Source organism: Crinia signifera, chromosome 11 (genome assembly GCF_055691185.1).
Source record: "Crinia signifera chromosome 11, ASM5569118v1, whole genome shotgun sequence".
NCBI classification, from domain to species: Eukaryota; Metazoa; Chordata; class Amphibia; order Anura; family Myobatrachidae; genus Crinia; species Crinia signifera.
Genome location: NC_139227.1, coordinates 115,763,755 through 115,907,933, shown reverse-complemented (window position 1 = coordinate 115,907,933; position 144,179 = coordinate 115,763,755). Strand labels below are relative to the sequence as shown.

The window sequence follows — 144,179 nt, the reverse complement described above, 5'->3', positions numbered from 1 at the left end:
TTTGGGCATCCGAAAAAGGTCCTCAGCAGGGAGCGGGACACAGTACCTTTCAAGCCCCACCCACCTCGAGTCACAGTCAGCATCAGAGAGGAGTTTTAATTGGGCCAGTTTACAAGCATTGTGGTAGAGACTCAAGTCCGGAAGAGTCAGGCCACCTTTAGCTTTAGGGAGGATCATTCTGGAGCGGGCCAGTTTAGGGGGGCCAGAGGACCAAATGTATTTGAGCATAATTGAAGTGCATGTAGCAAGTTCTTTTTTAGGGAAGGTATATGGGATAGTACGAAATAAATACATTAATTTAGGCAGGAGAGTCATTTTGAAGGCTGCCATGCGGCCCAGCCAGGAGATGTCGAATGCAAGCCAGGACTTGGTGAGGGCTTTTAGGGAGCTTAGAAGGGACGGAAGGTTTACCTCAAAAACTTTCTTGGTGTCAGCAGGGATATTTATGCCCAGATATCGGATGGACTCAGTTTGCCAGTTATAGGGAAATCTAGAGTGTAATATAGGTGACGAGCTAGCGAGATTAATGGGAAGGGCATCAGTTTTTGTGGTGTTAAGTTTATAGTAGGACGCTTTACTAAATGAGTCGAGTGTGTCATGTAGATGAGGTAGGGTTGAGGAGGGGTCAGAGACAAAGAGGAGAACATCATCCGCGAAGAGACTCAGCTTATGCGTGGAGGGGCCAATCTGTATTCCAGGAAAGAGGGGGTCTTGGCGAATTTTACACGCAAGAGGTTCGATAGACAACACAAAAATTAAAGGGGAGAGGGGGCAACCTTGTCTAGTGCCGTTTGAGATAGAAAAGGAGTCGGAGAGGAAACCGTTGCTGAACACTCGGGCCGAAGGTGCGCTATAAAGAGCAAGGATAGACGATAGGATACGGTCTCTAAAACCGAATTTAGAAAGGACTTCGCGCATGTATAGCCAATTTAAGCGATCAAAGGCCTTCTCTGCGTCCAATGACAGCAGAAGAAGACCCTGGTTAACCTGCAAGGAGTCAATTAAGTTAAACACTCTGCGTGTGTTGTCAGAAGACTGCCTCCCAGGTACAAACCCAGTCTGGTCCGAGTGTATCAGCGAGGGTAGGTGGGCATTAATCCGTACGGCAATAAGCTTAGCAAATAGTTTGATGTCCCCATTGAGTAAAGCTATTGGGCGGTAGTTGTGGCAGTGGGCTGGGTCCTTTCCGAGTTTAGGGAGGGTAATAATCTGCGCCTCTAGCATTTCCTTGGGAGGAGAGCCTGAGGAGGAGATGAAGTTAAAGAGATCTGTAAGGTAAGGGGTGAGGGTGTCACGAAAAGTCACATAGAAATCATTAATGTAACCATCGGGGCCAGGGGCCTTACCACGCGGTAGGGACTTAATTGCGTTTGTAACTTCGAGGTGGGTCCAGGGAGCATTCAAGGCCTCTAGGTGATTTGTAGTGAGAGAGGGCAAGTTTAGTCCGTCCAAGAAAGAGGCGATAGAAATATTTGTGGGTTGGGGGGTTTCTGGGTCTTGGGACAAGTTGTAGAGTTGAGAGTAATAGTTAGCAAATTGATTAGATATGTCCCGCGGGTTCATGAGCTTCTCATTGGAGGAGGTATGGATGAGCTTGATTCTGTTTTTAGCATGTTGCATCCGCAATTTACGGGCCAACATCTTGCCAGATTTGTTACCTAATAGGTAGAATCTCTGGCGTAGCTTATTAAGAGCTAAATGCGTTCGTGCCATCAGCAGTTTCTGCAGATTACTGCGTGTTTCAGAGAGCTCTTTACGGAGTGCGGGGGAGGGGGAAGATTTGTTTTTGTTTTCTAACTCTTTGAGTTTTTTTTCTAAATCTGACTGCTTCTGGGCATTTTGTTTTTTAAGGGTTGCGCCAGCCTGGATAGCCGCACCTCGGGTGACTGCCTTAAAGGCACACCAATGGTTCGGGATGGATGTATCATGGGGGGAGTTGGAGGAAAAATAGGAGGTGATATTATCAGAGATAATTTTCTTGGATATTGGTTCTGATAGAAGGTGGGGCGAGAGACGCCACGGCCGGGGGGGCACACTGTGGCTATGCAGTCTCCATTTCCAAGATAAAGGGGCATGATCTGACCAGGTGATGGGGAGGATAGTTATGTTTTTAGATTGTTGTAAAGTCCACTTATCACATAAAAGCAGGTCAATTCTGGAGTAGGTGTTATGGACGGGGGAATAAAAGGTATATTCGCGGTCAGAGGGGTTATGGATTCTCCATATGTCATATAAGTCAAACTCGGCTAAGAGGTTGCGGAATGCCAGGGAGGGGCCTGAGGAGGGGGAAGGACGGGAGGATGTGGTTTTGGAGGATTTATCGAGTAGCGGGTTTAACACTAAGTTAAAATCTCCCATTACTAGTAGTGAACCTTTTGTTGATTTACGTATTAAGAGGCACAGTTTGCGTAAGAAGGGAATCTGGTTAGAATTAGGGGCGTATACGGACACAAGAGTAACAGGTTTCTCCTCTAGAGTCCCAGTTAAGATTAAATAACGTCCATTCTTATCAGCGATTTGGGATTGCTGCACGAAGGTCACATTTTTACTAAACACTATAGCAACTCCGTTGCGTTTAAATGGACCATTGGCATAAAAGCCAAGGGGGTATCTGTTGTCTTTAAATAGGGGAGGGTTTAGTGAGGAAAAGTGAGTTTCCTGGAGGGCAACAACGTCTGCCTTCTGCTTGTGGAAAAATGTGAGAGCTAGCCTACGTTTATTGGGGGAGTTTAATCCCTTGACATTTAAGGAGAGGACATTAATCATTGGAATACCACTGGGGGCTGCAGATGGGTAAGAGATCTAACACACAATGTGGTATTGACTTGGTGGGAGGGACGCCCATGGCTTGAAACATGATGCAGAATCTGGAAGGGGGGGGAAAGGCACGACAACATGGGAGGTAATGGGGAAACTGGGATAGGGATAAGGGAAGACAAAACCAAAACGGTCCAGTATATCGGACCGGCATGACTACTGCAGGGAGAAAAATTAAAGGTAAATGCAGTAGTATGGGAGAAGTAGGGGGCATAATGTGTGGCCTAGCGCCACCACCCATAGAAACCCACTGTAAATACTTTATATCAAATAACACAACCATGAATAAGTAACCATTAAATAGCGGCAACTGAAGAAAGAGAGAATGGAAACATGGCTATCTATGCATCTGCTAACAATATATTATAACACATCTGAACGGCGGCGGAAAAGCCGACGTATAGTAACCTGATGAGGAAAGCAATGATAGACAGTAATAAACTATATGAACTTATAAAATGTATAGGTAATCAGGCAATGAAAAGTCTGGACAGGCAATAAGTTGTTATACTTATCCGGGGGACCTCTCCCCCTGTAGCCGAAGGTAGGTAACTGTCCAGCTATGAACTGTTGCAACCAAGAAATTGTATGAGAATGTGCTGCTCGATCTTTCAAGTGGTCGACCACTCCGTGCGGGGTGCTGAACTTGGTTTGGAAGTGGAGGGGCGAATCACAGTAATGTCCCACTCCGAGAGGAGTTTGACCCCCGCATCCAGGGAGGAGACAGTGTACGAGGATTCTTCATGAGTGATCATGAGCTTCACCGGAAACCCCCAGCGGTATGGAATATCATGTGCTCTAAGGGCTGTCGTGATTGGAGCCAACGATCTTCTCCTGGCTAGGGTCAGTGCGGAGAAGTCTGGGAAGAGTTGTAGGCCACCCAGGATGTCAGAGTCGCCAGCCATCCTTACTGCCCTCATGATACGTTCCTTGGTGGTAAAAAAGTGAACCCGCAGGAGAGTGTCTCTGGGGAGTGCTGAAGAGACTGAGCGAGGTCTTGGCAGCCGGTGGACACGGTCAATTAGGAGTTCGTTCCCGTCAGCGGTTGGCAGTAGTTTACGGAACAGAATGTCAACGTAGTTTTCCAATTCTGAATTAGACACCGAGTCAGGGATCCCTCTGATTTTGATGTTATTTCTCCTGGACCTGTCTTCCATATCTGCCATCTTGTTTTGAAATGTCTCAATCTCGGTTTGTTGTCGGTCATACGAGGATACAAGGTCGTTGTGTGAGGTAACTAGTTCCTCCATCTTCCTCTCAAGATGATCTGTACGATCCCCAATAGCGACCAATTCCGTCTTGACCTCACGAATTGCAGAGGCCAGATCTTTAGTCAGTTCAGATTTGAAGGTGGACATCACCCGACACAGAGCTCCAATTGTGAGCGGTGCATCGGGGTCGCAGTCAGCGCCCATTGTGGAGAGAAGCAGATTGGGACTACGTAGCAGGGCATCCCCCGCAGCGACAGGTGCCGGTTGGCTGGGAGAAGGCGTGTGGCCTGCAGCATTTTTCCTGGTGGAAAATGAGACACGGGGGGGTTGCGTCTCCTTGGGCTTCTTGGTAGGCATAATGGGGAACCGAGTCAGGTCAGCAGGACACAGAGAAGGAGTTGCACAGCTTTATCCGTGTTGGTTGGTCAGGCGTTAAACTTCGCTATCATGGAGTGGCAGTGAAGGCGCGGGCAGCATGGGTGGTGGCGGATCGGAGTACAGGGTTACATCATGAAGGGCTGTGGTGCCGGTACCCCGGCGGGAGCGAGGGTGTCACCCAGGACCGCTAGAAGCTGATGGGATAGTAAGTTAAGTCACTGAGTTTTGGGAGTTTGGCACACTGTATAAGTTGATGCAGGTCAGCAGATGCAGCAGTATAGTAAACTTGAGAGATCAGCAGCAATTCCAATAGTAGAGCATCAAGGAATGTACAGAGAAGTCTGCCAGGGAGTCCCCTGTCGGGAAACTGTGGATGCAGTGGGGGGTACTGGCAGGGCAATCACTGCTGAAGGGGGGACTGCAGTTGTTAAGGGGCTAGGTAGGATGCCAATAACAGGCTGGTCTCCTATCTGGCAGAGATCAGAGGTGATGGGCAGCACAGTGTCAGTGGTTTGGTGCAGCTGGGGAAGGTTGTGGCACTTCACACACTTTATAGCTGTGCCTGCAATGCAGTCTGAGCACTGCAGGCTGAATCCAAGATGGCCGCCGCCGGGAGGATGATGTCCCCTGCAGCTCCCCACTGATCTCCCTGGGGCTTGCACTGGTAGGTGTGGGGTGGGACAGGCTTGGGTGGTGGAAGGGGAGTGCAGCTCACCTTCCAGCTGCGAAATTCGCGGGTCTGGCGGCCGCGGCAGTCCGCGAACGGCCGCGATGCGGGTCTGGAGCCTGAATCCCGGGCAGGCCTGTAAATTGAGGCCGCGGCTTCAGGTGCTGGGTAGGCCCCGACCTGCAGGATGGGTTTCTGACCTTCCCCGGCTCCGCAGTACACAGCAGCGTGGTCCGGGGGGTCCCTGGAGGGTGAGGGGACGGATGTGTAGCGCTGGCTGGGTGAGAAACACCTGCAATTAGAGGGGTCAGCAGGAGCACTGTAAAGGTGCGTCTGGCTCCGTTCCCCGCTAGGCCACGCCCCCTTGAATAAGAGTTTTGAAATCTCGGGCTGCCCACCACTATCGCAGCGCAGCCTGTTCCCTGGATGCAGAGCGGGGAGAGCGCCTCTCCTGCCCGGCGCTTCCCGACTCCGCAGACTACAGACCTGATCCGATGCGATACATCTCGGGTGCTAAAAAAAACACCCGCGATGTATCGATGATGTGTCCAATTCCAACCCATCTTATTATCTGCCCGTCTGACTCTGATCCGATGCGCATGGGACCGCGCATCAGATTGGATGTCAACCACATCCGATTTGGGATGATTTTACACGATTTGTCGGTCTGATCTGTAGGAATAAAAACGGCCCAAATTGGACAAGTGTATGAGGGTCAATTGTGACCGATATCTTTAGGAGGTCACACAGCTGCTGCTGCTTCTTCCTACTTACTTCTGCCACAGAGCTAGTGAATATTGCCAGTGCCATAAAGAGCTGAATGGTGCCTGTGTAACAAGGGGCGGTGGCTAAATGTAGAAGGTGTTGCCATCATGCCATGGGCCCTTCCAACAAGCCTGAGTTCAGGGATCCATTAACACCCCTACTGCTGTGCCTTTGGATACTTCTACTGGGCATGCACATCCCAAATTAATGTCAACACTACTGTTGGTAGCTGATTGGATGGTTTGGGCAATCATACCACTTTATCCATTCCTCACAACATTCCAATTTCCCCAGTCAGGACTCCCGCCTGTCCAACTGTGTGCCGGGGAAAAAGGGGTGTGGTTCTGTAAAAGGGGGGAGTGGTCTCATGGGAATGTCTGTGGTCGCAAAGCCACGCCCCCATTTTTGCTGCTGTGGGGGGCATGGTCAGCACTCTATGAGCTGATGGCCATGCCCCAGCCCCTCTGCCTCCTGTGAATAGACACTGTGTATGCACACATCATCTATTTCCTGCTGCTCTGGGACCACTGCACCACTGATGGGGGGGACACCTCAGTAGCGCACGCAGGGGGGGTTTTGAGTGCCCAGAAACCCCCCCAGGAGTCTAAGGGCTCTTGACTGAAAGCTGAGGGTCCCCTCTTTCCATGGGTACAAGAATTAAAAAACCCTTGAGAATCGGAGATATCTGACTTCAAAGCAGTGGTCCCCATCCAAGTCTGTGGGTATATTCCAAAAGCTGGGCTTCTCCTCCTTTGACGGACACTAGAAGCTTGTCTCTACTGTTCCCACAACCAGAGATATCAGCCTTCCAGCAGCTGGTTGCTGCTCCAGCTCCACACACCTGGTATGTAGTTATATATTCTCGTTGGCAGATTGCTCTGCCTCCTGAACTCTCATCCCCTAGTCCCCAGTACCGTTTGGTAGGTGGGATTCTTTAGTTTTTAATTCCATTAAATCTAAGAAATCTATTTATGGGAACTGGAGATATCTGCAGTCAAGCAAGCTGTCCTCCCACCAGAAAATTATGAATAATAAGCCCACTCCACTATACACCCCTCCTCTGTATATTAAACATCCTCTACCACCCTGGAAGTTATGTATCAGGGCCCCTTCATTCAGCCCAATGCCCCCTTCTCCCACCCCATCCCCCACCATCTGTGCAGTAAAGGGGTAATTAGTGGAAATTACTGATCCAGGCCCTACATGCTGAGCGGGTGATATTATACCCTCTACCACCCGCGGGACATCAATGCTTACCCCACCCCTACTGCTGGAAGATCGGTAGGGGCCCCAATACATTGCAATGCCCAGGGGTCTACACTGCTGTTGATGCCCCTGTATGTATGTATATATATAGTGGGATATATATAATATATATATAACTGACCCGGCATATACTGGGTTACCTAAGTTTCCATCTCCGTGCTTTGCTCCGCCCCTCTGGAAACCCCCTTCTGAAAATCCTGCGTTTGCCCCCTGAAACCTCCCCACCACCACCACCACCAAAGCAGCACAGTATAAACTTGGTGACTTTCTACCACTGTGTCGGCAGCTAGGGAAGGACAACGCGTGATCCAAAGACTTACTTGATCTAACGGAAAAACAGTCGTACACATGGAGCATTCTCCATGGTTATATCCGTATCGGCACTGCACAGAGTCCCCATCAGGGTCGTAGGCCAATAAGCTAATGGTGGTGGGACAATTCCGAGGAATCCTTAAAAGGGAAACACAGATGTATACAAATGATTACTTTACAAGCTGGTTATCGGAGTGCAGTAATGACCCAGCTGCACTTCTAATAAACGTTATACCTACTTTCTTACCACACTGCACTGCAGGTGGTGCAGATGTTACGTGTGCACAGAGATTTAGATTAGGTTGGGGTGTGTTCAAACTGAATTCTATATTGCTGTGCAAAAATAAACTTCACGTTCTCCTAGCTCCGATTCTGATGTCGGACAAACATCTCCATTACCTTGGATCTTAAGGTGCGTACACACGGGTCAATATGATCGCTGGCAATATATTGCTAGCAATATATTGCTCAGCAATCATATTGCCCCGTGTCCTGTTTTCATCTGCGACCAGAGATGGTCGCAGATGAAAATTTAAACACTGCTGGGTGAAGAGGCAGGGGATGTCGCTGGTCGGAGGAGCATGTTCCTCCGACCAGCGACCATTCAGGGGCTGAAAACGGGAGCGCGCACCCGGCGATTTATCGCTGGTGCACACTCTAATCACTGGCAATATGGTCGCTGAGCGACCATATTCCCAGCGATTTCAGCCCCTATCGTGTACACAGCACAGCGTGTGTACACAGCATTATATTATATATATATATATATATATATATATAGATAGATAGATAGATAGAAGAAGAAATGCAGCGGCACTCATGGACTTGTGAAAAAGATGATTCCTGTATGTCCAATATTGAATATGTTCGCAATGATCATGCAGTTTTCACCGTTTGTTGTTTTGAAAGAAAAAGATTTTTCAAAAATGAAAATTGCATGATCATTGCGAACATATTCAATATTGGACATACAGGAATCATCTTCAGAAAGGACTTCTGAGTTTATAGACTGATTGGATGAACTGGGTGGTACACGATATATATGTCACCATTGAGACAATAGGTTGCGCACTCCAATCCCCCCCTTTTTTTGTATTTCTTGCTATTCCTCACTAACAGGAGGAATTTTGGAGGTGCTGCATTAATTATTTAGCGCAATACATAGTCCAATCCCCCAATTGTTTAATGTGTATGCACTATATCTTTTGCTCAGGGAGAACCACCGGTTCAATGGATTGTTGATGACATTGCATTATCTGCTGGTGTTGCCAGTCATATTCACTTCCAGTGGCAAACGCAGGATTTTCAGAAGGGGGTTTCCAGAGGGGCGGAGCAAAGCACGGAGATGGACAATTAGGTGACCCAGTATATGCCGGGTGTTAAAGTATTATAGATAGACCAAATGTATATAAATAATAATAATAATAAAATATATATATATATATATATATATATATATACACACACACACATACATACATATATATATATATATATACACATACATACATATATATATACATACAGGGGCGTCAACAGCCGTGTAGACCCCTGGGCAGAGCAATGTATTGGGGCACTAACCGATCCTCCAGCGATAGGGGTGGGGGAAGCTTTGATGTGCCCCGGGTGGTAGGGGGTATTATATCCACCGCTCAGCATGTAGGGCCTGGATCAGTCATTTCCACTAATTACCCCTTTACTGCACAGATGGTGGGAGATAGGGTGGAAGAAGGGCACATTGGGCTTAATGAAGGGGCCCTGATACATAACTTCCAGGGTGGTAGAGGATGTTTAATATGCAGAGGAGGGGTGTATAGTGGAGTGGGCTTATTATTCATACTTTTCTGGTGGGAGGACAGCTTGCTTGACTGCAGATATCTCCAGTTCCCAGAAATAGATTTCTTAGATTTTAATGGAACTAAAAACTAGAGAATCCCACCTACCAAATGGTATTGGGGACTAGGGGATCAGACTTCAGGAGGCAGAGCAAATCTGCCAACGAGTATATAAAACTACATACCAGGTGTGTGGAGCTGGAGCAGTTACCAGCTGCTGGAAGGCTGATATCTCTGGTTCTGGGCACAGTAGAGACAAGCTACTCATGTCCCTCAAAGTGGGAGAGTCCCAGCTTTTGGAATATATCCTCAGAAAAACTCTAAGTCAGACAGAACCTGAAATATCTGACTGGGAAGAGCAATTAACAGGCTTGGATGGGGACCACTGCTTTGAAGTCAGATATCTCCAGTTCCCAAGGGCCGATTTTTAAAATTCTTGTACCCATGGAAAGAGGGGACCCTCAGCTTTCAGTCTAGGGCCATTAGACTCCTGGGGGGGTTTCTGGGTACTCAGAAACCCCCCCTGCGTGCGCTACTGACTTAATATAAAGTTAGCAATCAAATTAGCTACCCTGCATCTGTCTTTGCAGAGAAATGTGAGAAGGTTATAATAATTTGTAACAGGATAGATAATGCTGATTAATGTTTAAATGGTATTTAAAGAAAGGAGATAAAGTGGAAAATGTGTCACTTGGGGCCTTATTCTAGTTCACTCTTTCTGACAAATTCCGTCTTTGATGGACAAAACCATGTCCACTGCAGGTGGGGCAGATGTAACATGTGCAGAGAGAACTAGATTTGGGCGGGGTTTTACTTCAAAGTGAGATCTATATTGCAGTGGAAATATAAAGCAGCCAGTATTTACCCTGCACAGAAACAAAATAACTCACCCAAATCTAATTCTCTCAGCACATTTTACATCTGCCCCCTGCAGTGCACATGGTTTTGTCCATTTAAGAAGGATTTTGTCAGAAAGAGTGAACTAGAATAAGGCCCTATGACATCGAGCCTAACAAGATAATGTTCCTGTTTGAACCCATACATATTAGCCTTACCTCCAAAATTTTCGGAAGTAAGGGACAACGCCCTAAAAAACAAGGGGTGTGCGGCTATGCTGCAAGGGGCACACACCTCCATATTTGTCACGCTGGGGCATGTCAAGCACTCTGGTAACTGGTACAATGCCCCAGTCCCTCTCTGTAGTAACTAGAGGCCAAACACTGGTGTGGTATAGAAGATCTACATTAAACAGAAAGACAGTAGGGTGGCCAATCCCAGGGCATTTTTTCAATCCCAATTTTTGGGATTGAGCCACCCTAATATTTGTAGTACCTTAGTTTATATTGCACTACCCCCCCCCCCCCCCCGAGAGGACCGTGGCCAGGAGAGGTGGGGCCAGGAGCGTTGCCACTGGTGGAGATGTAAGGGGCCAGGAGCAGGGCCCTGGGCGGTGAGGTGCGGCCAGGAGCGGTGTGACCAGTGTGTTGTGCAGCATGACCTCTCACCACGTTACACTGAGCCAGGGACGGGGAGCAGCTGGGTAGGGTTTGAGCGCTGTCCAGCATGTGTAGGTAGGGTGACCAACTCATCCCTTTAATCCGGGACACATATTAATTACACAGGTTCTGTGGCTGGGTTTTACCTGGTTTTAAACTGCCACACCTCAAGACTCCATTACACCTGGTTTTAAACTGCCACAGAACCTGTGTAATTAATATGTGTCCCGGATTTAAGGGATGAGTTGGTAACCCTATGCACAGGCTAATCCCGGAATCCCCACCAATTCTGATCATGATATTGGCCACCATCATGAGGTTGATACTAAATGATCGACATGCCATAGGTTTACAGGGTCAACACAGTCAAATCGACAGCATGGGAAAGGTACTGTAAAACAGAGCATGTTCTCCCTCATGGAGAGGGTCAGTTAGGCAAGTGTGCCTTAACTGGAAGATTTTGTTAGAAGTAGCATTAAGCACCCACCAGGTTTATAATTGTCCATATATGTAACATGCGACACATTGGTTGTATTATGGTACTGTACCTTAATATTGGGATTATGGTGGTCACAGGGGAGCTGTTGGGCTTCTTAGTATCAGATCTGATTCCTAAATCCACTGAAGTCATTAGATCCCACCCATCAACAGATAACTGATTATTGACCCAGCAGCAGCTGGTCTCCCTGTGTACAGACAGATAAGGACATAGAAACATAGATCAGTACAGTAACAAAAACTGAATACATACAGATGAACACCCAGAGTGATAGAAGACTATAGGGAGATGCATTAGACCTTCTAACAATACCCCCATGGATAAAAAATACACAGACAATGCTTCCCCCCCCCCCCCCAAAAAAAAAATTAATAATAATAATTTAATAATAATAAACCATTGGCCTCCACATGAATAAAAAAAATCACTTAAGCCCCCACATAAAAAAAACTATCATTCCCCCATAGAACACAAAAACAAAAAATGACCCCCTAAGAACACAGTAAAGTACAGTACAGAGTCTGTGCCAGACTTATCTGCTTGCAGAACAAGTGTCCCAACTGTCTTCGTTGTGGAGTGTCTTTACAAATGCATCTCTGGCGGCGCACCGAGTAGAGTTGTGCCCATAGCAACCTATTGGATTCTAGTTATAATGTTCTAGATTGTACTAGATAAGGATCGCTAGAATCTTGTCCTCTTTGGAAGGTTTAATAAATCTCATCCTACAGTATTCTTGTGTAGCCGGAAGAAGCCGTCCTTTTACCCATGCCCGGGTCTGCTGGGGGGGGGGGCAGGGCCCGCTCCTCCCTACCTCATTGCTGGTAGCCCGGCAGTGCAGGGGCGGAACTTGTGAGTGGTGGGCCCAGGTGCAAAAATGTAATTTGGGCCCCCCTCCTCCCCAACCCAAGTTAACGATATGCCGCATGGTGCGGGCCCCTTTAGTCCTTAAGGGCCCCGGTGCAATGCACCTGCTGCACCAATGGTAGTTCCGCCCCTGCGGCAGTGGCATACCCTCCACCTGTACCGATATAGCTGGTACAATACCACTTTTTTATGGTCTGTAGTACCAGCTAAATAAAAGTGTACCGAATGTACAGTTTTTTGGTGATCGGGCACCTGTCTCGGAGGTACACAGCGGCAGCCAATCATAAGTGGTGGTGTTTATTGGAGGTGGCGCCGGGAATGAGGGGCTGGCTGCAGAGCGAGGCTTGCATTGCGTCCAATCACAGCGCAGCGGGCTGGGAGGCAGCACTTCAGTCCACTGCTCTCTAGGGCGACTAGCCAGTGGCGTAACTATAGTCCCGCAGCACCCGCGGTGGCTTTGAGAGAGTGTGGGTGCAGAAGGGGGGGGGGGCTGCGGGACTATAGTTACTCACTGCCTTCTGCCCCTGCCGCCGGCGCTTCTGTCTGCGCCGGGTCCCGGCGCTCCCGGCTACTGCTTGAGCGCTGCTAATACAAAAAAGTGACACTCGGAAAATGGCTGCCCCCATACTGCAGACAGTTTTTGAGGATGCTAGAGGAGGCAGCAGCCAAGAGAGCCGGGACCCAGCGCAGACGGATGCAGCAGGAGGTAACGGGCCAGGCCGCATGGGGGGGGGGCTTGTTTACCCTAGGATGGTTACCCTAGGGACGGGACACCCCCCTGCATTTTTGGCAGGGGGGCTCAGAATTAATAGTTACGCCACTGCGACTAGCAGTAACTGCAGCCCAACCTCCGCTCCTGAGTGACAGCTCTGATGGCCAATTGTCACTCCACCCACCCTGCCTCTCAGCTGCTGACCAAATTGTTCTCGAGTCTCCGTTTCAAGACCGCAGGCACCTGCGACCCGACGGCGGCGGCAGCCGGAGCGAGCGGGTACAAGCCCACTTTGAGGACATTTAACGAAAGCAGCTCTCTGGTCAGTGTTAAAACTGTGTAACACACCTAGTCGCTCACCAACCATTATATACAGAGAACACTACATACTGTACATGAATCCTACGCTCCTGTACAACTGACATTTATACCCAGTTCTGTTATACTCTCCCCAGTCAGGTGTCATCCCCACAAGTCTGACTTATTCAACATTTTTTTAGGTGTATTATTATTATTCCTGTCACTGGTGATGACACGCCCATTTTACCCATTGCCACTCCCTTTTACCAGTGGACACGCCCCTTCCGAATGTACAGATTATTGCCCATCAGATGTTGGAGGGTATGCAGTGGGGAGAGAGATGACAGGCTGCCACCACAGCACAGCCTCTTGCCCCAGGGTATGCTGAGCTGGGGAGAGAGACAGCTGCAGCGGCAGCCTGTCCTCGCTCTCCCTCTGTGTGTGGATGAGGATACCGCACCCCGAAGTTTTTTTTCATGGGGTGTGACCACGTCCCATCCCATATGCCACGCCCACTCAATTCTACGAGGGCCCGGTCGACCTGTCAGCGACCCTGACTACAGCAACTTTGACTTAAGAGTGAGGACTTGTTGAGGAGCCCTAAACTTGAAAAGTGATAAAATGAAGAGAGATAAACCACCAGACAAACAGCTCCTAACTGCTATATCACAGGCTGTGTTTGAAAAATGAAACGTAGGAGCTGATTGGTTGGTGGTTTATCAATCCCCATTTTATCACTTTTCAAAGCTATGGGGAGATTAATAAAATATTGGAGAGAGATAGAGTAGGGAGATGTAACTGTCAGTTTTCAAACACAGCCTACAAAATGACAGTTAGAAACGGGCTGGTTGATAGTTTATCTCTCTTCGCATCTGTCTCCAATATTTCATAAATCTCTCTCACAAAGGATAGATGCATCTCCTTGTTAATGAAGGACAAAATGTAGACACAGGGCCAAATGTAGTAGGGCACAGGTTCTCAAATTCGGTCCTCAGGACCCCACACAGTGCATGTTTTGCAGGTCTCCTCACAGAATCACAAATGAAATAATTACCTGTGGATCTTTTAAAATGTGTCAACGAGTAATGAATGCACCTGTGCACCTGCCAGGTGACCTGGAAAACGTGAATTGTGTGGGGTCCTGAGGACCGAGTTTGAGAACCCCTGTAATAGGGTGTGAGAATCAGAAAGTGAGAGATTTTGGGAGAGTTTTCCCCTTTTTTTCAATTCAGCAATCAATCGCACGGCGAAATCAACCTGGTTTTTCAGTGTAAATGATTGCTGCTTTAACACAATAGCTGTGTACACACGGCAGGGATAGGGGCTGATATCGCTGGGCATATGGTCGCTGGCGACCATATTGCCAGTCATGGGAGTGTGCCCCGGCGATAAATCGTCGGGTGCGTGCTCCCGTTTTCAGCCCCGTTCTAATTGCTGGTCGCAGAAACTTGCTCCTGCAACCTGCTGGTTACCTCTGCGGCACCACCGGCAGAGGTTCCTTTTCATCAGCGACCATCCCTGGTCGCAGATGAAAAGGGGGCATTGAGCGATATATCGCCCGGCAATATATCGCCTAATGGGAAAACTCTCCAAAAATGTCTCACTTTCTGATTCTCACACCCTATTACATTTGGCACACCATCCTAGTGAAAAAAAACATTAATATCTCACACTGTTTAATTATTTAATAGAATAATAAAAAAATTATGAAAATAGGGTAAAAAAGTATATTCTGCTACACCATTGTATAATGCCCACTTTCAGTGCTTTGGGGCCTTGTGCCTTAGGGGTACCTAGATGGGGCATGGAACGGGGTTTGTGTTAGGGTTAGGCTGCAGGTAGGGAAGGTTAGTTTACACTCCAAAAAGTGTTGGAATCTTACGGACGGATGTTGCTGCCGGTATTCTGAGCGTCAGCATCCTTTCAGGATCTCATACCCAAACCCTAAGCATGAATTGTGAGATTGTGTGTAGTGAATGTTATAATGGTAAGGGGACAATGTAATGTGACACAATATGAACTGGGGCCCTGTAATATGTTATCATAATCCAGGCATGTCCAAACTATGGCCCTCCAGCTGTTGTGAAACTACAAGTCCCTTGCCACAGTTTTGTTTCTAGGGAATGCTAAAACTATGGCAAGGCATGCTGGGATGTGTAGTTTCACAACAGCTGGAGTTTTACTATGCTTCTGGTTACGCCCCTTTACCCACATGAACTATCAGGTGTGTGTATGTGTATAATTCTGCTTCCCTAACCATTAATCTCACAGCATGGCACTGCCCCATACCACCCCCCTCCCCTTATACAGAAACCTAAATCCCTAGACCTTACCAAAGTTCAAAGGGATTGTCATTCTGCACTTGTCTCTTGAAGTGACCTTCAGTCTGGTACCATTTGCCGGGGGTTGCGGTTCTGTTATCCACAGGTTTGTTAATATGCAGAATCTCAGAACCACAATACCCATTTAGGCATTTAGAAAAATGTCTTCCTGAACTTGAACTACTAAAAGACATCTTGTATTTGAAGTCGACCTGAAATACATTAATTTCACAATAAAATAAAAATTAGAATATGTTTCTCGATAAATGTTCATGATTGTTCGATTCATTTCTTCAATATAATAGAAAGACACCCAAACATGTGTCCCCGTCCCCCCCCCCCCCCCAGCACAAAATGGGGCGTTAGCAAAGGGATTTGAAAAACAACGCGGTAGTAGTTAATTTAGAGATCTTAATTACATAGATGTTTTGAAAATATGGTCTAATAAATCTAAATTTCTATTTTTATAATTTATTTATTTAAGATTTAATTTTTTTTTATAACAGATCAACTTCAACATTTCCAGTACAGTGTTTGTAAACACACATTCAGAGAGAATATATTACAAATACATAGTTACTGTATTACTAAGAACCCCAACGGGGATTCCGCTGGGTATACGGTCACAAGGTCGACAAGCATTAGAATGACCACTAAAGGTGGACATGCGGTTAGGTCGACAGGGTCATTAGGTCGACACAAGCATTAAGTCGACATGGGGAAGGTCAACAATCAAAAGGTTGACATGGGGTTTCCCCTTTTTTTTTTAGCCGACATGTGCCGACAGGCGGTATTTCATGCAGTAAATATGAAGGATATTGATGGAGCGCTGTCATGTGAAGTCGGGCGAACAAAAAAAACAAAAATGCGTGGGTTTGTTTCAAGATGTAAATATTATAATATATAGATAGATTCTGAGATCCCCGTGAACCATACCACACTCACAAAGATTAGTTTAGTGATAAAACCATAAAGGTTTCTTTAGCCTTCACCCAGTGGTGAGGAAAGGATGACAAACGTACTTTTTCAACTGTACAAACAAGTTTAAACGCATATAAAGGTTTCTTTTTGAATCGTACCAAAACTCACAATTCAAAGCGAGATCTGAGACACATCAAGGTATCTTTTTCTTCAATTTCCCAATTAGGCCAGGGGTCAAATTTGAAGAGGAGCTTTTTTTTATTGAATATAATTTAAAATATTAGCACCTTATAGGATTCCATAAAAATACAAAGGGTAAATGCAATTAGTAAACAGACCAGAAATCAATTCAAAATGGACCTTTCCAGATATGTCCACTCCCAAAATGTTTGTCTTTTTCTAAGGGATCCAAAAAACTGGGTTTATCACCACACTAATCTTTGTGAGTGTGGTACGTTTCACGGGGACCTCTGAATCTATCTATATATTATTATATTAACATCATGACACAAATCCCACACATTTTTGTTCTTTGTTCTTCACGTGAGCTTGAGAAGAAGAAAGGGAAGACCAAATTCTTCGATCTACGGACATCGATCCATCGATATCCTTAAGATTTATTGCTGCAATTTCTATTTAATTTGTCTGGGTTGATCAAGTTCTTTTGTGATATTGGAGTCGCTCCTTCGTCTATTATTGTACCCTGATCACTCCTATTGTATATAATAGGTGGTATTTCATGCCATCCACTAGGGCTTGGAGGGAGAATAAAATAGTGTTCCCGAAGCATGGTAAGCGCAGCGACTGTGTCGACATTCGGGTAACCAAAGTGAAAACCCCATGGCGACCTTTTGACTGTCAACCTTCCCCATGTTGACCTAATGCTTGTGTAGACTAAAGACCCCATACCCTAGTGCGACTTCCTGGGTGGCAGGATCTCATAAGATACCCCGTATGCTGTACTTTTACATACAATGTATCATGTGCAATCCCATTTATGACTGACAAATCTTTAGCGCGGCACTAATGATCTCCAGCTCCAACCTGATTTGCATGGGACTGCACATCAGATAGGAATTGGAGATAAAATACATAGGCTTTGACACTTTTCACCCAAATTCTCGATCATATTCGAAAAAAACAGCTACATAATGTGAAATGAGGGAGATTGCTAGACTACTCAGGGAGAGAGGGAGATTGCTGCTATGTCAGGGAGTCTCCTGCAGAATGCAGGAGGGGAGTTAACTATGGTGTAACAGTGTAATGTGGGCTAGGTGACATGAGGGAGATTGCTAGACTAATGAGAGAGAGGGAGATTGCTGCTATGTCAGGGAGTCTCCTGCAGAATGCAGGAGGGGAGGTAACTATGATGTAATAGTGCAATGTTGGCTAGGTGACATGAGGGAGATTGCTAGACTAATGTGGGAGAGAGGGAGATTGCTGCTATGTCAGGGAGTCTCCTACAGGAGGGGAGGTAACTGATGTAACAGTATAATGTGGGCTAGGTGACATGAGGGAGATTGCTAGACTAATGAGGGAGAGAGGGAGATTGCTTCTATTTCAGGGAGTCTCCTGCAGTATGCATGAGGGGAGGTAACTATGATGTAACAGTGTAATGTGAGCTAGGTGACATGAGGGAGATTGCTAGACTAATGAGGGAGAGTGGGAGATTGCTGCTATCTCAGGGAGTCTCCTGCAGTATGCAAGAGGGTAGGTAAATATGCTTTACATCTCTGAATCCTCTACTGCCATTTAGTATAGCAAACCTTATTGCAATAACAAGCCATTTTGATGATATAAATCTAATAACAAACTTGTCCATTTAACCTGAATTGTGTGCACATGAAATCATATGTATGTTTACGATCAGGCATCATTAACGCACATGGAGATGTTCACACAGAATAAAGGATTGGTGTATTTGTTGCTGTCTTCTTGTAACCAGCCATCCAGAATGATTACGGTGCATGCACCAAGGAAAATAAAGTGGGGTGCAGCTCAGGCTGTTCAGACCTCAGTGCAAGTATGCGCTTGTGCGTATGAAGCCTAAGCGGTATATTTCATTGTGTGCACATATTTGAAGAACCCCATCACACAAGATTCTTTCCGCACCTGTTGGGTTTATTCTATTTAATTGAAGGTGAGAAAATGAGCCCCATTTCTGATTTTTCCCAAAATGTTTAGGTACAATCATCGGGATTTGCTCTGGAACCTGAGCGGTACCTCCTCCTCTAATGACTAACTAAGCAATTGGCAGCTGCCATTTAGCTAAATTCGATCTTGATCACTTTTTCCTGCAGCCTGTTGGGATTGGTCTTCTGCAGCAGCGGTATAAGTATGTGTGTGTGTTTGTGTGTGTGACACCCCAGTCAGGTGTGTTGCACACACTGTGTGTGCATGTGTGTGACACCATTAGTCGACACTAATGCCGGATACACACCAGAATGATTGAGATCGGGAGCAGATTGTAAGACCATAGTACGATCGTCTCGTGATCTGTTAAAGCGCAGGATCTGTATACCATCTGCGCACGATCCGATCCCGATCGGTACCCAGTCGAATGGGTCGTTTTCAAATCCTACCTGCTGCAGGTAGGATCTGAAAAACGACCAATTGACCCACGGGGCCGCGCATCGGATCGTAACCAGCTCGGAAATGGCCCAAAACATTCCTAATTTACATACAATCGGTCGAGATTCGGGTGTTTTGATGCCAAAATCATTCTGGTGCGTAGCCTACATTAGCCACGCATGGCCAAACTGTGGCCCTCCAACAATCCCTGCCATAGTTTTTATATTCCCTAATAGCAAAACTGTGGCAAGGCATGATGGGATGTGTAGTTTCGCAACAGTTGGAGGGCCATAGCAGGATGCGACTGAATCAGACCTTGGTACCAGCATTAGGATTCCATCATGAATAAACAAACCTAAATGAATGGCATAACTACTTACCGTCCATCCATTCAGGTATTTTTCTTTTGCTGTAAAAGATATGGTTCCGCCCTGCATGTGGGACCCCCATACAGGTGCCAAGGCAATTACACACAGAATCAACACCTGTACTCCCTCCATGTCTGCGTCTCTACCAACCTGATGCTGGAATGCCGTCCTTATATATATGTATATATATATATTGGAAGCATCATTGAAGGTGTACAGGTTGTAAACTTTGTCCCCATAATAAGATAAAATCATTAAACGATCATTTGTTCAAGGCAATCACCTTGAGTTCAATATCATCTGTATATCATGTATCGCACACGAAGGATTTACACGGAATGAGGAAACGGTTATATGTAATCCATTTTGAATTTTCACGGAACCAGGAAACAGTTATATGTAATCCATTTTGAATTTTCACGGAACCAGGAAACAGTTATATGTAATCCATTTTTACAGTATGAGAGAATCTTTGACAGATAAGCATCCATCCTTATCACAGTGTTCGAGACTGTACATGTGTCTGGTGGAACCGTTGTACATAGTTCAATAACTATACTGCATATTTATGTAGTAAAAACAATCAAACACATAATATATTAAGATAAAATAAAAACATGAAGTTAACCAAGAAGTACTTACGTAGGGCCCGATTCAGGCCTATGCGCACGGCTGCAAATTCGCACAGAGCCGATTATTCACGAACCGCTCCACACTGTGCATGCGCGGCGCTCGGCTCTGTTCAAGTCCCGCAACTTTTTCTGTTCGCTGGCAGTATGCAAGGTGATTGACATGCAGTTGGAGTGACAGGGAAAGCGCAGGGGTGCCTAAGTCTGTTAGGGGGGGTTTGTGACATCAGCAGCAGCCCGGATATGCCTATTGTTCACTGCAGTGCCGAGTAAGTCCTGGCCAGTGTAAAAAAACGTTCGATGGTGAGCCAGTTACGATGGATTACGAACATATTCGCGTTGGTTTGTGAACGAATGTGCAGGGATTTCAATGGAGTGGAGCGGAGGTTTAACTGAACATTGAACGCTAGCTCTGAAACAGACCCAAACGGATAAAAACTATCAAATAAAATGTGGCCGCAATCAGTGTCACCCTATTCAATGGTTTGCAGGGTATAAAGTGGTCATGCAGAGGTGGGGGAACTCATTTCTCGATGCCACTTAATTACAACCCCTCCCCCCATTAGGCAGATACAGGGCCAGTGGAAGAGTTTTTGGCATCCCCCTGCAAACTAGAATCCTTTTCTGTGAGAATTACTGCGCAGGGCCAATGTGGAGGTTAAAATGTTCCACCTCCCCATTAGAGGTGGTGGAAGTCAGTTCCACCTCGTTCCCCCTCACTTTAACCCCTGGTGGTTTGTAACAAATAGAAACCGAAATTTTGTAAGTATTTATTTTTCAAGGGTGAAAAAAATCTGTGGAAAAAAAAATTGTTAAAATTCATGAAAAGGTTTTGCCTTTCCCATTGCAATCTGTCCACAGAGCATAGGTCCACGGGCAGTACGGATGGTGTAATGGTTAGCATTACCGCCTCACAGCACTGAGGTCATGAGTTCTATTCCCACCATGTGTTATATATACAGGGCAGTACGGATGGTGTAATGGTTAGCATTACTGCCTCACAGCGCTGAGGTCATGGGTTCTAACCCCACCATGTGTTATATATACGGAGCAGTACGGACGGTGTAATGGTTAGCATTACTGCCTCACAGCACTGAGGTCATGGGTTCTATCCCCACCATGTGTTATATATACGGGGCAGTACGGATGGTGTAATGGTTATATTACTGCCTCACAGCGCTGAGGTCATGGGTTCTATCCCCACAATGTGTTATATATACGGGGAGTACGGATGGTGTAATGGTTACATTACTGCCTCACAGTGCTGAGGTCATGGGTTCTATCCCCACCATGTGTTATATATACGGGGCAGTACGGAAGGTGTAATGGTTATATTACTGCCTCACAGCGCTGAGGTCATGGGTTCTATCTACACCATGTGTTATATATACGGGGCAGTACGGATGGTGTAATGTTTAGCATTACTGCCTCACAGCACTGAGGTCATGGGTTCTATCCCCACCATGTGTTATATATACAGGGCAGTACGGACGGTGTAAAGAGGTCATGGGTTCTATCCCCACCATGTGTTATATATATGGGGCAGTACGGACGGTGTAATGGTTACATTACTGCCTCACAGCATTGAGGTCATGGGTTCTATCCCCACCATGTGTTATATATATATGGGGCAGTACGGATGGTGTAATGGTTAGCATTACAGCCTCACAGCACTGAGGTCATGGGTTCTATCCCCACCATGTGTTATATATATGGGGCAGTACGGATGGTGTAATGGTTAGTATTACTGCCTCACAGCGCTGAGGTCATGGGTTCTATCCCCACCATGTGTTATATATACGGGGCAGTACGGATGGTGTAATGGTTAGCATTACTGCCTCACAGCGCTGAGGTCATGGGTTCTATCCCCACCATGTGTTATATATACGGGGCAGTACGGATAGTGTAATGGTTAGCATTGCTGAGGTGAGGTCATGGGTTCTATCCCTACCATGTGTTATACATACAGGGAAGTACGGATGTGTAATGGTTACATTACTGCCTCACAGCGCTGAGGTCATGGGTTCTATCCCCACCATGTGTTATATATACGGGGCAGTACGGATGGTGTAATGGTTAGATTACTGCCTCACAGCACTGAGGGCATGGGTTCTATCCCCACCATGTGTTATATATACGGGGCAGTACGGACGGTGTAATGGTTATAGCATTACTGCCTCACAGCACTGAGGTCATGGGTTCTATCCCCACCATGTGTTATATATATACGGGCCAGTACCGATGGTGTAATGGTTATAGCATTACTGCCTCACAGCGCTGAGGTCATGGGTTTTATTCCCACCATGTGTTATGTATACGAGGCAGTACAGATGGTGTAATGGTTACATTACTGCCTCACAGCACTGAGGTCATGGGTTCTATTCCCACCATGTGTTATATATACGGGGCAGTACAGATGGTGTAATGGTTAGCATTACTGCCTCACAGCACTGAGGTCATGGGTTCTATCCCCACCATGTGTTATATATACGGGGCAGGACGGATGGTGTAATGGTTAGCATTACTGCCTCACAGCGCTGAGGTCATGGGTTCTATCCCCACCATGTGTTATATATACGGGGCAGTACGGATGGTGTAATGGTTACATTACTGCCTCACAGCACTGAGGTCATGGGTTCTATTCCCACCATGTGTTATATATACGGGGCAGTACGGATGGTGTAATGGTTACATTACTGCCTCACAGCGCTGAGGTCATGGGTTCTATCCCCACCATGTGTTATATATAAAGGGCAGTACGGATGGTGTAATGGTTAGCATGACTGCCTCACAGCACTGAGGTCATGGGTTCCATGCTATGTCGACATAGGTTGGCATGGACACGGTATAAGTGCAGTGTCCCTTCGCATGCCTTGCTGCAGTTGCCATGCTTCGGGCACGGTGCCTCGCTATGCTTGGCACACTAGTACTTGGCCTTTGCTCTGGGCACAGAGAAACCAATAACAACCCTAAATAGCCATCTAGCTGAGCTCCAGGAATGGATGAGTGTCAGTTGGCTGAGACTGAATCCTGATAAAACAGAGGTCCTGATGACAGTTTTGTCCATTGATGTTGAGGCCCTATCATAAGGACCTCTGGACTATCTGGACTATGCCCGAGCGAGTCAACCAGATTAAGCACCCCCACCCCCCTGCCAGGTGACAAAGGTGCAGGGGGCGGACAGGTGCAGGGGTGACAGAGGGGTGCCGGGTTGATGAGAAGAGCAGCTGTGACAAGAAGATGGAGAGGTGCAAGGATCACAGAGGGACAGAGGGGTGCAGGTGTGACAAGGAGATGGTGGGGTGCAGTGGTGAAAAGGGGGCCACTAGGTTTTTCATATTAGTAAATTTCCCCCCATGTGTCCAAAAACCACCAAGAACTGCCGGGGAGTTGGAGTGAAAGTTGGACGCAATCAGAGGTGGCATTGAGCCGGTTTGCACTGGTTCTGCAGAACCGAAGCCTAATATACTATCGGTTCTGCAGCACCATTTACTAAGGAGCGCCGCACTGTCCGCCCGTTGTAATTTAGACATATGCGGCCACTCACAAGTTAAAGCTTTGACAGCCGGGTAGAGAGCTGACATTATGGCATGTGGCTTTATGTGCAATGGGTATTAGGACATAGAACCTTTTGTTCATTTATTTGAATCCCATCACTGGACACAATCATGATGTAAGCAGGTCTTTCTGATGTATGGCTTCCTTAACCCTAACCCTCCCCTTCATTCAGCCTAATCCTAAACCTCCCCCTCAAGCAGCTTAACCCTAACCCTCCCACTAACCTTCTCCCTCATGCACCCTAACCCTCCCCTTAACCCTCCTCCTCAGCCAGCCTAAGCTTCCCCCTCATGAAGCCTAACCCTCCCCCTCATGCAGCCTAACCCTAACCCTCCCCCTAACCCTCCTCATGCAGCCTAACCCTAACCCTCCCCTAACTCTCCTCATCAGCCAGCCTAACCCTCCCCCTAACCCTCCTCATCAGCCAGCCTAACCCTCCTCCTCAGCCAGCCTAACCCTCCCCCTCATGCAGCCTAACCCTCCCCCTAACCCTCCTCATCAGCCAACCTAACCCTCCCCCCTAACCCTCCTCCTCAGCCAGCCTAACCCTCCCCCTAACCCTCCTCATCAGCCAGCCTAACCCTCCCCCTAACCCTCCTCAACAGCCAGCCTAACCCTCCCCCTAACCCTCCTCCTCAGCCAGCCTAACCCTTCCCCTCATGCAGCCTAACCCTCCCCCTCATGCAGCCTAACCCTCCCCCTAACCCTCCTCATCAGCCAGCCTAACCCTAACCCTCCCCATAACCCTCCCCCTCATGCAGCCTAACCCTCCCCCTCATGCAGCCTAACCCTCCCCCTCATGCAGCCTAACCCTAACCCTCCCCCTAACCCTCCTCATGCAGCCTAACCCTCCCCTAACTCTCCTCATCAGCCAGCCTAACCCTCCCCCTAACCCTCCTCATCAGCCAGCCTAACCCTCCTCCTCAGCCAGCCTAACCCTCCCCCTCATGCAGCCTAACACTCCCCCTAACCCTCCTCATCAGCCAACCTAACCCTCCCCCTAACCCTCCTCCTCAGCCAGCCTAACCCTCCCCCTAACCCTCCTCATCAGCCAGCCTAACCCTCCCCCTAACCCTCCTCAACAGCCAGCCTAACCCTCCCCCTAACCCTCCTCCTCAGCCAGCCTAACCCTTCCCCTCATGCAGCCTAACCCTCCCCCTCATGCAGCCTAACCCTCCCCCTAACCCTCCTCATCAGCCAGCCTAACCCTAACCCTCACCCTAACCCTCCCCCTCATGCAGCCTAACCCTCCCCCTCATGCAGCCTAACCCTCCCCCTCATTCAGCCTAACCCTTCCCCATACCTCCTCAGCCTTACCCTAATACTTATTGGCTTTACTGTTGGGATGATGACTACCCCCTTCCCCCTCGCAGGTTCCATGTGTAGGCTGTATACATGCACCCCTTTGTCCAGTGCACTTCCGCATCCGGCAGCAACACTTTCTGCCAATCTTTTGCTCTTATTAAAGCGTAAGGCCACAATAATAGTAACATTATCATTTTTGACCAATGAAAATGATTATTTTATCTAGTGCACCGAACGTGGAGAAATACAAATGTCGTTATAGATCAAATGCTATATTATATTAACAGCTGTATTTTTTTTCCTGTCAAACAGTCAGCGTCTGTCATTTAAAAAGACTGTGCTAGAAGCTGATTGGTCACTCTTATGTAGGGTACACACCAGGGCGACCCGCTCACGATGCACATCATGAGTGGGTCGTCAGTGTCTCGTCCGACCCGCTCACGGTGACGCGGGGGGGCACGACCCGCTCACGGTGTGCACCGTGAGCGGGTCCGATCCGATGGCGACCCGCACCCGGCTGTATGGTCGTCATTGAGATCCTACCTGCAGCAGGTAGGATCTCAATAACGACCGACCGACCCGCGGGACCGCGCATCGGATCGGTATGGGTCCACACCAGGACAGAAAAGGGCCCAATCACCACACAATCTACATCCAATTGGTCGGAATTGGATCTAGATTGAGGGGATCGGGCCCTAGTCGTCCTGGTGTGTACCCAGCATCACATCTCCTCATGACTCTGGCTCTATATGTTTCGATGCAGTGACAAGGACATTGATCTGATAGAAATGAGGAAGAACATTATTATTCACAGGAAGATTTTTACTTATCAGCTACGTATTCCAATGACTGATAGACTGCCATAAAATTATATTATCTGCTGCGGTTCAATAGACAGATCATGGTAAAGGAATCCATAGAACACAACAGTTAAAAGCAATTTAAGTAAACATAATATTTATACAAGGAAGAATATATTGTAGCTATAATAAATGGTATTATACCTATATAAAGGACACTGCAATCAGTGCACACAACAAGGCTCATTTATTATTGATACCCCTTTTACACCACCTCAAAACTCCGGGTCTTCGGCCAGTCAGATCCGGGTCAGAAGCGGTGTAAATGTGTCACGCCGTGTCCCTTTACACGGGACTTCTACCCAGGTCCTGACCTGGGTAGAACAGGGCCAGGACCTGGGTAGAGGGCGGTGTAAATGGGTACGCCGGGTCGGCTCCCATTTACATCAATGGGGGACGTCCAACCTGCGGAACGCAGCATCCACAGATTGGACGGGGGGGTCACAGACAGCCTGCGCTACTGTCTGCTGTACCCAGCAGACAGCAGCGGCGGCAGCGGAGGAGGTGAATGGATGCCTGTGTGCGGCATCCATTTACCTCCCAGACGGCGGCTGGGGGGGTGCTCGGGGGCTGGGGGTAGCCCAGCAGCTTACCTTGGCGATCGGTGTATCCGGCGGGGATCACCGCGGTCCCGGCGCTTGGAGATGAAAATCCTGGATCAGACCCAGCTTGGATCCTTCTTCCAAATGCTGGTTCGGATCCGGGATTTTTGGTGTAAAAGGGGTATTATTAACAATTTCTTATATAGCGCTCACAGATTACGCAGCGCTTTACAGAGTATCGTTGAACAGTCACATCAGTCCCTGCCCCAGTGGAGCTTACAATCTATATTCTCTACCACATGTACACGCACACAGACAGTCTAGGGTTAATTTATTTATGCAAATCAGTGCACACAACAAGGCTCATTTATGCAAATACTAAAAAAGGTAAATGACATTTGTGTCAGTGCTATGAGTTTTTTATGCATGATCAGACTGCACATAAAGATGGCGTTACTTTTAAGGGGTCCAAAGATTGTGCCTCCAGGCGGAGTTGGGTGTTCCCATTATAGTCACAGAATTACTTATACACTTATGGGGAGATTTATCACAGCTTGGAGAGAGATAAAGTGGATAAGTTGCCCGTAGCAACCAGTCCGTTCCCATCTTTTATCCAGCACAGCCTGTAAAATGACTGTATAGCTGGTTACACACTGAGCGATATGCTGTCTGGTCCTGCGGATGGGACGGCATATCGCCTACATCGTTCAGTGTTTAGCTGCGACATGTGCGGCACATCAAACCTAGCGATATCGCTAACAAGTTAATGCATGCTAATGAAGGGTGGAACCAGGGCCGTCTTTTCGTATGGGCTTAATGGGCACTTGTCCAGGGGCCCCAGGTGTATAAGGGCCCTATGCTAATCCTACTTCAAAGCAGCAGTCCACATCCGACCTGTTAATTGCACTTCCCAGTCATATTTCTCAGGTTCTCTCTGACTTAGAGTTTCCATTATATTCCAAAAGCTGGGACTCTCCCCTTTCTGCTGACACTAGCCGCTTGTCTCTATCATGCCTAGAACCAGAGATATCAGCCTTCCAGCAGCCGGTCCCTGCTCCAGCTCCAAACGTCTGGTGTACAGTTTTATATTTTTGTTAATGGATTGCTCTGGCTCCTGATCTCTGATCCCCAAGTTCCCAGCACCTCCTGAAAGTTGGGACTCTAGGTTTTTATACTATTGAAGGCTAAGAAATCTATTTCCAGATAATGGCGATATCTGCAGTCAAACAAGCTGCCCTTCCACCGGAAAATGACGAATATTAAGCCCACTCTATTATCCAACCCTCCCCTGCGTATAAAACATTCCCTACCTCCCTGGAAGTCATTTACAAGGGACCCTTCATTCAGCTCAGTGCCCCCTTCCACACGTTAGTGTTCTCCCTCCCACCACCTGTGCAGTAAAGGATTAATTTTCAGAAGTTACTGCTCCAGGTCCTACATGTTGAATGGAAGAGAGAGCACCCCCTGCCACCCGTGGGACATCAAAGCTGCTGCTGATAGCACCCCCCACCCCTAGGAGGAGAGAATGGGTAAGGGCCCCAGTGCATTGCTTTGCAGCTGCCCCACGCTCCGGCGGCTGCCACTGAATAGAACTGACAGTCTCCGGCTGCTGTTGATTAAGAGGAATCTCGCGAGAACAACCGACCTCTCGCGAGAATTCCCCTGAACTTGACTCCCGGCAAAGCCACTGGGCAGGTGGGAGGGCCACTCAGACTGGCTACAGGGGCCACATACGGCCACCGGGCCTGAGGTTCCCCACCCCTGCTTTAGGGGGAAATCTACTGAGAACCGACTTTGATATTCTGTAATTTTTATAGGCAAAGCCGACTGAAAATCCACGCAAAATTGAGTGAAACACACAATCATACAGACCATTGGTACACTTCCATAGACTTTCCATAGCAAATCTCTCATTTACTAAGTCTGTTTAAAAACAGACCCAAAAATCATTCCAATTAATAGACATTTTTGAAATATATCTATTTACCTTAATAAAACATGTGCAATTGGCTTAAACTTGATTAGGATATCTCGAAAAGTAGAGATGATGGACAATATGCCGATGTTTTTGTAACTGAGCGATAATTGGTAAATTGCGCATACATAAGTGTGTGCAAAGTGGCATTCCCGATAGGCCACGCCTATTCAACCGAGGCCACGCCTCCGTTTTGGGTGACCTCGCTGCGGGAATGTCCCAATTATTATTATTATAATTTTATTTATTTATTTACAAGTGTTTCGCAGCGCCGTACAAAGGAACAATACAGGGAGACAAAGCTTGGCATAACATTGAATAAATAACAAAAATACAGTACAAATAAAGAGCGCCACAGATCAATACACATTACAGCTTAAATGTAAGTAGTGAGGACTCAATCAACATACAACTAGAGGCTTGAGGCCAATGATGGAGATGAGTATGCAGACGAAGATGGTCACTGAGTGTTGGAGTATAGGAGAGCTGTGAGTGACATGTGAAGAGAAGTGGGCTTTGACAACAGGAGGGAAGAGGGCCCTGCTCGGAGGAGCTTACAATCTAGTAGGAAGGGGAGACAGAGAGATTACAAGAGGTGCAAGCGAGGGGGTGGTGGTTAGATAGCAGGATGTAAACAGGCAAGGGGTCGGAGAACCAGCTGGTTTATGCAGTGGAAGGGTACGCTTTGATGAATAGGTGAGTTTTCAGTGCCCGTTTGAAGCTTTGCAAGGTCGGGGAGAGTCTAATGGAGCGAGGGAGTGCGTTCCACTGAAGGGGTGCAGCACAGGCAAAGCCTGTACTCTAGCATGGGAAGCAGTGATCAGGGTGGAGGAGAGATGACAGTCGTCAGCCGACCGTAGAGGGCAGGAGGGTGTATGAATGGAGATGAGGTTAGAGATATATGGAGCAATGGAATTAGAGATGGCCCTGTATGTGAGTGTGAGGTGTTTGAAGAGGATTCTGTAGGGGAATGGACCCAATCTACAAAATGACAATGTTGGGGGGTATGTGCACTATGTGCACAGGGCTGCCACCAGAAATTCTGGGGCCCAGGACCAACAAATAGGGCTCCCCCCCCCCCCCTCAAAACCCCGGCATGCTTGGTAAGATCTCCACTGTCTGCACAACTCTATCTCTACATTACTTCAAGGAAACATGACCTTGGCGGCTTACAGTATGACAAATTGTACTTGATAGACCCCTGGGCTCCCTCTCTGTTTGGGGTCGGGACTGAATCCTCAGCAGCAGTGGTGGCTCTTACCGTGGCGGAGGAGAGGGGCTGCCGCGATGACGAGCCCTCCCTCCACTGCCACCGCTGCGTCACCTGCTTGTCCCCATCACCATCGCAGGACCGGTGCATGCGCAGTAGCCTCTTCAGAAATGCGCATGGGCTGGCCCCAGCCTCTATGGGGCTCATCCGGGAGCAGACCCGTAGAATCGGACTGACCGGCACATGCACAGTACTTCCTGCGGTACTGCGCATGCACAGAACCCATTTTTAGGGGCTGCCCTGCACCAGCCCATAGAGAGGCATCCCGGGGAGAGGGAACAAATCCCAATGGGAGTGCCTTGGGTGACTGGCAGGTTGGACTTCCAATAGGAAGTCACTGCCAGTCACAGAGAAGCCAGTGCTGTATCACAAACAGCCCATAGGTAAAAATCCTCCACTGCTCAGCAGACACCCCCCCCCCCCCCCCCCCCCCCGCCCACACACAGATTATTCTGACTTCAACCAAGCAGAGGGCCCTGCAGGAGAAGGAGACACCGCCGGACCTCATCGGACTCCGGACAGGTAAGTGACTGTGATACTAAATGTAGTCCGCTGCCGACAATTAGTATCACTATAAATTTGGAGACCCTTGTATCACATACATGTGCTGTAAGCCGTGTACATACAAGTAAGATGCACGAAACGCGTCCAGTAGCGATATGAGGCATGTACACTTCCCGCTGAGGTTTGCACATTAACTTGTGGTTCTTATCTGAGCAATCATTATGGCCTCCAGTAGTAGCCATAAAATAACCATGATGACATTTCCCTTGCAGTAAATCTCTGAGGTTTTGCAGACAGCTCTGCAAGAGATAAGGGAGGAGCTGTACAAATACAGGCAGAATACAGGCAGCTTACAGTGTCTGCTGTGTCTGTCTGAGGAACAGGGATGAATTCCTTCCTGCTCACTGCGCTGGTCGCCAGCTTGGTCACAGGTAGGAGCCTGGTGTTCTAGGGTGAAACAGGTCATATCAGCCAGTCAGATTCTGTCTATCATTACTCTATTGCAGGGGTGGCCAAACCGGTCCTCGAGATCTACCAACGGTCCATGTTTTCCAGATCACCTCGCTGGTACACAGCTGTAGTCATTACTAACTGTCACATTTTCAAACCTGCTGCATTCATTCCTACTATAGATCCACAGGTTGCCTGGAAAACATGCACCGTTGGTAGATCTTGAGGACAGGTTTGGCCACCCCTGCTCTATTGCATCCTAAAAACATATAGAATTTGAGTTTGCTAGGGGGAAAATCCCCACTTTTAATTTTTAGAAGCTTTAGTACATTTACCCCTTATTAATGTCAATGGGGCAGATGTATTAAGCCTGGTGAAGAGATAAACTGGAGATAAAGTGGAAGGAGATAACGCAACAGCCAATCAGATCCCAACTGTCATATTTCAAACACAGCTGATTGGCTGGTGCGTTAACTCTTCCAAGTTATCTCCACTTTATCTCCAGTTTATCTCTTCTCCAGGCTTAATACATCTGCCCCAATGTCACTGAATTGTAGATGAAAGGTTCTCTGTGAGATGATGATCTAGTCCTGGGATCCAATCTGCTGCAATAGTTACAGATTGTACTCATGTACTAGCACGGATGGTGTAGTGGTTAGCATTACGGTTCAATTCCCACCAAGGCCCTAACTGTGCGGAGTTTGTATATTCTCCCCGTGCTTGCGTGGGTTTCCTCCGGGTGTTCCGGTTTCCTCCCACAATCCAAACATATACTGGTAGGCTAATTGGCTCTCACCAAAATTAACCCTAGAATGTGTGTGTGTGCATATGTGGTAGGGAATATAGATTGTAAGCTCCACTGGGGCAGGGACTGATGTGAATGTTCAACTATACTCTGTACAGCGCTGCGGAACATGTGTGCGCTATATAAATAACTGGTAATAAATAAATACAAAGCTGGATTGAGAAGTAATGCCTCCATGGCTAGAAGTTTTTTATTTAAACACTTTTTTTGTACATGTTGAAGTGTTGACCCTTAAGGTTCTTTTTCATCTTTGGGAAGAAGGTTGGGTACTCTTTACCTAGAACGGCGCCCACGATGTCCATCGCGGTCATCGGGGGTAAAATTTCCCATAGGGATCAATGTTAAAAGTGTCAATGGACGCGATTTTTGTGTTCAATGCCTCAATGCCCGCGATTTTTCCATAGGAAACAATGTTAAATGGCCCACAGAGCCCTAATAGTCCCCCTGAAGCCAGAAATGGCCCCCACAATTGTTAACGCCACCCCACGATCAACGTGAACCCGAAGCGTGGCGAGCGCAGCGAGCCCGCAAGGGGCGGCGGTACGCGTCCTCCGACCTTTTCATACCCCCACTATCCACGTCGGCGTGGAGTTGAGAATAGAATAGTGTGGCGAGCGCAGCGAGCCACCGAGCCCGAAGCGTGGCGAGCGGACGCGGATACCTGTGAAGCCCGCGAAGGGACGCGTTTACCTGTGAAGGTATCCGCGTCCCCTCGCGGGGCTCGCTGCGCTCGCCACGCTTCGGGCTCGGTGGCTCGCTGCGCTCGCCACACTATTCTATTCTCAACTCCACCCCGACGTGGATAGTGGGGGTATGAAAAGTTTGGAGGATGCGTACCGCCGCCCCTCGCGGGCTCGCTGCGCTCGCCACGCTTCGGGTCCACGTTGATCGTGGGGTGGCGTTAACAATTGTGGGGGCCATTTCAGACTTCAGGGGGACTATTTGGGCTCTGTGGCCCATTTAACATTGTTTCCTATGGAAAAATCGCGGGCATTGAGGCATTGAACACTAAAATCGTGTCCATTGACACTTTTAACATTGTTCCCTATGGGAAATCGCGGGCATCGCGTCGCATCCGTTTTTTAGTGCATGCGATGGGCGCCGTGCTAGGTAAAGAGTACCGAAGGTTGCACCTCCTGCAGTTCAAGGAGGTTCTGCCACATCCGTCGTACAGCCCCGACCTTGCGCCCTGCGACTATCACCTGTTCCCAAAGTTGAAAAAGCACCTCAAGGGAATACACTTCAACTCTGACGATGAGGTGAAAGCTGCCGTTCGGTCCCGGTGTCGACAACAACCACCAGCTATCTTCTCCGATGGGTTTGCCTGACTCGCCAAGCATTGGCGCACATGCATTGGAAAGGGGTGGGGTGGGGACTACGTTGAAAAGTGAATAGTGCACTTTTAAAACTTACAGCCGTCGAGGCATTGCTCTTCAATCCAGCCTCGTAATAATAGAAGACCTCTTCAATGACAGAAAGGACGGGCTCATTAATCAGGACGCCCATCTCCGTTCTTTTACATTTGTGTTCTGTGCACGGCAAAGTACAAAAATGACCGATTTAAGCATAATAAGATCCAATACCCCCCTATTGTGTTATAAGCTTCCTCCTGGATACACCAGACATTAAACTGACTATTTGTGCTTCTTACAGGCATGGTCCTAACAGCACCAAATATTAAGAATTCTCAGCAGGTAAGTTTGAATGGCCCCCACAGGAAGAAGAAAAAAAACAAAAAAACCTATTGGCCCCCATATAAAAAAAAAACAAAAAAAAACATACTGGTCCCCACAAGTAACAAAAATAAAATACATTGGCCCTTTACATGAAAAGAAGAGACCAGTAAATAACAGATGAACAGGTGGTGGCTGTAAACTGGTTTGGGCATCTCTAGATCTTGAGAACAGCTCAGGGTACAGTAGTGTGCCACGGCACAGTGGTTGGAAAACACCGGTCTAGAAGGTGCTCAATAATAAGAAGTAGATTCTGATTGGCTGCCCATCTTAGTAAATGTCCCCCTTTGAGTGCCACATTGTCATTATGGGGAATTGTGTGTAGACTTTTGAGGGGGGGGGGGGGGTAAATTTATTCCATTTTAGAGTAAGGCTGTAACATAACAAAATGTAGAAAAAGATGAATACTTTCCGGATGCACTGTAGATGTTTAGTTCCCAGGAGGGTGTGTAACACCTGTGCAGCTCTTGTGTTCTAGCTACGGAGAGTCTCCATGCCTGTATGATAATCTGCCCGTCTGCGGAACAGATGGAAATACCTATGGAAATGTATGTGAGCTCTGCATGGAGAACAGGTCAGTTATAATATTAATAATTTGCCTTTCACTGATACAATCCCATTGATAAGCAGTATGTACAGTATCAGTAAGAATACAGGGTATGTATTGTTGAGTATAGCATGTTTGTCAAACAAACAAAGGAGACCCCCACACACACCCCCAACCAACCCCACCCTACAGTATGTACAGAAGTATTGGTATTTAAGGGTACAGATCAGTTTGGAGCAATGTGATACCATTGCAGTGTTTGGCATGGCCAGTACTATGTATGCTGCTGGCCATACCCCTAGTCCTAACCACAACAAGTTCTGTATATCTTACTAACTGCTTTAGGGCTTATCTACAGTTGTACGTACCGTAAGTTATCTTTTTTTTTTAAACACACAAAAATGACGACATAACTTTTTTTTTGTTTTTTTCACACAATGTTAAATTGCATTTGTAATTGATTGCACGGGCATCCCATCTATTGTCATGTATCTTGTGCAGAGTGAGAAGAAAATAAAAAAATCAAAGCAAATAGTTGCAAAGAAATAAATCCAATATCCCAGACAGCAATGTTATTTTCATTACTTCATTTCCCAAAATATATAGTTAGCAATGTTCCATCCATGCAGAAATATTGTGCAACAAGCATTTAAGTACATACACCCTAATATGGTGCCAGACACACCCTTTTGGGTGGATCATGGTGTGTGGAACACTGTCTATTTATTCACTGCTTTAGAGAGCCAGGCAGGGGGGACTCCCAACCCCCCCCCCCTTCCCCCTTTTCAGGTGTCATGCAAAAACGTGGGACAGTTGGGAGGTATTCATATTCTGTATGGTACCCCTGACATCAGAAGTTTTCCTGCCATTCCCCAAGGGCACATCACAGCCGATACACTGATTTGAAATGTCCCCTTACAGCTTCATGCCTCCAAGTACACGATGCTAGACTTTGAAGTAAATCTGGAGTGTAACCTTTCTCCGCCATGAAGTCTTCAATGGATAGGTTTTACCCTGCCACCTCCTGGCCAGAAAGGATGCCTGAGACGGGATGCAGTCACTTCACCGACAGTCACAAAATACTGGCAACCATTGGTAGACAGTCAAAATGCCGACACGTTCAAAATGCCGACATTAATTATCCCAATGTGGTCGAAATGCCGTCATTTTGAATCTCAACATGTCAAAAAGTTTAAGATGAGTTTTTCAGGATTTATTCTTTGAAATCGATTTGTTCTTACAGTACCTCACAAAGCAAGTTAGATTCTAATAGTGTGCTCATTAATTAGACATGAATGAAATTGTTTTAGACAAAAATGAGGTCGATGTCGTCTTGTTAGATGCCTATGTTTGGTCGTCTGCATTTAGATAGACAGTGACGGGAGATCGACGGAAGGTAAGCATCAACGGGAACCTGATTGGCAGTAACAAGGTCGACACAGGCCTGAAGCATGGCGAGCGCAGCGAGGGGACACTGTGCACATACATAGTGTCCAAGGGCACCCCTTGGACATTCAGCACCAAAAAAAGGTGAAAAACCCGTGTTGACCTTGCTACTGTCCACCAAGTTCCTTTCGATGTTTACCTTCCCTGGATCTCCCGTCTAAACGCCGACAACGAAGTATAGGCATCTAACTAGACGCCATTGACCTCTAGCGATCGATCATGGTAATGTCGAATTAAACATGGTCAATGCCGTATACTATAATAACCAATCCCACGGCACCTGTAATTCCTCTATTTGTCTTTCAGAGAACGGTCTAAACAGGTTGAAATTCAACATGAGGGTCACTGTCCTCCTCCTCCCCAGCGCCAAAGGATAAAAATGAGACATTAACTCTTTAATGACAGGAATATACTATTTTATCATGTTTGAGTTCATCAGCTACAGTTTTCAGAGACGCACAATGGTGAAATATAAGGGGGATAAACAGCAGAGACGCCCAATGGTGAAATATTATACCTTACAAGCACCAAGGACGCAGATGGGGAGACTCTTAATCTAAGAGGAAGTTATTAATGATAAATGGATTAATTATCTTTATAATTGCTTTATAACTATACTACTAAGAATACAAGTCATTTTTATACATGTATACTTACCTCAGCATTTAGCTACATTGCCAATAATATATTTCTGTACTCGCTACATATATTCCCGGGAAAAGAATTAAGAACTGGTTTGCAAAATAAAAGTTACCATGAATTTATAAAGGATGCACCATTTATTTGTATCTTCCATCATCCGGATTTTTGTTTGTGGTGATTGTTTTATTATGTTTCTTTTATTAAATATATTACTTTAACTTTATGTATCTTTCGTTTTCATCAGCGTCTTCATATCATGAGGGGGCTGAGATTTCTTTTGTTTTTTATAGTTCAGGGACATATAAAAAAATCGGTTCTGTATTTAAAGCATTTAAGAGGTGTTTCTCTACCGCTACCTTAGTTACAGAGTTGCGGAATACACATGGGGCCATTGTAGCCCTACTTCTTTTAACATATAAACATAGAATGTGACGGCAGATAAGAACCACTTGGCCCATCTAGTCTGCCCCTTTTAAAACATATTACCTCAGACCATATTTAATCCTTATTTCTTTGTAATGATATCAATATGCCTATACCAAGCATGTTTACATTGTACTACTGTATTTGCGTCTACCACCTCTGATGGGAGGCTATTCCACTTATCTACTACTCTTTCTGTGAAGTAATTCTTCCTCACATTTCCCCTGAATCTTCCTCCCTCTAGTTTCAGTGCATGTCCTCGTGTTCTGCTGCTCCTCTTCCTGTGAAGAATGTCTCACACCTGTACCTTCCCCCCCTCTAGTTTCAGTGCATGTCCTCGTGTTCTGCTTCTCCTCTTCCTGTGAAGAATGTCTCCCACCTGTACCTTAGTAAAACCCTTGATATATTTGAAAGTTTCTATCATGTCCCCCCTTTCCCTTCTCTGCTCCAAACTATACATATTAAGATATTTTAGTCTTTCCTGGTACGTTTTGTGATGTAGGCCATGCACCATTTTAGTTGCTCTTCTTTGTACAGTCTCTAATGTATTTATATCCTTCTGGAGATATGGCCTCCAGAACTGAACACAATACTCGAGGTGAGGTCGTACCAATGACCTATACAGTGGCATTATTACTTCTTTCTTTCTACTGCTGATACCTCTCCCTATGCAACCAAGCATCTGACTTGCCTTCTTCATTGCTTTGTTACATTGCCTACCTGCTTTTAAGACCCCTGAAATAGTGACACCTAGATCCCTCTCTTCCTCAGTAGTTTCCATTATAGTGCCATTTATACTATATTGAGTCTTTGGATTTTTGAGACCCAAGTGCATGATTTTTGCATTTTTGTCATTAAACTGTAGTTGCCATTCTCTTGACCATTCCTCTAGATCGCTTAGAAATTAAGCGCGGATTGTTCTGTGTGTAGGCCCGCCAGCGAGTAGCGATGCACGCTCCTGCGCCTCGCCATCGCCGGGCTAGATTTATACTGCATACACGTCAGTGTTCTCTGGCTGTTTATCTGTGGTAAGTAATATGGCTTAGCAAGAGGCACCTGTAGCCCCGTCTGTACGGCGCTTGCTGTAACTCCCAGTTAACCAGAATTTCATAGAACTCCTGCTACGCGTTTCAAAGTAAAATAATTTTTCACATATGAAGAAAATCTCGGTGAAACGCGTTGGTTGATGCAGAGTTGTTACTAACAACTCCACTAATGCTGCTTTCAGACCGCAAAACTGGCTTTGACCAGGTATTTTGAAATGTTTCTAAAAACGGGCCTGCCAGGTAAAACCCCTTTCACACCGCATCTCTTAAACGGGATATTACCGTTTAAGTGCCGTTTTTTGACACTGGCAGACCCGTTTTTGGAAACTTTCCAAATACAGGATCAATGCCAGTGCGGTCTTCAGCAAACCCCCCCCCCCTGTAACACACTGTGTGGCAGCGTGTTACAGTTACCACCCCCCCCCCCCATCAATAGGGCTAACACCCACCCCCAATGTGTTTAAGAAAGCCCCCCGTGCAGCCGGTACCTCATGCCTTGCGGATCTCGGCTGTGCAGACTCCTGCTGCTTATAAAAAAAGTGACTTTTGGAAAATGGCTGCCCCCATACCAAAGACAGTTTTTTCAAACAGTCTTTCCTATGGGGCAGCCATTTTCCTAAAGTCACTTTTTTTTAGAAGCAGCAGGAGCCGATAGCCGGGATTGTAAGGCATGAGGTACCGGCGCATGGGGGTTTTCTTAAACACAGTGGGGGGGTCCCCTCTGAGCCAGGTCCCCTCTGTGCTGGTCCCTCTAAACCAGCGCAGTGCATATTTAACGAGCCGGACGTGCATTATATATGCGCATATGTAATGAGCGGCTAATTACATATGTAATTATCGGCTAATTACATATGCACATATGTAATTAGCGGTCGGCTCATTAAATATGCAGGCACTGGGGACCAATAGTGCTCACTGCTGCCTGGGTACCGTTTCAGACTGCAAAAAAAAATGGGTCTGAAACGTGTAGGACCCTGCTTTTTTACCATTTTAAAATACCGGTTATTTTAAAACGCTAAATTCAATCTGGACCTTTCAGACTGCACATATTACCGTTTTGAAACGATAAAAAAAACGGCAATATACCGTTTAATTTATGCGGTCTGAAAGGGGCATTAATTGGTCTATTTATGACGACCCCTCTAAAATGAAGATAGTATATTGCTGCTCAGTGGGATATATGTGTTTGTGTGTGTGTGTGTGTGTGTTTGTTTGTTTGTGTGTGTGTGTGTATGTGTGTTTGTTTTCTTAAAAGTTTTTCAACCTGTTTCAGCAGTATCAAACTTTTTGATGCTGCTCTTCCCAATTTGCCCCCTGTTAGTGGGACAAGAAATGGGGAATGGTTTAAAGGTTGTAATTGTGAAGGCGCCACAAAAGGCTAGACCTTGGTGAAGTAATATTCAATAATATACTCAATAGGACTCTTAGGGGGGTATCCAATCCCGGCTGCTATTTCCGCCGGGGAAATAGGTGCCGTCGCCTATTCAATACTGCCATTACCGACAGCATTGAAGGCAGATTCTGATAAAACAGATCCGACTTTAAATCAGATCAGATCTGTTTTGTCGGAAACACCTGCGGATTGTCAAATTCACGTCTGTTTTCCTACAATCCGCTGCCGTTTTTATCAATTGTAGACTTTCCGACACTTGGTAGACGGAATATTTATTAGAGACTGTCGAGTTCCTGTCGGAAGGAACGAACACCAGCACCAATTTGTTGGGACATTCTGACAGTTGGAATCCTTAATAAGTACTTTACATTAGTAATTTTTGTTAAGCACCATTAAAACATAATTTCATAACCCATAAAATAGCCGTCATATTGAATATATTATTGAATATTACTTCACCAAGGTCTAAACATACCCTTTTGTGGCACCTTCTCAATAACATACTTTACATTATATATATATATATATACAAATACAGGGTGCTCAACACTCACCATAATAAACTAACACCTTAATATACAAATAATCAAATAAATAAATAATGGGGTTTTAGTTCATGAATTGATCAATGCATTTAAGCTTGCAGCCCCTCGCCAAGGGACCCGATTTCGACAGGACCGCTGATCACCGTGCTGGGGGCGAGACCAGCACCAAGGTAAGCTGCTGGGCTGCCCCCAGCCTCCATGCACCTTGCCCATCCACGAGGTGAATGGATGCCACACACTGGCATCCATTCACCACCTCCTTTCCTCCACTGATGTCTGCCCCCTTCGCCCAACCTCCATACTGACCGCTGGATGCTGCGGTCCGGAGGTTGAGCATCCCCATTGTTGTAAACGGACGCCAGGTCGGACAACCTGACATACCTGTTCACACTGCCCACTCCCCAGGTCCTGTGAAGTCCTGTGTAAATGGACATGGGTTGAACCCGGGTTTTTGTGGCAGTGTAAAAGGGGTATGACACTATCTAGAATCTGCAGTCTTCATATGCAGAAGCAAATACAGTAGCTCTATCATTAAGGTGCCTGTGTTTAAAGCTATATAGGTCATGTGTTCTAATTCTGGGTAAAATGAATTATATTAGAATGTGATGTAATCAGGGCCGGCGCCACCACTAGGCAGCATTAGGCATTTGCCTAGGGCGCTGGCCACTGGAGGGCGGTACTGAGCCGCCAAGGAGAACATGTGCCATAGAAAGCTGCCAAGAACGGCAGCAGTACATCCCAGCAGGGTGCAGGAGCGGGGAGCAGGTGAGTGATACACCCCCCCCCCCCACGTGGTCACAAGCGGCAACTCCCCGTGCGGCACACCCCCCCCCCCCCCCGGAGCACGATGGTAATCCCCCACCACCCGCCTCTGCCTCCCCCTCTGCCAGCTTCTGTTCCCCTGCTGCCTCCGCTCCCCCACTGCCTCTCCACCTCTACCTCCGTGGCTGTGCTGCTGCCCCTTCTCTCTCCCCCCAGAGATGGTATCACAGCCACACACTGATGCTAGCCCCCCCCCCCGCCCCCCCCCCCCCCATTTTCTAAGTGATCTAGTCAAATTAAGTCAGATTGCCTATAAAGTGGCCAGAAATCGGCCCGTGAATGGGCCCCATAACAGTTTGGATTGTTTGTAAAATTACATATTTGTTGCACATTGTGGAGAGGGGGCTTTTAGTGTATACAAAGTAAACATTCTATTCACATTTTTTATATCTGAAGATGGTAATAAACCAAAATGTTATATTATTCCGGTCTCTGTGAGTCAGTTTCCTTGGAATAAGAGAGAGATGGGTGGAGCACCAATTTTTATCTTGCCTCAATGAACTTACTCCACTGCATGTACCCTTAAATCCTATTGGAGAAAGAGTGCTATATAAATAAAATTATTATTATGATTATTATTACCACCCATAACACAGGCCCTTAATGTGGATTTACCGAAGCTGTTAATAACTTGTGTGCATTCCCTTCACCCTCCAGCAGGTGGAGCCGTTGAGCTACTGAGTTTATTACTGGAGATGAACTAACATACTGAAATGTTGGTAAACTTCTGCTAGACAAACACTCCTAAAAACATGCTGCCTGCGGAAATACAAGCTACAAGTTATTTACTGCTCTGGATTAAACGTGTTTCTAAAATAACAGCCTCATTCTCTCTGGCTCTGTTGGTTTTAATTCTGTTTGTTTTACTACAAGTCTTCCCTCCAGCATTGTGGGAAATTGTTTCTGTGCAAGTTCTAAAACACAGTACCCTTCCACTGCATAAACCAGCTGGTTCTCCGACCCCTTGCCTGTTTACATCCTGCTATCTAACCACCACCCACTTGCTTGCACCTCTTGTCTGTCTCCTCTTCCTACTAGATTGTAAGCTCCTTTGAGCAGGGCCCTCTTCCCTCCTGTTGTCAAAGCCCTCTTCTCTTCACATGTCACTCACAGCTCTCCTATACTCCAACACTCAGTGACCATCTTCATCTGCATACTCCTCTCCATCATTGGCCTCAAGCCTCTAGTTGTATGTTGATTGAGTCCTCACTACTTATATCCAAGCTGTAATGTGTATTGATCTGTGGCGCTCTTTATTTGTACTGTATTTTTGTTATTTATTTAATGTTATGCCAAGTTTTGTCTCCCTGTATTGTTCCTTTGTACGGCGCTGCGAAACACTTGTGGCGCCTTATAAATAAAATAATAATAATAATAATAGTACTGTGCTTATGTGGGTGTAACAGTGCTGTGATTGGCTGCAATAAAACATTTCCAAGGGCTCTAGCAGCTGTTATGGGTCCCAAAGTACATGCAGCTTGCTGTCGCCTTAAGCTGGGTATAAAGGCCCATACACACCGGGCAACTTTCAGCCGAAAGCAGCACAGTTTTGTCGTTGTCGTTTGAGCGGCTTTCATCCTGAAAGCCACCCAGTGTGTACGGGGCAGCAATGAGCGGTGATGCGCACTCCCGCATCATCGCTGGCTTGGTATTACCAGCAGATGAGCAGAGGAGTGGACGTCTTTCCATAGTGTCCTGCTATGGAATGTTGTCCACCCTGGGGAAAATCACTAAAATGGCAGAAAAACGATCAGTGTGTATCCATTGAGTGATCGTTATCCATACACGCTGGGCAAAACCACCCAGTGTGTACGGACCTTTAGCCAGTGGTTCCTGAACTGTGTTCTTAGGAACCCTGGCGTACCTCAGGACATTTGCAGTGGTGCCCTTGTTTGGTGGTCAGATTGGGCCGCCGGGAAACCGGGCCATTTCCTGGTTGGCCGGTTCAGATTTGTCCACTTTCCCCCTTGACCGGACCGCCACTGTCTCCCCTGGCCGGGCCGCGGCCTCTAACCACAGGAGGGTGACTGGGATGGCTGCCAGTGATAAATTGCCGCGATTTGTGGCTGTTCGGGGGAGGACAGGGTCTAAATATGCAAATGTTGCAATTTAAGCCCCAACACCTCCCACACATTGCAGTACCGGGGCGGGACTTGATGATGTCTTCATTATGACCCGCCCCTAGAAGTGCTGCTGACAGTCTCCTCTCTGAGCTTCTCCCGGAGAGGAGACTTTAAAAGTAGACAAGTATGCAACTAACCCTAAGGATGAAATATACTGTACACACAATTGACTTAATTTACTATTGGTTTCTGAATTTCTCAATAAGAGATGAAGCCTAGGGGTGCATTGAAAAAAATGTGATGGGCGTCGCGATTCCAAAAAGTCTGGGAACCACTTCACTAAGCTTCATTACAAAATATATCACCAATTTTAGCCCTTTGGAGCAAAAATGTTTGTAATACTGGGGGAGATGTATTAAAAATCCAGATACATTTTACAAATAACGGGCCCCGCCTCTCCTGCATAATGAGGAAAAGCGGAAACCCGTATCATGCAGGGGGCTGGCGATAAGGAGAGCCGTTATTTCCTGTCACCACGGTTCTCCTTATCGGCGCCCCCGGCAGCATTGCGCATGTGCATTTAAACCAGGGTTGTCGACTTCTAAAAGCTTCTCTCCAGGAGAAGCCCGGAGAGGAGACTTTCAGCAGGAGCTCGGGGGCGGGGCTTAAACGTGACATCATTAAGCCCCACCCCCCATGAAGGAAAGTTACTTAGTTTGCCTATCTCTGTGGAGGGGGTGGGGCTAAATGACGCGATTATGACGCTTTAGCCCCTCCCCCTCCCCGGAGATCTGCATACATAAGGTAATTTAAACACCGCAGTCAGGGGGGGGGGCGCAATCAGAAGGGGGGAGCAGGGGTCCCCCAGAATCCGGGAGGGTTGGCCACCTTTCCGGGGGGCCGGGAGGGTAGGCAACCCTGATTTAACCCCCCCCCCGGCCGGCTCTCTGGGCATGCGCTAGATCTCACTACTATCACAAGATCTCAAACACATCCCGGAGCCAGCAGTAGCGCTAGCGTTGTCCCTGCAGTGGGGATAGGTCAACGCTAGCCCTGGGCCTTGAAGGCTATTAATACATAGCCCCAGCCGCTAATTGTTGGGGGGATTGCAGGGGACAGCCCCGTGGAGCGTTACTAGTGCATGTTAGGTGGGCTGTTAGTACATTTGTAAAAACTTATTTCCCCAGTTAACTAGCGTTAAGTGTAGATGCATTAGCCCCACTGTCCAGTTTGTACGCTCAATATCGTGAACAATGTGCGTTCCAGCAGGTCGTTGTCCACAGTCACTTGTGAATACATTGATATATCGTCAACAACTGCATGTACAGAGCGGTGACAGGATGACATCACTGAATGTTATCGTTAGTGATATAGGCTTGTAATGCCGCCTGCGAGGCGAGTGAATGCCCGGCGCCCAGCGGATATGTGCGCCGCACTGCGAATGGATGATTTGCATATACAGCCAATCGTAGGCTAGCATGCGGGCCCGACATCCTTCGATGGTCACCCACCATCTAATGTTTTCTACAGTATTCGCAAATCTAAGTCATTCTCTGCTGACCCAGACTTGCGGCGTCCTGCTCCGAGAACAGGTCGGGTGGCTGACGTCCGGTGACATCCGCCGCCCACCCCCAGAAGACAGATGCCCACCTGCATTCACATGGAGACGCCCAGTGTTTCAGCTGGTCGCCATCCCCCACTACACAGCGGTGGGCCACGGGTCCTCCGCAGCCCGCCGCACATACACTGCCCCAAGGCCGACCGGATCCACCTGCTGCCCGCTGCCCAGGGACATACACAGGTAGTACAGTGGGCAGTAGGAATGCTGGGCGCCCGCACTGTAAGCCCCCACATCGTGATGACGTCACACCACGCGCACCAGATAGAAGAATAGGGCGAGCCTGAGGAGCCGAAGCCGCTGCCACCACCGCCGTCATGTCTGGGCCTCCATCTAAAGGTATCATTTTAATACACCGGAGGGGGGGGTAGGGGAGGGAGGGGGGTGGCACCATTAGCATATGTGAAATGCAGCCAGTGCGAAGGAACGCGCCTTGTGAATAGTGGGCCGGCGTACCACCATTCACAAGGCGGGGTTAGGTTGTCTCGCAAAGATGCTAATACGCATCTGAGCGAATCAACTAGAATAACCCCCATCATCCCAAATTCCCCCTTCCTTTAGTTACCTGCAAATGTATTCTTGGTACTTGTGTATTTTGGCGGCGCCCATCGCATCGCATACTATAACGCATACGATGGTATGCGATGCGACGCGATATCGTACGATAGTGCACGATGGCATACAATTTTGAAATTGTATGCCATTGTACATGGCATACGATGTGATGCGATGCGATTAAACATTGTATAAGCACCCTAATGGGTGCTTATACAATGTTAAGCACCCAAATGTTGCTTACAATGTTAAATGCACCCCCACGCCACCCCCCACTATAAACGTGAACCCGAAGCGTGGCGAGCGGACGCGGATACCTGTGAAGCCCGCGAAGGGACGCGTTTACCTGTGAAGGTATCCGCGTCCCCTCGCCACGCTTCGGGCTCGGTGGCTCGCTGCGCTCACCACACTATTCTATTCTCAACTCCACGCCGACATGGATAGTGGGGGTATGAAAAGGTCGTAGGACGCGTACCGCAGCCGCTCGCCACGCTTCGGGTTCACGTTTATAGTGGGGGGGTGGCGTGGGGGTGCATTTAACATTGTAAGCACCCATTAGGGTGCTTATACGATTTTTGATCGCATAGGGGGTCAAAATCGCGTCGCATCGCATCGTATGCCATCGGGTGCATGGCATACGATGCGATGCGATCCGTTCATCGTACGACGGACATCAGGGGCGCCGCCAAAATACACAAGTACCGTATTCTTACCATGCGCATTTTCTTCTCCTAAAGGTGCACATAAAAGACCACGCACATTCGCAGTCCCCCGACCACGGTAACGGGGCCGAATTCTCCCCATTCCGAGGGGATTAGAATCACCCCCTATATGTACTCTCCGTCAACTATAGCGATATACAGTATATATACCGGTTTAGGTCCTGCAAGGCCTATTTACAAACTGCCCAATGTAACCTATAGTGTTAATCCACTTGAATCAATTGCCCTGCCAAAGTAATTGTTCCCACGGGAGCACTTGTACAGATCACGGCACTAAATATCCTGGATGTACAAAGTCGGGCCCTCAGTAGGGAAGCCGTTTGTCAGGACAGATTAACATGTAAGTACTGTAAATAGTGATGAATACAGGGAAATGGAAATCTCCAGAGAGCCTGGAACAGAAGTGTATACAGAGCATTAAACGCAGAGGATTCTGCCAAGCGCCTGCTGACAGGGCGGTCAGGGCCTCTCTGTTGGGTTTATTTACTAAGATGGGAGTTCTATTCCACATGAGATGTTGCTAGGGGCAACCAATCAGAATTGACTTATTTATTTTGCACCTTATAGAAGATAAGACTCTGACTGCCCTCCCTCCTCTATCCCCCTTCGATGCTCCAATCCCCAACCGTGGCACTCGCCTATCACCCGATTCCTTAAAAGGAATCTAATGATGTGGGTGTTCCCCTGCACCGTGCAGCCAGTGTGAAGGAACGCGCCTTGTGAATGGTGGGCCGGCGTACCACCATTCGCAAGGCGGGGTTAGGTTGACTCACAAGGATGCAAATTCGCATCCGAACGAATCAACCAGAAAAAAAACCTTTATCTGTGCTGTTTTAATGTCTACCAATCAGGCTGTTGCAATCACCAAGTGGCGCTGCTGAATGGCTGATTGGGCGCTGTGCAGCTCAGTAAATATAAGCTCCCCATATCCGTGTCCCTCTTCAGAATACATCTAGTGCATATCTGTATGTGTGATATATATCTGTACTGTCACTGTTTACTTGTTCCCACCCTGGCTGTTGCACAGCAATCCTACTCGTATTCCTAGTATATGCAAGTATACCTGGCCAATAAAGCTGATTCTGCCACACGCCATGTCCCGTCGGGCTGGAGACTCATTGTCTAGTGTGTACCCAGCCTATCAGCTGGAGAGGTCAATCCACAGACAACCAATGAGAATCAACTAGTGTAGTGGCCCCTGATAGGTGCACCTGTCTACATAAGCTGCAATTACATAACACACCCGTAGGCGTAGTTGTTCACCATTTTCTTCAACAGTTCCTACATGAAAAAGCTGTAGAGCGAAATGCGTTGGTTATCCAGACACAGACACCCACCATTTGGATTACAATTGTGTTGCCTTTGCTATAAGACTGGACCAGATCTCCATTTTTCCCGCCAGCCACATTGACACAAGGATACAAACAAGACAACTCCTAACAAACATGACTTCTCCATCCAGGCGTTCCTGTGGTTGGAGAGCGCAGACTCTCCTTTAAATATCCTCCAAGTGGCATCTAAATATTGGGAACTACAAAGGAGAGCATCCTAGGAACGGAAATTAGGCACCATTCCATCTGGACCTCTGTGTACTTATATATGGTACCACAATACCTTACAGTATCCACATATATAATAAGTTTTAATACAAAAAAATATTTTTTAATTATGTCTTAATACATTCCTATAATTTTATTGTTACACCTGATGCATGTGTTTAGATACAGCGTGGTTTTATATCTCTTTCTTGTCACCGGCTCTACATGAACCCTACTATATATATATATAAATGCATCTTTAAAAAGCCAGCAACATCTTAATCAGAAAAATGCAAAACATTTATTGAGACAAGGCATATAGAAAAAGTTCAAGCACAATAGATAGTAAAAAGAGGAGGATAGATACTCATTATACAGATGCTAGGATGATTGGCAGGGCAGATCCTCTCCATCCTCATAATGATCGGCTCTCTAATGTCCAGACCCTACTACACACTGCTCTGCTCTCAGGAGAGAGAGGAGGGTCCGGCCAGATGAAGCTGCAGGTCAGTGCAGCTCTTTGTCATTTCATTGTTGCCACCATCATCCTGACCCCACAAACATCCAATATCATGGAAAGACAGATCAGCACATGTGCTGAAACTGGGTTCTTGTGTCTACGCAGAGATCAATCCATTTAGAAAAAAAATTGTGTTTTTGGGCCTAATTCAGCATTGATTGGGCATTCGTATGGGTAGGGGGGTGGGCAGGGGAACACCCAGTACTTTATGACATCAGCACCCCCTCTTTGGCAGAATATGAAGGAAATATTTGATTTCCGAAGGGGCAATAAATCATTCGATGGTCAGGGAGGGGATGTGTTGTTGGACACATTTTCTCCCATGTTACCGAGGGGATGCGGGCGGTGTGCGGCGGTGCGACGTTAAGCCGCTCATTAAGCAGAGAATGACTGCTGCTTAACGAACTGAGCTGAATCGCCCCTTAATGTGAAGTCTGAACGCTCCACGGAGGGGTGTAAACCATGCCCTACTGAAATACATTCTTTTTATAGCTTCCTTATAAAACATTTCATTGAAATTCAGGTCAAAGTTACCACGTTGGGATTCCTTGTAACGTACAATAATAACTGTATTCCAGTAAATCATTTATGCCAGGTGGTTTGTGACAATCTCAGTACATTACAAGTGTCCTTTTCTTTTACAATGTATATATATATATATATATATATATATATATATATATATACCCATACACATATGTACATGCTTACAATCATCACTCATATTGGGTGAGATTATTACACCACAGTTACTATACTTCCGCCTTCTCTGCCCAGTAAGGACTTTGTACCACTTCTGTTATATACAGTATGTAATAGTTCACTTGGGACCACTGGTGTAAGTACATACTTGCCAGAAAGGCAACACATCGGGGGGCGGGGACAAGGCTGACATCGCTAGGCCCTAGAGGGGCTATCACTAGAGATGGGGCTTAAATTATGCGAAATGCCGCTACTCACGCCTTTTTAGGCCTGCCTCCTCTCCACGGACCTGCAAATTCCGGTAATTGAATCAGCGGGGAAGGGGGATACAGGGGATCCTGGCCGGAAGTGGGAGACTTGCCCACCTTTCTGGGTGGCCGGGAGGAAAACCTGATTTTCTGGAGCCTCCTGGCCATTCTTGGAGGGTAGGCAAGCCTGCAGGGAATGTGCTCACTATGGGTCCCAACCACTTAGGGGGCCTCCCGGCCCAGTAAGCATGCAACCCGCTGCTGCATTGTGATGCTTTTTGTTCGATTTTACTCACTTTCTTAGCAGTACTTCTAAGTACTTCACATTTCCATTTTCTAAGGTCTGTTTGCTGGACACACTGAAAAATGACCTATTCCTAGTATAACATGTCCCTCCAGCCATCTAATACCCCATTCACACCAGAAATGCAGGGACAAACCCGGGAATTCAGTTCCCGGGACAAGCAGGGACATTCCCGGGTTTAGACCCATTCACACCAGAAATGTCCCTGCATTTTCTGGTGTGAGAAGGGGGCGGAAAAGAGGCCGGCAGGAGGTGGGGAGGAGGTGGGATGGCGGCGGAGGTGGGGAGAATACTCACCCCGGTTGCTGGTCCTCCGTGCAGGCCAGGGATCCACACAGGTGGCGGCGCAAATGACGGGACAGGCTGCGGATGAAGATGACGCAGCTCTCCGGCGTCCTCACTGCCGCCGGAGAGCTGCGTCATCATCATCCACCGGCTGTCCCGTCATTTGCGCCCGCCGCCTGCATTAATTCCCGTCGGACCATACACGGAGGACACAGCAACCCGGGTAAGTATACCCTGTACCTTTCACACCAGCCAGGTCCCCGGGTTGAACCCGGGAACAACCCTGGTACCCAGCCGGGTTGAAATTTGCCCGGGATTTTGTCCCGGGAACCTTTCTTTGTCCCGGGAACCTTTCACACCAGCGCTACTACCGGGTTGTTCCCGGACTCAACCCGGGAATTTAGGCTGGTGTGACTGGGGTATAAGTGAAATAATCCTTTCCTCCGGTCTGCTGCACCCTGTCCATTGAGACACAGCCCAACCCTACTGTGGAGTCTGTAGCTGATTGACAAGTCTGCCGAGTTGTCTGCCACTCAATTAACCTTCCTAGGCTGCGGTTCAGCATTTGGCACAGGTAACATTTCAGGTAATAATACCTCGCAGGTCCAGGTTTTAAGGTTTAAGCTTCAATCTCCTGGTTTTGAGGACTATGCAGAGTTGTTGTTAATTTATCACTCACAAACCCAATTCCTACTGTCTTCCGTTTCAGATTGGGGCATGAAGGGCCCACCGATCAGGGGTGTGGCCAGTCTCCAGCAGAGCTGTGTCCAGCCACCTGATTGGTTTGCCTAACCATTGCAGAGTGCATGAAGCAGGACGCTTCATAAACATATATATTAAATACTGCTAATACAGGCAAAATAATGTGGCACATTCATAGCAGCAATGTCCTTTAGGTTCTCAAAGTCGGTCCTCAGGACCCCACACAGTACATGCTTTGCAGGTCTCCTCACAGAATCAAGTTAAAATAATTAGCTCCCACTGTGGATCTGTTGGGCGACTTAGAAAATGTGAACTGTGTGGGGTCCTAAGGACCAAGGTTGAGAAACCTGCTTTAGACAACACACCATAGTCTTGGGCAGCACAAGGAAACATGTATAATTCAAATGCACCGACTGGAACCTGATTCCCCAAGCAGTGTGGCCCAGCAGGGATTTCCCCATTGGCCAGCCTAACCCGGGCTGTCTTAATAATAGATTTTGAAATTGAACACTGTTATAATCTTCCATAAGCTGGCAACACACAGACTAGACGATGTCTGATGCAGCGGAACGTACCGACATACCGGGCACATCGTCTGGAATGTACCCATCGTCCAAAGCTGTACCCAATTTAAGTGTTTACATTACAGGTTCCAACTGGTACAAAAATTAGGCATGTTGTCATGTGCCCACAGCTTCTCCAGGAAGCAAGCAACGCAGAAGCTGTAGGCAAGATGTAAATCACATTCAAACCAGCCATTCCAAATCCTCTCTGCTCACCAGTGCATCATGTGCTTGCAGATTGTATGGTAAACCCCAGACACTGTGCTGAATATAAACCATTAGCAGCAGACTGAAGAAACAAACCAAGGAATAGGAATGATCACCAGTTTCACACAGCATGCCAGGGATTTTTGATACACAAAAGTTACATAAGACTCTTTCACCTTCGGCTATTTTCTGCTGCCAATCTGAATTTGCATTAGGTGCATGAAACTTCTTGAAGGAAGGAAGTGAGACAAATCTATTATGCAATATAGCCCGATATAGTCACCTCTTTGTAACAAAAATGAAAAGAAGAGATCGGTGGAGGAAGTGATAGCTCAGTAGACAAAACATTTATTAACACATTAATAGTATATATTGTAAGTACCATATAATGGCGGCACCTATACCCCATTTTCAGGGAGGGAACCCAGGACAGGGACTAGAGCAGGCATTCACAACCATGGTCCTCAAGGCACACCAACAGTGCAGGTTTTGTAGATATACAGGCTTGAGCACAGGTGATTTAATAAGTATCTGAGGGATTCTGATTAAGACATCTGTGCTGAAGCCTGGATATCACTAAAACCTGCACTAGGCCTGTGGAGCTTGATCAGGCCCTCTCGGCCTGTGGAGACAATAGACGGCCCTCTCAGCCCGGGGCCACTTACAGTCAGGTCATCCTGGCCTGTGGGCAATAGACCAGGGCACCTTGGTCCAAACACTAGATCACCAGGGATCGGGCATTAGGCCCGTGGAGCGTGGTCAGGCCCTCTCGGCATGTGGGGACAGCAGTCGGGCCTTTAAGGCTTGGGGCCATTATCAGTTGGGTCCCCCTGACCCGTGGACCTTAGGTCCAGGGCCTCAAGGCTTGAGGCCTAGACAATCAGGCAGCAGGCCCGTGCCAGCAGGTCCTTTGGCACACGCACAGCCATGGTAAGCCCTCCCTGGTGTTTTTGTGCAGGTATTCCCTTATTTGCCTTGTACTGTATTTTCACTGTGGATCTCATTCTGGTCATTTCACTGTGTGTTGTTTACAGGTTAGGTGTTTATGGTGCCAGGTTGCTCAGGCGCTAGGTCGCAGGTGATTTTGCGTATTGCCCCGCCATAGGTGGCGGGAGGGTACTTGGGCTTATTTTCAGGTGCCGGTACCAGGACCCCCGACAAGTTAGGGGACTGGTAGACATCTGGTAAGGATAATCTGTGTTGTGCGTGCTCCTTCCCCTCTCCCCTGGAGGTAGGGAGCCCAGGAGTAGAGGGTGTCATGGCAGCACCCAAACCCTCATCTGCAGAGAGGGAGCCCAGGACAGGGACTAGAGGGTGTCATTGCAGCACCCATACCCCCATCTGCAGGGAGGGAGCCCAGCACAGGGACTAGAGGGTGTCATGGCAGCACCCATACCCCCATCTGCAGGGAGGGAGCCCAGGACAGGGACTAGAGGGTGTCATGGCGGCAACCACACCCCATCTGCAGGGAGGGAGCCCAGGACAGGGACTAGAGGGTGTCATGGCAGCACCCACACCCCATCGGCAGGGAGGGAGCCCAGGACAGGGACTAGAGGGTGTCATGGCAGCACCCATACCCCCATCTGCAGGGAGGGAGCCCAGGACAGGGACTAGAGTGCGTCATGGCAGCACCCACACCCCATCAGCAGGGAGGGAGCCCAGGACAGGGACTAGAGGTGCCATGGCAGCACCCATACCCCATCTACAGGGAGGGAGCCCAGGACAGGGACTAGAGGGCATCATGGCAGCACCCACACCCCATCTGCAGGGAGGCATCCCAGGACAGGGACTAGAGGGTGTCATGGCGGCACCCCACACCCCATCGGCAGGGAGGGAGCCCAGGACAGGGACTAGAGGGCGTCATGGCAGCACCCACACCTCATCTGCAGGGAGGGAGCCCAGGACAGGGACTAGAGGGTGTCATGGCAGCACCCACACCCCATCTGCAGGGAGGGAGCCCAGGACAGGGACTAGAGGGTGTCATGGCAGCACCCACACTCCATCTGCAGGGTGGGAGCCCAAGACAGGGACTAGAGGGCGTCATGGCAGCACCCACACCCCATCTGCAGGGAGGGAGCCCAGGACAGGGACTACAGGGCGTCATGGCAGCACCCACACCCCATCTGCAGGGAGGGAGCCCAGGACAGGGACTAGAGGGTGCCATGGCAGCACCCACACCTCATCTGCAGGGAGGGAGCCCAGGACAGGGACTAGAGGTGCCATGGCTGCACCTATACCACCATCTGCAGGGAGGGAGCCCAGGACAGGGACTAGAGGGTGCCATGGCAGCACCCACACCACATCTGCAGGGAGGGAGCCCAGGACAGGGACTAGAGGGTGTCATGGCAGCACCCATACCCACATCTGCAGAGAGGGATCCCAGGACAGGAACTAGAGGGCGTCATGGCAGCACCCGCACCCCATCTGCAGGGAGGGAGCCCAGGACAGGGACTAGAGGGTGTCATGGCAGCACTCATACCCCATCTACAGGGAGGGAGCCCAGGACAGGGACTACAGGGTGCCATGGCAGCACCCACACTCCATCTGCAGGGAGGGAGCCCAGGACAGGGACTAGAGGGCGTCATGGCAGCACCCACACCCCATCTGCAGGGAGGGAGCCCAGGACAGGGACTAGAGGTGCCATGGCAGCACCCACACCTCATCTGCAGGGAGGGAGCCCAGCACAGGGACTAGAGGGCGTCATGGCAGCACCCACACCCCATCTGCAGAGAGGGAGCCCAGGACAGGGACTAGAGCAGGCATGTCCAACGTTGGCCCTCCAGATGTTTTGAAACTACACATCCCAGCATGCTTTGCAATAGTTTTAGCATTCTCTAATAGCAAAACTGTGGCAAAGCATGCTGGGATGTGTAGTTTCACAACATCTGGAGGGCCAACGTTGGACATGCCTGGACTAGAGGGTGTCATGGCAGCACCCATACCCACATCTGCAGAGAGGGATCCCAGGACAGGGACTAGAGGGCGTCATGGCAGCACCCACACCCCCATCTGCAGGGAGGGAGCCCAGGACAGGGTGACATTTGAGAATCTGATACAAAATTCATGTTTCATTCTCAGAATCCCACGCTCTACCGCCGGCCACGACCTATGCCCGGGCCCGACCTCCTCACATACCGGGCACAGCGCCTGCAGCAGGACCTGATGCCCGTTACCGTCTCTATGGTAACGTGGCTCCCAGAATCCTTTACTACTCCATAATGTCCCCCATAGTGACCCGCTCACACGCGGACGAGACCCCCTCTCCGGTCATCCGGCCGCCCCCTACCCATCATACCCCGCCACTAGGCCGGCTCCCGCCCGGTCCCCGGTGACGGACCCCTTCCTTCCCTGCCAGAGCCGCCCTCGGCCAATCACAGGGCGGGGTTATTGCCTGTTCCGTGACGCGGGCGGGCGGCGGCCAATGAGCGTGCGAGGTGCGGGTCTGCTGCTGGCTGAGGGAGGGGAGCGCGGCCTGAGTGTCTGCTGTCAGCGTAGGGAGGACGGAGAGCGGGAGCTGCTGCAGCCGGGGCTGAGGTACGTGAGAGCGGGTGTGTGTGTGTGACTGGGCCGGGCCAGGCAGCCGCCTTCCCCCGGCGTTCTCGTGTGCTCCTGCCCATCATTCGCACCGATCACCGGGCCAGCGCTGCCTGCTGTACCCATCTCTCATTCACTGCCTCACCTACACCCACGCCATCATTCCGCCACCCCCCTACTTTGCCAGCATTTATCCTGCCTCCCCCCCCCCCAACTCTCACCCTCTCATCCTGCACCCCCCCCCAACTCTCACCCTGCAACCCTCCCCCCAACTCTCACCCTCTCATCCTGCACCCCCCCCAACTCTCACCCTCCCATCCTGCACCCCCCCAACTCTCGCCCCCTTATCCTGCACCCCCCCAACTCTCACCCTCCCATCCTGCACCCCCCAGCTCTCACCCCCTCATCCTGCACCCCCCCAACTCTCACCCTCTCATCCTGCCCCCAACTCTCACCCTCTCATCCTGCACCCCCCCACTCTTACCCTCTCATTCTGCCCCACCACCCCCTACTGTTTCCTCATTCATCCTGCCCCACCACCCCATACTCTTTCCTCATTCATCCTGTTGCCCCCTGCCTCCCCCCCCAACTTGCCCCCTGCTTCCCCTCCCAACTTGCCCCCTGCCTCCCCCCCCCCCCAACTTGCCCCCTGCCTCCCCCCCAACTTGCCCCCTGCCTCCCCCCAAACTTGCCCCCTGCCTCCCCCCCCAACTTGCCCCCTGCCTCCCCCCCCCAACTTGCCCCCTGCCTCCCCCCCCCAACTCGCCCCCTGCCTCCCCCCCCCAACTCGCCCCCTGCCTCCCCCCCCCAACTCGCCCCCTGCCTCCCCCCCCAACTCGCCCCCTGCCTCCCCCCCCCAACTCGCCCCCTGCCTCCCCCCCCCAACTCGCCCCCTGCCTCCTCCCCCCCAACTCGCCCCCTGCCTCCCCCCCAACTCGCTCCCTGCCCCCCCCCCCTGCCTCCCCCCCCCAACTCGCCCCCTGCCTCCTCCCCCCCAACTCTCCCCCTAGCCCCCCCCCCTAACTCTCCCCCTGCCTCCCCCCCTAATTCTCCCCCTTGCCTCTCCCCCCCCCCAACTCTCCCCCCCCCAACTCTCCCCCCCCCCCCCAACTCTCCCCCCCCAACTCTCCCCCTGCCTCCCCCTCAACTCTCATCTTGCCTCTCCCCCTCTCATCCTGCCCCCCTACTCTTTTTCTCATTCATCCTGCCCCGCCATCCCCTGCTCTTTCCTCATTTATCCTGCCCCACCATCCCCTGCTCTTTCCTCATTCATCCTGCTCTTTCCTCATTCATCCTGCTCCTGCTCTCTTTCCTCATTCATCCTGCCCCTGCTCTCTTTCCTCATTCATCCTGCCCCTGCTCTCTTTCCTCATTCATCCTGCCCCTGCTCTCTTTCCTCATTCATCCTGCCCCTGCTCTCTTTCCTCATTCATCCTGCCCCTGCTCTCTTTCCTCATTCATTCTGCCCCTGCTCTCTTTCCTCATTCATCCTGCCCCCGCCAGCCCCTGATAATTATCATTGCTGGGGGGAAAGACGCTCAGTGCATACACACTGAACGTCTTTCCCCCTGCCCGGCGTGGGGGGGGCGGCTTTGCATAGTGCAGTGCTATGCAAAGCCGTACTCAAAGCCGCTCATCTGCTGGTAATACCAGCAGATGAACGGCTTTACCGGCGATGATGCAGGAGCGCGCATCCCTGCTTATCACCGTCCCATAGTACACACGGGGCTGGTTTGAGCTGAAAGCCGCTCAAACTTGCTGTTTTGAGCGGCTTTCAGCTCATTTGCCCAGTGTGTATGGGCCTTTACTCTTTCCTCATTCATTCTACCCTACCACCCCCTTCACTTTCCTCATTCATCCTACCCCACCACCCCCTGCTCTCCCCCTCTCATTATGCCCCACCAGCCCCTATTCTCCCTCTTTTTATTCTGCCCCATCACCCCCTACTCTCCCTCCTTTCATCCTGCCCCAACAACCCCTACTCTCCCTCCCCTCATTCTGGTTCCCCCACTCGCTACATTCTCATCATTTATTCCCCCACATTTAGTCTGTATTCCCCATCACTCCCCTCTCTAGTTTTGCTGCCCCCCACATTTATTTTACATATCCCCACCTCCCTCATTCATTCTGCTCTTATTCAATTTGCTCTTTCACTCTGCATGAATGAACACAATTGAGAAGAGATGTGGGTATAGATGGTAGTAAGAGAGCTGTCATTGAAATGTAAGAAGAGGGCTGTGAGAACAGGAGGGAAGAGGACCATGCTCCAAGGAGCTTACAGTCTAGGCCAGGGCTGGGCAACATGGCCCTCCAGATGTTAATGAACTACACATCCCAGGATGCTTTGCATTAGTTTTGCTATGTGGCCATGATGAAACTGATGCAAGGCATTCTGGGATGTGTAGTTCATCAACATCTGGAGGGCCGGTGTTGCCCAGCCCTGTTCTAGGCTCTAGAGCAGGCATGTCCAACGTTGGCCCTCCAGATGTTTTGAAACTATACATCCCAGCATGCTTTGCAATAGTTTTAGCATTCTCTAATAGCAAAACTGTGGCAAAGCATGCTGGGATGTGTAGTTTCACAACATCTGGAGGGCCAACGTTGGACATGCTTGCTCTAGAGGGAGGAGGGAGACAGACAGGCGACCTGAGGTGCAGGCAAGGAGGCCTGAAGGCAGGAATTGAGCATGGCGGGAATGGCCAGGACATAAAGCGGTAGTTAGGGGGAGCGGCTGCAGTACTAGGTAATGCCACTCATGAAAGGTACCAGGTGAGGCAGCCGTATTGGGCGCACTACGTAGGATTTCCCTGCGTAGAGTAGGTCATTCCTAGAATGGTTTACAGAAATTGAGGTGGTTGTAGCGTCCTAATTGTCAGGCCCATGTATTTCCATCCCTTCAAAACTATCCCCTTCTTTAGGCCATCTTGGGACCCTAGATACACATTATTAATTCTAACCACCTTGACTCACATTTCCAGTACTCCTTCCATCTGTCTATCACTCATCCTGCCACCAATACCCTTATGCCCCTACTTTCCCCATCACTCTTTGTCCCACATTACTCTCCCATTGCTCCTTTTTGTACCGCTCTACTTACTCATTCTTAATTCTTTCTCCCCTGGTTGTACCTTACTTTTTATATGCCTCATCGCCTCCCCCCTCCTCGATTCTCACTCTTTCCTCTTGCCCTTTCCACCACTTTCCTGTTACCAGTAATTCACTTTAATAGACTGTTATCTCCCTCTTCTATAGCCGCTCCCATTCGGTAATCTCGCTCAGATTGTGTTCTTACCACCATATATTCTTTTACCTTCCTTTACCATATACTATATGTGGCTTCATTACGTCTTCCTCTTCTGACAACTAAAGCGATCTGGTCAGATTGCTTAGAAATGGGGCTGAAATCCCCCCTTGTGTATGCCCCATAACTCATTTATGATCACTTCTTCCAGTCCTCCACGTGTTAATTTTTGTTGTAGGCTAGAATTATACTTTGTCAGAAATGATGCTGCAGCATGTCCCTCCCACCCGGGTCACAGTGACCTCCCACCCCCTGTTCCTGCTTGTCCAGATTCCATTGGCATTCTAATCTGCCTTTCTTATCATTCAACGTGTCTTTTGTCTCTAGTCTAGCTGGATACATACTATAAGATTAACTGTTCAATTTGGTTGATGGTAATGTGTGAGACCAAATACCAATCAAAAAATTTAATTAGTAAAATAAACTGATTTAATTAATTTGTCTGACCATTTTCGGAATTTTTTCCAGTGTTTGGGAACGAATGGTCATTTGTAATTTGCTCTCATACATTACCAGATCTTTGTTACAACTAGACAGATTGTACAGATCATCTTAAACCCCATACGCATTAGGCGGACAGTATAAGTAAGGATATCGGCTGCAGGTGGCTAAGTTGAGTCTACAAGCTGAACGATATTGGTAAATGATATCGTACAGTGACGTCACCCGGGGTGACGGATGACAGTCTGGATTTCGGCGGTCGTTTAATCGGAATCCCGACTGTCAGGGACCTGACAGTAGGAGTCGTTGGACCCCCATGAGAGAAAATACGACCCCCGTAGATGGAGAATAGAATAGGTGGCAAGCTCGCCCTCTGTCAGTCGTTATTCCAATGTCGGAGAAACGGGCGTTGGAATACCGACTGTTGGAGGGTTATATTAAACCCGTCAACTGGACATGCTGTTGGCTATATAGGCAAAACCGGCCGCATGGTTATTAGACAGGAGGGGTCGTTAATGATATTGAGTGTGCACTGTAGACAATATTTTAAAAGCTATTTCGTAGAAGGCCCTTTCTGAGTGATATCTTATAAAATATTCTCTAGTGCAGGCATGTCCAAATTGTGACCCTCCAGCTGTGAAACTACACATCCCAGCATGCTTTGCCATAGATTTAGCATTCTCTAATAGCAAAACTGTGGCAAGGCATGATGGGACATGCAGTTTCACAACAGCTGGAGGGCCATAGTTTGGACATACCTGCTCTAGTGTGTATGGGACTTTATAGTGTGTTTACTGTCTTCCACAATAAACATGTCTTAATATGTCCTTGATCTTTGGTCATTTACACATTACTCACTGTGTTTTTTGTGCACTTCCTTTTGTGTCCTACATCCTCTCTGTGTTGTGCTGATGTCTGTGTTACTGCAGCACGTCTCCACCACATCACATGTCCTTACCAGAAGTCAGGAAATGATTGTGTGATGGGCTGGAAAGTGTCTGGCTTGTCCTGGATTGGAACCAAGGTGGCTGGAAATAATGCGTTCAGCGCAGTTTTAGCGGAATCATATCGTTTAACCTTTTAGTGTTTGTTTGAAAAGCGTTTCTGCTGTTTGTTATACAAAATTAAAAGGTTGTTTTTATGATAATTTGGGGGAAATGTTTAGGGAAATGTTTGTCCTGTTGTGAGTTTTTATTTTTCTCTCTGTAATGTAAATATTACCAATTGAACACACACAATGAATACATTGGATTTATGTCACTGAAGTTGATAATAATAATAATAAAAAAGTTTAATTCTTGTTCCAAAAAGTCTTAAACTTCATACACACTAAATGAGTTTTTAAAGGCTATGGTTTATAAGTGTTCTTCAAAGCGATATCTTTAAAAACAGTTTAGCGCGTATCGTCAATGTCCTTAACGACGCGCTCTCTCGCACATCATTAACAACCACACGCCGCTGCTTCTGTGCGCGCAGCTCAATTTGAGTATATCGTCTGCGACGGCATGCACAGATGGGGAACTGGTGACATCACTGAACCATATAGTTACCTGCTATCATTCAGTTTGTATACCCTGTGGCACTGCCGATCTGGATCACTATCTGCGGTGCTGGTAATCGGGTAGTGTATACAGGGCTTGAGGTTGTCCTCTTAATAAATCCTTGATGGTAGGCCATAACTTTTTGTTTCTTTTCGTAATGTTGCCGTTTGTCTGGCTGCGGACAAATTTGCTCCTATCCCTATGGAACTGTACGTCTGATGCTCTCGCCGTACGAGGCGCCATGTTGCTTCTGAAGGACTATTCCTGAATTTACAGCCTACTCGTTCTCTCTGAACGAACTGCTTAACACTAGTTCCTAGCTGAATGATTGCCTAGATAAATATTGGTTGAGCTCACAGAACCGCAGCCTATGTGTAAAGTGGCTACACGTTGCTTCATCGCCTGGGACCTCCTGATTGCATGTTGGTAAAGGGGCTGGGCTGCACTGCAAGGCAACCATCCAATGAGGTCTCTTACCCATTCATACACTGACTAGTGATGGCTGGGTATTAGTGTATCTCTTGTGAGCCAGAAGGCTGCATTAGTACACTGTATAGTAGGTACCAGTGAGGACCACACACCTTCTGTTACCAGGTTTACAAGCTATTTAAATGACCTTTTTGTAATGGCGGCAGGACTGCAGAATCCTTAAGCTGCATCCAGGATTGCATGTCCCTCTATTGTGTTTACTCCATGCATCTGCAGTAGGCTGCCACTTCTGTGCAATAATTAGCGGTGGCAGGACTGGCCTTGGTTTTGCTGCAAAAGCTCTGGGGACTGTGGGAAAAGCCAAAGTGATAATGACAGGAACTTTTATTTTCCAATACAGTACAGACTCTGCTTAAGGCTACATAAATATTTATTACACCCTGTTTAATGATGATTATACCACATTCCTCTTCCTGGCGTTGTTGCCTGACAATCACACTATGCAGGATTGCTTGCATTCCTTCATCCTACACTTAATTCTTCGTTCCACAGCCACAGGCACCCAAAAAAATGGCTGCGTTGGGCAGCTTTACAGTGAAAAAGAGGTAACTGTTCTATTTGGTAGGGGTCAGATACAAATGCCGGGGGCAATACAAACATTACTAAGGTGCAGCAAACTTCCCTCTCTGGTTTCATTTATAGAGGTGGATGAGCTGCAAGCAGTCATTTCCCCAATTTCTGCATTGAATTAAGGAAGCATAGTACAGCAATATAGTGCAGATATAATGCTAGAACAAACATGGGATACACCCTGCTAACACACTTGGGAGCTGGATCTTACTGGCTATTTGCAATGAAGGTGTTGGCATGGACTAAGGAAAATCAGAGAAATGTTTTATTAGTAGAAATCCAAGGCGTATGAAATCTGACTTGTACACATTGAACTGCCGTGCAGGAATCATTGTGTAATGTAAAATACGTTGGTGCAGGAAATGTGCCCCCTTACGCTAGGTACACACCTGACCGATAAGAGCGAGTCATTTTAAAACAAACCTACAGTATGAACATACAATGGGGTGTATTCAATGATTTCTGCGAGTGGTGCTGACTGCTGGCAGGGTCAGTATTTAAGTGACCCCTACACGCCATTTCCCCCTCGCTGGGTTTTTGTAGTGAGGGGGAAACGGGGTGTACGGCCGCTAAAGCAGTAAGGCTCCCTGCATTAGCCACGAGTCTCGCTATTTGCGGGAATCCTTGTCGTCCTGTGACACCAAGGATTCCCCCAGAACGTAGAATACCACCGTATTGCTGGCGTGGGGGTTAAACAGCGCGTATCACTTGCTTTTGGCGATCCCCAGCGTTTAACGCCATCGTCGGGTGCATTGAATATGACCCTATGTCCTGTGTACATCTACTACACAGTTATGCCCCTTTCAGACCGCACTTTTAAAACGGTAAATTGCCGTTTTTTTACCGTTTTAAAACGGTAATGTGTGCGGTCTGAAAGGTCCAGTCCCACTTAACCGGTTAGAAAATGCCGTTTTTTCTAACCGGTTAAAATGCAGGGTCCTACCCGTTTCTGAACCGGTATTTTAGCGCAAAAATCGGCTCAGAAACGGTATTTAGGACCCAGCCAATGAGCTGGGTTCTAAATTCAGCACAGTGAATACTTAATGAGCGCTCATTAAGTATTCACAGCACTGGAGCCCCCCCCCGCGCGTGTCGACGCCCCCCGCGCGTGTCGACGGCCCCCCCGCGTGTCGACCCCCCCCCCGCGCGTGTCGGCGCCCCCCCCGTGTCGACTTACCCCGTGCCGGTATCTCCGTTGTGGTTCCCGGCACTGCAGCTCAGTATGCTCGGAAAGCACTTATGAAAAAAGTGTCTTTCAGAAAATGGCTGCCCCCTATACGGAAGACAGTTTTTTTAAACAGGGTTTCCTATGGGGCAGCCATTTTCTGGAAGACACTTTTTTCATAAGTGCTTTCCGAGCATACTGAGCTGCAGTCCACAACGGAGGTACCGGCACGGGGTAAGTCGACACGGGGGGGGGCGCCGACACGCGGGGTGGGGGGGGCGTCGACACGCGCGGGGGGCGTCGACATGCGCGGGGGGCGTCGACATGCGCGGGGGGGCGTCGACATGCTCTCGGTCGACACGCGAGGGGGGGGGGGAGCTGCACGGAGGGGAGGGCTGAAGGCTGCACTGGCTTTGACCCTGTATTTGGAAAGTTTCCAAAAACGGGTCTGCCAGTGTCAAAAAATCGGCACTTAAACGGTAATATACCGTTTAAGTGCTGCGGTGTGAAAGGGGTTTTATCTGGCAGACCCGTTTTTGGAAACGTTTCCAAATACAGGGTCAAAGCCAGTTATGCCCCTTTCAGACCGCACTTTTAAAACGGTAAATTGCCGTTTTTTTACCGTTTTAAAACGGTAATGTGTGCGGTCTGAAAGGTCCAGTCCCACTTAACCGGTTAGAAAATGCAGTTTTTTCTAACCGGTTAAAATGCAGGGTCCTACCCGTTTCTGAACCGGTATTTTAGCCAAAAAATCGGCTCAGAAACGGTATTTAGGACCCAGCCAATGAGCTGGGTCCTAAATTCAGCACAGTGAATACTTAATGAGCGCTCATTAAGTATTCACAGCACTGGAGCCCCCCCCCGCGCGTGTCGACACCCCCTGCGCGCGTGTCGACGCCCCCCGCGCGTGTCGACGCCCCCCCGCGTGTCGACCCCCCCCCGCGCGTGTCGACGGCCCCCCCGTGTCGACTTACCCCGTGCCGGTATCTCCGTTGTGGTTCCCGGCACTGCAGCTCAGTATGCTCGGAAAGCACTTATGAAAAAAGTGTCTTTCAGAAAATGGCTGCCCCCATACGGAAGACAGTTTTTTTAAACTGGGTTTCCTATGGGGCAGCCATTTTCTGGAAGACACTTTTTTCATAAGTGCTTTCCGAGCATACTGAGCTGCAGTCCACAACGGAGGTACCGGCACGGGGTAAGTCGACACGGGGGGGGGGGGCGCCGACATGCGGGGGGGGGGGGGGTGGGGGGGGCGTCGACACGTGCGGGGGGCGTCGACATGCGCGGGGGGCGTCGACATGCACGGGGGGGCGTCGACATGCGCTCGGTCGACACGCGAGGGGGGGGGGGAGCTGCACGGAGGGGAGTGCTGAAGGCTGCACTGGCTTTAACCCTGTATTTGGAAAGTTTCCAAAAACGGGTCTGCCAGTGTCAAAAAATCGGCACTTAAACGGTAATATACCGTTTAAGTGCTGCGGTCTGAAAGGGGTTTTATCTGGCAGACCCGTTTTTGGAAACGTTTCCAAATACAGGGTCAAAGCCAGTTATGCGGTCTGAAAGCAGCATTATGCGGTCTGAAAGCAGCATTATTGTTCCTGAACATCGCTGAGGTGATGTAAAAAGAAACCTTCACATGTTGGACGTTGTGTGCACACGGTTTGTGGCATGAAATTGTGTCAGGACCAGATCCGACTGGTACAAGCTGAGTCCAGATGGTTAAATTATATTGGCTGAGGTAGTAAATAAGCTGCTAGTGCTCAAACCTAGTATCCTTAAAACCTGGATTGTAAAGGTGGAGTTGGGTAAACAGCACTAAGCAGGAATCGGACTGGTCACATGAGAATCGATTAAAAAATGTTTTTTTTTTCTTTTGCACAGTTTTAATTTCACTTTGCTGTGATCTTTGCTTTGGCTGCACCTGGTATACTCAACATTTACATGAGATCAGATCAAAAATGAATCTCTAGTATAAAAACCAATTCTTGGCCACACTTATGGAATCCTCACGCAGCTCACAACTGAGGATGATCATACATCAGCGCTCAAACTTTTTAAAAATAAATACCAGTATGACCAGACTAGAAGTAACAAAACTACAACAGTCGCCAGGGGTGCGGTCGTACAGGGCTGCAGCTTACAGCAGAGCCAATGGGGCACACTGCTTTCCTGTTATGATGCTGGTTACAACAGTCCCCTTCTATGTTAAAAATAATTACCATTTGTCGGAAGTCTAATCCCAATCTTAGATTGTGAAAGGTTGTATCCATATTAGAAAAACTTGACACTCTTAAGACAGTGCCGCACTGGGACATGAAGTGCCAACCGGGAATGCAGTGCTAGGTGTCCTTGTTTATGGGTGTGGCTATTCTCCAGAGGGGTTGTGGCCAGCTGCATCAGAGGTTTGGTTATGCGTAAGAGAGTGCATGGCCTGGTTCCCATGATATAGATATATTAGAGGAAACACTGGTGGTGCAGGAATGCTAGTGTAATGGCAATGCACTGCAGAATAAACGCCATTGTCCCAAGAGGGGGTGGGGCCTACTGGTGGTTTCCCCTGTACGCCTGCGGGCTAGTCCAACCCTGCGCTAAAAGCAACATTCAGACATTGCCGTTTTCCTTTGTAATCCAGTCTCAGCCTAAAGCTCATCAATAAAATCACTAACAGGTAAAACCTGAAGTGTAAATATACTTATGTTTACACAGAATATAAAATAATACTTCTGTGCTCAGGACAGCTATTTGCACTTGGGACATTTGGGATCTGGGACCTCCACACATCCCAAGTGCCTGCCTAGGGTCCAAGTAAAAGTAAATGAACCCTTTGAGTGCCAAGTGAATTTGTCAAAATAGGTGTAAAAATTGCCAAGCAAACATTTTTATTTATCATAAAGACCTGTAATGTTTATATTTTATATAAGAAATCTGTGGCCAGATGCACTAAGCTTCAAAAGTGATAAAATAGAGATTGATAAACAGCCAGCCAATCAGCTCCTACCTGCCATATCACAGACGGTGTTTGTGAAATATCAGACAGGAGAGGATTGGTTGTTTATCACTCTCCATTTTATCCCTTTTGAAGCTTAGAGCATCTGGCCCCTAATCTTTTTCACACTTTTTTTTTTTGAATTTATATAACAAATGTGAGCGACGCTGGTATTTTGAACATCTCAGACGTTGGCACTCAGTTAAGCCCCCAAAAAATGATTTAATACCTTGTAATAATCTGTTCTTGTTTTTTGTCGTTTACTTAGCGCACAACTGCTCTATTTGAGGTTGGTATAACACTGTCCGATTAAAGTCTGTAATGTGTAGGGCTGATGTAACGCTGTGTGTAATGTATGAGGCCTACACATGTGAAATGCCTCCTTGTATTTGGTGGTTTAGGATGTTGCATAATGGGACACATCGCTTTATTTCCTGAAGGCAAAACTTGTGTAGATCTCGTAAGTAACTCCCTGCCAGCAAATGACCTTCACATTGAAACATGTAATCTGGGAAACGTTATAAAATATAATAGTCACGTTAGAGTTACAGGACCTTTGTACAAACACTTGAATCTGCCGCACTGTGGGCCTTGTGCGCCGAGCATCAAATGTGTGATAAAGTGGAGAGTGATAAACTACCAGCCAATGCGCTCCTGTCATTTTTTATATCCAGCCTGTAACATTGCAGTTAGGAGCTGATTGGCTGGTGGTTTATCTCTCTCTACTTGATCACTTTTTGAAAGCTTGATTCATCCGGCTCTGGTTAATATGCTCTAGGTCAGTGATGGAGAATCTTGGCACTCCAGCTGTGGTTGAAATACGTTTCCCATCATGCCCTGCAACATTATTGCTCTTCTGGCCCTGCTAAAACTGTTGCAGGGCATGCTGGGATGTGTAATTCAACAGCTGGACCGACAAGGCTCTCCATCACTGCTCTAGGTTGACATTGACAAAAGTCAACACAAGCAGTAGGTCAACATGGCGGTAGTCGACATACAAAAAGGTTGATAGGAATTTTTCAAACTTTTTTTTTTTTTTTTTTCTTTGGGCTTTCACATTCTTTATCCACGTGGACTGCTATGGGTAACGGTAAATTTTTGCAGAGTGCAATGTCAACATGGACCCCCCAATTCTTCTGAGATTCATGTTGACCTTCCTGTCATCCATCCTTTAGAATGTAAGCTCTCACGAGCGGGGACCGCTTACCTCATGTGCTCATCCTTTCTTACTTCAGCAGTATTCGACTGCACCAAAGCACGCGGTTTGCTGGATAATAATAATTCATGGTTCGACCTAGTCACTGTCTACCTAGAAAGTATTGACCCTATGATCCATACCAGTCTTGTATAGGTGCCCATACAGGGTGCGACAGGGCAGTGCGATGAGATGCGCGCTCCCTGTACCTACCATTGCACAGCACATAAAGTCTGTGCAGCCCGTGCGTTTACTAGGTTGCATGGTATGTAGTACAGGAAGCACGGTGCTGTAGCGCATTGTATGCTCTGTGTACTAGATGGCACGGTATCTAGTACAGGAAGCGTGGTGCTGTAGCGCATTGTATGCTCCGTGTACTAGATGGCATGGTATCAAGTACAGAAAGCGCGGTGCTGTAGCGCATTGTATGCTCTGTGTACTAGATGGCATGGTATCTAGTACAGGAAGCACGGTGCTGTAGCACATTGTATGCTCTGTGTACTAGATGGCACGGTATCTAGTACAGGAAGCACGGTGCTGTAGCACATTGTATGCTCTGTGTACTAGATGGCATGGTATCTAGTACAGGAAGCCCGGTGCTGTAGCGCATTGTATGTTATGTGTACTAGATGGCATGGTATCCATTACAGGAAGCACGGTGCTGTAGCACATTGTATGCTCTGTGTACTAGATGGCATGGTATCCATTACAGGAAGCACGGTGCTGTAGCACATTGTATGCTCTGTGTACTAGATGGCATGGTATCTGGTACAGGAAGCACGGTGCTGTAGCACATTGTATGCTCTGTGTACTAGATGGCATGGTATCCATTACAGGAAGCACGGTGCTGTAGCACATTGTATGCTCTGTGTACTAGATGGCATGGTATCTAGTACAGGAAGCAGCTGCTGTAGCGCATTGTATGTTCTGTGTACTAGATGGCATGGTATCCATTACAGGAAGCACGGTGCTGTAGCGCATTGTATGTTCTGTGTACTAGATGGCATGGTATCAAGTACAGGAAGCGCTGTGCTGTAGCACATTGTATGCTCTGTGTACTAGATGGCATGGTATCCATTACGGGAAGCGCGGTGCTGTAGCACATTGTATGCTCTGTGTACTAGATGGCATCGTATCTAGTACAGGAAGCGCGGCGCTGTAGCACATTGTATTCTCTGTATTCTCTGTGTACTAGATGGCATGGTATCTAGTACAGGAAGCAGCTGCTGTAGCGCATTGTATGTTCTGTGTACTAGATGGCATGGTATCAAGTACAGGAAGCGCGGTGCTGTAGCGCATTGTATGCTCTGTGTACTAGATGGCATGGTATCTAGTACGGGAAGCACGGTGCTGTAGCACATTGTATGCTCCGTGTACTAGATGGCATGGTATCTAGTCCAGGAAGCACGGTGCTGTAGTGCATTGTATGCTCTGTGTACTAGATGGCACGGTATCTAGTACAGGAAGCAGCTGCTGTAGCACATTGTATGCTCCGTGTACTAGATGGCATGGTATATAGTACAGGAAGCGCGGTGCTGTAGCGCATTGTATGCTCTGTGTACTAGATGGCATGGTATCTAGTTCAGGAAGCGCGGTGCTTTAGCGCATTGTATGCTCTGTGTACTAGATGGCATGGTATCTAGTACAGGAAGCACGGTGCTGTAGCGCATTGTATGCTCTGTGTACTAGATGGCATGGTATCTAGTACAGGAAGCAGCTGCTGTAGCACATTGTATGCTCTGTGTACTAGATGGCACAGTATCTAGTCCAGGAAGCACGGTGCTGTAGCGCATTGTATGCACTGTGTACTAGATGGCACGGTATCTAGTACAGGAAGCAGCTGCTGTAGCGCATTGTATGCTCTGTGTACTAGATGGCACGGTATCTAGTACAGGAAGCAGCTGCTGTAGCGCATTGTATGCTCTGTGTACTAGATGGCACGGTATCCATTACAGGAAGCACGGTGCTGTAGCGCATTGTATGCTCTGTGTACTAGATGGCATGGTATCTAGTACAGGAAGCACGTTGCTGTAGCGCATTGTATGCTCTGTGTACTAGATGGCATGGTATCTAGTACAGGAAGCACGGTGCTGTAGCACATTATATGCTCTGTGTACTAGATGGCATGGTAATCTAGTACAGGAAGCGCGGTGCTGTAGCGCATTGTATGCACTGTGTACTAGATGGCACGGTATCTAGTACAGGAAGCAGCTGCTGTAGCGCATTGTATGCTCTGTGTACTAGATGGCACGGTATCCATTACAGGAAGCACGGTGCTGTAGCGCATTGTATGCTCTGTGTACTAGATGGCATGGTATCTAGTACAGGAAGCACGGTGCTGTAGCGCATTGTATGTTCTGTGTACTAGATGGCATGGTATCAAGTACAGGAAGCGCGGTGCTGTAGCGCATTGTATGCTCGGTGTACTAGATGGCACGGTATCTAGTACAGGAAGCGCGGTGCTGTAGCGCATTGTATGCTCTGTGTACTAGATGGCATGGTATCTAGTACAGGAAGCACGTTGCTGTAGCGCATTGTATGCTCTGTGTACTAGATGGCTTGGTATCCATTACAGGAAGCGCGGTGCTGTAGCACATTGTATGCTCTGTGTACTAGATGGCATGGTATCTAGTTCAGGAAGCACGGTGCTGTAGCACATTATATGCTCTGTGTACTAGATGGCATGGTATCTAGTACAGGAAGCACGGTGCTGTAGCGCATTGTATGTTCTGTGTACTAGATGGCATGGTATCAAGTACAGGAAGCGCGGTGCTGTAGCGCATTGTATGCTCTGTGTACTAGATGGCATGGTATCTAGTACAGGAAGCACGGTGCTGTAGCGCATTGTATGCTCTGTGTACTAGATGGCATAGTATCCATTACAGGAGGCACGGTGCTGTAGCGCATTGTATGCTCTGTGTACTAGATGGCATGGTATCTAGTTCAGGAAGCGCGGTTCTGTAGCACATTGTATGCTCTGTGTACTAGATGGCATGGTATCTAGTACAGGAAGCAGCTGCTGTAGCACATTGTATGCTCTGTGTACTAGATGGCATGGTATCTATCACGGGAAGCACGGTGCTGTAGCACATTGTATGCTCTGTGTACTAGATGGCACGGTATCTAGTACAGGAAGCGCGGTTCTGTAGCACATTGTATGCTCTGTGTACTAGATGGCATGGTATCTAGTACAGGAAGCAGCTGCTGTAGCACATTGTATGCTCTGTGTACTAGATGGCACGGTATCTAGTACTAGAGGTGCGGTGCTGTAGCACATTATATGCTCTGTGTACTAGATGGCATGGTATCTAGTACAGGAAGCGCGGTGCTGTAGCGCATTGTATGCTCTGTGTACTAGATGGCATGGTATCCATTACGGGAAGCGCGGTGCTGTAGCACATTGTATGCTCTGTGTACTAGATGGCATCAAATCTAGTACAGGAAGCACGGTGCTGTAGCGCATTGTATGTTCTGTGTACTAGATGGCATGGTATCAAGTACAGGAAGCGCGGTGCTGTAGCGCATTGTATGTTCTGTGTACTAGATGGCATGGTATCAAGTACAGGAAGCGCGGTGCTGTAGCGCATTGTATGCTCTGTGTACTAGATGGCATGGTATCTAGTACAGGAAGCACGGTGCTGTAGTGCATTGTATGCTCTGTGTACTAGATGGCATGGTATCTAGTATGGGAAGCAGCTGCTGTAGCACATTGTATGCTCTGTGTACTAGATGGCTTGGTATCTAGTACAGGAAGCGCGGTGCTGTAGCACATTGTATGCTCTGTGTACTAGATGGCATGGTATCTAGTCCAGGAAGCACGGTGCTGTAGCGCATTGTATGCTCTGTGTACTAGATGGCACGGTATCTAGTACTAGAAGCACGGTGCTGTAGCACATTGTATGCTCCGTGTACTAGATGGCATGGTATCTAGTCCAGGAAGCACGGTGCTGTAGCGCATTGTATGCTCTGTGTACTAGATGGCATGGTATCTAGTCCAGGAAGCACGGTGCTGTAGCACATTGTATGCTCCGTGTACTAGATGGCACGGTATCTAGTACTAGAGGCGCGGTGCTGTAGTGCATTGTATGCTCTGTGTACTAGATGGCATGGTATCTAGTACAGGAAGCAGCTGCTGTTGCACATTGTATGCTCTGTGTACTAGATGGCATGGTATCTAGTACAGGAAGCAGCTGCTGTAGCACATTGTATGCTCTGTGTACTAGATGGCATGGTACAGTATCTAGTACAGGAAGCAGCTGCTGTAGCACATTGTATGCTCTGTGTACTAGATGGCACGGTACAGTATCTAGTCCAGGAAGCACGGTGCTGTAGCACATTGTATGCTCCGTGTACTAGATGGCACGGTATCTAGTACAGGAAGCAGCTGCTGTAGCACATTGTATGCTCTGTGTACTAGATGGCACGGTATCTAGTACAGGAAGCGCGGTGCTGTAGCACATTGTATGCTCTGTGTACTAGATGGCACGGTATCTAGTTCAGGAAGCGCGGTGCTGTAGCGCATTGTATGCTCTGTGTACTAGATGGCATGGTATCCATAACAGAAAGCGCGGTGCTGTAGTGCATTGTATGCTATGTGTACTAGATGGCACGGTATCTAGTACTAGAAGCACGGTGCTGTAGCACATTGTATGCTCTGTGTACTAGATGGCATGGTATCTAGTACAGGAAGCACGGTGCTGTAGCACATTGTATGCTCTGTGTACTAGATGGCTTGGTATCTAGTACAGGAAGCACGTTGCTGTAGCGCATTGTATGCTCCGTGTACTAGATGGCACGGTATCTAGTACAGGAAGCGCGGTGCTGTAGCGCATTGTATGCTCCGTGTACTAGATGGCATGGTATCTAGTACAGGAAGCAGCTGCTGTAGCACATTGTATGCTCTGTGTACTAGATGGCATGGTATCTATCACGGGAAGCACGGTGCTGTAGCACATTGTATGCTCTGTGTACTAGATGGCACGGTATCTAGTACAGGAAGCGCGGTTCTGTAGCACATTGTATGCTCTGTGTACTAGATGGCATGGTATCTAGTACAGGAAGCAGCTGCTGTAGCACATTGTATGCTCTGTGTACTAGATGTCTTGGTATCTAGTACAGGAAGCACGGTGCTGTAGCGCATTGTATGCTCCGTGTACTAGATGGCATGGTATCTAGTACAGGAAGCAGCTGCTGTAGCACATTGTATGCTCTGTGTACTAGATGGCATGGTATCTAGTACAGGAAGCACGGTGCTGTAGCACATTGTATGCTCTGTGTACTAGATGGCATGGTATCTAGTACAGGAAGCAGCTGCTGTAGCGCATTGTATGCTATGTGTACTAGATGGCACGGTATCCATTACAGGAAGCACGGTGCTGTAGCGCATTGTATGCTCTGTGTACTAGATGGCATGGTATCTAGTACAGGAAGCGCGGTGCTGTAGTGCATTGTATGCTCTGTGTACTAGATGGCATGGTATCTAGTACAGGAAGCAGCTGCTGTAGCGCATTGTATGCTATGTGTACTAGATGGCACGGTATCCATTACAGGAAGCACTGTGCTGTAGCGCATTGTATGCTCTGTGTACTAGATGGCATGGTATCTAGTACAGGAAGCACTGTGCTGTAGCGCATTGTATGCTCTGTGTACTAGATGGCACGGTATCCATTACAGGAAGCACGGTGCTGTAGCGCATTGTATGCTATGTGTACTAGATGGCACGGTATCCATTACAGGAAGCACGGTGCTGTAGCGCATTGTATGCTCTGTGTACTAGATGGCATGGTATCTAGTACAGGAAGCGCGGTGCTGTAGTGCATTGTATGCTCTGTGTACTAGATGGCATGGTATCTAGTACAGGAAGCAGCTGCTGTAGCGCATTGTATGCTATGTGTACTAGATGGCACGGTATCCATTACAGGAAGCACTGTGCTGTAGCGCATTGTATGCTCTGTGTACTAGATGGCATGGTATCTAGTACAGGAAGCACTGTGCTGTAGCGCATTGTATGCTCTGTGTACTAGATGGCACGGTATCCATTACAGGAAGCACGGTGCTGTAGCGCATTGTATGCTCTGTGTACTAGATGGCATGGTATCTAGTACAGGAAGCACTGTGCTGTAGCGCATTGTATGCTCTGTGTACTAGATGGCATGGTATCTAGTACAGGAAGCACGGTGCTGTAGCACATTGTATGCTCTGTGTACTAGATGGCATGGTATCCATTACAGGAGGCACGGTGCTGTAGCGCATTGTATGCTCTGTACTAGATGGCATGGTATCTAGTACAGGAAGCGCGGTTCTGTAGCACATTGTATGCTCTGTGTACTAGATGGCATGGTACAGTATCTAGTACAGGAAGCAGCTGCTGTAGCACATTGTATGCTCTGTGTACTAGATGGCATGGTATCCATTACAGGAGGCACGGTGCTGTAGCACATTGTATGCTCTGTACTAGATGGCATGGTATCTAGTACAGGAAGCGCGGTTCTGTAGCACATTGTATGCTCTGTGTACTAGATGGCATGGTACAGTATCTAGTACAGGAAGCAGCTGCTGTAGCACATTGTATGCTCTGTGTACTAGATGGCACGGTATCTAGTACAGGAAGTGCGGTTCTGTAGCACATTGTATGCTCTGTGTACTAGATAGCATGGTATCTGCATTGTCGAAAGCAACCATTGGATTGTGGAATCTGCGGCTGGTTTTGACTATACACGGACTGACATTAAGCATGTTGAATGTCAATTTGACCTAACCTTGGTTCATATTTCTACCTGTCGGAAATATCTCCTGGGATTGAATTTATGTATTTATATTTATCATTTTCACTTTACATGAAAATAGATTTTTATAAATGTGTTCCTTAATTTACAGAGCAGCGGAATATGCTGGCGCTTTAAAATATGTAGTTTGTTTTTACGTTTAAGGATTTGGCTCCTCAGTAGCACATCGGCTCTGCCAGCCTGCAGTGCTGCCTGGACACACAGTATTGCAGCTACGGTATGGGCTGTACTGTAATGATGTAGTGTCCTGTAGATATAACATTAATTTACTTCTCGCTGACTCTGCCATGTTTTTGTTTCTCATGCTGTCAGCGCCTGAAATTCAGGGAATAATCCTTGGCGAGGCGCGTCTCTGCAGCAGCACATCCGAATAGGAAGCTTATTAGCTGAGACTCGCGCTATCGTCTGGTCTTGTACATGCGTATTCGTCTTACCAATTCAGCAGAAAACCTATTGTAAATGAGAAAGCTGGCAGGATGCATGTGACTTCCTTATTAACCGTATACAGATTACTCCGTACTGTACCTTGGAGGGGATCTTCACACAGACAAATTACATAGAATACCAGATCAGTCAGGGACTCCACTGCCCAAATGTTTTCACCCAGTGATGTCAAACTCATGGCCAGCTGTTGTGGAACTACATGTGCCAGCATGCCCTGCCACTTTTTTAGCAATCCATTACATAAAACCTGTGGCAGTGCATGCCTGGATGTGTAGTTCCACAACAGCTGGAGGCCCATGACTTTGACACCACTGTAACCGAAGAGCGAATACTTGATACATGTAAAGTAGTGACATAACTGTTGTAGTTGCTGGTAAGGAAATTGCGCTGTGCTACTGGCGGTGTGGTACGGTCGCCGCGGTGACATGCAGATTACATTTGCTCAGTTCACTTTTGAACGCGTGCGTTTTCTGTTGCCTACGCACAATGGTGGTAACGGTTGTGCAGGCTGAGATGATGATGGTGATAATAAAGCTGGCCACACATCAGAAGATTATCGTCCCAATCAGCTAACTAGTCTGGATGATGGTCAGCTGGTGTGTGGGAGCAAATGATAAATTGTTTGTTCCCAAATGCAGAGAAATGCTGAAACCGGCCCATTGCCTTATACCGTCTCGCAGCGGACTCTTGCAGTCTTTTGACTGATGCATTAATTAAGGTTGATGCATAGTTGAAGGCAATCATCTGTAATTGTATTGAGTGCATGTAACTGGCTGTATATCTCCCAGTGCACTCATCCTCCCAGGCATACGCTTGGTTTTATGCTCTCCATCATTTGGGCGCACAGCCTTGGCGGTAAAGATCCGACACAACGTCCTTTAGTTCTGTCTGTACAGCCCCATATGTGAGATCGGTCTGTTATTACAGTGACCGATGCCATTGTAATGTGGTTCTGAATCGTAAGATAATTCTCTGCAAACAGCCATAGGTCCAGCGCTACAGCAAAGGCAAGAATGCTGGGACTTGTGGTACCACAAAAGCTGTAGACATTCAGGATGACTAAAGTACATACCCTAATTGGGTCATAATGCTTGCATACAACAAAATCATTTAATTGGGGAGAAATTAATCTGAAGAAAATTTTTTGATTTGTGGACTAATAAATTGGTCAAAAGATGGGTAAAAGTTGGTTACGTGTTGCCAGCAAGTACCCATGAGATAATCCAATTACCCGCAATTTACTGGCAGTTGTGAATAGGTGTGGCTGTGTTCCACATAGGGCTGCCTAAGGAAATCCACAAATCTGGGGTAAGATTGGGTCACATTGGAGTCTAGTTCTGTTGTTGTTGCCTACACACTGTGGCAATGTCACCTTGTCCCCCTTGCATGTGAGGTTGAGTAGATTGGATTGATCGCTAATACCCTTATCACACAGAAAAGCAGACTACCCGGCCAGGCATTCCTTCCCCAGTAATTTCCTGTTCAACACTGGTCCTGTTCCTTGTGTTAAAGGGTCAACCCAGGATAACCTTCCCAGATCTTAGACCCTGGTTTTTACCAGATTCGCAGGCCTGGGAATATTCACCTGCGTTGACCTTTTTTCACACAGAAGAAATATCCGCGTTAATCAGCAAATTACCGGGTAGAAATAAGAAGTTATTTTAAAGCTTCTAATTTGCATTCTTATAATGTATTTAATGGGTTTCAGCTCGTGTAGTACCGCCAACTTTTGCGCATGCACACAAATGGTGGCAGGATTGCCTGTGTGCAAAAAAAACCTGGCTTCTATGGGCTGCTTCGCCTAATTGCCAGGTGACAAGACAAGGAATGACTTCCTAAAGGAAGCCAGCTCTCCGCTAATCGCAGCCTGTTCTATTGGTCCCAGAGGGAGAAGAACATCATTGATTGGCTGGTAGCACTTGGCACAGTAGGAACTCTCAGTGCAGCCATGGACCGTATCTGGCTCACTGACTCTGAGCTGAGGTGCCGGATTTTGCTGGGGATGTTGCAGAGATAAAATGCTCCACTGCGTGTGATCTCTAATAACCAATCAAACGCTTTCCCTGAGGGTTGACGGACTGTTTTGCATTGTTATATCATGCACATGGGACATATGTAATCGCTTCAGAGCGTGCCAAACTCCATGCTATCCCCAAAGCACCCAATGTGGTTGTGTAACCTGGTGATAGCTGCAGCCATTTTCTGGGGGTTTGTGTTTGGTTTCTTTCCCTCCCTGCTATCACATCCAGCACCAGGCAAGTGATACCCTAGCACCCCCCTCCCCCAGTTGCAGAGCAGTCTGTCATAGTATAAAGCTTTTTCCTGTAACCGTGCACAGTCTTTCCCCTCTGTAACCAAAGCAAACAGTTGGTGACAGCTTCCGAATAGTAAATGGTTATTTTATTCCGGGTTTAGCGTTGGGTTGTGTTTGCTTTCCAGGAATGACACAAGCTGCTGTAACCTGTAACACCGGTCTGAAATCCCTTGGTCAGCCTTCCTGCTATCACTTGCTGTACGAGTCGCAGCTGATGGCGCTTCGTTACCATGCAGTTAGGCTAAATGAAGCCTGTCTGTGCTCCTGAGTGCTTGGTTTTTTTTATCCCGCGCCACAAAAAGCTTTGCTAATTGCAGTTGGGCAGGTAACGAGGTGTGTGCACTTCATTGTTCATTGGTCAATGATGAATAATCTGAGACGTTTTATCTGTGCTTACAACCTTATGTTAAATGCCCATCTACAGATGTGTTCTACATCGCTGCTGCAGCTTTAACAGTTACTTATATAGCGCACACATATTCCACAGCGCTTTACAGAGAATAGTTGAACACTCACATCAGTCCCTGCCCCAGTGGAGCTTATATTATATATTCGCTACCACATGTACACGCACACACAGACATTCTAGGGTTCATTTTGTTGGAAGCCAATTGACCTACCAGTATATTTTTGGATTGTGGGAGGAAACAGGAGTAAACCCACGCAAGCACGGGGAGAATATACAAACTCCACACAGTCAGGGCCATGGTGGGGATAGAACCCATGACCTCAGCGCTGTGAGGCGGTAATGCTAACCATTACACCATCCGTACTGCCCCGTATATATAACACATGGTGGGGATAGAACCCATGACCTCAGTGCTGTAGGCAGTAATGCTATAACCATTACATCATCTGTACTGCCCCGTATATATAACACATGGTAGGGATAGAACCCATGACCTCAGTGCTGTGAGGCAGTAATATAACCATTACACCGTCCGTACTGCCCCGTATATATAACACATGGTGGGGATAGAACCCATGACCTCAGTGCTGTGAGGCAGTAATGTAACCATTACACCATCCGTACTGCCCCGTATATATAACACATGGTGGGGATAGAACCCATGACCTCAGTGCTGTGAGGCAGTAATGCTATAACCATTACACCATCCGTGCTGCCCCGTATATTTAACACATGGTGGGAATAGAACCCGTGAACTCAGTGCTGTGAGGCAGTAATGCTAACCATTACACCGTCCGTAATGCCCCGTATATATAACACATGGTGGGAATAGAACCCATGACCTCAGTGCTGTGAGGCAGTAATGCTATAACCATTACACCGTCCGTACTGCCCCGTATATATAACACATGGTGGGAATAGAACCCGTGAACTCAGTGCTGTGAGGCAGTAATGCTATAACCATTACACCATAAATATAATTGATATATAGCACTCAATCTCTAATCCAAGCGATGGGAGATCACGATGCAATACTTAATTGATGTTTTTTTTTTTTTTTTTATTCTGCGCTCGTTGGGGTGTAACTGCACATAGCAGCTAAACTAGTGTGAAAAGTCCAATTTGAGCGCTCAGACTGGTGAATTTGCGCATTTCTACTCGTTACACCCCAAGAGGTGCGAGCTGACGCTGGCAGCCTGACGCACCCGGACTAACCTACATTTCAATAGCTCAGTTGGGGGCCTTCTGTTTGTTGCTGGTGGTGATAACATTTGAATACGGCCTAGTGCTGCGACTAGGACACCCTAGGGGACTGTGCTGATTAACATGAATTACTTAGTTCCTTTGTGCTACATGTTAAATAAATCACAGTCTCCTGGTGACGAAGATGCAGTTTTGACCATTTGAAGATGCCCAACGGTTGCATGAAATCTGTCGGCTAGCTCTCAACAGGCAACTCCTGCTGCGCGGCGTGTTGCGGCTGTATATGTAGGAGGAAACAAGGGATTGTGCCAATCGCACAGGACAAAAAATTGGTTGGAAATGTAGGAGGGCCTATCTGTATCCCAGCCGTGCCACAGGATTATTAGGCCTAAGATAGGCTTTTATGAAGTAAACACCAATTTGGTAATAAACGGTAGACTGGACAGGCTACTAATTTGCTGAATTTTTTAATATATATTTTGTTAATATTTTTATTTTTTTATTGATTTAACCTTGTCAGGAGGATATTTCAGAGAAAAGACAACGCAACGTAACTGTGGTACTTATTTCTCGTGCAGTGCCAGGTTCTTGTGGCATATGCCAGTGTTAAGTTTGTGAAGGGAAGACTCCAAGATTCTTACTGCTCAAGGCAAAGTGAAACCTGGAAAAGGAACAAATGTCACTGTGTAGTCATTTTAACATTCGCAAAATAGCTCTGGGTTATTATGACCTGCTTGGTTTGTTCAGGATAATATTCAGACTTGGTCGAATTTGTTGTTACGCTTACAGGTCATTAGAGCAATGCTTCATTCCTCCTGGAACCTCTTGTCCTTTCAAATCTATTATTGTCTAGCAGTGGTACTCTAACTCGGTCCTCAGGACTCCATACTGTCACATTTTAAAATTCTACTGGTGACCTGGAAAATATGACCTGTGTGGAGTCTTGTGGACCAAGCTTGAGGACCTAGGCCTGGACTTTTTTTTTTTTTTTTAAATGATCAGATTTGTTTACAATCTTGTGATCAGCCATTTAGCCTATTGAAATGGAGAAAGGTAGTCACTGCTGTTTGGTATCATTGTGTGCACACACTGAACATGGACCGCCGATGACAAAGGAGAGAGGTAGCTGTGGAGATTCTAGATGAGCACATTAATGTTAAAGGCCATAAGGCTTTGTCCAAGCAGCTTGATGTTCCTGGAACTGCAGGAGTAATTATTAAGTAGGTTGAAGTCCGTGGACTGTAGCCAACCTTGATGGATACAGCTGTAAATGGAAAGTGGACCACAAACGAAACAGACTGAAAATGAGAGTGGTATCAAAAGAGCTAAGGCAAACTGAAAGAAGAGAGATGCAAGCTGAACGCCATGGTCATGGTATGTCCGTGTCTGGTCGCACCATGTGGTGGTTTTTTGAGCAGCAATGGACTCCGTAGAAGTAGACCCAGAAGGACTCCAGAGTGGACTTTGCTGCATCAATTTCAAGCACTGTTACTTGGCCTGTGCAGTCTGAGTAAGCTGTGTGCTGCGTTCCTCTGTGTTTCCCATATGTTGCCCCTGACAACCTTATAAACACAGGAACCATTTGTTATGCGCTCATACAATGTGTACCAGCAATAATCTAGTATATAGCACAAATGCTGTTATGGCTTATAGTGAATTGTTCTGCATCAAAGTGCCCTCCCCCCTCCCTGGTGAGGGGGATACTGGCCCTGGAAGATCACCTGCATGCATACTATTACAATGGCAATAATCATTAGTAGCAGTATAAAGAGCCACACAAAGCAATCTGACCACGTGCTCCTAGGCCTTGATGTACGGTCTCTGGAGGAGATCGCTTTACAGTCCTCTAATGTTACCGCTTTCCTCTCCGTACACAGCATTTTTTTCCCTAGGTTACTTTTTATTCTCTGATTGCGAACACTTGCTGTGTGATCACGACGAGCAGCGCCTGGCATTCAGCCGGAAACCAACTTGTGCTGCGAGATGTAAGCAAACAAGGTTCTGTAATCTGTTTGTTGGGACACCTCCTCCTCCTCCTCTAATAGTCTTTTTATAATGCTGCGGTTAGAGCATTTGGGTGCCAAAACGGATTTAAAACAGATGTAAATCATCTGTGGATGTCGGCCAGATAAAGACCGGAATACGTATATCCTTACGCCCTAATCTACTTTACAATAACCTTCTTAAGACAGTTATTTTCTTTGAATTGCTTAGTGCTTTCTAAGATGACTGTGAATGACACAATGTTAGTGGCTATGAAGCAAGAATCTCTGTTTGTATAATGTGTGTTGGTTTTTTTTTTTTGTTGTTGACAATTTTGGGGCCAATACTATTGGATGTGAGTTGCCGTTGTAAAAACGACACAAATCAGTGAGTCCGGGTGCACTGTAAGGGTGGTCTTTACCTGTGGTAACTGTGAGCTAAGCAGGATAGGCCCCTTGAGGTGGAATTGAGTAAATGCATTGGTTTTCTACCTTTCTTCATGTGTACTTTTCAGCCAAGCCTTTGTATAATTAGCCGGTTGTATGGTGAATCTGTTAGCATACCAGCAGTTGGGATGCCGGCAGTCAGACTACTGACACCAGTTAAGGGCCCCATACATCAGCAATTAATTGTGACAATTTTCAGATATGGAGATGATTGCCACAATTAATTTTAGATGTGTGGGCTCCCCCTTTTGGCAATCCCAATCAAAATCGCCAATCGATTGCTTAATCAGGTTTTTAAACATGCTTAATAATCTGGTATTATCTGCAGATCTTTATTATATGTGTGGGCATTCCCAATTCGTCTTCTTCATCTATTTACATTATGAACAGCAATCGATTGGGCAATTTCCAGATCTGAAGATGCAATCTTTAGATGGAAAAATCTGCCGATCACTGAAATAAATCTGTAATGTGTGGGCAAAGTCAGATAGATTGTAAAATCCATTTATCTGGCCAAAATATCCCTATATCTGAAAATCCATAAATTGTGATTGCTGATGTATGGGGCCCATTAGACTGGCCCTTGGACCCCAACATCGCTGACCATTCCGGTGCTGGAATCCCAACTGTCAGCATTACAATTGGAAGTATGCCAGGGAAGATTATGGTTAGGCTGTGGGAGAGTTGGTGGGTTAGGCTGCTGCGGGGGTGGTGGGGCAGGGAGTTTGGCTTAGGATACAGGTAGGGAAGGTTGGGGCTTAGTATACTTGCCTACTAGGTATGAGGATCTGGACCATCGGGACTCATCTCCTGACTGCGGCTATCCTCAGCATTGGATGCCGATACCAACCTATTGTTTGGCCTGTATGGTCACCTGGTATATATGTATGTGAAGCAGATGGCACAAAAGATACTGTATGTGGTAACCTAGGGCAACCACACTACAACATAAACACAACTGGAAAAGATGAAGCACAGGCTTCGGTAAGCGTTGGAAGAGGGCTTGTATAAGTGACATCATTTGAAGGACGGGACAAAAACCGTAAACTGCCTTTAAATAAATGCCACATATTTCTTAAGATCAATCACTACTACTCTATTTTGTTGTACGTTGCTTCTGTGGTGTATGTGTAGTGAGGTGGATTCCAGTCGGGCTGGAAACCTACTAAAGTTTAAAGTAAACAACCACAGCTAATCTCCTAGTATTCAGTTATCATAAGGGACATGCAAAGAGAATCGATGAACTGAATGATTGCTGTACAGTTCATCTTGCTTTTAATAAGTCACCGTTTCTGATTACTCATGTGACCTACTGGAGTTAGGATCAGTGCCTACTCCAGCAACCACTGTCTCCCTCCAGCTGGTTACCCTTATCCCAAATTACAGGCACATTACATATGGCTGCTCTATGTGTTGGGCCAAAGAAACTAGATGATTGTTAACAGCTGATGGGGATTTTTCTAAATACCCAGTTGGCTAATGGTCAGAGTTTGCCACTCTAGTACAACCATGCAGTTAACTATATAGTTTGGTGTCCGATTGGGCAGCCTGTATATGGGCAGCTAGATCTACAACATTGTAAAACATATTTATATTTTGGGTCCATTAAGTTCCGAAGAATATTTTCCAAGGTCTAACAGGTCAACCTTATAGTTCCAGTGCGCCATTGATGCTACTAATCTTCGGGTGGACGGTGGTGTTGCCTAAAGGCCATACCACCAGGAACTTCCTGTCTATGCACATGAACGTCAGTGGATGTGTGACTTTAGCCCATCTCCAGCCCATCTCCAGTAGGATAGAAGAAAGCTGTGCTAGATCTGTAAAGCGTATTAAGGTCCTTTAAAACTGAAGGGCCAGCGTTGTGAGGCAGTAATGCTATAACCGTTACACCATCCGTACTGCCCCGTATATATAACACATGGAGATAGAACCCATGACCTCAGCGTTGTGAGGCAGTAATGCTATAACCGTTACACCATCCGTACTGCCCCGTATATATAACACATGGAGATAGAACCCATGACCTCAGTGCTGTGAGGCAGTAATGCTATAACCATTACACCATCCGTACTGCCCCGTATATATAACACATGGAGATAGAACTCATGACCTCAGTGCTGTGAGGCAGTAATGCTATAACCATTACACCATCCGTACTGCCCCGTATATATAACACATGGTGGGGATAGAACCCATGACCTCAGCACTGTAAGCCAGTAATGCTAACCATTACACCATCCGTACTGCCCCGTATATATAACACATGGAGATAGAACTCATGACCTCAGTGCTGTGAGGCAGTAATGTAACCATTACACCATCCGTACTGCCCCGTATATATAACACATGGAGATAGAACTCATGACCTCAGTGCTGTGAGGCAGTAATGTAACCATTACACTGTCCGTACTGCCCTGTGTATATAACACATGGTGGGGATAGAGCCCATGACCTCAGCGCTGTGAGGCAGTAATGTAACCATTACACCGTCCGTACTGCCCCGTATATATAACACATTGTGGGAATAGAACCCATGACCTCAGCGCTGTGAGGCAGTAATGCTAACCATTACACCATCCGTGATGCCCCGTGAATATAACAAATGGTGGGGATAGAACCCATGACCTCAGTGCTGTGAGGCAGTAATGCTATAACCATTACACCATCCGTACTGCCCTGTATATATAACACATGGTGGGGATAGAACCCATGACCTCAGCGCTGTGAGGCAGTAATGCTATAACCATTACACCATCCGTACTGCCCTGTATATATAACACATGGTGGGGATAGAACCCATGACCTCAGCGCTGTGAGGCAGTAATGTAACCATTACACCATCCGTACTGCCCTGTATATATAACACATGGTGGGGATAGAACCCATGACCTCAGTGCTGTGAGGCAGTAATGCTATAACCATTACACCATCCGTACTGCCCCGTATATATAACACATTGTGGGAATAGAACCCATGACCTCAGCGCTGTGAGGCAGTAATGCTAACCATTACACCATCCGTGATGCCCCGTGAATATAACAAATGGTGGGTATAGAACCCATGACCTCAGTGCTGTGAGGCAGTAATGCTATAACCATTACACCATCCGTACTGCCCTGTATATATAACACATGGTGGGGATAGAACCCATGACCTCAGCGCTGTGAGGCAGTAATGTAACCATTACACCATCCGTACTGCCCTGTATATATAACACATGGTGGGGATAGAACCCATGACCTCAGTGCTGTGAGGCAGTAATGCTAACCATTACACCGTCCGTACTGCCCCGTATATATAACACATGGTGGGGATAGAACCCATGACCTCAGTGCTGTGAGGCATTACACCATCCGTACTGCCCTAATATCGCTTGGAAAGGGCTTTCTTAGTGATAATATTTACTATATGTTCTAGTGTGTACACTCCTCGCGGCTGAACAGGTAAGTCAATTTGGCTATATAGCCAATGACCCACATGTTCAGCGGGTCACATTGACGTCACTGAACAATCACGTTTACCGGTATTGTTCAGTATGTATATGCTGTATCATCTGGCTGCCGACATTATTGTTGTTAACTATATGCTATTGTATAGGGTGTATGGGGCATTGTTCCAAATCTTCCTGACACTTTACATAGTTACACACTGAAGTTTCCGTTAATAACATATTCCCCAGAATGCTGCATAATGCCGGCACATCACCTGGAGATAGTATGCTAGCCCTTTCGAAGCTTTGTCATTCTTCAGTCCTGCTAGGAAATGCCAATTACTATCCCTTTTCCTAGTCAAAGAAGACAGTCTGTATATGACTTTATAAGGGAATCACTAAGTGCAATTAAACAAATCCTAATTATAGGTACATGTCACAGACTATTAAATATACAGCAATTCATTAATCTAGTGTTACCTGCTGGCACTAGTTCCCGCTCCAAGCACTGTGACTTGTCTATACCAGGTCCCAGTATCATGCAGAGGCTGCCTTACACCAGAGCCTAGGTCTGTGTGTTCCTGGGTGGCATCCTGCTCGCTGCCAACAGCTAATACATGTACAACTGGCACAAAGGTTAACCTCTCCTGGTGCCATGGTTGCCACCTTGGCTCACTCTCCGCCCACATGTACAAATTGTAAATCTATTAGAAAAATAAACTCCTATGGAGAATCCAATTACGTGTGATCGTTTTGCAAGCTGTTTGTTGCACTTATTGTACAGCCGACTTGCAGACTTTGCTCACAGCCCTATAGGGAGCGCCCCCCCCCCCCTTATACAACTTTAGAACACACAAATACTCTGTGAAACACGGGTCAAAGTTGATCGATTTTTCTCCGCAGTGCTCAGGGCTATCAGTAGTACGGAAGAAGTACGGGATTGTTCACAGACCTGGTGAGGATTTTCTGCATCTTTATGAAGCCTTCTACCCGCAGCCCTTTGTGCGGTGACCATGTTTTAAAGCTGTGTTAATACAATGTGGAGCTATTGTGCTCAGATGGCATTGGCTATTGCTGATCGCACCCACTGCCCTCACTGGCCATTCTAGCGTCCGCTTCAAATAGCAAACATTGGTATCAGTTGATAAGAAAAGTTTCAAGGTTGTATTTGTTCTATGAAAGGCCGTTTGTACTTTACGTCTTTGTAATGAAGACCTTTATTCCTTCAGTGACGGTGCAGTGTGTACTGTACACTTACTGGGTGACCTGCATAACAGCCAGATGGTTTTCTGGTTCACAATAGTATCACTTACTAGCTAGGACAGCGGTAGAGCTGGAGGTAATTTAAGGTTTGTGGAATTAGTCTGGTAAAGCATGCTGGGATTAGACGCTGGTTGTTTAATTGGGGCGATTTTCAGGGCATCTTCTATAGCAAGTATTCGGAGCAGGTAAATGCCGCCCCGCAGAGCTCCCGTCCCTCTACATCAGTGTTTTTCAACCACTGTGCCTTGAGCTGTTCTCAAGTGTGCCCCCAGATCTAGAGATGCCCAAACTAGTTTACAGCCACCACCAGTTCAACTGTTATTTACTGGTCTCTTCTTTACATGTAAAGGGCCAATGTAATTTATTTTTGTTGCTTGTGGGGACCAGTGTGATTGATTTTTATATGGAGGCCAATAGGTTTGTGTTTTTTTTTTTTTCTCCTGTGGGGGTCAATGTGTTTTGCCCTTTGGGGATCTCATGGTGTGCCTTGGGAATTTAAAAATCTTATTTAGTGTGCCGCAAGGTAAAAAGGTTGAAAATCACTGCTCTACATGCTGCCAATGCGTTTGTAGCTTTGCACACATGAGGAAAATCACTCGCCACCGAACGATTATCCCCCGGCTCGCAGCACTGAGTAAGTCTGGACTCAGCGCTGTGTAGGCTGTGGGAGAAGGAGGCCGCTGCTAATGTCAGTGGCCCTCCCAACGGCCGGGGAACTCCCATAAACCGCCGGTGTTCTGCCCCCAAACGCCCAGTGTCTGTCACTCACCTTGCGAGTGGCCAACAAAGGTTAACTTTCGCTTGGTCCATTCGCAGGGGAACCCCGCACATACGCACAGAATACTGTGCGCATCTGTGGTCTTTCTATAGTAGACAGGGCTGCGAATTGGCAGCTCAGCGTACAGGTCTCAATTTAGCCCAATATGTACATGCGCCTCTGGTATTAAGGTGTGGATGGGATTGTTCGGCCACCCCCCCCCCCCCCCCCCCCCCTCTGAGAACAGCTGCAGGGGATGAACTTCAGTAACTGCAGTCTGCAGATCACGGTTTCTAAATCTGATCTTTCTTTGTGTAGAGTATTCTCCCAATTACTCCAGTAGACTTCGCTGAAGTCCGACTCATTGCTACAGTATGTTACTTAGCAGCGTTTGTGGGAATGCTCACCTTTTTGCTTTTTGAGGCTTCTTTTGTCTTGTACATTCTGCTTCTCCCCCTTGATGTACACAGCGGTCTAATAACATCTGTCAGTCACTCTCTCACCATAAACTTGACCTTGCGCACACTCCGCAGTTTAACCTGAAGCGCATTTTGCCGGCTTGGCTGCACTCAGGCTTTTCCCTACATAATAAAGAAAACTCTTTGTTTGTGTAATAAATTTGTTGGCCGGTTCTATCCTCACCAGCAGCATTTATGGACTAATGTAATGGGTGCCCAGGGCATAAAAAGCTAAGCTATTCAAAGGCACCTTATTGGAACTTGTTTCTCAAGCATTACCATGTAAAGCAGGGGTGGCCAAACCGCTCCTGGAGATCTACCAACGGTCCACGTTTTCCACATCACCCTGCTGGTGCACAGGTGCAGTCATTACTAATACTCCTTTCACATTGCCAGGTCGCAGGGGTTTGATATCTAGATATCGGTAGGGCAAGTGAAATGAGTGTTTTTTTCTTGAGCAGCAGCAATTTGTAAGGGGTGTCTTTCACATTGCAGCTAATTACCGGGTACAAGCCGGTTTGACCCGGTAACTAGTGCAATGTGAAAAAGGTTACCATGTCCCGTAAACGGGTAGCAACACAGCAATAAGAACTGTTAAGAAAGCAGAGTTCTTACTGGTTCGTTGCAGTGTTGCTTGGCGGTGTGAAGGGGTTAAACGGGTCGAGCGACCAGTTTCCCATTCACACTATTGAGAAGGCAGTGTTTGGAGCAGCACCAGCAATAAGCGCTGCCCCTGCACCCGATGACGCGCCACTGATGATGTCAGCAAATCGCCAGTATTGCCGCTTCACTGTCTGGAGTGTAAACAGACCGCGTATGCACGGTCACACCTGGACTGAACTGGTTAAAAGTCCCGGTGCGACCCTGCATTTGCGCTCTGAAAGCATTAGAACTGTCACATTTTCAAACCTGCTGCATTCATTCCTACTCTAGATCCACAGGTGTCCTGACAGACATGAACTGTTGGTAGATCTTCAGGACAGGTTTGACTACCCCTGAAGTAAAACATTTTCTTTTTCTTTTTTTTTTAAATTGAGGCACGTGGCAGCAAAGTGTGTGATAATTGTGGGTTATTGGTATCATATAATCCGTAACAGAACAGCCTGCAATGCTTTACAATTGGAACACTTCTTATAAAGAGATGCGTAGGGTAGCCTCTATAGGCACACAGCTTATGTTTTTACGTTACAAGTATAGAGATAATAGGTTATGTTTTACAGAACTGTTCTACGGCTTCTTTGAAATTCTCTATAATGCAAAAAAAATAAATTCCCACCAAATGGCTGTAGTTTAATTTTGTTGCAAAGCTTTGCTTAAGCCTGAGCCCAATCTTCTGTGACTAGTGTTGGCATTTACTACTGTGCCAGCCTGTGTCATACCCTCTTCTCCCATCCGCAACAATACAGCCTCTGTGCAGGGATTATTTTAGCCGTCGGTGGAAGTATTTTATGGAGTGCTTACTTATCTGTGTGTTATTGCTCCAGCATTTGTTCTGTATCTAGTGATTAGGTATATGGCCTGTGCTAATCAATAGATTGCAGTTGGCTTTGATAAGCGTGCCTGCGCTTATCTCCAGCAGTGCAAGTAGCTGCGACTCTGCTATTGATTTTTACCAACTAGATAATAGTGAATGTTTCATCCGTTTAATGTAAATCTCTGCTGGTGACAGCCGTAAAAATGTTCTCCTTCATTAAACCAATTTTGTTTACCCCGTTTCATTACTGGCGTGGTGCTAGGCCTTGGGCACTTCGCAGGAAGATGGTAGCTTATGTATGCCTCTTTACATTTAGGGGCCGGATCAGACCCATTCGCTACGGACTAAATTCGCCCCCGATATTTCAGGTTTGCACAGGAAAAAAACCAAAACATCGGGGGCGAATTTGGGCCCAGCGCCACGCCGGCACTCTGGCCCAGCGCCACGCCGGCACTCTGGCCCAGCGCCACGCCGGCACTCTGGCCCAGCGCCACGCCGGCACTCTGGCCCAGCGCCACGCCGGCACTCTGGCCTAAACATCGGGTGTGAACCAGGGTGCAAACGGCTTAGACGAGTTTCACCCTCGCCGCAGCGTTTGTTCCATATTGAGAGTTATGGGGGCGGGGGAACGCCCAGCATTATAGGCATCCCCATCTTACCTGCAAATGTCTGCTTGGGGCGGGTGGTTGACTTCACATGACAGGCACTAGAACAGTCAGTCCAGATTGACTTTTCTTAGTAGAGGCTGGAGAAATCCTTTGATGGTGGCATACGGCTGGGTGGTGTGAACATGCGCAGCCTAGCAAGCAGGTCTGAATCAGGCCCTTAGTGAGCAACTTGCACCAAGAAACGCAGGAGGTAGTGCCCCCCCCCCCCCATTTTCTGCAGCAGTGTTTGTACCTGGTTTGATCATCATGCATACAGATGCCTGGAGACCGGCTGCGCAGTGCAGGCTGTAAGCCAGTTCCAGCTCTGGAAAGCTCTGGCAGTGATCAGGGATTTCCTGCAGAATCCACCTTTTCCTGCATCCTATACAAACACCTGGAGTTAGGTCGCTGGGAATATCTTGTTTTATTGGGACCTTTCAATGGAACGTGTATGAAAAATAAAAGCACGCGTGTTTACACAGTTTCTTTATCGGAAACTATGCAACTGTGCTCCACCCTTGGCCCGTGACCAATTGTGTTTTGGGTTTCTTAAAAACAGCCCTAGATGGAAGTATTTAGAACAGGCAGTTGGTACATGCTGGACCTAGTAGTTCCACATGCTGCCTACTTCCGCTCTAGAGCTTGTACTACTCCAGGACACGGAGCCGTCTGCTCGCATCCCCTATTCCGGTAACCGCACTCCCCAGGAGCACAGAGGTCATGTTTGCAGCGGAGGAAGTCATGTTGCAAGGTGGTGACCACATGTCCACACCACTTGTTTAGTTCCCTATATAACATTTATCCAAAAGCAAGCATAGAGTCCACAGTAGATCACGTTATTGAAGGTGTCTTACTGGTTATGTCCGGACAGAATGGGTATATACAGTGTCATACACCATGGCCTGCTTGTCCTTTATTTTAACAATGTAAATCTCCTTTGCACGTCTGCAGCCTCTGGATCTAGCAAGCTCCTAGCATGCAATGTGCTGTAAATACGATCAACTTTTGTTGCATTGACATATCTATATCTGCATCGTTTATTTTGCTAAGCCAACACCTTCCAGCAGTTTTTTTTTTCTGATGAAGAATTTAAAAGGGCAAATATATTAAAAGCAGAACACTTGTGAATATGCATTTATCACCCTTTCAAATCCCGCTTTGAATATTCCACTGACTAGTTATATATATCCCACAAAGTTCACTATATACGGTGATTTACTTTGCAGCACTAAGTTTGGGAATTTCTGAGCCAGATGGGTTAATGTGCACAGACTGAGAAGACTTTGCTGCTCAGTGAAGGCTGTACATGGTACTTGTGCTTTGTGTCAGCCCATTTCTAACTGTCAGTCATTTGTTTTGTACCACTAATAAACTTCTTTTGTGGTTTTCTCCTCTAGGACTTGGGTTCATCATGGTTTCCATTCCAGAATTTTACAGAGGGAAGAATGTCCTCATCACAGGAGCCACCGGATTTATGGGGAAGGTTCTCCTGGAAAAGCTGATGCGGTCGTGTCCGGGAATAAAAATGGTGTATGTGCTGGTTCGGCCTAAAGCGGGCCAGAAACCTCAGGAAAGAGTGGCTGAAATGATGAGCTGTAAGGTAGGTTCTACAGCACCTTGCGGCCTCACGGAAAGTGTTTATTACAGCGTTCCATCTGTTCTAGGTGCAGCAATAGAAACCTTGTCATTGTCTTCCATTTATACCAGTGAAAAACTGGAGTCGCGGGTCACATTGAGTTGTAGGATAATGGGCACATGTGGTTTTTTGGCCTCAGTGACCAGCTCATTGGCCGCTTTTAACCCGCAGTGGAAGTCCATATATGATCGGCTAGTGTAGCCGAAACACTTGAATTGCCCCAAAAAACTTTCTGCATTAAAGCTGATAGGGACCACAGGTTGAGTACATGTTGATAGCACACTGGCCTTCTGGTCACATAGTAAAGATCAATTCCTACAATACGATCTGTGTACAAATAGAATTGTTTGTTCCTTCCAGATTAGGTTATCCAGGAACTTTTTGGGACAGATTTTGAAAGCTGTAGCAATAATGTTCTCTATTGGTCAATGGTCCCTAGCAGGAAACGGACAACATGTGCTACAATGTTAAGCTGCAGTAGTGCATATGTACGTACGTACGTACATGCAGGCGCGGGGGCTCTGTTTCATGCAATGGTTTTTAAATGGTGCAGATGTGAGCGGGAGGACCAAGCCTAAACCATCCTCTCTTGGGACCGGTTCTCCCTCCCACACCCTTTCATCTGCCACATCACAGTTTTAGACAGGGAATCTAACCATTAAGAAGCAGTCCATGGGGGGATTCCTGCTAAAGGGGTGGGAGGCAGAGTAGGTAGGCACATTGGTAATACTTTGTACTAGTTGGTGGTGCAGCCGTTCAATAAGTATGAAGGTGTCATAAAATTATTCGGTAATGCAGAGGAACATTTAATGAGAACATCAGGGGTATCCAATTAGCCACAAGGTTTACTCAGCAGGTATTTACATAGCTTTTTTACTCCCGTGACCCAATATCTGGACTGGGGTGTGGGATACCACGAATTCCGTATAAACTGTGGAATCCATGTGTTTTTTTTTTTTTTGTTTTTTTTTTTTTGTTTTTTTTTTTATATTCATGTGTGTGACACCATTTTGTGGGTTTTTCCTGTGCAGACTTTAACTTGCAAAGTTTAGTCTGTCTGGGGGTTAATCCTTCCGGCACCGGCAATTTGTCAAGTGGGTTCTAATTAAATCCCCCCATCGTTTGTTAATCATGAGTGCTGTTGCATTTGTCTTCACATATAGATTGAGTTAATGATTTTCACACTGTTAGGACAGTGCTGTGTTCTGTGGGATTACACTGCTGCAAAATGGGAAAAAATTGATAAAAAGACGTCTGGTGTAAGTAAACGCGCTGTGCGACCCAAAGGGCTGCAGCAATGATAAGAGAGGACACACCTGTATTTTTCATATGCGTTCATCCCCCACAGTCTGATTTGCCTCAGTGGGCGCACAAACAGTACACGTCAGGGTCAAATTGGTCAGAACGTAATCATATTAGTATTGTCTTTGGACTGTGGTGATATCGGAACTCCCTTTCTATATCTTATCTGTGCTGTTTGGCATAGCGCTTGCGCTCTGTGACCTGACTCGGATTTGCAGGGAGCATAGGACCCACGTCACACTCTTTCCTTTGGCAGACAAGTCCATCTGATACAACGCTACATATCTGAAGTATTTTAAATGACTATTGCAATGTACTATAAAACCAGATTGATTTCACTTTGGATTTGACCTTGATATTCAAATGCCCTTGACCTTAAAATGTATAACTATATAGATGTATCTTTATTCACCCAGCATTACTGAAGTGTGTAGGGAGAGCGTTCTAAGAGATTCTGCTCCGCTCAGAACACTCTGACCCCGACACCTCGCTGTGTGCCAAGAGACCTGTGTTCTAACACTGGCAGCCACCGATCAATAACCTACGTGCAGGTTATTAATCGCCGCCAGATTCAGAACCGCGGGGCCGCGCTTTTGGATCACTGTGTGGTCTAAACACACAGCAATATTCAGCCGTTTTCTGAGCGATTTATTGAATTATGTAAAAATCGCTCAGACAATGCCTGAATATCACTGTGTGTTGGGGTCTCCAGTGTAGAAAATCACTGTACTTTTAAGTTGTCTTTCTGAAATCTTCTGCCTCATCCCCATTGTAGCTGCATAAAAAGTGGCTCAGTGTCCCGGGTGCACTAAGGGGGTGGTACAGGGTTCCGACGTCGGGTAAATGACTGTCGGGACCCCGTCCGGCACCCGTGCACTGATCAGTACTTTTGCCACAAAGGACTTGGAATAAAGTCGCAAAGATACGTGATGCACAGTGCGGTCTGCACATGACCCGTACTGACCACACTGCCTTGCCGGCAATCGGCTACAAAGGGCTGCCGCTATATTAATTCATCAGGCAGCATTGCATCCCCCATAGAACCGTATGGGCAGAGCAGGAGAGATCCATTCAGGGGATACTTAATATATGTAGCTAACTGACAAAAACGTGTTTTTCAGGGATTTCACCGCAAATATTAAATGATTAATGGGCCCCAATATGAGAAGAGTGGAATTTTTGTGTAAAAATAAAGTGTGATTTCCACGCACAATATTCTGTATGGGGACAAATTTTTCTCTACAGATACAATATTTTTAGTGTTAAGGTCCATACACACTGGGCGACTATGCCCAGCGTGTATGGACAGCGATGATGCCAATCATCGCTGCGGGGAAACCTCTCAGTGCATACACACTGAGCAGCTTTCCCCCTGCCCGGCACCGACGGAGAGGGGAGGACGGCGTTGCATAGCGCAGAGCTATGCAAAGCCGTCCTCGATGCCGAATAACAGACCAACATAATATCAATGCCAGCACCAGCGGCTGAAGTAGGCAACACTTGAATTGGTCTCTAGTGGCTAACAGTGCGCAAAAGACTGTAATTCCCCAACTTAGAAGCGAGGAGCGGTGTTAGCCTTTTATTATATAGGATGACAACATCGGCAGATGGGTGACTTTGTTAATGCAAAACCTAACAAAAGCATATTTCGAGCAGAACTTTGTGCCATGTATGGATAGATTTTTTGTTGGGTCATTTCAGTGCAGCGTGATACCCTGGAGCTTATTCATTAGATCGCATTGTTATGCCCGACCACAGGATTTTGGGTTGCGAGCAGAATCTGCCCAAAACTGTGCTTCCTTGCTGTTTTTATACCTTTTAGAGCGGCACAAACAGCCGTGCGGCAGACATGAAGGGTGACATTCTATGGGATGAGATTTTTTCGCACTTTCAAAATCGCCCATTATCGCACTTTTTTAATATCGCATTTTTGCCACGAATTCGCATATTTAATGAGGTGCGAATTCTGGAATGAAAAGTGCGATAAAGTGCGAATTTTAGGCATGAAAATGTGCGAATTTAAGGAAATGTGCGATTTTTTTTTGTTCGTCAAAAAAAAAAAATAACCAGCCCCGGGCTCATTGAGCTGGGGCTGGTTCCAAAAATACGGGGGACAAAAAGCATAGGGGTCCCCCGTATTTCTGAAACCAGCCCCGGACTCTTGGACCGGTCCTGGTTCCAAAAATACGGGGGACAAAAAATCTGGGGGTCCCCCGTATTTCGAAACCAGCACCGGGCTCCAACAGCCCTCGGTGTCATGCCACAGCCGGGGGACACTTTTTATATAAGGTCCCCCGGCCGAAACATGAGCACCGTGGCTGGTCAGCCTTGGACGGGGTACCTGGAGGAGTGGGGACCCCCCCCCCCCATAAAGGGGTCCCCCCCCCCCAGGCTTCACCCGTCCAGGGCTGAAGCCCGGGGCTGTCACCGGCGTCCGTGGCCAGTGGACGCCGGCCTGATAGTGTTAAATCTTCCATACATAACATTGCTTGATACAGAAAAACTACAAGTGCCAGCAGACCTCCCCCGCATGCTGGGACTTGGAGAACCACAAGTCCCAGCATGCGGGGCATTAATGGGCCCGCTGGGACTTGTAGTCCACCTGTAAAAAAGAATGTTAAAAAAAACACACACACAGAGAAGTAAAACTTTATTACACACACACCTCACTTTTACACCCACATACTCACCGATCCAGGATCCAGCGCTGGTCTCCCTTCTGCTGCAGAGCCGGTCAGCCCGCACTGACAGCGGGGACAACCGGCTCTCTCCGATGCCGCTAACAGCCTATGTAGCGCTGTCCCAGCGCTACAGAGGCTGAGAGCGTGATTGGCTGATGCGCTGTCCCAGCGCTACATAGGCTGTTAGCGGCATCGGCATTTTTTTTTTTTTGTATGTTTTATTCCTTATTTGTGTGTCCTTCCTTCTATTGAGGATTATTATTGGGGTCAAATATAAAGTTTGGGCCCTCAATAGCCAGCCCTTATGCAAGATGTAAAGATATAATAATTAAACGGGACAAAATCTGAGTGAAGGCAAGGAACCTAGGAGTATTGGAGAGCTGAAAGGTCTAGAACAAACCAGTTGAGCAGGAGAATGGTTGGGATGGGGAATAGGGAGGCAGGCGTTTTGTTTTTGTATTTGTGGGATGCATGTATTGGTACTGTTTTCTGCTTTTATGACCCATGTTAATAATATGTAACATCAGAATTTCTGTATATTTATATATGAAGGGGGTCAATTGTATGTTAAAGGGGGAAAGAGGAGAGAGTGTTGTATAATGTAAAACTAATAAAGAAGTATTAAAAAAAAAAAACACACACACAGAGAAGTAAAACTTTATTACACACACACACACACACCTCACTTTTACACCCACATACTCACCGATCCAGGATCCAGCGCTGGTCTCCCTTCTGCTGCAGAGCCGGTCAGCCCGCACTGACAGCGGGGACAACCGGCTCTCTCCGATGCCGCTAACAGCCTATGTAGCGCTGTCCCAGCGCTACAGAGGCTGAGAGCGTGATTGGCTGATGCGCTGTCCCAGCGCTACATAGGCTGTTAGCGGCATCGGAGAGAGCCGGTTGTCCCCGCTGTCAGTGCGGGCTGACCGGCTCTGCAGCAGAAGGGAGACCAGCGCTGGATCCTGGATCGGTGAGTATGTGGGTGTAAAAGTGAGGTGTGTGTGTAATAAAGTTTTACTTCTCTGTGTGTGTGTTTTTTTTAACATTCTTTTTTACAGGTGGACTACAAGTCCCAGCGGGCCCATTAATGCCCCGCATGCTGGGACTTGTGGTTCTCAAAGTCCCAGCATGCGGGGGAGGTCTGCTGGCACTTGTAGTTTTTCTGTATCAAGCAATGTTATGTATGGAAGATTTAACACTATCAGGCCGGCGTCCACTGGCCACGGACGCCGGTGACAGCCCCGGGCTTCAGCCCTGGACGGGTGAAGCCTGGGGGGGGGGGGACCCCTTTATGGGGGGGGGTCCCCACTCCTCCAGGTACCCCGTCCAAGGCTGACCAGCCACGGTGCTCATGTTTCGGCCGGGGGACCTTATATAAAAAGTGTCCCCCGGCTGTGGCATGACACCGAGGGCTGTTGGAGCCCGGTGCTGGTTTCGAAATACGGGGGACCCCCAGATTTTTTGTCCCCCGTATTTTTGGAACCAGGACCGGTCCAAGAGTCCGGGGCTGGTTTCAGAAATACGGGGGACCCCTATGCTTTTTGTCCCCCGTATTTTTGGAACCAGCCCCAGCTCAATGAGCCTGGGGCTGGTTATGCTCAGGAGGGGGGACCCCACGCAATTTTTTTTGTCAAAACACTTTTCCACATTTTTTAACACAGGGCCATGCACACATCTCTATGATCTGTGCAGGGTTCTGGCCAAATCGCATATCAGAACCTGGTCTGATTTTTTTTTTTTTAGATTTTTAGACCCATTTTTCAAATTCGCATCTCATTAAATATGCGAATTGTATACTTTTCAATGTGAAAACATCTGGATGCGAGTTCTGGCGAAAACTAAAAATCGCACTTCTAAAAAGTGCGATTTCGCGGCAAAACCGCACTTTTTGCCGATTTTCGCATCTCATTAAATATGCGAATTAGGGATAAAGTGCGAAAACGGCCGTTTTTGCGATAAAATTCGCCAAAGTCAGATTATCTCATCCCATAGAATGTCACCCGAAGTCAGAGAATGTCTGTTCTCTCTCCACTAAACACCTGGCTTAAGTCGCGAGAACAGGCATTAAATAAACCTACAGTCGATTTGAATAGCTCCAGGAGCGATTGCTACTGCTCTGAATTGAAGTGACTTGTACATATCTAAATCAGGCATGCCCAAACTGTTGTCCTCCAGCTGTTGTGAAACTACACATCCCAGCATGCTTTGCCATAATTTTAGCATTCCATAAAAACAAAACTGTGGCAAGGCATGATGGGACTTTTAGTTTCACAGCAGCTGGAGGGCGATAGTTTGGGCATGCCTGATCTAAATGGTAGTATTATCTTTCTGTGTAGATGGTTTGTCCTACCACTTTCAGAAGCTGGCATAAAATACCTGGCCTACATCTGCATGGAAAGAATTCCGTTGTGGATACAACCAGCGGAACGTCGGGAAAGCACTCATTTATAGTGTGTGTAATGCCGTTTTTTGGCTGTTCATAGCTTTCATAGTGTCGCTTGCGTGTTTCAACCCTGCAAATACTGTTACTATTTTTGTGTGTGATTTATTTAGGGAAGAATTGATCGCAAATGTTTTTATCAAATGGGCAAACCCATGCTGCACTGCAGGTGGCGTAGATGTAACCTGTGCAAAGAGTTAGATTTGGATGAGTTATTTTTTTTTCTGTGCAGGCTAAATACTGGCAGCTTTATTTTACAATGCAATTTAGATTTCAGTTTGAACACACCCCACCGAAATCTAACTCTCTCTGCACATGTTACTTCTGCCCCACCTGCAGTGCAGCACGGTTTTTCTCATTTGAGAAAAGCTTTTTATTGTTCGAACCAGTCTTTTATTTATGTGACTGCTCAGGGTGCCTGTTTGTGAAATAACTGTGTACTGTTGCTATTGCCCCCGCAGTAATTTCATCACAAACTGCTCCCACCCCGCAGTAATTCAATAAAAAAAAAAAAAAAAAAACGGTTCCAAGCTGGAAGTCTGTAAAAAGCTTAGGCATACCTCTCTGCATCAGAGCAGTGGGTGCCACTGAGACAAAGCACTGGTGGAGCATGCTGGACCTAAGTCACACCGCATCACTATAGGCCACAGACCTTAATTCTGAAGATCACTGCATTGCCAGAGCCCGATAGTGGCAGTAAGCATCTCTGGCAGTTGGCGGCACCGGATGGAGTAACAATCCCGGCGGTTGAAATACCGACGCCGGAATCCCGACCGCTGCAATGCCGGCAATTTCTCCCTCTACGGGAGTCCACAACACCCATAGAGGGAGAATAAAATAGTGTGCCCAGCGTATTGAAGGCACCGGGCCCGCTGCATGGAGTCCGCAAGGGGGCGCGATCCACGGCCCCCACTTGTCGATATTTCGGCGGTCGGGATACCGGCGTCAGTATTTCGACTGCCGGGATTCCGACCGCCGGGATTTCATACTGAATCCGGCGGCACATCTGACTACCGCTTGCGGCACACTAGTGTGCTGCGGAACAGTTTGTGAGAAATGCTGCCCTAACAGTTGAACATCATTTTCAAACCAATCAAAATACCTGAGGCAACTGAGGATAATTTGGCAATAAACAGGCTCTATCACAATACTAAAATAGTTTTCTCTACCGTCCAATGGGATACTGGGCTTCACTACTATGGGGATTGAGACCTCCGCAGGAGAGACAGGCACATAAAAGAACTTTCAGTGTGGGTGCACTGGCTCCTCCCCTCAATCTCCCTCCACTAGTCAGTTTTGAAAAATGTGCCTCAGGAGAGGCAGTGCTTCTGGATGCTCCAGAGTTTTTTCCACATTTATTTTCAAGTTTGTTATTTTGGGGCGCTGTAGTGACCACACAGCTGTCCTGCTTCGTGGGTGTCAGGGGAAGGGTCAGTCCCCGACCTCTTCAGGTGCAGAGCTGACCCTGCTACAGGACAATCCAGTCCTGCGTGGGACTTGTCACCGCACAGCATTGCGCTGTAGCGAGCAAGTCCCCTAGCCGCCGCACACCCCTGACAGGTCTGAAGACATCAGTGGTGAGTACAGGCTGGGGGTCCCACAAGGGGTCCCCGCAGCCATTTCTGGTGCGGCAAGACGACGGCTAGTAATGGCGGCTCTCCAGCAGGGACCGCGTGAACACCGCGTCTGATAACTGGCATAGGGGTGCTGCCGCTGGACCACCAGGGACACCCCTCAGGGTATAATGTATGATATATATATTTTACACCTTTAATAATGTCAGTATAATTATATGTAAGCGCCAGCTCCGTGTAAGGGGGCGGGGCTTCACTCAGAGCGGGACCAAGCTCTGCTGGGCGCGCGCTGTCACTTCCTGCTTCTTCACACGCTGCCAGACTCCATTACAGGGCTCCTCACTGGCGTGGTGGATCCGGGTACTTGCAGCACGGCAGAGACAGCAGGTTTTTATAGCGATTTAGCGCTGCTGCGCTATCTAGCTTAGTCAGACACTGTGTTGGTTATATATCACTGTGTTTAGCGTTACCAGCTCACCCAGATCTGTGAGTTCAGGTTAAGGGTGCACTTGGCTCCCCAATTGCTCTGTTTTTTCCCCACTGTTTAGTTACAGACACAGCATAAAGCAAGCACATAGTCTGTTTTTCACTCAGAGGAAACACATCCAGCAGTGTGTGCACGTGTGTGACTGCGTGGGGGTTGTGTTTGTTACTACAGACATTGTAGTACTATCTCATCATGGTGAAAAAGTTCACTTGTATGGTGTGTAGCACCAAGTTTGTGCCCAAGTCACAGTCCCAGGTTACTTGTGAGGCTTGTATGTCACCACAGCCCAGTAGTGCTGACACCCAGATCAGTGGGGTTCCCCCACAGCTGGCGGGGCAATCGCAGGCAGACGAGCAGGAGCCTGCGTGGGCCTCCAACATAAAGACCTTGTTGGATTCTGTGGCTTCACAGCTTTCCACTAACACTCAGCAAACGCAGAGGGTTCAGAGGGAATTGTCCATGTTATCTGCCAGGGTGGATATTCTTCATACCCAAAATGTACCTCCCCCGCCCGCACAGCCTCAAAAGAGGCAGGCTACTGCTATGGATCCTGACACAGATGAGGACGATGAGGACATATTGGAGGAGGGTGAGGAGCAGGGTCTGCAGGAACCAGCTCCTGAGACGGCAGTACATGGTCCCGAGCCCCTTATCAGGGCCATTAGGGATGTTTTAGATCTCCCTGTAGAGGCATCCACAGAAGGAGATCCTTTCTTCATGACTCAGAAGAAACAGCCAGTGTACTTCCCTGAGCAGGCAGAGTTAGAAACTGCTTTCAGGGCTGCATGGCAAAACCCTGATAAGAGGTTTACTCTTTCAAAAAGGTTCACAAATGCATATCCTTTTGAACCTTTGGGCAGAAAGAAATGGGAGGAGCCACCGGTAGTGGACTCCTCTGTTTCCCGCCTTTCTAAGAAGGTGTTGTTACCAGTCCCAGGGGTATCCACCCTTAAGGACGGGGCGGACAGAAGGCTGGAAGCTACCCTCAAGTCCATCTATACGGCTAGTGGGGCATCCCAGCGTCCAGTTTTAGCCAGCTGCTGGATGGCCAAGGCTATTCATACCTGGTCAACCCAGATTCAGGAAGGCTTGTTGGGTGACATGACTGTGGCCCAGATAGGGGACAGCCTGCGTCACATTCAGGATACCGCAAAAATCCTGTGCGAGGCACAAAAGGAATTGGGCGCAATTAACGCGCGCAATTCAGCCATGGCGGTGTCAGCCAGACGGGCCTTGTGGCTGCGGCAGTGGTCTGCAGATGTAGACTCAAAGAAGAGTGTGGAGGGTATTCCCTTTACAGGAGAATGGCTGTTTGGCAGTGAATTAGACGGTTGGATTTCCAAAGCCACGGCAGGAAAATCTACCTTCCTTCCATCAGCCCCCACGGTTGCAAAGCGTACCTTCACAGGTGCTTCCCAGCAGTCCTTTCGTGGGAACAGGTTTCGCCCCAAGGCTAGGGGCGCCTCCAATGCCAGCAGGGGCACGAGAGGCAAGTTTAGGAAGCCTAACACCTCCAACACCCAGGACCGTCCAAATGCCGCGACTTCCTCTAAGCCTGCAGCATGACGGGGTTTTCCCGCCACGAGACTCTCTCGCGGTGGGAGCGCGATTGTTGCATTTCAGCCATGTGTGGGACGCCTCGGGTCTGGATACCTGGGCCAGAGGTCTCATTTCTCTAGGTTACAAGCTGGAATTCGACAAACCCCCTCCCAGACGATACTTCAGGTCGGCACTTCCAGCATCCCAGGAAGATCAGGTGCTCCTTCAGGGGGCCATTACCAGGCTGCTTCAGTCTCGGGTAATTGTACCGGTGCCAGTCACGGAGCAGGGCCAGGGATATTATTCCAACTTATTCCTGGTACCGAAGCCAGACGGCTCAGTAAGACCCATCCTGAATCTAAAGTCACTGAACCCCTTCCTGCGCGTGTTCAAGTTCAGGATGGAGTCCTTGCGCTCTGTGATCGCCAGCCTAGAAAGAGGGGAGTTCCTGGCCTCTATAGACGTCAAAGACGCCTATCTACACATTCCTATCTGGCCCCCACACCAAATCTATCTCAGGTTTGCCTTGGGGAACGACCATTACCAATTCCGGGCGTTACCTTTCGGCCTGTCGACAGCCCCGCTGGTTTTCACAAAGGTAATGGCGGAAATGATGTCACTACTCAGGCTCCGAAGGGTGAATGTAGTGCCATACCTGGACGACCTGCTAATAAAAGAAGGGTCGGTGGAGGCTTTAAGCAGTGCTCTCAATCTGTCCATATAGGTTCTAAGAGACCACGGGTGGATCCTAAACATGCCCAAATCATCGCTGGTTCCAACCCAGAGGATGGTTTTCTTGGGCATGATCCTGGATACATCAGAACAAAAAGTTTTTCTGCCGATGGAAAAGGTCACTGCAATACAACAGCTGGTCAGGGAGGTCCTACAGTCACCTCTGGTACAGATCCATCTTTGCCTCCGGCTTCTAGGCAAGATGGTGGCTTCATTCGAAGCAATACAATTTGGCCGCTTCCATTCCAGGACCTTTCAATTGGATATTCTGACAAAATGGTCCGGCTCCCCCCTGCAGATGCGCAGAAGGATTGGCCTTGCAACAAGAACCAGGATCTCGCTACAGTGGTGGCTAGATTCATCCAATTTGTTGGCGGGCAGACGGTTCCAGATCCAGGACTGGATTCTGGTAACCACGGACGCCAGCCTGAGGGGCTGGGGAGCTGTGACACAGGGAGTCCGCCTACAGGGTCGATGGTCTCCACTGGAGTCAGGCCTTCATATCAACAAGCTGGAGTTGAGGGCGGTCTACTATGCCCTGTTACAGGCAGCTCCATTGTTACAGGGAAAGGCGATCCAGGTCCAGTCGGACAATGCCACCACTGTGGCCTATATAAATCGGCAGGGTGGTACCAAGAGCATGCCTTGCATGAGAGAAGCGTCGAAAATTCTGTCCTGGGCGGAACAGAATGTCCAGGCCCTGTCTGCCATTTTTATCCCGGGGGTCGACAATTGGGAGGCGGACTTCCTGAGTCGTCACGATCTTCACCCGGGAGAGTGGGGCCTTCACACTCAAGTGTTCAATGCCATAGTGGATCTGTGGGGGCTCCCTCAGATCGACCTGATGGCTTCACGATTGAACCACAAGGTAGCAATGTACTGTGCACGGACCAGAGACCCAGGGGCGATAGCGGTGGACGCTCTCACCTGGACCTGGGATTTCCAATTGGTGTACCTCTTCCCACCTCTCCCATTGTTGGCTCGGGTGCTAAAGCGGCTCCGGCATCAGGGGACGGAGGCCATACTGGTGGCACCAGACTGGCCAAGAAGGGCCTGGTACGGGGACATTCAGGCCATGCTAGTGGAAGACCCGTGGCGTCTGCCCCTAAGAGAAGACCTGCTCCTCCAGGGCCCGTTCGTCTTCCAGGACTTACAGCGGCTACGTTTAACGGCCTGGAGGTTGAGCGGCAGATCTTAGTCCACAAGGGTCTCCATCCCTCTGTCGTCACTACAATGATAAAAGCCAGGAAGCCGGTGACGGCTGCTCATTATCATGTAATATGGCGCAGATATATTGCCTGGTGTGAGAAGAATGACTTGCCTCCGGCCAGTTTTCGATTAAACAATCTGCTACGTTTCCTTCAGGCTGGCCTGGATAAGGGACTCAGATTGGGTTCCTTAAAGGTCCAAATCTCTGCACTATCTGTGTTTTTTCAGAAAAAGATTGCGGCCTTGCCGGAAGTGCAAACCTTCTTACAGGGGGTGCTGAGGATTCAGCCCCCCTTTGTGCCTCCCACTGCACCATGGGATTTGGAAGTAGTTCTTACTTTCTTAAAATCAGCCCGGTTTGTTCCATTGGAAGAGTCTGAGCTGCGACACCTCACTTGGAAGACTGTTGTTTTGCTGGCTCTAGCTTCGGCCAGGAGGGTGTCCGAGCTCGGGGCCTTATCTTGTCGGAGCCCTTACCTTGTGTTCCACAACGATAGGGCGGAACTCAGGACTAGACCACAATTCCTTCCAAAGGTGGTGTCAGGGTTCCACCTAAACCAACCTATTGTGGTTCCTTCTAGCGCGACACACCCAGATATACCAGATACCTTGGATGTGGTCCTCACCCTTAAGGGGTATGTCAAGCGCACAGCTAGGATCCGTAAGACGGACAGCCTGTTTGTGCTTTATGATGCGCAGAAGAAGGGTTTACCTGCTTCAACGCGTACCATTGCCAGGTGGATAAGATGTACTATCCAGCAGGCTTATGCATCAGCTGGTTTGTCGCTTCCTTTTTCAGTAAAGGCTCATTCAACCAGGTCTGTAGGTACCTCTTGGGCGGCTGCTCGAGGGGTGTCGGCAATGCAGCTATGCAGGGCCGCAACTTGGTCAGGGCAACACACATTTGTGAAGTTCTACAAGTTTGACACCCTGGCCAGGGAGGATTCCCAGTTCGGGAATGCGGTTCTACAGCAGAATCCGCACGTTCCCACCCGTTCTGGTAGCTTTGGGACCTCCCCATAGTAGTGAAGCCCAGTATCCCATTGGACGGTAGAGAAAATAGGATTTTGGGTACCTACCGGTAAATCCTTTTCTCGTAGTCCATATGGGATACTGGGAGCCCGCCTCAGTGCGGCTTTTTCTGCTGTCAGACTTACTTTATGGTTAGGCTTATTGCCTTGTTTTCTATAGGATAAATATGACTATAGATTGTTCTAGTTACAGGTGTCCTCTTAAGTTGTTAGGATTCACCTCTTTTATATGTTTTTTGTTCGTTTGGGTGTGCTGGATGAATCTCACCACAATACATTATCACATACTCCTCACATGCTCTCCTTCGGCACAGTTTTTGCATTAACTGACTAGTGGAGGGAGATTGAGGGGAGGAGCCAGTGCACCCACACTGAAAGTTCTTTTATGTGCCTGTCTCTCCTGCGGAGGTCTCAATCCCCATAGTAGTGAAGCCCAGTATCCCATATGGACTACGAGAAAAGGATTTACCGGTAGGTACCCAAAATCCTATTTTTTTTCTTTTGTGTGTGAAAGTTATCTAGCCATTAAACTGATATTAATTGTTGGCCGGTCTGAGTCAAATTGTCTCTTCCTCCCCCGCAGCTGTTTGACAGGCTGAGAAGCGAGCAGCCAGATTGTACCGAGAAGCTGATAGCGGTGAACAGTGAACTCACACAGCCGGAGCTGGACCTCAGCAAGAAAGACCAGGAGATGCTAATAGAGTGCATTGATATTGTGTTCCATTGTGCAGCCACAGTCCGCTTCAATGAGACGCTTCGGTGAGTCTTATTCTCTAAAGACGTTTACAGGGCTAACTTTATTATTTATTTACAGTCTCTTATATAGCGCAGCACATTCCGTTTCGCTTTACAATAGCTAATGAAGTCGCCTCACTTCTGCTGCCCTCAATGCACTGGAAATCTTTTGTGTGATGTGGATGAGCAAAGCGAGTGTGTTGTCCAAATTAACGCCACTACATGATACTTGTAATATTACTATTTGGATCGTTTAGAAATAGCCCTCATATCACCTACTTTGTATGTCCCATAAGTGCCTAACACCCCCCCTTGTGTCTGCATTCCAGCGCCGTTCTCCTGGCGGTAGTTGGGATCCCGGTGTCGGTTTTCTGACTGCCGGCATCCTGTCCGCCTGGATGCATATGCATCACAATTCTGGTTTTGGAAATGAATTACAATTGGTAGTTATTGGATTTGTATATTCTAAGTTGCTTCATCTTTTTCGGTACTTGTGTAGTTTCACAGCGCCCGATATATCAGATGCAATATCGCCCGATATATTGAATGCAATATCGGCTGATATATCGATGCAATGCCATTTTTCACCTGTTCATAACCCCACTATCCACTACGCATGGAGTTGATTGTATATAGTGTGGCGAGCGCAGTAATCCGCGTCCCCTCGCGGGGCTCGCCACGCTTCGGGCTCGGTGACTCCCTGCGCTCGCCACACTATATAAAATCAACTCCATGCGTAGTGGATAGTGGGGTTATGAACAGGTAAAAAATAACATCGGAAAGCATCAATATATATCGGCTGATATCGCATCCGATATATTGGGCGCTGTGAAACTACACAAGTACCTCTTCTACTGTGTACTAGATGGTGTCCCCAGGTACGAGGAATGGGCAGTGTATGTATTTGGAGTACTAGTTTTATCATTTTCAGGCATTCGTGCGCAGTCACCGGACTTATGTCACTTTGTGCTTTATGTTTATATTGTGCATCTCTTCCTGTTTTTTAGAGATGCCATGCAGTTAAATGTCATTGCAACACGACAGATGCTACATCTAGCCCAACGGATGAAGAAACTAGAAGTCTTTATACACGTTTCAACTGCATATGCCAACTGCAACCGCAAACAAATTGAAGAAATCGTATATCCTCCCCCTGTGGACCCAAGGAAGCTCATCGAGTCACTAGAGTGAGTCTGCAGTGTCGTACTTGGTTACTGTTTTTAAGTGTTCTGCAACTTACACACAGTCACGGCATTTGTTAATGAGAAGATATTAATAAAAATATCTATTACAGATGTTTCCACATAGATCTATACTTCAGGCGATACAAGTCGTGTTATAAGTAACCCGTCAGCCATTTGACTCTGTAGCGAATAGGAAGCACAAGCAGCTGCTGCGGATTAAAGTGATGTGCTGCGTGTCTATATTCAGTGTGTGACTGCTGCTGTATCTAAATAAGAAATGGAATGTTAGTGTTTTCCAGGATAAATGTGTTCTGTATCGTATTTGTATAGATACAGCCGCAGTCACGGGCTGCGTATAGACACGCAGCATATAATTGTAATCGCCAGAAGCTGCTTGTGCATCCCATCTCCTCCACTTGCAAATAAGATGCTATTTAATGGAAAAAGTCACAAAAAAGTCCCCCGGTGCTCACTATCAGCACTTACACCTGGTGCAAGAGATCAGCCAAAAATCAGCTGGCACTATGTATAAACGTAACTGCATAGCCCAATGTTTCCACCTACATAAGCCCACCTTTAGAATTCTGGGGCAGATTTATTAAGCTCAGTGAAGTGATAAAGTGTCTGTTTTTTATCACTGACCAATCAGTTCCTAACTGTGAAGTTACAGGCTTGGTTTGAAAAATAACAGGTAGGAGCTGATTGGCCGGTGATAAAAACCAGACACCATATCACTTCACTGAGCTTAATAAATCTACCCCTCAGTTTGGTATAGCTGTTAGTGCAGATGAGACTGGGGTGCGTATGTCTCAAGGGGCGGTCATGGGGCGACTGGAAGGGATCGCCCGGCCTTTTATGGGCATCCTCGTAAACACTGTGCCTTCTCCTGGGAACGCGGACGGACTGATGCCTGTTGGGGGCAGGTGGCTGAAAGCGCATGAATTGAACGCCCGCCCCCTCTTTGGCGGACACCGTTGTAAATAAGTCAGTTTAGACAGACTTATTTCTGAAGAGGAGAGAAATCATTTGCTGGTCGACGACCATTCTGTGATTGTATCTCCCCTTTAGCTGCATGCGAGGAGATGTGTTCGCGTACATCCCTTCGCAATGGTACTGAGGGGATGCAGTGGTGGGGGGGCGGGGGTCAGTAACATTCAGGCGGAGTTTGGGTGCTCGCTGAGCACCAATCACCAGATGCTTAGTGAGCCTTGCCGAATCATGGCCACAGTGCGGCACATTATCATACAAGGGATCCTCACACTTTTACAATACTGCTACAAATTACAGGTTTTTGTACCAATAGACAAACTCTTGCTAAAAGTACATTGAAAAAAATGCATTTGTTGTCAATGTAACAGTTTCCTGCTCCTACAATGTTGTAAGCCGACATTCATGAGCGAGCAGCCTGCAGTTTCACTAGAGTCTTCCGTACCGATCTAATCCAGAATGACGTCCTCCAGCGCAGGCCATTTCCCACTGCTAGCTTCAGAGTCCCTAGCTGTTTGGCTGGATGGGTGTGTTTTCCAAAGGAGACACCATTTTCACAGGCAAAGTGGAGGAGCTGAGCAGGTTGGTTGTGCTCCCTCTGGAAATACAGACCGAAGCCTCATTGTATAGCTCAGTGCAGACATCAGTCTTTATATTTGCAGAGAAAATCATTGTAATGAGGTAGAGATCCATTCCAGGGATGTGCTGGAAACTCCGCAAAGGATTTTAAAATTTTGAGTCCTTGAAGACTGTGTCCCCCAATCCCTGTCATCAAGACAACCAAACAGTTCAAGTTTTTGTGAGATCCAGCAGAAGATCCAGGACAGATGGTTCTGTTAAGTCACCTTTGCGAAAATATGGCACCCCTTTAAACCTGGACTATTAATATGCATTGAGGACTGTAGTTGGGAATCCCTGTTGCCAATCTCCCCAGAGAGGTGCCAGTCAATGTACTGGAACGCAAGGCAGCAGCTACCATGACAATGGGCAGTGTTAGGATGGAGATAATTCCCTTTTCTGTCTGCTCAGTCTCTCTCTCACTTCAGTCTTTCTCCATCTTCCTGCCCTTCTTTCTACTGCCTCTATAGTGTGTGGCTAGTTACTGTGGGCTACCACCTCCTCTGGGGGAATAGTCCTGTGCCTGATTATAGTAGATGGTGTGGCGGATCTGCCCCTTGGTTGTGACATTGTCATTTAGGGGCATCAAAATGAAGTTCTATCTTGGTCACCCAACCTAATTAAGTTGTACGTCCTTGTGCCCTGAGCTCCTGAGATCTTTGCCAATAAAGGCAGTGCTCTGTACGAGGAGTGTAGAATATTCTATTCCTGTTCGGTAAGCTTTATACAAATGCACTTTTGCAGCGGATGACCAAGTAAGCAAGTGGGAAGCCCCTTCCCCAGCCATCGGCTGCTCTGCAGAACAGCAAGGTGATACCCTGCAACTCACACTCTGCATGTTCTAAACCAGGCTTGTCCAACCTGCGGCCCTCCAGCTGTTGTGGCACTACAAGTCCCATCATGCCTTGCCACAGTTCTGCTATTAGGTAATGCTAAAACTATGGCAAGGCATGCTGCAATCTGTAGTTTCACAACAGCTGGAGGGCCGCAGGTTGGATATGCCTGTTCTAAACAAATGTAAGCTTCAGTTTAAATAATAAAGTTGCTTTTAAAGCCATCCTTTCTAGAGGTGAGTGTGTGCGCCAACCTCTTCTGGCACAATAATGCTCCCATGAAATCTTGCCCCCCCCCCCCCCCTCCCCTCCATATCCATTTTCATAGCTGCGCCTCAGTCTTCATACAAAGGTGACGTAGCGAGGTAATTGTAGGCTATGCTTTTCTGGCTGCTTATCGCGATGCCAGAGGGGATTTGCTGATGGGTGGAAATGTAACGTCCAGGCCAGACATTCTCTAATTACTGCTCCGGGTAACCCACGTAGCCATAGGTGAGTGTAAAAATAAGTTACTGAAACTGGGCAGCAATAATCCTCCCACTGCCAGGCGATGCCTGCGGGGATCAGACAATGCAAAGCCTGTCATTGTCAGTGTTCCCCTCCGCAGAGTATACTGGGTGAATGCGTGTGTGTGTGTGTGTGTAGGATGGTAAAGAAATTCCCCACCAGCAGATTACATCTAATTATAGGCCTTCAACACAGTTAAGCTTGACGGACATTGGGTCGACTTGCCTAGTGAGTTTTTCACGTTTTTTATTTTTTAGCCGACAGGTGGTATTTCATGCCCTAACATACACTAAGGCGTGGAGGGAGGATAGAATAGTGTCACGCGCCGGCTGGGAGTTCCCTTCCGCTATTGGTGTTTGACTTTGTGGAAACCGGTATGAATACTTCTAGTGTTAGAATGTCAGCCGCCAGCCATACAACTGTCCTTACGCTGAGCCCCACCCTTGTGTCAGACCTGACCTTTATACTGCAGCTAGGCGACAGCAGTATGAGAGATTGGGTGTGACTGCCGCATAGGATTTATTTAGTGACACCTAAGGCTGCTGGTTTTGGTTTTGTTTGTGGTTTTTTTTTTGGTGTTTACACACGGGGGCGATATGCATCGGTACTCATCTCACGGCATGCCAGAGGGGCACAATTTACACTATATAGTGCAGATCTGCAATCTATAGTCTTGCCTGCCCTCTCACACGGGAGCACGCATCGTCAGCGCATCGGGCTCGCAAGCCCTAAAAAAGCATGCGATTTGCATGCGATATGGCTCCTGATGTTCACTATATCGGCAACATCGGAAGCCATATCTCACACACCATGAGCAGGGTCCGGCGGTTACACATTTAGCCTGGGGTGCCAATGCAGCCTCAGGTTTAAACATTCTTCTAACACTGGAGAATTGCTGGCTTGGTCCACCTAGTGTAGAAGCTTTGGTCCTTTAACATCGTACCTCAACCTGTGTCAACACGTCGGCGCCCCCGGAGGATTTCTGCTTCCAGTCTCAAAGCCGATCTGCTGCTGGAAGAAAGGAAAACCCTCATCTAGTCAATTTTCACCTCTGTTACTTATTTTGTCCTTCTTAACGCCTGCTTCTCTGCACTCCAGTCCACCCTGAACGCCCCTGTTTGGCTCCTCTTCCTCTGACCATTCTGATTACCCGCTCTGCCAAGTCTGACACTGGCATTCTTTCCCCTACAGTCATCTTTAAAGCCCTCACCCATTCCTCTCCCCCCTGCATCTGTCCTCATCTCACTCTGCACTTTCACCCTCCCACTCGGCTTTGCCAACAACTACGGTCTCTCTACCTAACTGTTGTTCTCATCTCCTGCCTACGAGATTGTGCCTCTGCTGCTCTTCCAACAGGCTCTCAAAATCCATTTGGTACTTGTGAGTTATCTGGGCTGCCGATTTTTTGATTGTATGCCTTAAGTTAAGGCATACAATCAGATGCGATGCGATATCGCATCGCATCGCATGCGACCATCGGATGCGATGACCCGATTTTTCCATAGGAATCAATGTTAAAATGGACTGAGTCCATTTTAACATGGAATTCAATGGGAAAAAGGGGTCCTTTTCATTCTGTGTCCCCTCGCGGGGCTCGCTACGCTCGCCACGCTTCGGGCTCGGTGGCTCGCTACGCTCGCCACAGGTTTATATCCAACTCCATGCCCACTTGGATAGTAGGGGTATGAAAAGGACCCCTTTTTCCCATTGAATTCCATGGTAAAATGGACTCAGTCCATTTTAACATTGATTCCTATGGAAAAATCGGGTCATCGCATCGCATCGCATCCGATGGTCGCATGCGATGCGATGTACCCGATCCGACCCGATTTAGAAATCGGCAGCCCGGATAACTCACAAGTACCATCCATTTCCTTATAAAAAGCCATCCGTCTATAATCCTAAGTCACCGTGTCTATTACTTCTGCCTCCCCTGTCTGTGTGCCCACCAGTCCCCTCTAGATCTCACAAGCAGGGCTCGTTTTCTCATACGCTCTTCCCTATCTGACTTACAGTATGTGTTTCTCCCCCTTGGACAACAGCTGCACTGAACCTTCGGTTTGGGACAGTTCTGCCTTGTAGCTATAATTACTGCATATGCACTGATGTTTCCAAGTCTAGGATAATTATATTCTCTAGGTCAGGCGTAGGCAACCTGTGGCTCTCCAGCTGTTGTGAAACTACAAGTCCCAGCATACCCTGCCAGTTTCACAACAGCGAGAGCCACAGGTCGCCTACACACCTGCTCTAGGTGATGAGATACCGGTTCTAGATTAAATGTAACACGCTAGGCATTTGGTCCCTTAGCCTTTTAAGTATTGCATGTTTTCTAAGGCGGTACAGTACTGCTGCATAAACCAGAGATCTGTACAAGGGTAATTCTGGAATGGACAAAACCATGTGTACTGCGGGGGGGGGGGGGGGCGCGCAGATGTAACGTGCAGAGAGAATTAGATTTGGGTGAGTTATTTTGTTTCTGTGCAGGGAAAATACTGACTGATTTATTTTTACAATGCACTATAGATGTCACTTTGAAGTAAAACCCCACCCAAATCTAACTCTCTCTGCACATGTTGCATCTGCCCCACCTGCAGTGCACATGGTTTTGTCCATTTGAGATGGAATTTGCTTTTGCGAGTGAACCAGAATAAGGGTCATAAAGCAGCGTTTCCGTTCTTCATTCTCCAAGTTGCTTTCCCTGGAGTAAAGATGATTGTGTACATGCTACTGTATATACCGTACAAAGGTTTTGTATAGAGTCTGATTTCTAATTCCTAGTCTGCTAAATTATATGTTCTGGCTCAGAATCGCCTGTTTCTCCTGGTAACCACATGAAATCCGTTGCTGTTTTACAGATGGATGGACGACGGCTTGGTGAACGACATCACCCCAAAACTCATAGGGGACAGGCCAAACACTTACACGTATACGAAAGCCTTGGCCGAGTATATAGTTCAACAAGAAGGAAGCAAACTGAACATAGCGATTGTCAGGCCTTCCATTGTCGGGGCCAGCTGGAAAGAACCGTTTCCCGTAAGTCCGCCTGTAACCCCACAGTATACTGTCCTGTCCCTTCTGTAAATCATTACTATGTAGTGGCGTTTGCCCATTACTGCATCGCTTCTCTGCCCTCTATCACTTTCTGCAGGAAAAGTAAAATTAGTTGTTGTCGATTTTAAACCATCCTAAAGTAAATTGCGGATGTAGACACTTTACACTGCGCAGGTTGTATCTAGAACTTGCATTAGTGTTCCGTGGCATCCCCTTTGTAACATGCGAGCGGTTGTCTCCGAGAACACCTCCCATCAGGGGGAGAGAATGATTTCTCTCCCCTTTGGAAATAAGTCGGTATGAACGTACTTTTATTTCTTCCACAGATCACTGATAAGGGGGCAGGCTCTGACGTCATGTGATGTCAGCTGCCCGCCCTCAGCAGGCATCCACCTGCGGTCCAGCGGTTTTATGAGAAATCCCATAATACACTAGGCATTCCCCTGCAGCCGCCATCGTCCCGCACCCCTGCCTGTGTGAACTCATCGGCAAGTATGATACTCACCAAAGGCTTTCGCACAGGGGGTCTGCATATACGCGCATGGGCAGACTTCCCACCATTAAAAACGGGGCCGAATTGTCTCAGTGGATTCGGTATGGAATCCCAGCGGTCGGAATCCCAGCGTTCAAAATCCCGACTCAGTTTATCAGGCAGTATTGACTCTGGGTTTTTCGCTCTAATTCAGTAATAAATGCTGCACGGACAGCGGTTGCAGCAATGCTGTATTCCTACCAGGTTCTAGAAGGATTTGTGTTCTGATGTTCAGCCTCCCAAAAGTGTCTAAACTTCGATTCAGATACTATCTAGTATCTGCTTAAAGGTGCTAAATAAGAAGTAGAAGCTGATTGGTTGCTATGAGCAACATTCCATCTTAGTAAATATAACTCTGTGTATCGGGTGTGGTATAGGGTTCCAACAGTCGGGATCCCGACAGTCATTAGCCCGGCTTTGGGATCCCGACTGGCCGGACTCGGACAGCATGGTGAGCGCAACAAAGCCCCCTGCGGGCTCGCCACGCTGCGGGCACGGTAGCTTGCTACGTGAGCCACCTATTCTATTCTCCCTCTATGGGGGTCGTGGACCCCCACAAGGGAAAATAGCGGGTGGCCGTCTGGCACCTGTCTGTCGGCCTTTTGACAGTCGGGATGGCGTCCAGCACCCCTGTGTATCCATGCTCTCGGCCAGAGGCAGAGCCATCGTCTGCTCCTCTGACTTAGGTTCATTGTAAACCAGGAACACGATCTGTCCTACAAGCGGACTCCTAGTAACTTAGAACTGAACACATGCCTTTGTCTCCTATCTACAGGGCTGGATCGATAATTTCAATGGTCCCAGTGGACTCTTCATTGCTGTAAGTAGATGGTCACCGCTTTCCGATCTATTAGGGTGTGTGTTTGTTTTTCTGGCATAAGTGTTTTTAGGTCCCTCTGATTGGACGCCATGAGGACAGATTGTCCAGGTTTCCAGACAGCAGAGGTTTGGTGCTCCTCTGTCAGCGTAGTTGCTCGAAGACCCTCAGAACTAAATAAACCTAACCATTGAATGTGGCTTGTTCTTATTTTAGATCATTTTAGGTTTAGGCTTTTGGAGACCAGTGGATTATTCTTTTTTTTTGTTCTGTTCTCATCAGTGTAAGATCTGGTTCCTGCTCAATATGTAAAATACAATCTAAGTAACCTATGGAAAAATTCTGTGAAACTGAGAACTTTGGTGAATCACTTAAAGAAACTGTGGCCCTCCAGCTGTTGTGAAACTACAAGTCCCATCATGCTTTGCCACAGTTTTGCTATTAGGGAATGCTAAAACTATGGCAAGGCATGCTGGGATGTGTAGTTTCACAACAGCTGGAGGGCCACAATTTGGACATGCCTACCTTACAGGAATGATTACACTGAGTATATGTTTAACCAACTCATTCTATTACACTGTACGCTACATCCGACTACAGCAATCGCTCTGTGACCAATCTCTAAATCCGTCCCAACAAACCAAGCAGCTTGTTTAGAATTGAAAACCTCTGTAGCAGTGTTTTTGTTTAAAAATGTTGGGTAATTCATATATATCATTTGCGAAGAGCTACATTTATTTGATATTTTTTAAGTATATAAAATTTGTGTGGTTTTCTTTTTTTTTTTTTTTTTATAATTCTCTTGTTTTACAGGCAGGAAAAGGAATCCTTCGCACAATGAGAGCATCCAACAATGCCGTAGCTGATCTCATCCCGGTAGATGTCGTCGTGAACACAACCGTAGCGGCTGCCTGGTATTCTGGAGTGAATAGGTACAGCAGGTGACGCAGATTCCTTGTCGGACAACTTCTACAACATAGCGTTCTGCTGTAGCAGCTCATAACAATCCAATGTAATGTTTTTTTTCCCTCTTTCAGACCTAAAAATATGCTAGTGTACAACTGTACGACAGGCGGCACAAATCCCTTCCACTGGGGCGAAGTTGGTACGTTCTTTCTTTTGCTTATAAATAAGAGCTTTCTATGGCCTGTTGCTGCTGGAGAACTGTACCGTGGGCAGTAATGGTGCTGGGGGTGTATTTGGTTTTCTCCTTTAGCTCTGCAGGGGAGGTTGCAGTAATTGGTTACGGAATGCACTGCTCAATATGCTGTCACCCTTTTGGATGTTGATTTGGTTTATAAGCTTATAGTTTAGCATGTTGTTTTTTTTGTTTTTGTTTTATGTACATTTTAAATTGATGTACAAATGTGCAGGATTTAAATCTGTTACTTGTGCTTTCTCCCAAGTTATTGAGCAGAGGGTCTCCAGCACCCTGATAAGCGCCTTTTAATAATGACTTACTTGGTGATTTATTTTGACTTTTCCACCTTAGCTCTTGGAATCGGTCAGTTGGTTGCCTGGATACCGCCGCTCAATAAATCGGTCTGGCTAAAAGTAAATGGGACTGTATTTATATTTTTAGTTTATAGGGGGGAATTCAATTGTCTTTTGCCCGACCTGTCTCCCGTCTAAAGGGAGTTGGCGATATTCAGTTGTTGGTGTTGGAGGGTGCAAATCATTGGGCACGCATCACCGTATCGCTCCCAAAATCAGTGGGCATAGATGCGTAAATCGACTGTGCCCATGCAGTTACTGGGCGTCCTTCATCTGGGCACCCAAAATTGCGGATTTCTGCTCGCTATCTCCCGAAGGAGCAAGCTGAAACAATGGGAGGCACCCAGCAATCGCGCCCAGCAGCACAAGCAATTCAATTGCGCTCGCCTCCTTTAGATGGGAGCTGTGGGCAGGGCAAAACAACTGATTTCCTCCCACAGAGCTGAATTTGCCTGATTAGAGTATATGTATTTATTTTATTTATTTTTTACATTTTTTAACATTCAAAAATGTAAATGTTACGCTCTTTTTAATTGCAGTAAGTAATTATTGAATTAGAATATTATTTATTCACTTTAGTTAATTTTAATTATTTGTCTTAATTTGTTATATATTTTTTTTTTTTGGAGATCAATTAAGATCGCTAATGGTAATTTAGCGAATCCCTGAGAAGATTATAAGAGGAACAGAAAAAGAAAAGCTACGTATTAAGGCTTAAATGAAAACCCAGCTATCAGGCTGAACTTCCCTCGTGGCCACGTAGAGATAATAATGGCAGGCAGCGTACACCAGGGTAGCAGATTTCCTCCTAGCCAGCAGACTTTGTTTTCTCTGTCGTTGGGATGTTTATGATATTTTCAATAGTCTGTGACTTTTTTTTTTTTTTTTTTTTTTTTTTAGTTTCATTTTATATATATTTTTTATTTTTATTGCCATTCGTTACATGGTTAAGCTATTCAACTTTTCTTTCTTAGAATACCATGTAATTTCTACTTTCAAGAGGAATCCTCTCGAACAGGCCTTCAGACGGCCCAATGTAAATCTTACCTCCAATCACCTATTATATCACTATTGGATTGCTGTAAGCCATAAGGCCCCAGCATTCCTGTATGATATCTACCTCAGGATTACTGGAAGAACCCCAAGGTAATGGTGAATAGCTCCGTGATTTTTCTGTTCCTCTTACATTTCAGCCTGCCATCATCATGAATCAAACACTCGGGCAATGAGCCATCTGCTGTGGCTCGGAAGCATGCGTTCACTTAACTCAATACTAACCGCTTGGATCGTAGAGATAGACCGCTTACAGGCTGAGTCTCCGTTTTATTGCCGCAACATGCGCTTGTAAATGCAGATGTTTAATATTAAGGGGGACGGTTTTAGGAGGGGAATTTGGGGGAGAGACACACACTTAGAGTCCAGTTAGACCGTCTTGGCAGTAATGGTGTCATAGTGGCCCAACAAAGTTCTGGTGTCCGTAAAATCTCTTTTTGCTGTCAGTGTCCAATTCCTTTTTCTATGTAGTGTATAAGGAATGTGCAATATGTTTCTGGAAGTGCAGTGCCTAGATCTGTCTGGTTGTGACCTGTAATCTCTAAATTAAGTCCTTGGGAAACGGTAAGGCACAGAACCGTGTGTAATCGGCACAAAGTAGTCCGCATGTTCGCTTCACAAACTTGTTACGGAGCTTAACAGAGGCCATTGGAGAGCTATAATGTTCTACGACAGGCCTGGCCAAACTGTGGCTTTCTAACTGTAAAACTACACATCACAGCATGCCCTGTAGGAGTTTTAGCATACCCTAATAGCAAAATGATGGCAAGGCATGCTGGGACTTGGTTCTACAATAACTGGAGAGACGAAGTTTGGCCAGGCCTGCTCTGCGACATAAGCCACTGTGTCAGAGTACTTTGCAGAATTTAGGTATTGGAGACCGTCTCTGGCAAATGAGGAGGATGCAGATAAGCTGCGGGCACCAGAGTGACCATGGCCTAGATAGAGAAGTAGATGGGCATCTTATCCGGGTCCATTTGCTTGATTCTTCACAAAAAGCTTGACCTGAGCACGGCTTATGCACACTGGGTGCCCCATCAGCTGGCTCAAAGGCAGAAAAAGGCTTTGATAACTTGGTGGCCAGGTTTATGGGTGCTCGATCAAACTTGTCAGGGAGATCATCTGTGGCGGTGAATCTTAGATCTACAGTTTTGATCTGGTGACCAAACAATCGGCCCTATGGACCCCAGTTGGAGGAGCGCTACCACAGAGGTTCTGATGCGAGTGCAGCTTGGATGTTTTTGTGGCCTAGACTGGTCATGTACCACTCTTGCAGCAGTGCATCTTCATAGGGGCTGGTGCGCTAACCAATGCCTGCTCCAAGTGCTGGAAGCCCTTCTCCATTCCGACCATTGTACCTGCCCACAAGACCAAGAAAGTGGTAGATTTTCTGGCCCATAAACACATCCACTGAACAGTCCTGACCAAGCTCCTTTCGTTTCTTAGTGTTCCCACAAATCATTCCCAGAATGCCTGGTGTTCATTTTGAGTTACAGGAAGCTACAGTGGAGACCTTCAACCAGCATGTAGAAGACGCTATGTGCTTCGCTCTGGTCCAGTTGCTTCACCAAATGGTTTGAGCGCAATTTGAGAAGAATTCTCAATGAGTTATTGAAAAAAAAATGTAACGTTCACCCTGTAAATATAATACTTTTTGTACAACCAGAAACTTATTGCACAACCCTCGTAAAGTAACATATGAGGCACAATGATGCGTGTCACTCCTATCAGTCGCCTTTTTACCTACATAGACATAGCTTTTTTTTTTATCAACTTTGTTACTTCTTTTTTTTTGCTGTTTTCCTTTATTTTCCTTCTTAACCCTTTCAGTGCCAACATCTTTGAGATATGCGCAAAATATCCGCTAAAAATTTCACCGTCGCGCAAATTTGTGATATAAATTAAAATGAGTGTTGTATAAAAAAAAATTACGGTACTTGTGTATTTTGGCGGCGCCCATCGCATCGCATACCATAACACATACGATGGTATGCGATGCGACGCGATATCGTACGATAGTGCACGATGGCATACAATTTTTAAATTGTATGCCATTGTACATGGCATACGATGCCATAGGATGCGATGCGATGCGATTAAACATTGTATAAGCACCCTAATGGGTGCTTATACTATGTTAAGCACCCAAATGGGTGCTTACAATGTTAAATGCACCCCCACGCCACCCCCCACTATAAACGTGAACCCGAAGCGTGGCGAGCGCAGCGAGCCCGCGAGGGGCGGCGGTACGCGTCCTACGACCTTTTCATACCCCCACTATCCACGTCGGCGTGGAGTTGAGAATAGAATAGTGTGGCGAGCGCAGCGAGCCACCGAGCCCGAAGCGTGGCGAGCGCACGCGGATACCTTCATAGGTAAACGCGTCCCCTCGCGGGCTTCACAGGTGTCCGCGTCGCCACGGACACCTGTGAAGCCCGCGAGGGGACGCGTATAACTGTGAAGGTATCCGCGTCCCCTCGCGGGGCTCGCTGCGCTCGCCACGCTTCGGGCTCGGTGGCTCGCTGCGCTCGCCACACTATTCTATTCTCAACTCCACGCCGACGTGGATAGTGGGGGTATGAAAAGGTCGTAGGACGCGTACCGCCGCCCCTCGCGGGCTCGCTGCGCTCGCCACGCTTCGGGTTCACGTTTATAGTGGGGGGTGGCGTGGGGGTGCATTTAACATTGTTAGCACACATTTGGGTGCTCAAAAGCACCCTTTAGGGTGCTTATACGATTTTTGGTCGTATAGGGGGTCAAAATCGCGTCGCATCGCATGCCATCGGGTGCATGGCATACGATGCGATGCGATCTGTTCGTCGTACGACGGACATCGGGGGCGCCGCCAAAATACACAAGTACCAAAATTACATTACAGGCCATTATGTTGAATAAAAAATTTTGCTTGCCAATTTTGACAAATTCACTCTGCACTCAAAGGGGTTTAACTGGGTTACACACTTTACAATGTGTGCCCAGCCCAGCATTGGCAGCAATGTGATCAGCTTCAGAATCTGCATAAGGTGGCTTACTCGTATTGTACCGTCATTTTACACAGGTTAGCGTACCAGTTGCACACACCATCTAACATGCAGCCCCAGTATCCAGGGTGCCCATGACTTGATTTTGACACCATAGCGATGCATAGTTTCTGGAAAAGTCTTCTGCTAGAGGCATGGTGCGGCTTAGTGTATGTAGACACATCTAAGGTTGTAAACGTGACTGTCCGCTTACCGTCCAAGTTGGTCCATTAACTGTTGATTCAGCCTGTAAGCAGTGTATTTGTGAAAGGGGGATGAACTGCCTAGTCCAAAAATAAAATCTAGTTTAATTCTAGTTTCTTTGCCTTTTGCCAGCTAAACTGGGCATTGATAAAATATTTTTGTAGGCTCCATCTTGGTTCCATCTCTGTTCATCTGTCAGGTGTTGTGACAATGCTGCGTCTCCTTCCTGTGTTAGGTGACCGTGAAACAGCCTTCAGATATGAGTGCTCAAAGGTGTGATCTTCAGTTACTGGAATCAGTACAGATACCTTCAAAAAAATAATTGTTTAAATTGGTTTGTGGTGCGGTTATTGAGACACCGTACATTATGTATAGAATGAGAAATATGAAAGGAAGTGAATTTTTATATATTTTTTTAAATCGGGACAAACCAGGAATGCTGCTATTGTTAGAGTAGTCCCTTGTGCTGCGCTAATAGTCGCCAAGGTAAAGGAACTTTTGGGAGACTGCAGTATAAAATATATTAAAATAGAATTTAAGCGCATGCAACCTCCTATTGCGCGCACAGTACTTGAGGCAGGTGTGGAAGCAATTCTGCAATGTAAGAATGCTTTTAAAAATAGAAGTGTTAATAGTTTATTTTTAGCAATTACCACAATGCACTGTGAATAAACAGAAGATAAATCAGTATTTGGTGGGACCACTCTTTGCCAGCAAAACCGCCTCCGTTCTCCTAGGTAATTGCCCAACAGGTTTGGAGGATCTCTGCAGGGAGGTTGTTTCAAACGTCTTGGAGAACTAACTGCAGATTTTCTGTGGTCACTCTTAATATGTTACCAGTTTGTGTGGTATTGAATGGCGACAGCGATGGTTTTTTTACGGCGAGGATGGCTTATTTTTTTCCTCGCCGAAAAAATACCATCGTCACCGTCCAACCCCCTCGCCATATTCAATGTTTTAAGGAAATACTTGCCGTGAGAGGACGCAGAGGATTCCCTTAAACGGCGAGCACCGCAAATGTGGCGAGTCCAACGCCCTTTTGGCGAGCCTCCCTGTTTTAACAGCCTAACTCAGTTTCCACCTCGCCTCAGGGAACAGGCGAGAGTGGAAGATGGCGAGTGAACCTCGCTGCAGCGGGGGCGTTCAATACCCTGACGGCGAGTTATAGCGACTTCTTGCCATCCTAACGCGCTGTCAGGGGGATGCAGTCAAAATCCAGACATGGACAAAATACTAACATTTTAAATCCCGACATTTAAAATCCTAACAGGGTCAAAATCCCGACATATAGATTGTACAGGTGAAACCGTCTACATGACTTTCCGTCAACAAGTGCGATGTCGACATGGGTATTTTCACTGTTTTTTGAGCCGACAGGCGGTATTTCATGCCCTACCATCCTATTTCATGCCCTACCATCCACTAGGGCGCGGTGGGAGAATAAAATAGTGTGCCGAGCGCAGCGAGGCACCGTGCCCTAAGCATTGCGTGCGAAGCGAGCTAAGCGAGGGGCTGCGGTTCACTTCCAACGGTGTCCATGTCGACTGTGTTGACATTCGGGCCAAAAAACAGTGAAAAAACCCCATGTCAACCTCGCACCTGTCGCCGGAAAGTCATGTAGACTGTTTCACCTGTACAATCTATATGTCGGGATGTTGTCCATGTCGGGATTTTGACCCTGTCGGGATTTCATACCGAATCCCTGTCAGGGCATTGAATACTGCCCTTTGTGTGTGCTCACCAAAAAGTTTACTAGATGAGCATAAAGGGATTTTTTTTTTTTTTTTTACTGGATCTGTCCTTAATTGTATTGTACTGTATACAAGAATATTCTCAGATATGAAGTCCAATAGGAATCGATAGTATAAGCATTAATAATTAATACTCAAAATTCCATCCCAGTGGTAAAGGTAAATCTTTTATGAAAATCAATTCCCACCTGTAATATATAAGAGTAAGAAAGCCGCGTCCATCCAGTGATTATAGAAATGGCGGTCAGTGCGTTTCTGTTCTTCCCCATTTTTTATCAAGATACCGTCCCACAAAATATTGATTTGATATTAGATTTCTCTTCTGCTCTTTCACTTTGCATCGTATTATTCAATAAAATAACAAGTCTGTTTGGCAGCGTTCTTACTAAGAATAACTAAACGTCACCTGTGAGTTGGTATATACTGAGACAATGAGGCCAATCCATCTAGAGAATTGGGGGTATTCTTACTAAAGCTTTTAAAAATAAAGAGGTGATGTTATCCCTAGCAACCAATCAGGTTGTCTTTTTTCTTCTTCTAGGAAATGGTAGACGGAATGTAATTGGTTGCCATAGAGAACATCAACTCTTTTTTCCTTTTCAGAATCTTTAGTACCTTTATCACCATATATCAAAAAACATAACCCTTGTGTTTATATCCGGAGTACACGGACCAGGTTATACTAAAACGTCCGACCCCGGTCAGATGTCATACACGTGTGATTTAAGCCGGGTGAAATCCAGCCTAAACTGCAAAGTTTATGGGGCCTTTACTGAGCATTATACCAGTGACGCAATCCTCCTGATTGATGGACAGGAATCTCCATTGAGTCCTCTATAACCATTACGACTCCATCCCAATCTCTCTCTCCCTCCCTGTCCATTCTGCTCATGTTTTGGGCCATATCTGTGTACATTAAAAACCAATTTCTTTTTTTTTTTTTACATTTATCTGGTCACATGTTCATGATTTCAACAAAAGGCGACTGCTTTTAGATTGAATACAATAAATCTTCATATATAGATGTATTTCTCTCCTATGTACCAACTCATACGTGCTGCTTATACACTTTGACTCCTAGTGGGTGAAATGTAATAGGATGAGAGATTCAGAAAGTGAGAGGTTTGGTAAGAAATCTCCAGTCCTTTTTAAAGCGGCAATCATTTACCCTGTAAAATCAAACTGGTTTTGCTGTGTAAATGATTGCCGCTTTAAAAAAAAACCTGGAGATTTCTTACCAAACCTCTCACTTTCTGATTCTCTCATCCTATTACATTTCACCCCTAGTATTTGAGCTTCGGAGGTTATTCAGTCTACGCTGACTGGCACCTGCTCGCTGTCTAATGCACAGGGTTATAAAAGTTTATAGAGCAGGTAACTAACTGGAGCGCTTTGCGCACCTGTCAGTGCGGCTCTGTACAGCAATCTAGTAGTTGAGGGGTTAATGTGCTGTACTATGCTGTAAATCATTGGCCGGTAATGAGCCCTCCTATCGGTTACCCGTGGGCTATAATATTGCAAGGTGTACTATATATCTGTGTTGTAAATGTTTGTGCCACAATAATGGAGCTGTATTTAGTTCTTCCAAGACCAGCGAGTGTTTTTATGTTTAAATGTCCAAGCCGCTCTTTAAATATGGAACGTGCGTTTTATATTCAGTTGTCCTTTACCAGCATTGACACAAGACCTGTTGAGTGATTGATACCAAGAGGGAAATACCGATCTGTAAATGGAAGCGGGCTACTTCAGTGTCAGACGAACTGGAATTAGAATGAGATGTTACTTTTGATAGGAAGTTCATTCCCCTCTACATATATCCTGATAACGCATCATTGTTTTGCTTCTGTGTTTAGCCCCAGACTGTGTGCATTTTCTCACTGCATCTGATCCTTATTTCTCCTACAGAATATTATGTAAATGTGTCCTTCAAGATGAATCCTTTAGAACAGGCTCTCAGGCGCCCCAATGTTAATCTGCGAAACAACCCCCTTTTGCATCATTACTGGACGGCTGTCAGTCATGTAGTCCCCGCAGTGTTGTTTGATGCTATTCTCAGGTTGACAGGTCAGAAACCCTGGTAAGGAGGTTGCGTTTAAGAATCCATTACGTTACATAATTAGGAGGTGCGGTAATCTTGGTGGAGGCCTCCGTAGAACACGCAGGCTCAATGGCAGGAATGCTACCTTCTTATAGAAAGCCAATGTCACAGCCTTGAAGACTCCCCATTAGTTTTGGGGTACGGTTCATTTAAGTATGAGTTGCCTTGCACATTGTTTTAACTTGGACAAAAGACGATCTCTAGTAGACGTTTAGAAGAACCGGATTCAGAAAGAAGACCCCGGTTGTGCGGCGCGGTTGACCCCTCTCCTTTTTGTTTGCGTCTCTCATTTCTTGCATTAAAACAGTCTACGAGGCAACACATTGATTACTGGGAACCTCCCCAAGTCAGGAGCTGCAGGGCCCGTCCTGTCCTTACAAGAATGTTTGGATGTTGTGTAACTTTGTGTTTGTAGGGTGTCTCTAGTTTTAGCAATCTACACAAGCAGTAGGTTGACAGTAGCAGCAGTAGGTCGACATGGGCAAGATCGACAGTCAAAGGGTCAACATGTTTTTTTTAGACGACATGTGCCAACAGGCGGTATTTCGTGCCCTACCATCCACTAGGGTGTGGAGGGAGAATAAAATAGTGCCCGAAGCATGGTGAGCGCAGCTACAGTGTCCATGTCGACTTTGTTTACATTCGGAACAAATAAACTTTAAAAAACTCCATGTCGACCTAACCCCATCTTGACCTTCTGCGGTATCGACCTAAATTCATGTCGACCCTCAGTGTTTGTCGACCTAAGTTGTGTCGGCACTATGTCCCATACCCCTAGTAGTATGTCTTTTTATATGACTCCACTAATGTAAACGTCCTGTTACCATCGAGCCTGTCACATTTCTCTGCGTTACTGTCTCAAAGCTTCTAACGGGCCGTCTGTTCTGCCTGGTGTTTACACAGCAGCCATTTTTATATTTATAGTCGGGCTTTACATATTTATTAGAACAAAAGATCTCTGCCAACAGCGTGTGGTGGGCAGATTTTTCTGTGCAGTTCTGTAAATATACAATGGCTGAATATAATCTATATGGTCGCGTTCAGAGTGGATGAGAGCTAATGCTTATTTCTCCAAAGCTATGGTACAGGTGCATTTCTGCACAGTCATTGTAGCCGCTTGCCGGTGCTTCTGAAGCGATCACTCTGCTCTTGATTACAATGTCTGCGGATGACTATCCTGTTGCATCCTAATGCAACGTTCCAGTGTTGCATCCTAATGAATTCCAACCCCCATCTTGTTCCATATGCAAAAGCAAGCCTGACCTCCCTAGTACTTTGCTGCTTTTCGTTTTATATAAAAGCCCAGCGTCCTGCTTAGCCCTGCCCAGAATTGCTTTAAATAGGTTTCCTCTTTAGGCAGCTGAACATTCCTGGCAGAAGCTGATTCATTGCTTGGAATCGGCTGCACATTGCTGACTGCACAGGACTTCTCCTCCTGTAAACTCTCTTCTTTCTTTTCACTGCAGTGAGGCTCTGTCAGTATTTGGGTCACTGTAGGTCACAAGCTAAGAAGCCTCTCTTCTATTTTTCTGACGAGGTTTCTGTCTGCTCCGTTGGCGTCCTAGATGCAGCTGTAACAGCCCAGTGAAAAGGGGCGACCCAATGTTTTAATAGCGCCAGCAGTATCCTGCTTTGGTCTGCGGGGAATCTGCCCGCCAACTGTTGCTGAACTACACGTACTAAGCTGCCTGTGTGCAGTGTATCTGTAGTTCAGTAGCTTTTGGGGTGGCGAATATTGATCACCACTGACCATTATCTACTTAAGACAGTGGTTCCCAAACTTTTTATTAATCACGTCACCCTATTTTATTTATTTATTAGCAGTTTCTTATATAGCGCACACATATTCCGCAGCGCTTTACAGAGTATATTTGCTCATTCGTATCAGTCCCTGCCCCAGTGGAGGTTACAATCTATATTCCCTACCACATGTACACGAACACACACACACATTCTAGGGTTAATTTGTTGGGAGCCAATTGGCCTACCAGTATATTTTTGGGACTGTGGGAGAAAACTGGAGTACCCGGAGGAAACCCACGCAAGCACGGGGAGAATATACAAACTCCACACAGTGAGAGCCATGGTGGGAATCTAACACATGACCTCAGTGCTGTGATGCAGTAATGCTATAACCATTACACCATCCGTACTGCCCCAAAGTTTCCCTGTAGCCTGCGAGGCCAGCCAGTGACTGAGTAGCAGGCTGCTGCTTTACATATTATTGGATAGCTGAGCCACTTGACTGTTCTGCTATTCGTTGGCTCAGCTGTCAGTCAATGCAGAGGGGATCCAGGAGCTGGTGAGAGATGCCTGCACTCCCGACTCCCCTCTGCACTAACTGACAGCTGAGCCCTCCTATAGCAGAACAGGGCAGCCAATAATACGGCTGAGTTATCCAATAGTATGTAAAGCAGCAGCCTGCCGCTTAGTCACTGGCTGGCCTCGCAGGGTACAGGGAAAGATCTGAGGCGTGGCCTCAGAGTATGTGGGCGGCCCAATTCCACTGCCCCTCAGTTAATGGCTGGCCTCGCAGGCTGGCACAGCAGGGAAACTCCGACGGGGGGGGCCTTTGCCAGCAATTTCATTTTGTGGGGGCCACCCACAAAGCTATTGCCTCTGGGCCCCCACCAGTCTGGATCCAGCCCTGTGGGGATGTGGGGGGAAAATAAAAAATATATCAAGTGGTCAACCTGAGGGCGGGCCATCTGTGGCCCTGCACATGTCATCTGCTGACAATGGGCTGGAGGCAGTGCTGAACTAACATACGTAAGAAGGGGGCCTATCCAGGCACTAGTTACCTCACAAAGTCCCTCATGTCAACCGTTCCAACTGAACCAATTTGCTGTATTTATTATGGATTTTGTATCTGCCAAAAGATGTTCTACATCATAGCCTTCATAGGGCTAAGTGCCTGGTGTGAGAGAGCTGCCAGGTCCTGTGCAACTCTGCTCCGTGCATCTTTTTATTTTCCAAAAGTGCATTTGTTGCGTGGTAGGACGCACAAGGAGACTGTGCTGATTAATATGACACTTACTGTATATATTGTGTGTAACGGAGTCTAGTATACAGAGCACAACAGAACTTGTATATGAACAAGCTGTGGCTGCTACATTGTAGCACTTTGTATACAGGTAGAATACACTAGAAGATTCTCACGCTCACAACTGCAGCAAAGATGTACGAGGACACATCTGTATACTGTATGTGTGCTCAAATCTAAGCCTGAAAAAAAGGAAAGAGTGGCCTCCTCCTTTGTCTGTGGGTGAAAGGTACAGGTCAATCTTTTGGCAGAAGAACAAAAAAAAACCTTATTTTAAATAAAAAAAATTACAAAGTCACCCGCTCGACTCTCTTCTGCTTCAGGGATCATCTAGAATGTTGATGGGGAACCTTCGGCCCTCCAGCTGTTGTTGAACTACGCATCCCAGCATGCCCTGCAACAGTTTTAGCATTGCCAAATAGCAAAACTGTAGCAGGGCATGCTGGGATGTGTAATTGAACAGCTGAATGGCCAAAGGTTCCCCGTCCCTGATACAGAAGCTGTGATTTGTTGGCATCACCTCTTGTGCGGCAGTTAACTGTCTTCGGTGTCTTTGAGGTATGATTGGTAACACAAGGTGTGACAATTAAATTGAACACTGAACAGAAACCTCACAATGGTTTCACAGCTGTGATGTTCACTTACGGCAGTCTCTACATGAGTGACATCTAATATTGTCTGTGTTTTGGTGGTCCATCGCAAGAATTCCCGAGCTCGCATTAGAACAACGAACGAACATTTCATTTTTTTGACAAGAGTGGAAGTAAAATCCGAGAGCTTTTAGTGCAATTTTTCTGGGATAATGCTATGAAGAAAACAGCGGTTCACAGTGGGCCAAACATTTTTCTGAGGGAAGAGAAAATGTCACTGATGAAAGATTATTGCAAAAGTCAGTTAAGTTGTGCATGAAAATCGTTGGCTGACAAGGGGAATAGCAGATCATCTGACAATCAGCCAAGTATACTATTCGGAAGTACTAAAAAGTCTGCAGGGACGTTTTTAGCTAGTAAACAGTGTTCGGACACCCTCCCTATTCACTGGATACTTTTTTTTTTTTCTGTTCCCGCAGATAAATAATACGATGGCAGTGTTGAAGGACTTCTCACAAAACCAGTTTTGTTTTAAAAGGCGGATTAGGTCGAAAGTTATTGTGCTGTTTATCCTGATTTTCCCCGGTTGTCCTCTGTGAAAAGCAGTCACTGGAGCATTGTAAGATGCCCACAGTACAGACAATACGCTGGTAGTAGAGGAGGGTGGAGGAAATCGAGATGGATGGTGAAGAGAAAGCTTCATGCCATTTCTGATATTATTTTTATGTAGCGCAACGGTAGACAACTGGCGGACCGTGGTCCGTCTCCGAACCGCATCAGTTTCAGTTTGAACACACCCCTGACATATCTGTCGCTCTATACATGTTACATCTGCCCCACCTGTAGAGCAGCACGGTTTTTACTTGAGTGCTTTTAATAATGCTTTAATAAAGCCCATTGTTTTTAGTGGACGTATCCTAACTGATGAGGACTACAATAAGGGCTGACACGCTAGGTCAGGGGTGGCCAACCCGGTCCTCGTGATCTACCAGTGGTCCACGTTTTCCAAATCTCCTAGCTGGTGCACAGCTGCAGTCATTACTAAAAGGGTTTACACACAGGCTGGAGGCTGGGCGATTTTTGACTATTTTGCGAAGTCAAAATCACAATGTTGCTGTCTGAGATAAGCTGGCGACCATCTCCAGCAGCAGCCGCCTGCGTGTACAGCCGAATAGACACTGCCATATCAAGTCAAAATATGCTTGCCTGCAGTGTCTATTCGGCCAGGTGATAGCGGCACTGCAAAGCCACACATTGCTATAGCCCACTGTGTACACACGGGCCCATCCTGGCAAACCTAAGGGAATTTGACGATGTAGTCAGATCGGCTTAGAAGTATCGCCCTGTGTTAAGAGCCCTTTACGGTTACATGCATTCCTTCCTACTATAGATCCAAAGGTTTCCTGATGCACATGACCTGTTGGTAGATCTTGGGGACAGGTTTGGCCACCCCTGCACTAGGGTAACCTTTTGATGTCATAAGCCAGTTAACCTGCTTGCATGTTTTTTTGGATTGTGGGAGGAAATTTGAGCACCTGGAGGAAGCCAAAGCAGACCGGATGCACAAACACTGCACATTTTTCCATGGTCAGGAATTGAACTCATGACCTCAGAGTTTTGAGCCGGTAATGCCAACCGCTAAATCAGCTAGACCGGTTGGCATTCCTGCTGTTGCTGGGTAACGTCCTGCACACTGTTGGTATAAGACGTTTCACATGTTTGGTCTCTTTAGTTGTCTTCAACCTTGGAGAAGTGACCTACTGTCGGACATAAAGTGCTAATTGCTTCCTATTTCTGACCTGTGGGGAGAGAGTAACAATAGTATTAGGTTAAGTGACGGTAACAATGGGCCTGATTCAGTTGTTTACATAAATGATATTTATGTAAATCTCTATTCTTGACCATGTGCAGGAGCCGCACGTCAGGTGCGCAAATCTTAGCCTGTCGTGCGCAGGTGACGAACAATCTGCAGCTGTTTTAAGATTGTGGCGATGATCCATTCCATAATTTAAAGGGTCGCAGATGCAGCGTCACTGTTCCTGGCTGTGTGGTTTTGGTGGACATCCTGAGGGATGCCTGGGCTTCATGCACAGCGTCCAACGCAGCAAACGGATAGTAGACGCAGTGCGTGTCTCTTGACACACCTCCTGCGTCATTTATATATTGGTGGACCAATGGCGCATGAGCAAATATTTGCACCATGTGAATTCATCTCCGTCCTTTTATCATGATCCAAAATCTGCGCGGAGGATGGATTGCGAGCCTCCTGCTGTGTACAGGGGATATGCACAAGCACTAGAGCTGCAGCTGTTGTCAGTCCACAGCTCCCAGACAGATCCTTACACTTGTAGCTCAGTGACCTGTGCTGCCACGTAACCTGAATATTATCCCCAGCTAAGCAACTCACGGCTTGTGCCAGGCTGACTTCATCTATCACCACTTCCCGTATTCCCTTTCTGCCTGTCCTACTTTCATTTCAATCATGTTTGCAAATGAAAATCTGCGAAGAGGAAGAATAACTTTTTATAACCAGCATAAAATTCTGCATTAACCACCTTCTGCATGAGTGTGCTTTGGTCCGACTACATTGTGTGTCTGTGTGTGCAGTACATAATACATGTGTCTGTTTGTTATACAAAGTGTGGTGGGGCGTTTTCTTCTAGTAGTGGTCCCAGGTTTGATAACGTGGTTTTGATCTGACAATGATTCTGGTCCTTGCTTTGGTTAAGGATGATGAAGACTATCACACGTCTGCACAAGGCCATGATGCTTTTGGAGTATTTTACAAGTAACTCCTGGGTGTGGAACAATGAGAACACCAACATGCTGTTGAACCAGCTGACCCCCGAAGATAAGAAGGTGAGTGCCCGCTGTCGTACCCATGCCCACTAACGGGTTGGGATCATTTGGTCTATTGCATTATGGTCGAAAGTCATTAGGTCGAATCCATTAGGTCGACATGCTAAAAGGTCGACATGACTCTAGGTCGACATGGGAAAAGGTCGACATGATTCTAGGTCGAAAGGTCATTAGTTCGACAAGGTCATTAGTTCGACATTGTCTATGTCGACATTCACAATGTCGACATGGGGTTTTTCACTGTTTTTTTACCTGAATGTCAACACAGTCGACATGGAAGTGTACTGCATCCCCTCGCATCGCGAGCGCCTCGCTACGCTCGGCACACTATTTTATTCTCCCACCACGCCCTAGTGGATGGTAGGGCATGAAATACCGCCTGTCGGCACATGTTGGCTCAAAAAACAGTGAAAAACTCCATGTCGACCTTGTGAATGTCGACATAGACAATGTCGAACTAATGACCTTGTCGAACTAATGACCTGTCGAACTAATGACCTTTCGAACTAGAATCATGTCGACCTTTTCCCATGTCGACCTAGAGTCATGTCGACCTTTTAGCATGTCGACCTAATGGATTCGACCTAATGACTGTCGACCATAATGCAGTAGACCAAATGACCGCATCCCCCACTAACTGCAGACGCTCTTCTGTGCTGCCCGCCCCCCCTGAGCTTGTGGAAGCTACTTTTGTGGGGAGCAGAATATATTAGAGATGTGCGGTTAGGATTTCAAAGCGATATTTTATTGGCTATCCACAACATGTGACAGCCGATAGCGAATGAGATTCGGATTTGAAATCCGAGCCAAATCCGAACCGCACATCTCTAGAATATATATTCATACATTTATTTTTTTCTCTGCTACGTTTCCACATGGAGTAGGTGTGATTTTTGTTTGTGGTTGAGACTGACAGATGTTAATACAAGTCCGTATTTATGTACAGGTGTTTAACTTTGATGTCAGACAGCTGCACTGGGCAGAATACATGGAGAACTATTGCATGGGAACAAAAAAGTATGTTCTGAACGAGGAAATGTCGGGACTCCCCGCAGCCAGGAAGCACCTAAACAAGTAAGTTACTCGTTGTTGTGGTGTCTCGTTTTCTGTAAAGTCATCAGTTGTGTGCGTTCCGTGTAGGCAGTCGGCGCAGTTCTGGTATAGCGGATCAATGTCTAGATGGACAGTCATGTTGTCCACCGCCAATGGTCAAATGCGTCTAGTTCAATATTAGCAGAGGTTCCTAATACAAAAATCTGATCTCCACAGCGCAAAGATGTTTCTGCCCAGGGTGACGCCAAAAAGCTTCCACCACAGAAAGCTTAAACATAGAACAGAGAACACACACAAATAAGTGCACCCACTGGCGAAACAAAATTAACTTACACAATTATCAAATTGATGTTCTGATCTTCATGTTACCAATTTGAAAAACTCAAGAGAGAAAAAAAACGACCATAGTGCAATAATGTCTGAAATATTGAAGCCATTTTATTATCAATGGCCACTCACATGGGAGAGCTCAACCCGCATATAAATGGTCTTTAGTCTCTTCTTCCTGTATTACTCCTCAATATCTACAGGGACATATAACAATTATTAGTGCACTCACAATAAAACAAATGATAAAAACATATCGCCCATATCAAGGGTAATGGATCCCGGATTTGACTGGTCCGCCTGAACGGGGAAAAGGGTTCACCTAAAACTCCCGGTCACATCTGGAGGTCAACAGTCCTGTCCGGTCCGTTCGGTGATGATGATTTGCTAGAGCGCGCTTTTGGGCTAAACGAGCCCTTCCTCAGAAGCATAGTCACCGTCATCGAACGGGGCCATTCTTAAATGCCCCGTCCGTAATCAAAGATAATGATGCATAGCCGTTCAGCCGGCTGATTCCACCCGGATATGACGTAGCGCCACTAGCCGTAAGTAGCAGAAGATAGGTCATAGCCTCTTTGCGTTCCACAGTTAATTTCCTGTTTGCGGTCTATAGATGTCTTCCATACTCCATGTCCTTATATTTGGAACGCACATCCATTTTGTCCATAGTAATATCCATATTGATCGATCAGTCCATAGACCCAAAAAGATAAAAACAACAGATAAGAGTACTATATCAGAAAAATATCGATAGATATACTACATAAAGAGACAAAGAAATATAGGTAAAAAGTTAATAAATGGTGGAAGGCATTCCTAAAAACTAAGATTAATCAGTCATTTAAATATATTAAAGGAACCATTTAATTTCAAAGTCACCATTCAGACCTGTTGGGACTAGAGTTTTGAGTTTCCAAATCCTCTGCATCTCAGTTTTTGCAAGGCGTACTTCTATGTCATTGCAGCGCCAGTTTGGGTTAATCTGTTGTATTCCCCAAAAAGATTTTATTTGGCAAAGGTCTGAATGGTGAACTGATAATGTATGGCTGTCGAGACCTTTATTTATGTTCTATACGTGCTCGGACAGTCTAGTTTTAAGGCTCATAGTGGTTTTGCCCACATACACCAATCCACATTTGCATTCTATACTATAGATAACATTTCTGGTATTACAAGTGATGAAATCCTTTATTGGATATTTCACTTGTTTTACTTCGCACTCTTTAATTTTACTGGGGCCTTTAGTGGATCTGCACATTTGACATATACCCCAAAGACGAAACCCCTGGCTACGGATACTCATTATTTTAGGGGCATCCATAGCACTTCGGACTACAGTGTCCTTGATCGTTTTAGATCGTCTATATATAAAACGAGGAAAAGGGGGAAGTTCTGGGCCCAAAACGGGATCCTTAAATAAAATCTTCCAATTATTTTTAAAAATACCTTCCACCTCCCTATACTGACAATGATATTGACTAATAAAAGACCACTGGACGTCATTGTCTCTTACATTAATTCTTTTGTCCTGATGAATTAATGTATCTCTAGAAATCTTATCTACTTTCTCTTTGGCCTTTTCTATCATGATTTTTGGGTAACCCTTTTCTATAAAATGTGCTCCCATTTCTGTTGATTGTTTTTGGTAAATTTCGGGTTCGGTATAGTTCCTTTTTAACTCGTAATTACTGGCCAAAGGGAATTCCATCAAGCCAATTACAATGGTGTTGGCTTGTTTACAAATTAAGCTATTTTAATCTGTAGATTTACGATAATCTTTAGTATTAAGGGTTCCTCCTATTTATATAGACATAGATCCAAAAAGTAAAATTCTTCATTACTCTTTCTGAAAGTAAGTATTATGTCTCAATCATTCAGATTAAGTGAACTTCAGAAGGATTCCAAGTGATCAGGGACATTTTTCCAAAAAAATAAGACTTGGTCGATGTAATGACGCCAGAGTACCAGGCCTGCCCCCAGCTCCTCTCCATGCCATACGGTTTGAGATTCCCAATATGACATGAAGAGGTTTGCGTGGCTGGGGCAAACCTGGTACCCATAGCTGTGCCATAACGTTGGAGATAATAATGAGTTTTTTTTTTTTTTTTTTTTTGAAGGATAAATCTTATACCTTCAATAATAAATCTTATACCTACAATATTCTTCCGAATAGTCGGAACTTTCCAGATAGAACTTTTCAAATAGGACCACAAACAGGAAATTAATTGTGGAACGCAAAGCGGCGATGAACTATCTTCTGCTACTTCCGGCTAGTGGCGCTACATCACATCCCGGTGGAATCAGCCGGATGAGCAGCTATGCAGCATTATCTTTGATTACGAACAGGGTATTTAAGAACGGCCCCGTTTGATGATGGTGACTATGCTTCTGAGGAAGGGCTCATTTAGCTTGATAGCGCGCTCAAGCAAATAATCATCACCGACCGGACAGGACTGTTGACCTCCAGATGTGACCAGCCGTTTTAGGTGAACCCTTTTCCCCGTTCAGACGGACCAGTCAAATCCGGGATCCATTACCCTTGATATGGGTGATATGCTTTTATCACTGTTTTATTGTGAGTGCACTAATAAATGGTTGTGTTTTATCATACTTTATTTGCACTATCAAGTCTTTTATCAAGTCCCTGCAGATATTGAGGAGTAATCCAGGAAGAAGACACTAAAGACCATTTATATGCGCTGTTTGATCTCTCCCATGTGAGTGGCCATTGATAATTAAACAGCTTCAATACTTCAGACATTATTGCACTATGGTCGTTTTTTTCTCTCCAGTTTTTCAGATTGATCTTCATGTTACCAATTTGATAATGATGTAAGTTCATTTTGTTTCACCAGTGGGTGCACGTTTTTGTGTATTAGCACCCGAGGTTCGACGCAAGCAAAAAGTCGACTGGAAGGGCATCGGCAGTGACAGTCGATAACGCATTCAGCCATTTAGTGACCGGCCACGTCATTGTTGGTCTAGACATCGTTGATCCATCGAACTGTTGGTATAATAATGGCACCTATAGATAATATACTCCATATAATTATCAGGCAGATCTGGGGGATGGGCTCCATGTAAAGCTGGCCACCCATCTACAGATTTATTGTCAGATCTGGCTAGTTGGAACAAAACCTGGTAATGGATGAGAGCAAATGACAGTTGACCATTTGCTTTGAAATGCTGGAAAACTGCCGAAACCTGTTCAGAGATTTCCAGATTTTCGTGCCAGCCAGCCAGATCTGTCAATCAATCTGTAGATGTATGGCCAGCTTAAGTTTGAATCTGTGAAACCGCACCTGTTTAAATAACTTGAGTACTGCTCTAGCTTTGATAGGGACCAACTGCCTCACCAAAGTAGCTAATAAGTAAAGGGGGGGGGAAGTATCAAGCCGTCTAAAGCATGGAGAAGTAGACCGGGTGCCTATAGCGTCCTATCAGCTTCTACATACTTTCCAGACCTCCATGATGCATGCTAGTTAGAAGCTGATTGGTTTCTATGGGCAGCTTGTCCACTTCTCTACTCTTCAGAAGGTTTGATACATTCCACCCCAAATGTACTCACACTTTTTTTTTTCTTGTATCAAATGATGCTGTCCGTTCCTAGTATGCCCCAGGTTTATATAAGCAAGTACCAAGTCAAAGTGAATTGGAATGGTTAATTACTGTCCACCGTTTGTAATTGGTTCCATATACCTCCTAATAGTTGGTATCCAGGCTAGTTTTAGCAGAGATCCTGTCCACCATGGAGGGGGTAAAGATGAGCAGCTGGAGCAGGGCAAAGTGGTGGAGTATTCAGTTTCAGATGCAGTGGGCCCTTTAAGGATGGTTTCGTTTGGGGCTGGTTCGAGTCAGTCCAATATCTGTAGTGTGGGCAATAGCCACTGACGCGTTTTGCTATTTCAGAACGTCGTTATCAAAGGTCCTCGTATGGTTTTAGGACGGTGAGGCGGTGGTCCTCATTGTATGGTTTTATGAAGGCTAGGTTGAAATACCCATTGTATGAAATGTTGTAAGAGAATGCTTATTTTAGTAGCCAATTAACGGGAGAAAATGGAACCGGTATAGGGGGCGTTCATTGCGGTAACCAATGTTTTAAATCTTCTATAGTGCATCTTATTGGGCAAATTACGTTCTATTCCAGGTTACGGAACATTCGCTATGGATTCAATACCGTCCTAGTGGTCCTCATTTGGCGTGTCTTCATTGCAAGGTCACAAATGGCAAGAAACATCTGGTACTTTGTGGTTAGTCTGTGTTTCAAGTTCCTGTCTTATTTCCGAGCATCTAGTACCATGAGATACTGAAGACACGGAGTCATTCGGACATCTATGCACACTGCGATGAACTGCACAGACTCTGTAACCCAATCGGTGTCCTTTAATGTTGTGTACAGCCATTCTAACATCCTCGTTCCTGAGAAAATGATATAATATTTCAAGTGTACCTTAGTTATAAATATATATATATAAACAAAACAAACCCACACACCTACAAGTACGATTGAACCAGCATTAACAGAATCTTAGCAAAAACAAAATTTCTCTCTGTGTACGTATGTAACATCGTGTACGCACTTCTTCCCAGTTCACAATGCACAGGTGTGTGCCATGTGTGGTGTTGAGTTTAATGTAAGTCACGGATGGGTGCTAGAATCTATGGTTCTCTATACGAAGAGGGATTACAGTTTGGTTATAAGGCTTGTGTATTGCTTTAGCTGCCTCTTAAATCCTCTCTCTCTCTTTTTTTTTTTCTACCCAGATAACCCCCATATGCAACACCATACATATATATTTTTTTTACTTAATTTTTTTTTCTTTCTTTCTAATTTTTAACTATTTTCCAGTCTCGCGCCCTCTCCACAAACTTAATTCTTTGCACTGCATCAACGTAACCAAACCAATAAAACGTTTTGTAGTTTTATACGCACAAGGAATCTGTAATAATAATGCTGTTTGACCTGTATTGTGGTATTACCAAGTAAGCACTAAACCTTTGTCACTGGTTGGTTGCAGGTTATTTTTTTTGTAGTGCTCGTACAATAATAAAACAAACTAGTGTTATCGCATTGTCCCCTTACAGGGCTGATCATTTGATTTGTGTCTCCAAAGTCTTGTATGTGTCGGTCACATGTTAGAAGTTTGCAGTTGCTCTTTTTTGTGTTCCATTCAAAAGACTTGTACAACAGGTGGCTGCACTGTGCGATCATCCCCCTACTCTAAATTGCAGGTGATCTGTGACCAGGCTACTCTTGTTCCCCTAGTATGTGTTAAATGGGCACCTCCATATTTCTGTGACTGCGGCTGCTGCAGCTCTAATTATTTTTAAGATAGTATGTTTCTCCCGATCCTGTTCATCAGAGCAGCTTAGACGTGAATAGTGTGATACGGACTAGATGAAATGAGGCCACCTGCGCTGCCGCAACAGCAGCATTGACTGACAAGGGGAAGCTACATCCACCCCGTTATTAGAGCTGTTTGGTAGCGGCGATAGCTTAGCTGTCCATAATCTGGTGACCGCCTCAGTGATACATAAACCAGTTGATTTCTCTAACATTTGTATCTTGTACCTTGAAAGTCGTCTTCCTGGCATGGGGTTTGTTAATTGAGTCACACAGCACTTACTGCAGAACCTTCTACCTTAATCAATGTCACATTAACCAGAGGCAGCTGCTGAAGCCTCTGTGCCGACGGTTAGATATAAAACCTTGTTTCCCCTCTTAAAAAAAGGAAAAAAAAAATCATTGTGCTGTGTGACCCCACAAGGCACTCTCTTATTTTCTGTCGATGTGGCGCTCATGTTGGAAACCGCCACTTCTGTGCCGAGAAGCCCGGCGGTTCTCTACTGTACTTCAAAGTGTCATTTTGCTCTCTTACGGAATTGTATAACCTGTAAATCTCTCCTCGTTGCCATGGTTTAGGACCACACTCGGGAGTGAGAGACCATGGGCTGATTCTAAACATTCAATAAATTATGACTTTTGTGAAGTTTGTGGTTTCCCTTTTTTTTGTGTGTGTGTGTTTTTTATTATTAGCTTGGTTTGGATTAGGAAGCGGTGAGATACAGCCGTGAGCTGAAACTTTTACGGATCTGTGTTTCTCAAGCTTTAATTTCATCGGCAACGATGTACCCTGGAGATTTTGCTGAGTGACTATGCTACTTGCAGTGCAGCCATATCTGTGTCATGTCTTAATATAAATTGTCTCCTCTCCCTCTTTTACTGACTTCAGGAGAGATTGGCATTTCTTTTTTTTATTTTTTACTTTATTTGCTAGTAGACATTGACAAAAAGTAGACACGCAATTGGTGGACATGGTCAAAGCAACATAAGCGACGTGAACAATGTCAACATGCGTTTATCTCAATTTTTGGTGTCAATGTTGACATGAACCCCCAATTAGGTCACCCAGTTTCGATCACCATGTTTCGGACACTTGGTGCCACTCTACGCTCACCACAATTTCCCATTCTCAATTGTGGTCCACGTGGATGGTAACGTATGAAAAAGGCCCCCGAAAAATAGTGCAAAACCTGAGTCTACCTATTGCGTTTCTATCTAGACACTGTACATCTATTAAGCTGGGCCAAATGCCTGTAGTGTGCTCCAATACATGCAGCTATATTCAGACTACTTTCCAATGCTGTGTGAATCTGCTATTACATGGTTTCTATCGGATATGCTGCATGTAGTCAGGAACTCTAGTAACGTTGTTACAATACACTGTTATTATTGGATTTATTCCAGTAGGGGGCAGTAGTAACTTTGGACTGGAGATGGCACAATCAGATATGAAACTCAAACTGCTGCAACTCGCTTGTAATGTAACTCCTGGGTAGATGTATGAAGCAGTGATAAGGGAGGAGGAGTGAGTCAGAGGAGGAGTGGCCCATGGCAACTAATCGGCACTAAAGTAACATCTATAATTTGCATAATATAAAACTACAGAGCTGCTGATTGGTTGCCATGAGTCACTTGTCCTCCCTTATCACTGCTTCATACATCCACCCCTCCATCTCTATATACTGTAACTCCTTCTTGCAGTAGTATCTTAAGGCCCCCACACATTAGGCCGACTTGTCCTCAGGACAAGTCGGACCCAATTCTCCTGTGAGCCGCCCAGGAGCTCCCCGGGAGGCTCACATACAATTTGTTTTTTGATGAGCCAAATTTGACGTGATAAATCGCTTGCAGTGGGGCGGGCAGCGGGTCCCTGAGTGCTTAGCTGGCGGCGCCGGCGAGTGCTGACCTGGCCGGGGCGGTGTGGTGATCACAGTCTCTCTCATTCAGTAGCGCTGCGGGAGCAGCGGGACGCACAGTGGCGGGTATTAGATTTTTAAAAAAACCTGTCAAATGATTGGCCCTTCTCTGATTGGCTGAGAGCTCTCAGCCAATCAGAGAACGGACAGTCATTTGACAGGTATTTTAAAAATCTAATACCCGCCACTGTGCGTCCCACTCCCGTTCCGCAGCGCTGCTGAATGAGAGACTGTGATCATCACACCGGCCAGGTCAGCACTCGCCGGCGCCGCCAGCCAAGCACTCAGGGACCCGCTGCCCGCCCCACTGCTCCCCCGGTGTCTGCATGCATATGCTTGTCAGGTGGGCAGGCATATGCATACAGGGAGGTCGGACGTGATCGTACATGCTGATCGTCCGACCTCCCTGATCCGGTCCGATGCGCACGGGACCGTGCATCGGATTGGATCAGATATCACACACCCACGATTTTGGGCCGATTTCACCCGGTTATCGGCCCAAAGTGCAGAAATCGGATGAAATCGTCCAAAAATAGCATAGTGTATTGGGGGCCTTTAGTTTGTACTGAGTGTATTAAGTTCTGGTCCAATTGGCAAAGCAGCGCTGCGTAAAAAATTGCCACTGCATAATTTGTATCATAGGTCAGACTGCTTATCTGTGGTCTATGTGCTTCTGGTTCCTTACCAGGGCTATGACTTAGGTGCCCACAGCCTGGCCATGTGTAGCTTAGGGCAGGTGTAGGCAACCTGTGGCTCTCCAGCTGTGAAACTAAAAGTCCCAGCATGCTGTGCCAAGTTTTAGCACTTCCTAATAGCAAAACTGTGGCAAGGCATGCTGGGACTTGTAGTTTAACAGCACCTGGAGAGCCACAGGTTACATATGCGTGGCTTGGGTGTGGTATAGGGTTCTGACAGTCGGGATCCCGACTGCCCGGACTCAGACAGCATGGTGAGTGCAACAAAGCCCCTTGCGGGCACGGTGGCTCGCCACCTATTCTATTCTCCCTCTATGGGGGTCATGGACCCTACGAGGGAAAATAGTGGGTGGTTGCGGCGTTTTGACAGTCGGGATCCTGACGTTGGGTAAATGACTGTCGGGATCCTGCGTCCGGCACCCGCCTGGCTTAGGGGCTTTGGGTTGTTTCAACCAGATTGTCTCTGCATAATAATATGCCTGAAAAGTAGAGATGTGCGGGTTCGGTTTTACTCTGATCTCAAATCTAAATCTTATTGGCTATCCAAAACGTGACAGCCAATAGGATCTGGATTTGAGAACTGAGTAAAACTGAACCTGCACATCTGTACTGTAAAGGTCATGACTGAGACCATACACTACCACTGCCATCAGTGCGCAGGGGCAGTACAAGCACTTAACACTTTCTTTCCCTGAAGACGTCACTGGTCTAAGATCGAGCAACTCCATAAGCTACTGGATATACTCTATTTACCCTCGGACTGGAAGTGTTCTAAATATTACCATTTATTTTTCAGCTTTACAAACAATGGATCATTACCAGGTGGGTTGCACACTCATCTCTGCACACAACACAAAACCACACTCCCATATTCCACCAGCGCTACTATCCCCATATTATGACATTTGCCCCTTTCTAGCCGAATGCCTACAACAAACCATATACCGTGTGAACCAGGAGGAAAATGAGGCATTAATTGGCCCGATGTCCAGGATGAGGCACCCGCAGACCTTACAGAAAGATGCCAAATTGTAAGGTTACTAAAGCTTCTGCCAATATCCGCTTGTTGTGCGGTTGGGTAAGGTAGAATGTAGTTGTAGGTTCAGTAACAGCCATGTTTGTTTTGATTACAGTACAGGGGATGTTAGAACATATGATTACATTTCATTATTATCCTTTACTTATATGGTGCTACAAGGGATCCACAGCGCCCAATTACAGAGTACAGTACATAAACAGGCAAAACAAGAACACAATGAAGGACAAGTACAACTTATATCAGCAAATGACCTTGAAGAGTAATAATAATTTTATTTATATAGCGCTCTCTCCAATAGGACTCTAGGCACTTAAGAGATAGAATGAATATAATACAGTACAGGAACAATGCAGTGCGGGAAAGCTTTTCATAAACAATACTTAAGGGAATTAAGGAAATGATTGAGTTAACAGGAAAGTCTTGTGTCTATTTTTGATTTATTCTAGATCGGGTGGTTCTCAAACTGCGGGGAAGCGAGTTCTATAGTCGGAGCCGCATGGCTAAAACGAATGCTTGATGAATTACGGAGATTCATCATCTACAGATCGCAGTAATCGGGTCAGTATGGAATCAGAAGCTGCTGCAGGTATCTTCAAATGAAGTACCAGGGTGGTAGAAAACCGATGGATTCAATGCCTTTTGAAGGGAGTGTGGAAAAGATGATAGTCTTTAAGTAAGAGTTGGAAAAACAGATGAAGGAAGGGGGCCTTGCTCGTGAGAGCTTACATTCTAAAACATTCCGTCCCATATTAGCATCGCTGATAGTAGGTGCTTACATCTGAATAAAAACAGCATTTCATAATTGTGAAGTGAGGGCAGAGGTGTTGGGTAGGGATTCCAGGCTTGTGTGTCCCTTACCTGCACAATTGAACATCTAAAGAAACTGCAATCTTGTCAATTACAATTTAGTTCCGTTATCCCTGAGAAAAACGCTAAATGTTTATAATGGTTTGGACTTCCGCTTCCGGCTTCATGAGGCTCACACGCTGAGCTGAGCTGCTCCAAGCCGCGGTCCACGAATCAGCCGAACGGAGCCGTTAGTGCGACTCCAAACACCCGCACTGCACCCCTGAACCTTCCGCTACCTACCAGGCTGACACGACATGGCATCAGGAGTCACCCACAAGCCACAACAGAGGTCGGAGAAGAGACGCGCCGAATCCAATATGGCGCCCGACCCGGACTCCGCGCCTCCCTCACCAGCATCCAGGCAGGCGGCGGCGCTTCAGAGAGACCTCTCAGCTTCAGCATCGCAGGTATTTAAAGACGCTGACGCTCCGGCCACATATGGAGACATAGTGGAGGCTATAAAAGCCACTATGCCCTCCATCCTGGCTAGCGCGGTGCAAGAAATTACACAGCAAATCCGGCACCTTAACACCAGGGTTACAGACGCTGAGAATAGGGTAGGGGCCCTGAGCCATGATATGCACGTTGTGCAGAAGGACATAATAAAACTCCAGAAGGAGAACTTCCAATTGTGGAACCGTCTGGACGACGCTGAAAATCGTTCCAGACGCAATAACATTAGAATAGTGGGGTTACCAGAAACCCTCAAGGGACCTGCACTAGCCTCCTTTGCCTCGCTGTCTCTCCCCCAGCTCCTAGGGATACAAGCTGAATGCAAAGATATCGTGATAGAGCGGATCCACAGAGTAGGCCCCCCGCTCAGACAAGCTGATGCCAGACCCCGAGCAGTGCTGTTTAGGTGCATGAATTATCTGCACAAAGTTGCTATATGGAAAGCCTCGCGCAGACAACAAGATTTACAGTGGGAGGGGAGAAGGATCAGAATATTTCAAGACTTCTCGGTGGAGTTATCAAAACAGAGAAGATCTTTCTCCACTATATGTACCCGCTTAGTGAACGAAGGCTATAAATTCGCCCTCATGTACCCTGCTCGCCTTCGCATTTTTACGGCAGACTCTCACTTTGATTTTTCGTGCCCTGACGACGCACTGGGTTTCCTACGGGAAAGTAGCCACGCATCTAACCGCAGCATCGCTGACCCCCCAGTGCATCAAGATACCACTTGAGCTGTCGGCATTGTCACGCAAATATCTCAATGATAAGAGTGCCTGCACATTAACTTGGACCCTTCCCAAAGGTTAAATGACCCACAAGACTAACAGAGGTCCAACACAGTTCCTGACGGACAATATCTCACCACTCTTCAAGGATCCCACAATTTGTATTGTCTTTGCTGTATCAGCTACACTCCCCCTCATCCCCCCCCCCCCCCCCTGTGCCTTCTCCATTTACAGGTCTTATTATCGAATTCTCCTGCAATCATCGTGCCCATCCACTGTTGCCTGATACTCATGGGCATCTCCCGATCACCTTACAGTCAATATGTAGCCCACAATTTATGCCCTTGGTACACCTGGCCCCACAGCCAATGAGCCCTTCAAGAATTAGTAACTTCAGTGTACTGGACTCGGCTAATAGGACTTGCGGCAAGTTCAGCCATGTTCCGGATTCGTTATATTCTAATGTATCCCTTATGGGAATATTCTAAACCATTTTTTATGTCACTTAATGCGGTTGTCCTTGTGTTGGAAAATGTTTTTTGGCATGTCTTACATGCAATTTGTTACTTAATCCATGTTTGTCTTGTCTCCCCAGTCCAGTATGTGTTTGTCTCCCTCCCCTTTCTACCCTCTTGTCCTCCACTCAATAATATAGGTCGAAGATCATCTGTACAGGAGAAATAGTCCGGGCGAGCAACCTCCACCATCTTTGATACAAATGACTGAGCTGAAAGTTGGTTCCCTCAACGTAGGAGGAATCCACTCTCCTGCAAAAAGACGAAAGGTACTTCTGTATCTCCAGAGACAGTCCCTTGATATTGTTTGTCTCCAGGAGACGCACTTACTGGCCCCTGAGATAGCTAAACTTCAGATGTTAAAGTGGAAGGTACTAGCATCGGCCCCGTATAATAGTAAGGCTAGAGGGGTTGTCATACTCTGTTCCAGAGCTCTCCCGATCATAGTCACACACACCATCACAGACCCTGAAGGGAGGTACATCATAATCACTGCCGACATTGCGAACTCCACTTACATTATATGTTCTATATATGCCCCCAACATCTATAACAAAAAATTCTTCACAAACCTGATTAAAATTCTTACCCCAAAAATTGACTCTAAAATTATACTCTGTGGCGATTTCAATCTAACTTCTCACCAGGTATTAGATAGGTCTTCCACCTCCGCAAAACCCAGACATCCACCCAAGATAGGCATCCCTTTCTTAACTAAAACCCTTAAACTTGTAGATTCATGGAGATCCTCCCACCCAACTTCACGCGAATACACCTGTCTTTCCGCAGCCCACCAAACCCAATCACGCATAGATTACATACTAATCTCCGCCTCATTATTCCCAAACATGAAAGCCTCACAGATACACCCCATACTCATCTCCGATCACGCCCTAATACAATGCACCATATCCACATCCACTGAAAGATCTAACTATAAAACGTGGAGATTCCCTTCCCAACTTACCAAATCTGAAGCATTTAAAAAGCACCTCACTTCAGCCTGGGATGAATATCATGCATTCAACTCGGAATATTTGGCCTCCAATCCGGTAAACTATTGGATGGCGGCCAAAGCATCCCTGAGAGGGTCGATCATGGCCTATGAGAAACAACTCAAAAAAAGCCAATCCCGTGACTACATTTCACTACAATCTTCCCTAACTGAAGCATACGCTACGTACACCCAACAACCAAATCTGACCAACAAAATAGCATATCAAAAAGCAAAAGTCCTCCTAGAGGACTCACTGCAAAACTCGACCGACAAATTACAATTTCTTTCTAGTTATCGTTTCCACACCTTTGGCAATAAAACGGGGAAACTCCTCTCCACCATTTTAAACTCTGACAGATCTCCCATGCTCATACACCCCCTGACACAAACAGACGGGTCCCTCACCACCTCAAACTCTCAAATATCGCAAGTTATGACTGATTTTTATTCTTCCATTTATTCCAGCCCCATCACTACCACTGTTACCCCCCCCCCTTATGACGCAGAACAATGGGATCGCCTCTCCTACCCTACGATCTCAAATGAAGTGGCTCGCACACTCACAGTCCCGATCTCCTTGGAAGAGGTCAACGGCGTAATCAGGAAACTAAAAAGAGCAAAAGCTCCTGGCCCAGATGGGTTTGCGAGTGACTTTTATAGCATGTTCTCGGAGAGAATAGGCCCTATACTCGTCTCTGTCTTCAATTCTATCTTAGCAAATGACTCCCCCCCACTATTCTTCAATAACGCAATAATTAAAGTTCTCCCCAAAGCAGGTCGGGATTTATCAAATCCAGGGTCCTACAGACCCATATCCCTCCTCAACAACGACTACAAGATACTGACGAAAATACTAGCAGACAGACTTAACCCCATATTACCCTCCATAATACAACATGACCAAACAGGTTTTATCAAAGGCAGACACTCTGTTCGCAATGTAAGGAAAATACTAGCTGCCACCCAACTGTATCACTCAGAGTTCTCTCAAAACTCCCCGGCCCTACTCTTAGCGATTGACGCGGAAAAGGCCTTTGATTTGGTACAATGGCCCCACCTCTACCACACCATGAACAGATTTGGCATCCCCCAAGCTTACATTAAATTCATACAAACTTTATATACCAACCCTTCATCACAAATAGCCTGTAATGGATACCTGTCACCACCATTCCAGATCCAGCGAGGCACCAGACAGGGGTGTCCCCTTTCCCCCCTCTTATTTGCCATAGCCTTGGAACCACTAGCAATCGCACTCAGAGCAGACCCAAATTTCTCCGGAATCCAAATCAAATCAGTTGAACTTAAACTCGCTTTATTTGCTGACGACATGATTCTGTTTGTCACGAATCCCCTTACGTCCCTACCCGCGATCATGGATACTATTCGCTCCTTTAGTACCTTCTCTGGATATAAAATTAATATCAGTAAAACAGAAATCCTCCCAATCACCCCCATGCCCCCAAACATTGGCACTCATCCCACAATCCAACAATTTCAAATTCAAAACACATCTATTAAATACCTCGGAGTCCTGATCACGCCTAATCCCAGACATATATACAAAGCAAATTTTTCCCCACTCCTATCAAAAATAAAATCCCAACTAGAATGCTGGACTAGGCTACCTATATCTCTCCTGGGCAGAGCCGCTGTCTTAAAGAGTGTGATTTTCCCAAAAATCTTTTATATTTTACAAATGATACCTTGCACACTCCTGAAACAAGACATCCAGACACTAAATGGTCTAATGTCCAGATTCTTATGGAAAGGGAAAAGACCCAGGATGTCTCTCGTCAAACTGCAACACCCCTCTAGCTCGGGAGGCTTAAAAATCCCCGACTTCCAAGCCTATACCTGGTCCTTGCATATGAGATATGTCTCAGATTGGATGGGACGAAGCGCTTCCTACGTAGACACAGATTTAGACAACGCCATTTTTTACCCCTATTCCCCCTGCGCCCTTTTACACTCCCAGGTCAAACAGATACCCAACACTTTGTTGAATCATATTCTATTCAGACATACATATGACGCGTGGCTGCAACTAAACAAGAAAATAGACAGACTCCCGACATGCTCTCCATTTATCCCTATATGGGGTAACCCATCTTTCCCACCCTCACTGACAAATCCAGCATACAAGGAATGGAAACGTAAGGGCCTTGATCTTGCCACAAAATTATTTGATCCTGGAGGCAATATTCTCACATTTGACAAACTCCAATCCTCATACGACATCCCGAAGACTCACTTTTATATGTATCTGCAAGCAAGACACTACATTATGCCACTCATTCCCAATATCCTTTACTCGACCCAGGCCGATCCACTCTCTACTATTTTCAAAGACATCCACACACAAGAACATAAACTTGCTCACACATATGAAACTATTATCCCCACACTACCCAGTAAACACTTTTACACACTATTCGAGTCATGGAAAAAAGATATCCCAGGATCATACACTCCAGAAGACCTTTTTTATAACTTCGCAAAGACGATGAGGATTTTGCATTCCTCATACTTGCAGGAGGTACATTTTAAAGTACTTCACCGTATATATATTGCACCGGCACAAAGCAAACATATGTCTGCAGAGGCCACTGGGGAATGCCCCAAATGCAGATTGGGGAATGCAAAGTTTTACCACTGCTTCTGGAGTTGCTCTAAGATTCTGAAGTTCTGGAGAAAGACTATAAGCTATATTAACAAAATTTTTTCCACTACTTTAGTAATTGACCCCCTGGCCTGCCTATGCTTGAATTTCTCAAATTGGCATCTCCCAACCTCCTTCTCTAAACATATTCCTTTACTTATTATATGCCTAACGCTTGCTAGGAAAATGATACTTATACACTGGATTTTCTCCTCCACCCCATCCATTAGAGAATTAGAAACCAAACTCATTCAGTTGATGCTGTTCGACAAAAGATCCGTTCAGATGGATGCTCATTTCTCTCCTCAGAAATATATGAGGAAATGGGAACCCATTCTTAACACGCTAGACACACAATTAAAAGATAGGTTAAGGTTATACCCCATGCTTGACTCTTCCTAGTCTGCGTTAGACGGATAGCCACTCATATGGAACCCAACCCACCAGAAGATAAGTGGTCACTTGAGATTTTGGGGGACTGTCTGTGGAGATGCGGGGTCTCAATCAGGAAAGCCAATCAGAAATAAACTATACAGTCAGTTATATATAGATCACATGGTAGCTCGCTAGGACCACAAATCAACAAGCGTCGGACTCCCTGTGGAAAGCAGATCTAGAAGCTGAAACTCCTTAACGACTAAAATCTCCCCCCCCCCCCCCCTATACCCTCTTTCCCTCATTGTCTTGTCTGGTCCTGTCTTGTCTATGTACTGTTATTAATAATTGGTTATTAATAGTTGGTTAAAAACCTAGATAGACATCTTTGTTAGGTTTATTATAAGGTCAGAGTATTCTCTACGGATATCTCCCCCCCCCCCCCCTTCCTTCCTCCACTTCCCCCCCCTACCCCCCCCCCCCCCCCCCCTTCACCCTCATCCCTTATCATACTGATTACAAATCAAAATATACTCGGAGATATCTAGTATAAAATTGT

The 144,179-nt window shown here is 46.8% G+C and overlaps 2 protein-coding genes across 3 annotated transcripts; both read left to right on the top strand.

Moving 5' to 3' along the window:
* The first annotated feature begins 29,912 nt into the window (after nucleotides 1-29,912).
* LOC146046272 (trypsin inhibitor ClTI-1-like) lies at nucleotides 29,913-35,724 on the top strand. Its single transcript, XM_083165518.1, has 4 exons — nucleotides 29,913-29,964; nucleotides 32,855-32,895; nucleotides 33,399-33,508; nucleotides 35,234-35,724. The coding sequence occupies exons 2-4, from the start codon at nucleotides 32,857-32,859 to the stop codon at nucleotides 35,316-35,318; spliced, it is 234 nt and encodes a 77-aa protein (XP_083021644.1). The 5' UTR covers nucleotides 29,913-29,964; nucleotides 32,855-32,856; the 3' UTR covers nucleotides 35,319-35,724.
* A 17,490-nt stretch (nucleotides 35,725-53,214) lies between these two features.
* FAR1 (fatty acyl-CoA reductase 1) lies at nucleotides 53,215-134,037 on the top strand. 2 transcript variants are annotated; one of them, XM_083164339.1, is made up of 12 exons: nucleotides 53,215-53,359; nucleotides 88,055-88,257; nucleotides 101,875-102,050; nucleotides 103,034-103,213; nucleotides 109,011-109,188; nucleotides 110,514-110,558; nucleotides 111,369-111,487; nucleotides 111,593-111,660; nucleotides 113,024-113,195; nucleotides 126,538-126,667; nucleotides 127,614-127,741; nucleotides 132,195-134,037. In XM_083164339.1, the coding sequence occupies exons 2-12, from the start codon at nucleotides 88,069-88,071 to the stop codon at nucleotides 132,355-132,357; spliced, it is 1,548 nt and encodes a 515-aa protein (XP_083020465.1). In that variant the 5' UTR covers nucleotides 53,215-53,359; nucleotides 88,055-88,068; the 3' UTR covers nucleotides 132,358-134,037. The 2 variants fall into 2 exon arrangements, with proteins under 2 accessions (XP_083020465.1, XP_083020464.1); XM_083164338.1 differs by having other exon boundaries at nucleotides 111,369-111,496.
* Nucleotides 134,038-144,179: the final 10,142 nt, after the last annotated feature.

Bases quoted from the DNA above. Each gene is read 5' to 3' on its own strand.
- FAR1 (XM_083164338.1), top strand. From the start codon at position 88,069: ATGGTTTCCATTCCAGAATTTTACAGAGGGAAGAATGTCCTCATCACA. The intron at 110,559-111,368 runs GTAAGTAGATGG...CTTGTTTTACAG, and splicing joins CCAGTGGACTCTTCATTGCT to GCAGGAAAAGGAATCCTTCG. The intron at 126,668-127,613 runs GTGAGTGCCCGC...ATTTATGTACAG, and splicing joins TGACCCCCGAAGATAAGAAG to GTGTTTAACTTTGATGTCAG.
- LOC146046272 (XM_083165518.1), top strand. From the start codon at position 32,857: ATGGTCCTAACAGCACCAAATATTAAGAATTCTCAGCAG. The intron at 32,896-33,398 runs GTAAGTTTGAAT...ACACCTGTGCAG, and splicing joins ATATTAAGAATTCTCAGCAG to CTCTTGTGTTCTAGCTACGG. The intron at 33,509-35,233 runs GTCAGTTATAAT...TTTGTCTTTCAG, and splicing joins GAGCTCTGCATGGAGAACAG to AGAACGGTCTAAACAGGTTG.